At 46.5% G+C, this 144179-nt stretch overlaps 1 protein-coding gene across 1 annotated transcript; it reads right to left on the bottom strand.

The window, feature by feature from the left end:
• Positions 1–70105: 70105 nt before the first annotated feature.
• Positions 70106–136257, bottom strand: PXDNL (peroxidasin like). Its single transcript, XM_074985447.1, is given in 9 exon segments — positions 70106–70266; positions 123583–123727; positions 134848–134967; positions 135005–135205; positions 135207–135236; positions 135238–135609; positions 135611–135789; positions 135792–135930; positions 135932–136257. Coding segments are annotated over 9 exon segments (1419 nt in total). The 5' UTR covers positions 136004–136257.
• Between the last annotated feature and the right edge of the window lie 7922 nt (positions 136258–144179).

The following is a 144179-nucleotide window of genomic DNA, read 5'->3' as shown; positions in this document are numbered from 1 at the left end:
CATAATTTGGTATAATATTAGTTTGCTGGATGATCTCTTACCATGGATGTCACCAAGTTTCCCATGGTCCCATAAAATTTGTTTACAGCCACCAGTCCTGGCTTTCAGTGTTCTGTGCTGTTATTCAGCTGTAATTTACCCTGTGTTTTCTAAGAGCACAGTAAAAGTGTTGGTAATGTGCTAGACAATACTGACCTGCCATGGTCTGGCAAATTCTCTCTTCCAGCTCTGGTCAGGTCCTGAGGGTGCTGGATTAGAGATGTTTAACCTGTACCTCATAAAATCACATCTTTTGAGCCTGATTTTTCAGGCACTGAACACAAGTCTTTATGAAATCATGGGTAGGTTTAGATGCACCATACCTATGAATGTCATGATCTAATGTCTGCCAATCATTTGTAGCACACGCTCAGCTCCTGCCCTCTGCTTTCACCCAGACACACTTTTTCTCCAGCACATCAGATTAAGTGCATGTCTATGGTGGAATGCTAATTTTCCACTCCTTTGGCTATACTGTAGGCGAACAATCAAGTTCCTTCACACAAAGGTCATTTTCATCTTGATTTCTCTTCCATCAAAAGAAAGCTAAGTCTTTTGTCTTACATTAGCCGTGTCTACATGTGCACGCTACTTCGAGGTAGCAGCACTAACTTCAAAATAGCGCCCATCATGGCTACACGTGTTGGGCGCTATTTCAATGTTAACATCGACGTTAAGCGGTGAGACGTTGAAGCCGCTAACCCCATGAGGGGATAGGAATAGCGCCCTACTTCGATGTTCAACGTCGAAGCAGGGACCGTGTAGTCGTTGCGTGTCCCACAACATCGAAATTGCGGGGTCCTCCATGGCGGCCATCAGCTGAGGGGTTGAGAGACGCTGCCTCTCCAGCCTGTGCGGGGCTCTATGGTCACCGTGGGCAGCAGCCCTTAGCCCAGGGCTTCTGGCTGCTGCTGCTGCAGCTGGGGATCCATGCTGCAGGCACAGGGTCTGCAACCAGTTGTCGGCTCTGTGGATCTTGTGTTGTTTAGTGCAAATGTGTCTGGGAGGGGCCCTTTAAGGGAGCGGCTTGCTGTTGAGTCCGCCCTGTGACCCTGTCTGCAGCTGTGCCTGGCACCCTTATTTCGATGTGTGCTACTGTGGCGTGTAGACGTTCCCTCGCAGCGCCTATTTCGATGTGGTGCTGCGCAACGTTGATGTTGAACATCGACGTTGCCAGCCCTGGAGGACGTGTAGACGTTATTCATCAAAATAGCCTATTTCGATGTAGCGTTCACGTGTAGACGTAGCCATTATGTACAGTAAACCCTCACTTTACGCATATTCAGATTGTGTGAAACTTGCTTTGACTCGAGTTTCACACAACTCAAAGATGTGTGGCTGTCAGCCTGCCTAGCTTCCCGCAGCTGCAGGCAGCTATGCAGGCTAAGAGTCTCTTCCCCATCTTCCCAGATCAGTGCTAGACACCTCTCTGGGAAGGTAGGGGGAAGGCTTTTAGCTCACCAAGCTGCCTGCTGCTGCAGGAAGCCAGGTGGGCTAAACCCCTCTCCCCAGAGCGGTACCACTGTCAAGCTGACAGCGGTGCTACTCTGGGAAGGTAGGGAGAAGAGTTTTAGGTTTCTAGGGGGACTAAAACACCCTTGCTCACCCCCAAACCAGCCCCCCTGTGGACCCAGATGAGCCCCAACCCACGCACAGGGCTCCCAGCCTCCAGCACACTACGTCCCCGTGGCTCAGGCTCCAGGTCCCGGCGCAGCATATAAGACTCTATCTCCAGCTCCCTGCTCCCATGGACCCTGCTCCAACCTCCACAGACCCAGCTCCAACCCCCACCATGCCCTGGCTCAACTCCACCCTCCCAGCCCCCCTGCAGCCCTAACCCACCCCAGGGTTAACCCTTCAGCCCCAATCCACTGCCCAAGCCCTCCAGACTTACCCAAAATTCAGGATACGTGAGGTTTGCTTGAACACAACCCTCACATATCCTGAGGGACTACTGTATGATGAAATATTTTGCATCCTATATTTTGAAATCAATATGCCTGTATTAATTTTACACCAAAGAAAACTTCCAGGTGCATTTCTGACATTAAGTCTGCGTCGACACTAGCAAGTTCTTTCAAAAGATTTTTTCAGAAGAAGGGGGCTTTTTGAAAGATCCCACTGAGTGTCTACACACAGAAAGTCTTCTTTTGAAAGTAAATCAAAAGAATGTGGTTCTCCTTTCAAAATCACCCTTCCTTTCCCATTTCAGGAACAGCACCCTGTTTCGAAATCTTCTTTCGAAAGAAAACCTCTGTAGATGCTCCACAGGCCCTCATGGTGCCTGATGTTTTAATCCTGGGTCTGTTCTTTCAAAAGAGCAGGGGCTGTGTGGACACTCTTTTTTGAAAGAGCAGGTCATGCTTTTTATCCGCTTATTTGTGTGGGGGCATATTGGCCATTTCTACACATGCCACTTTCTCCAAAGGGGCTTCCCAAAGAAGGATTTATTTCCAGGAAATCCCCCAGGGGCCGTGCCTCTGCACACTGTGTTGGGGTCTGGAAAAGCTTCTTCTGGACTCTAAATCATGTGACCTTATGCTAATGAGGCACCGGACATTTACATCCACGCTTCATTAGCATTTCTGGGCCGTTTATTGTAGAAACGGCCATGCTTTAGAAAAAAGTTCTTTTGGGACAGATCTTCCAGAAGAGCTTCTTTCAAAAGATCTCTGTAGTGTAGACGTATCCTAAGTATTAACACGTTCCTGGAAAATTACAAAATAATGACAAATAAATATTCCATTAATATTGATATATTGTATTCGTACATACATGGCTGTACATATCTAATTAATAGTAATAGTAATTAAATAATTATTTTTTTTCTTCCCAGCAGAAGTAACAAAGGCATGTTTGTGTTGTACGTCTTTGTTTCCACTTCAGTTTCAATAGACAAATGTTTCTTTGCTTTCACTTCAGTGTCAATAGACAAGTACTTCTGAATACTGAGGGGAGGTAATGAAGACAATCAGTGCAGTCCTGAGTCACTGAAAATTATTACAATCTAAACTACAAAATATTCCTTCCCTCTCCTCACATGTTCTTCTCTTTAAGGTCAAGTACACTCTGTTAATCTCTCAAAACACACAAACCTAACCTACCAAGGTCTTTCTGATGTCAGCATGGGTACGTTTTCCTCTTCTTTTTATAGTAAATAAAAGAAGATCACAAAATAATTAACTTTAAATAAAAGTCTACAACCTACATATGTTGCAACAGACAATATATTTCATTCTTTCTTGTTATACCTAAGCAAATTCCTGAAAGAATAAATTCTGGAAGAATGAAAATTGATTGAATCATGAAGGTGAAGTACAGAGCTCTAATAATATACTAAGTAATATTTACATATTAGTATGAAGAGAGATTGATCCTTCAGCAATTTGGTTCTTTTTTGAAAAGTGAAAGAGTAAAAACAATACCGACTTATCCCATAGATTAGCTTCTTGTGCAAAAATCAGTCACATCTCTTTACTTTTAGCTACAAATACATATTTATCCCTTTTCCTCTTCTAAATGATATAAATTCAGCATGGTTCTGGGAGAATTAGCAGGATTCTATTCTCTCTCATGTCTCATCAGCACAACTGTTGACTAAACTTAAAACATGGACCCAAACTTCTGCCTCAAGTTAAGCTATGTATTTTCATTCGAATCTTATAGCAATGGTTGGACACATGGTTGGCAAGATTTTGGCTTGCCAAATCTTGATCAGTGATGATGCAGGTGTATGTACAAACATACATAGCACAGACTTATTAAAGTTCATTACTTTTCTGCTCACCTCTTCAGTTTCTGTTGCTTCCCCACTCCCTTTGTTTGTCCATTTATTTGATTCTTCAAGTGCCCATTTCTTCCACAAGGGTCTTTATGCCTTCTTTCCACCACTTCTCCTGTCCTAAAATAATCTGCAAAGCCTTTTCCTTCTTCATATCCTTCTTCAGTACCCATATCTGTTCCATGACACCTACAAGAAATTAGCCTACTAATAATGGATATGTGGAGAGACAGCTGAGCATAGCTAATGTGTACTATATATAATATATGTGCATGGACACCCATACCTACCAAATGTGTGTGACAAAGTTGACCAGAAATTAACATTTCCATTTTATAGGAAATTCAAATGTGTTCTTTTCACAAATCAGGATGAAAAATTAAAACTGACATTTTGAGTTGACCAGAAATTCAGAAAAGTATTTTGGCATTGTTGTGGTCAGTGTTGCAGAGATGCCTAAGTCTCATTTTAAAAAGAGATGTAGGCATCTAGAGCCTCATTTCCAATGGGATTTTGACTCCTCAGGGCCTATCGACTTTTTGAAAATTAGACTGAGTCACTTAAATCAGTGTCGTGTGCAATGCTGAAGGAAGAAGTATCTAAATATCTTTATAAACATGTTCTTATTTAAATTGTTTGTAAATCACCTCACACAATGAGCTCCAGTGAATGGATCCTTAGGACCCTTCCAAAATATGAATGAGTAACTAACAATAACAGTATTAAAACTGATATGGATACCTTATCAACAAATACCTTTAAGACAAGGGCTATATCTACACTAGAACACTACTTGGAAGTAGAGTATTTTGAAGTAGTGATATCGAAGTATGCTACTTTAATGAGTTGTGTGTACACACCCACGGGGCTGGTGCCATCGATGTGCAACATGGAAGTAGCGAAGTGGTACTTTGGAAAGGGCCACCCTGGACGTGGAAAGGGAGTGTCTACAAACATACGCAGCCCCTTTCCAAATAAGGGGCCAGGAAAGCGTGTGGATGAGGTCATAAAGTTGACTAGACCTTCCGGGGCAACAGCAAGCCTCTCCGTTAAAGGCCCCTCCCAAACACACTTGGCCTGCGCAGCACGAGTCCTGCGATGGTGCTACTAGCCTCACAGACCCAGTGCCCACAGACATGGATGCTCAGCAGCAGCAGCTGGCAGCTCTTCAAGCCCTCACCAGCAGAGCAGGCACCTTGCTAGATGCTGTATAGGTGGCCACCCAGCAGCTCCTGGCAGGGGAGCCCTCCCTGGGTGCAGAAGAGGATGCCCCAGACTATGGGGCCCTCCTGTCCTCCCACCACCACTGGGTGCTCCACCAGATATGGAGCTAACCCACCAGCTCTGAGTGGTTGGAGCACCTGGTCATGGGGGAGTGGGAGGATGACCTGTGGCTGTGGAATTTCCACAAGTGGCAGCAGACCTTTATGGAGCTCTGCCAGTGGCTGACTCCCACCTTGTGGCACCAGGACACCCAGATGTGGTGCACCCTCTCCATTGAGAAGAGTGTCACAATTGCTGTCTGGAAGTTGGCCACTCCAGATAGCTACCACTCCATGGGCCACCAATTTGGTGTGGGCAAGGCCACAGTTGGGGCCATCACGATGGAGGTAAGGAGGTCTGGGCACTCACCTACTGAGGGTAGGGAGCGAGGGAGGGAGGCCTGGGGAGGAGGGCCTGAAGAGAGGGCCTGGTGAGGGGGCCCGGGATAGGGGGGTGGGTGCACCCTGTACACTCTCACAGGTACCCATGTCGCCTACCTGCAGGTGGTGTGCACGCTCAACACTCTGCCGTTCCAGAGGATCATCCAAGTTGGGGACCTGGACGTGGCCATTGCGGGCTTCACTGCAAAGGGGTTCCCAAATTGCTTCTGGGCACTCAATGGGATCCATATTTCTATGCATTTCTATGCATTTCTATGCATGCCCCGGGCAGCAGCGGAAGACAATATGTAAACCAGAAGGGCTACCACTCAGTGGTCCTACAGGCCATGATGGATAGCTGGGGCTGGTTCCAGGATGTTTATGTGGGCTGGCCCAGCAGCACCCAGGATGCCTGTATGTTCTGGAACTCAGGCCTATGCTGCTGCCTGAAGGTGGGGACCTACATCCCCCAGAGGGAGATCCTGCTGGGGAACACCACTGTGGCTCTCTGCCTGGTAGCAGATGGAGCCTACCTGCTCCAGCCCTGACTCATGAACCCCTACACAGGCCACCTCAATGCCAGCCAGGAGCACTACAACGTCCAGCTGACCCACACTTGGCAGGTGGTCGAGCAGACCTTTGGGTGCCTAAAGGGCCGGAAGCAATGCCTCCTCACCCAGCTGGATGTGGGCATTCTGAACATCCCCCAGGTTGTGGGTGCCTGCTGCATGCTCCACAACCTGGTGGAAAGCAAGGGGTAGGCCTTCATGCAGGGGTGGGCAGCTGACGCCAGTATGGGCTACCCCCAGCCAGCCACTGTCCCTAGCTGCCAGGCCCATCAGGAGGAGGTCTGGGTCCAGGAGGCCCTGTGGGAATACTTGGATCAAGGGGCCTGGTGAGTGCTGCCCTGGCCACCCCCCAGTGGGTCCCTCCTGCACACTGCCCCCCACAACAAGCACACATGACACAGGGGTTGGAAACAACAAAACTGTGTATATATTGTTAACTATTTGAAGTATGTTGAGTATGATTTTGGAAAAAACAATGATCTCAACTATGTACATGAGGGGAGAAAACTATAAACATGGGGAGATAATTATATATATGGGGGGATAACTATATACATGGGGAGGGCACATGGATGGCCCAGGCATTGGCCCATCACTCTGGAGTTGAGGGTGGACGTGGGCGACCCCTGCTGGGTCCGGGTCGCAGCCTCCACCCTTTGTCCAGAGTCCCCAGAGGGGCCGGCTGGGAGCCTGGATGACTGGGAGATATGGCTGGGGTGCATCCTCAGCCCAGCGATCGGCCCCAGTGGGTTCCTGCCCTGGGGAGCTGCTAGGTGGGGCAGCAGGTGGGGCAGAAGTGGGGGACTGAAGGGGGTGGCAAGGGGTGGCAGCTGGGCCACCAAGTCCTTGAATGAGGCCACTACCCTATTGAAGGTGACCATGAAGGCCCCCCAGGCCTCCTGGCACCAGGCAGCCCCCCCGTCCTCCAAACAGAGATGGTGCTCCACTGTTTTAACCTGGCAGCAGAGAGTGGCCAAGACATCAGGGTTGACAACCACTCACGCCTGGCTCAGGTGGGTCAGTCCCAGTGCTTGTAGTTGGCCCAGAGGGCTGGTGTGGTCCAATGACCCTGGGGAGCTGTCTGACACCACAGATGTGGTGAGACAGTCCTGGCCATCAGATGGTGAGGCTGCAGAAGCAAGGGGTTAAGGGGTGGAGGGCCGTGGTTACCAAGCACAGCCCCATGCCCCATGCCCCCCATTCCCCATATCGGCACTAGGTACCCCTCCCCTGTATCCCATTTGTGGGTGCAGTGTCCTTGTGGAGAGCCCCTTTGTGTGTTCTGCCCCCCCATTCTCCCCTGGGGGGCAGGGTGTGGCATGGCCTGCAGGAGCAGGTGTTGATGGGCACTGGTGGCTGTGCCACCATCCCAGGGCCATGGTCACTAGTGGGCCTGTATCTGGCGGGGGTGTGGGGAGCCCCCGGCCCTGGATGGTTCCCCAGCCCTATGCCCCAAGGGTGTGTGGTCTGTGGGGTACATACCTGATACTCCACCACCTCAGTCATGAGATGCCTCTCAGGTGGCTGTGCTACTGAAGCTGCAGGAGTGGGGGTTGATCAAGAGTTCTCGCTCCTCGCTAGACCCCTCCTCCACCTCAGGGACTGGCTCTGCTTGCAGGCCCAGGGGTGTGGGGCTGACCTCAGGACCAGGCTCCTGCTCCAAGACCTTCCTGGGCTCCATGGCCATGGTGTCAAGGATGGCTGGTGGAAGGAGGTGCCCCGGGGGCCCAGGACAGCCCTGAGCTCCCCATTATAGGGGAAAGAAGTGGGGTTGGCTCCTGACCAGATGACTGAGTCCCATGCCCAGACGCAACCTTGCTGCAGCTCCTTTTCCTTACTCCTGACCTGATAAGGAGTGCGGGCTGGGTGACCCCAGACAGCCAGGTGCTAAGCCAGCTGGGTGAAGGTGGAGGCATTGTGCCACTTGCTCCCATTACGTGGAGCCTCTCTTCCTCACCCCAGAGCCCCAGCAGGTTCCCGAGCTTGGCCTTGGTCCAGGAGGGTCTGCTCTTCCTGCCCCTCTGTCTGGAGGCCTATGAGCTGTGGGGGCAGTAGGAGGGGAAGCCTGGGGACCGCTCGCCTGAATGCTGGCTGGCCATGGCTCTCAGAGGCTGCAAGGGGTGTCACTGGGGCGTGCAGAGTGGCAGCATGTGATGACTGCTGCCTGCACGCTCTCAACTTCCTGCCACAGGGTTTTCTGCTCTGTGCGGCTTTAAGAGCCACTGGGCACAGAGATCTTAGAGCCCAGCAGGGGCTGGACAGCGTATCTCCTCATCCCAGCTGATTGCCACCTTGGCGGACCCAGCTATTTTGAAATAGCAGGACGCGGCTTGTGTACACATGTCCTATTTCGATGTTAGATGTCGAAATAGCGCACTATTCCCACCTTCTCATAAGAATAGTGGTTTCAACATCTCTGCACTTCACATTGATTTCAACTTTGAAGTAATGCCCAGCGTGTGTAGACACAACACGCGCTACTTCGAAGTTGGGCCTCCTACTTCAAAATAGCTGGCTAGTGTAGACGTGGCCAAGATGTATGTATCTTTACAAATACATCTTTCTGATCTCCTGGGCATAGAAGTAATCCCTAAGGAGACACAGCTGAGTCCATACATAGTAAAATGTACTTCTTATAATTTTAAAACCCTCTCTTGATTTGGTGCAAGCCTTCATTCTATTATCTATGCATTTTTTAGAAGTCCGTAGTTAGTGATTTGTTGAAAACACTCCACGATGGAGTATCTGTGGAACATCAGATAGATTCCTAATTATGAAGTCATTTAAAATGTGTAATATTAAGGAATTGAGTATGTGTATAACAGGAGAGTTATCCCCAAAACAGTAGGTTAAAAAGATGACTCTGAACTCCGTTAAGTAATGCAGGATTGATTCAATATACCAGTTATAGTATTTGGTCTGTAAAAGGAATTTTCAGCATTTTATGAGTCACTGAACATGTCTTGACCATAATGGCTCAGACATCGAGTACAGTACATAAAAATGTTGACGTGTGCGCACACACACACACGCACTTCAAAATTGTATAGTAGTTGTCAATAGTTTCTTTCATTCTTTAAATGGTTGGTAGGTTGGTTGTGCCTGCAACAGTTCATGTAAGGTGTCAGTGCTGTCACCAGATTAGACAAAAATTTACTGTAGTAATTAAGCAGCCTTAAGAATGAACAGAAGTGTGACACATTCTCTGAGGGCAGTGCTTTCTCTGGTGATTTCCTTAAGACTGTGGCATTGATTATCATTCAAAGCATTTGCTGAAAAATGTGGAAAACTCATATTCATGTCAATATATTCTCAGTCCGTGGTCTTCCAAATGTTGCAAGACAGATTTCAAATTTCAAGGAGCGGGGAGGCAGGGGGAGGGGGGGCAGTGATGCCAGCTCCAGTATGACATGGGGTGGGGGTGGGTGTTGTGGGAAGCTCAGGCAATTGGTTCAGGCCAACCCAATGGGGCATCCCATTTTCCCTTTGGAAAATATGGTCACTTGTATGGTGTAAGAAAATCAAACTTTCTTAATGTTGATTTTGATATTTTTAAGAAGCTGAATCATTCTTCATTTATAGAATATATTAAGCAAATACAATTTACTGAAACACCATCCTCCTTTATTAGCAAATAATTCTTCAATATAAGATAGTGGATACTTGTTTACACATAAAACTAAGCTCAGTGTTACTGACTTCTGCACAAACCAGGACAGAGCTTTCCTTCTCGATCCCTGGTATGCTAGGTGTAGGCCACTCACTGCGTGAAACTGCTGATAAGATTCTCATGTTCACTAAACAGTCACAATCAGCCTTCTCCAGGAGCTTCAAAGCATAATTCTAGGCTTGTAATATTTTGGCATGTTGTCAGACTTAACAATGAGCTTCACTAACATGTTATTTATCTCTCCAAGTTCTTTTTCAAAATCTTTGGCGCATCTGTCCATTATTTCTTGAAGGTTTCAAGGTGCTTTCTTTTAATAAGCACGTTGATCCTGGTTCGATTAATCCTGAGCTTTCCAAGACAAATAATGGGGAGATACTTTCCTTCAAGAACATAAAAGCATAACATGACTGATTGTCCAGGTACTTTCACCTGATGTGTCTCTTCTGGGACTATCTTTTCTCTGCCTTAAGTCTTCAGACACGTGGAGGAACTTGTGATAATAGCTGGTGATAAGAAGAAGCAGAAAACAGTGAAAAAGCAGCTCCATTATCAGGATCCATTCTCAAAGGAACCCCCTCAATTAAGGGTTTGACCCAGATGACAACTCTAATTGCAGCTTTGGATAACATGTGCAAGGCTAAATCCTTGTCAGTGTCATCCAAGTTGTTTTTTCCATATTAGGAATTCCTAATTTCCATCCTTAGAAATTGGTCTTCAGAGGTGGCCTGTTGGTTATAGATACTCTGTATTGCTGGTCACTGGGCTGTGCAGCAGGTCACAGCAATGTGTCCTGTCTTCTGGTACCTCCTGCAAATGCCCTGGTAAACCAAACAATCTGTAGCGTGCACAGATTGGGCCCAAGGGCCATACAGACATTCCACGTGCTCCTGTGGTGAATTGACTCAGTGATTCAGGAGATGTACTTCTCAGTTCATATTAAATTCCAGTTAAGTTTTCCCTGCAGTTTCCATGGAAATAGCTACATCAACAGCCCTCTTGAATATAAATACTGATATATTCAGTAAATTCTTCCAGATCTGGACTGGGCATAATCAATTTCCAGACAAATTAGTCACCCAAGATTTAATATTTGTTCAAACTGATGATGCTCTGCCAATTTCCCTAAGGCAGCACCAAACTGTTCAGGTAACTGCATTCCCCAGATATTGCCAATGGAGCTGCTACCACTGATGCAGTAAGAAAGAAATATTCCTGTATTGCTGCAACAGTTACAGTGTACATTGCATTTCTGGGCATAGTTGGACCCAATAGTAATGCAGTAGTCCATATGTTTTCTGGCCCAAGTAATTTCCCAAAGGAAGTACTTGGACCTCACTGTTGATTTTTGTGTTTTGGGAAAGTTGGCTACTGAGACAGGAGAAGTGCTCACCTGTCTCCAAAGTCTGTCTCGCCTCTGTGATTTATAGAAGGTCATGTGCAAGCCTGAAGCAGGCTGATGGAAGACTAACATAGTCCACTGTGTTTCCATAATGTTTTGTTTTAAGAAAGAACAGATAAGTTATATTCAATAGAAAAATTAAATACTGACAACTGTAAAATAAATATTTTAGTCCAAGTACTGTAAGATGAGGTTATACAGTTTTCCACCCCAATTAATTTTTATTTTCTTATACACATCACACTATTAAAACAGCAAAATTGCAAGTTAATAGCACTGTAGAAAATGTTAATATGCCTCTCCAGCTGTGGTCAAACAGTTTTTGTGGCCAGAGGGAATGCACCCTGCAGAGAAAGCACAGGTTAATTTCCAAAAGAGCATTCAGTTCCAGTTATAATCTACACTGACAGCTCTCAGCAGGTGAGAATGACTCACTCTATAATGTCAATGGCTGAGAAACATTTTTTTCAAGACTTCCAAAAGTTTGACAGACCAAAAGATCTTGATGTATTGCTTCTAGTGATCTACAAATGAGTATTTAATAGACCCTCCAATTATTTTAAGAAATAGCTTCTATTACGATTTAATTTTATATTTCAATTTATAATCTCAGGTTATAACAGGTAGATAGTTCAGTGTCTATGCCATGCTGTGTTAGTGAGGGTTGCTCTCCCACAGACTTACCTTACTCGTCTTATTCTGATGGAGTACTGGAGTTAGACAGCGTTCTGTAGTTGATGTAGCAGGTCTTCACTAGACCCACATTTCTCAAATCGGGGTCTCCCGACCCTAAAGGGATTTGCATGGGGGTCACAAATTCATCTTAAGAGTGTCAAAGGTGTTGCCACCATTATTTTTGTGCTACCTTCAGAGCTGGGCAACAGAAGAGTAGTGGTTGTAATACTGGCCAGGTGCCCAGTTTTGAAGGCAGCACCCTGCCAGCAGCAGTAAGGGTGACAATAGCTTGCCTATCTCACCCATAGTTCTGTACTCCTGCTTTCAGAACCAGCTGGCCTGAGAGTGGTGGCTGATAAAGGGGGCCCATGGAGAACTGATTGAAAAAGTTCGAAGTTTGAAAACTGTCAGTGAAAAATAGGGACTGTTTTTGTCTTGTGAAAGCTTTAATTAAAAAAACAAAAAGGCAACATTTGATTTTGATCTTAAACTACCATTATGTTCCCCTCTACAAAAAGTGCATGGATTTATATTTGAATTCTCCCTTTATTGTATGAGGATTATAATGTTCTTTAAATTTTGTGTCAGTTATGCATGGATACTGAATGAAAAGAGAAGGCCTGAAATTTAAATTTATAATGGAAAATGACAATTGTGCAGCCTGTTGGCTGTACACATCAACATAGCTATACTAAAAATAAAATTAATTAGTGTATCCTCGTTATTCTTGATTTTTTTTTACCTTATATCTTTATTTCACCCAAAATATGATAAGAATAAGTGGCATCACATTAGGTCTTGTTTTATTGTTAAGATGAATATTCATGTCATATCTCCTACTTATCTCCTAATTAAATAATCAAAAGTACTAGACACTATAATTACCCATAACAGAAAGGCTTTCCCCCTTGTTCAATATCCAGTCCTAAAGGGTTTGCATAGAGTGATAAATTCCATGTAAATCTTAAGATATAATTTTAGCTGGAAAACATGCGCATTGTTGTAACTTCTCTCTTCTGACCTTACTGTCTTTTCCTTGATCATATCACAAGGCCACCTATATTAGCCAAAAACAGATTTCTGGAACTCCTGTTTTGCCATCATCCTTTTCCAATCATCAGCCAGTGTTTCAGGCGAAGGTGCCCTGACTTTTCATCTAAAAAAGGCTCATCTAACAGGCCCATGTTATGTACAATTCAATGTGGCAATTAGAGGTCCTCTCCTTTCCCCAGAATTCAAAACCAATAACCCCATTTTCATGTAAAGTAATTAGTCAGACAAAGGAGTCCTAGTAAAATTCACTTGCAACTTTCTGCCACTACAGGGAACATATTATTTTAGAAATTTCATGTGATAAAACCCATACAGATGCACCTTTACTACCCTGTAGATAACTAGAAGGGAAAGACGGGATGTGAAATATATAATTGCAGCCAGATGTAGTTAAGTGTTCTATGTCGCTGTTTTAGTATTATGCTCTGCATTAATACCCATCCTTTGGAGAGACTGTATTGACTGCTTTTTTTATTATTGTTATTATTATAACCTCTGTTCAACAGATATGGGAAGTACTTAAGTAGCAATACTTTGTGACTCTACTCAAGTATGCTATCCCCCCCGCCCCGTATTTACACTTTACTGAAGTAATTTATTTTGTGACACTTTGACTGATACTCAAGTCGTTTTTCAGAAAACATTGTTCTTTGTATCCCACTACCATTTCCAAAAGCGTTTAGTTACGTCTTGCTTTCATCTCCCCACTGAAAGTTGCACAAGCCAGAATTCCGATTGGCCACATGCCACGTAGCATCCAATCATCATGCAGTGACAGTTTTTCTTAAAACAAATTGCCAGTAAACAAGCACAACTACCATGCCAATGAAGAAACCTTTTAAAAGCTTCATCACCACCTTTATATTCAAAAACAGTAACTGCCCATAAGAACATAAGAACATAAGAACATAAGAATGGCCATACTGGGTCAGACCAAAGGTCCATCAAGCCCAGCATCCCATCTGCCGACGGTGGCCAATGCCAGGTGCCCCAGAGAAGGAGAACAGAAGACAAGTGATTTATCTCCTGCCATCCATCTCCTGCCCTTGTTATGAAGGCTAGGGCACCATACTTTATCCCTGGCTAATAGCCATTCATGGACCTGACCTGCAAAAATTTATCAAGCTCTTTTTTAAACCCTAATAGAGTCCTGGCCTTCACAGCCTCCTCGGGCAAGGAGTTCCACAGGTTGACTGTGCGCTGTGTGAAGAAAAATTTCCTTTTATTAGTTTTGAACCTACTACCCATCAATTTCATTTGGTGTCCCCTAGTTCTTGTATTATGGGAAAAGGTAAATAATTTTTCTATATTCACTTTCTCCACACCATTCATGATTTTATATACCTCTATCATATCGCCCCTCAATCGCCTCTTTTCCAAACTGAAAAGTCCCAGTCTCTCTAGCCTCTCCCCATATGGGACCCTTTCCAAGCCCCTAATCATCTTAGTCGCCCTTTTCTGAACCTTTTCTAATGCCAATATATCTTTTTTGAGGTGAGGAGACCACATCTGCACGCAGTACTCGAGATGTGGGCGTACCATAGTTTTATATAGGGGAAGTATGATATCTTTTGTCTTATTATCGATCCCTTTTTTAATAATTCCTAACATCCTATTTGCCTTACTAACTGCCGCTGCACACTGCGTGGATGTCTTCAGAGAACTATCCACTATAACTCCAAGATCCCTTTCCTGATCTGTCGTAGCTAAATTTGACCCCATCATGTAGTACGTGTAATTTGGGTTATTTTTTCCAACATGCATTACCTTACACTTACCCACATTAAATTTCATTTGCCATTTTGCTGCCCAATCACTCAGTTTGCTGAGATCTCCTTGTAGTTCTTCACAATCCCTTTTGCTTTTGACTGTCCTGAACAACTTGGTGTCATCTGCAAACTTTGCCACCTCACTGCTTACCTCATTTTCTAGATCATTGATGAACAAGTTGAACAGGATCGGTCCCAGGACTGAGCCCTGGGGAACACCACTAGTTACCCCCCTCCATTGTGAAAATTTACCATTTATTCCAACCCTTTGTTTTCTGTCTTTTAACCAATTTCCGATCCATGAAAGGACCTTTCCTCCTATCCCATGACCACCTAATTTACATAAAAGCCTTTGGTGTGGGACCGTGTCAAAGGCTTTCTGGAAATCTAGGTATATTATGTCCACTGGGTGCCCCTTGTCCGCATGTTTATTAACCCCTTCAAAGAATTCTAATAGATTAGACAGACACGACTTCCCTCTGCAGAAACCATGCTGACTTTTGCCCAACAATTCGTGCTCTTCTATGTGCCTTGCAATTTTACTCTTTACTAGTGTTTCTACTAATTTACCTGGTACTGATGTTAAACTTATCGGTCTATAATTGCCAGGATCTCCTCTAGAGCCTTTTTTAAATATTGGTGTTATATTGGCCGTCTTCCAGTCATTTGGTACCAAAGTGGATTTAAAGGATAGGTTACAAACCACTGTTAATAACTCCGCAATTTCTTACTGTGTTTTTTTATTTGGGGTATACATTTAAGTTGGGCCTCTAGTATGGTGTCTTTAAACAGTTTCCATGCAGCTTCCAGGGATTTTAGTTTAATTACTCTACCTTTTAGTTTCTGTTTAACTAGCTTCCTCATTTTAGTGTAATTCCCCTTTTTGAAATTAAATGCCAGAGTGTTTGACCGCTGCGGTGTTCTTCCCAACACAGGAATATTAAAAGTTATTATATTGTGGTCACTATTTCCAAGCGGTCCAGTAACAGTTACCTCTTGGACCAGATCCTGCGTTCCAGTTAAGACTAGATCGAGAACCGACTCTCCCCTTGTGGGTTCCTGTACTAGCTGCTCCAAGAAGCAGTCATTTAAGGCATCAAGAAATTTAATCTCTGAATCCCGTCCTGAGGTGACATGCACCCAATCAATATGGGGATAATTGAAATCTCCTATTATTACTGTGTTTTTTATTTTGATAGCCTCTCTAATCTCCCTTAACATTTCAGCATCACTATCACTGTCCTGGTTAGGTGGTCGGTAATATATTCCTAATGCCATATTCATATTAGAGAAATGAATTGTTATCCATAATGATTCTATGGAACATTTTGATTCCTTTAGGATTTTTACTTCATTTGATTCTATATTATCCTTCACATATAGTACCACTCCGCCACCCGCACGACCTGTTCTGTCTTTCCGATATAATTTATATCCCGGTATGATAGTGTCCCACTGATTGTCCTCATTCCACCATGTTTCTGAGATGCCTATTATGTCAACTTCCTCCTTTGATATGAGGTACTCCAGTTCACCCATCTTATTAGACAGACTCCTAGCATTAGTGTAAAAGCATGTTAGAAAACTACCACTATTTATATGTCCGCCTTTCACAGACACGGTGGATTTTTTTATGCATGATTGTTTTACATCTGATCTTGCCCATATATTATTTCCCACGTTCCCTATCTGACTAACTTCTAGGGAATCCCTGTCTATGGAGCCTCGTGTAAGAGAAGTCTCCGTCCGATCCAGGTGCTCCCCCGCACCAATCGGCTTTCCCCCACCTCTTAGTTTAAAAACTGCTCTATGTCCTTTTTAATGTTTAATGCCAGCAGTCTGGATCCACCTTGATTTAGGTGGAGCCCATCCTTCCTGTATAGGCTCCCCCTACCCCAAAAGTGTCCCCAGTTCCTAATAAATCTAAACCCCTCTTCCCTACACCATCGTCTCATCCACGCATTGAGACTCTGAAGTTCTGCCTGTCTATCTGGCCCTGCGCGTGGAACTGGAAGCATTTCAGAGAATGCCACCAAAGATGTTCTGGATTTCAGTCTCTTTCCTAGTAACCTAAATTTGGCCTCCAGAACATCTCTTCTACCCTTCCCTATGTCATTGGTACCAACATGTACCACGACGACCGGCTCCTCCCCAGCACTGCCCATAAGTCTGTCTAGATGCCTCGAGAGATCCGCAACCTTCGCACCAGGCAGGCAAGTCACCATACGGTTCTCCCGGTCATCACAAACCCAACTATCTATATTTCTAATGATCGAATCCCCCACTACTAAAACCTGCTTCTTCCTAACAGCTGGCGCTCCCTCCCCCGGAGAAGTATCCTCGGCACGAGAGGATACAACATCACCCTCTGGAAGGAGGGTCCCAACTACGGGATGGTTTCCCTCTGCTCCCCTTGACTGCTCTCCTTCCCTGAGCCTTTCATCCTCCGTAACAGCCTCAGGACTGTCAGATTGGAGGTGGGACAGCCCTACTATGTCCCGGAAAGTCTCATCCACAAACACCTCTGCCTTCCTTAGCTCCTCCAGTTCAGCCACCCTGGCCTCCAAAGCACGCACTCGGTCTCTGAGGGCCAGGAGCTCCTTGCATCGAGCGCACACATACGCCACCCGCCCACAGGGTAGGTAGTCATACATACTGCACTCGACACAATAAACAGGATAGCCCCCACTCTGCTGCTGGGCTTCTGCCTCCATTTCCTACTCTAGTTATATATGAGGGTTAATTAAATGTTTCAGATAGAGGTTGTTATAAAGGATTTAGTTTAAGGGCAACAGAAGTAAGTCACTGGCTCCCTCCAAGCTCCCCCTCTAAACTCCCCTCTCCAAACTCCCTCCTGTTAGCACACACCCTGTTTGCCAGCACCCGGTCGCAAAGCTCCCTGGTCGCTTACTAGCAGGGTTTAAGTGCTCGGCCTCCCTGATAGCTCCTCCCTCTGCCTACAGCTCAGCCCAGGGGTGGGGAGCCCTGAGCCCCACAGGCTGCATCTGGCGTGTTGGGAAGAAGTATGGCACCATGTGCTGCTCTGCACCCTGTCCCCAGACAGGGGAACATGGGACCGAAAACAGCTTGTGGAAGGGTTTTCCCATTGCATTTATTAGGCAGATTTTGGCCAATAGGAGCAGCAGAATGGCAGGGAGCACGGACCCAGGTAAGTGCTCCCCCTCCCCCATGACCAGCCCCTGCATTCCATCCCTCTCTCTTGCCCCTCCCATCTCTCCCAGCTCTGGTCATTTCCTTCAGTCTGCTCCCACCCAGCTCTCCCACTTCCAGTTTCCTCCTGAACTCTCCCTTGTTCCTGTACCTGCCTCCCAGCCATACACCCAACCCCCAGCTCACTCCTGCACCCTCCTAGCCTTCCAGACGCCCCACCTTCAGCCTGCATCTGCACCTCCCTCCCAGCCAGACCTCCACTCCCAGCCTGCTTTAGTGCCCTACCTCCCACCCAGACTAGGGATGTAAAATCTCATTTAATTGGTTGAGCAGTTAAGAGCTAAATTTAACCAGTTGACTGATAAAATGGGAGGGGGCAGCTGAGGTGCCCCTGTTCACAGAGTGCTGAGATGGCTGTGACTCGGGTGAAGCATCCCCCCTGTGGCACCGCCATAGATGTAGGGAGCACCAGCATAGCCAAAGTAACCCCCATCTGCAGCAGCCTGGCCTGGAAGCACCATAGGTGGGGGTTTCTCCATCCCAGCCAGAGCAGTCCCTGTCAGCTGCCTTGGGTGCCCTGTGGGAAGGGGGTGCTCCAGCCAGGCCAATGCAGCCCCAGTCCTGTTGCTCCCCCAGCCCTGCTAACATGTAATTTCTGTAACTTGATTCCTGTATTTAATCTGGTCATTCTTTAGTTTTATAAATGAAGGATGTGAGTATATTTAAATTCCAGATGTGAAGTATAAATATATAGTATATGTGTTTATATAGTATATATTATATACACATACACTCATAAATATACATATATGCATATATATACATGCACAATTTATATATGTGTGTGTATTATATATACATGAAAAATAATGGTGCCCTATGATAACACTAGTGGTTAATCATAGATTTCTGTAGGACGGTTACTTTCTGCTTTTGGGTATGTGAGTACAATTAAGATGTGATTATTTTGCCTTTTTAATCAAGAGCTGTGCCTAAATATGCACAAAACATCAAAATAAGCAGCCCTTTTTCAGAAAAGCAGGAGTAACGTCCACACATGTAAAACCATCTTTTGAAAGGAAATCGAAAGAATGGGGTGCAGACATCGAAATCCAAACCCTGATCCCAGATCAGGAAGATCGCTCCCTTTCAAAATACTAAATCAAAAGAGTACACATGTAGACACTCCACAGTCCGCTTTTTTTAAATATGGGTCTGCCATGGTGTTGGTCAGCTGCTGCACTGGGCCACTCCAGCCAGCAGCAGCAGGGCTCTATGGTCCCTGCATTAGGCTGCCTTAAAGCTGCATGCATGCAGGAAACCTGTGGCGCAAAGCTGAGAGTGTGCTAGGAGCAACCCCCTACATGAGCTCCAGGCCCACGCTCCAGCACCGCAACATGGTCAGCAGCCAGCCCCGCCACAAACCCCACGGTCCCCCCTCTGAGTCCCTGCAGGGCTCCCAGGGGGGAAAAAAAGGGCCCCCTCCTGGACGGAGTGGGAACTGCAGGACCTCCTTGGCCCGTGGAAGGATGAGGAGTTCCTGCACGAGATGGGGGTCAAGCAGTGCAATGCTACTGCCTTCGGCCGTCTGGTGCAGGGCATCCAGGCGAGGGGCCACCCACAGCATACCATGGAGCAGGTACGCTCCAAGGTCAAGGAGCTGTGGCAGGGCTATGCCTGGGCCAAGGAACAGGCTGGCTGCTCTGGGGCAGCTACAGCCACATACCCCTTCTTCCGGGAGCTCCGGGGCACCCTGGGACCCCAGGACAGTTCCCCACCCCATCATTCCTGGACACCTTGGCTGGGGACCTGTAGCTGGAGGAGGAGGAGCAGCCTGGACCAGGGATCCAGGAGGGCGAGGGGACCATGGTGGAGTGAGTGAGGAGTCAAGTGAGGAGGGAGACCTCACCATCATCCTCCCCTCCCACTTCTCCAGCTGGCCGAGCGGGGGACAGACATCTTCGGATGTAGCCGAGGGACCCTCCGGCACCTACAGGGAGGAGCGCACACCTGCTCCACAGGGTGGGGGTGAGGCAACAGCTAGTTGCCCACACACAGGACTGGTGGTCCTGGGCCACACACAGGCCACCCCCGACATGGGATGCAGCACCCTGCGGTGGCCCAGCAGTGATGCCCAGCACCTGCCTTCAGTGGACAGCACTGCAAGCCGCACAGGGGCAGTGGCCGGTCAGTGCTGGACAGCACCTGGGGCCTGCACACTGCAGGCCGGGAAGGGCCACCTGCATGTGAGACCCCTGGATGCACCCACTGGCTGGGAGGCCCAGTCAGTGCTCCTTGGGGGGTTAAGTGTCCTTTGGGGGGGACAGGGGCCCCATGGGGTGGGCTTGGGTGGGTGGGCCACAGACTGGTTCCCTCTATCTGGGGCACATTACTGACCTGCTGTCCTCCTCTCCGCGCAGCCACATCATCCATGGGCTGGGAGAGCCCTATGCCATCCCTCTTCCTCGAGAGCCCCCCTGCAGTCCTCAGAGGTGCCCAGACGCCACCTCATGTGGTGCGCTGTTGGGGCCATGGCTGGAGGGCCCCCCGCTGGGCCAAGGAGCACCCAGCCAGCCAGCACCAGGCCAAGGGGGCCGAACAGCACCACTGGCTCTCTCAGGCCGAGATGGCGTGGTAGAGGGCAGCCTGGGAGAGGCTGCCAACCACACTCAAGACCACACCCTCCAGGACCATGCAACCACTGTTGCCCACCTCCTGGCCCCCCCCGCAGCTCCCCCCACCGTGCCCCTGCCCTCCGCCCCCAGCAGGCCCACTCTCCGTCATTACCTGCCGGTGCTACTTGCACCCTCTCTTTCCCGCCGGGGACCCAGCACCTGGTAAGGCAGGGGCTCCAGGGGCCGATGGGGCTCAAGGCCCACCACCCCTGCCCCAGCATGAGCGCCCCGCCCCCCCCAAGTTGGGTTACCACCACCCTCCAAGTTAGGTTCCCTCCACCCCACCCACGTTAGGTTCTGCCCACTCACCTCCAAGTTAGGTTCCCATCCCCTGTACATAGTTAACAAGAATAGTGTAGATAAATGTTTATTTTAATGTTCACCACTCCATGCTGTGCTCCTCAGGGGGATGGTGGGTGGTGGATGTGTGGGTGCAGTGCTGGTGGGGGTTGGGGGTGGCAGGGACAGTGAGTGGCAGATGTGCATGGGATGTGGATGTGCATGCAGGTCAGAGGTGGCCGTTGGCAAAGGCCTACCTGACGGCCTCCCTGATGAGGTGGCCATCCTGGTGAGCCTGGCAGATGGGGGCAGTGTCCAGCTGCTCATAGCCAGTGCTGGTCGGAGAGCCCCTACAGGGACATAGATATCCCCCTTTCCCTCCACAACATTGTGGAGAATGCAACAGGCGCCCACCACCTGGGGCACTTTGAGGACCCCGACCTCCAGCTGTGTGTGGAGGCACCTCCACGACCCCTTTAGGCACTCAAAGGCCCGCTCCACCACATTGCAGGTGTGGTTGAGTGATTGAGGTACTGATTGAATGCTTCCTGGGTGGGGTCAAGGTGTCCTACGTACAGCCTCATGAGCCACAGCTGCAGGGGGTGTGCTGCATCTGCCACCATGCAGATTGGCATGGTGACGTCCTCCGCCACTGGGTATCCTGCTGGGGGACGAAGGTTCCGGCCCCCATGCGCTGGCAGAGGCCGGAGTTAACGAAGACCTGGTCATCATGGGTGCAGCCAGCCCAGCCCACATAGATGTTGGTGAACTGGCCCCTCGGGTCCACCCGGGCCTGGAGCACCACTGAATGGTAGCCCTTCTTGTTGATGTACTGGCCAGCGCTGTCTGGTGGGTGCGGATGGGGATGTGCGTGCCATCCAAAGTGCCAACGCAGTTTGGAAAGCCCAGGTCCTGGAAGCCGGAGATGGTGTTGTCCAGATCCCCCAGGCGGATGACCCTATGGAGCTATGGAGCAGCATCACACTGATGGCTCTGATGACCTGCATGGGGGAAGGAGGACACGTGCTCTAGTGCGGGTGTGGTGGCCATCTCCTCTCCGCCTCGGACCCATTCTCCCATCCAGCTCCCTGCCCCCCTCCCATCCAGCCCCCACCCCATCTGGCCCCTTGTAGTGGTGGGTTCCCCTCTCCCCAGCTCCCCTGTGAGGGACACGTGACCCAGCCCCACCTTACCTCCATAACTACAGCCCTGATAGTGGCCTTGCCCACCCTGAACTGTTGTCTCACGGAGTGGTAGGAGTCCAGAGTGGCCAGCTTCCAGATGGTGATCACAACCCATTTCTCCAGGGTGACAGCTGGCCGCATGCAGGTGTCCTGGTGCCTGAGTGCAGGGTTGAGCCAGTGGCAGATCTCCTCGAAGGTCTGCCTTGACATACGGAAGTTCTGCAGCCACCTTTCCTCACACCACTCCCCTAGCACCATGCACACCCAACAGTCGGTGCTGCTGAGGTGGGTCCAGAGGCATTGGTGCACCCTGGGGGGGCATCTGGCAGTGCCCCAAGTGGGGGAGCCTCACGGCCCCAGGGGGATCGCCCAGCCACCTGATAAGATTGGGTGCAGCTGGGGCAATGATGCACAGCATGCCAGCAGGGTGTCCATAATGAGGGTGTCCTCCTGCAGGAGCTGTCACTGTGCCTCCATTGTGGGCACGGATGGGACCTACTGCACTGGGAAAGGCTGGGCAGCACTCAGCTTGTGCGAAGGAGAGGGTGGAGGGAGAGGCTCTTTAAAGGAGACGGCTGGCTGTGGCCCAGGAAGGGCTTGTCAGCCATGTGACCCCATTCGCAGCGTTTCCTGCCTCCCTTCTTTCGAAAGACGGCTTGGAGCCGTGTGGACGCTCTCTTTTGAAAGACCTTGACAGCACTTCGAAAAAGCAGGCTGACATGCCGATCTGATAATGATGCCAGGTGCTCCCTTTCTACAGCCACTATTTTGACCATCGAACTTCGATTTTTGCCCTTTTGAAAGGGCACTCACGTGTAGACCCAGCTAAGTAGTTTTCCATAAGGACATCTTGTCTTTTCCTTAATTACATTTTTGCTTTAAAAATAACACTACTTTTGTTCAAGTGACTTTTGGAGGTACTTTTTACCCAGCACAGATGTTCAATAATAATTTGGCTTGGCCATGCAGACATACTTTGGCAGATTTTTCCTTATTCAAGTAAGCCAACAGAGAAATCCCACCAATAAAAATATTTTAGCTAACTACATTATTGTCATAATTGTTGAATAGATACTGTGAAGTTACAGAGATAATCCACAGTAGTAATAGTTAATAGAAATCCCTCTTGACATGATAATGTAGGCAGAAGAAGATAACACACTGTTTCCTTTACTGTATGGCAGAAAGCCTACGAGGAAAGTTTGAGGATACTTAGAAGATTTGCAGTGTAGCAGACACAGGGACAAAGACATTTTACAAGTGGCTAGCAAGCCTCTGACTTGCAACCCCTTAAGGGCGCTTCATGTTCAGAAAGTGCACTGTTAAGCGCCCACCTTCTGACTAGTTCCTACAAGATGTATCAGGTTGAACACTCACTACTTAGAGCAACCAAAATCACAAGTCACTTTTGGAAATACTGGCACAGACTTATATTACTTATTTGTTTTGTTTTAATTTACTCCCTTATTCAGTTTTAGAAGGAACAATGACTTTGTGATTCTTTACCATGAATCATGAACTTTCTCCCTAGCTCCTGTAAGGAAATAAAAAAAATATTTATGCTAGTATAATTTATGCTAGAAAATCAATTTTCCTTTCAAGACATATCAGAAAATAGTATCAGTACTTTCATTTGAAAATCGAACAATAAATCATAGTTGTAGGGTGAATATTGAGTGAAATTAAGGGTTATGGTCTTGTCTCATTTACATATTTTGTACCATATTGTATGAACTCCCCACTCTCAAATTCTCTTGGTATCTTTGTATGACTTATTGTTTCTTTAAGGAGAGGTGAAAAAAATATGTGTAGAAGCTATTCAGCAAGGTTACCAGTTCATTGGTGGTGAAGGCAGCAACGGTACAAAAAAACAATGACAAAGGCTCAGATAGAGCCAATATTACTGTGGTTCTACAGGAGAAAAACAGACTCAAAACCCAGAAGAGCTGAAAGTCAACAGCAAAGTATAGTATGCCCTTGAAAAAGGTAGAAACAACTCAAAAGAGAATAAAGAAAATCAGATAAAGGAATCTGAAAATGTGATGGAAAGCTCAGCAAAAATAGGAACATGGGAAAAAAAGCAACCAAGATATTAGCTGACAAAAGAAATTCACTGTTATTAAAGAAAAAGTTGTATTTTGTTACTTCTTTATTTTTGTTAGACAAGAAAATACACTATTTGTTTGAGGATTCTGAATAGCATATCCATTGTAAGTATACTACTACTACTTAACCCTTGTACTCCACATGGAGCATAGGCCATCTTCAAGTCTCCTCCACTTCACACCGTCTTGGGACAAAACTTCTAGCTGACTCCTGGAGTACCCCTGTTGTAGTCCTCCAGTCTCAGTTGACCTTTTTCATGTTGTCTGAGGTCTTTCTCTTTTGCGTTTTAGTTGCGGGTTCCATGTGAGAGCTTGACAGACTATGCTGGATGATAGTTTTCTGAGAGTGTGGCCTAGCCATCCCCACTTTCTTCTCTTGATTTTCATTGTCAATTGTCTCTTGCCCTGCTCTGTTCCAAAGCTCCTTATTTGTGATAACTCTTGCCATTTGATGTGAAGGATGTACCTCAAGCAATATAAGTATAAACTACTTTAATTGATAAGAGAAAAAAGGTTCAACAAGTAGAGTTAAGTGTCTCTCTCTTCTAAGGGCTCTCAGCTTAACTGGGCGAAGATAAAATGTCAGATTGAGGTGACCTCTCCTGTATGGAGGATCGTAATTGACTGAAGTAATCATACCACATTTCTTGTCAGAAATTTTCCGGGTAAAAGATGGCTCTGAAGGAACTTAGTGATATCTGTTTCATGAACAGTGAAATCGATCCTCACCTTTATAAATTTAAGAACACTTCAGATTACTGCTGAGCAAAACTGATGCTTTCCTTGGAGAAATCAGTGCAGCAGGGAACCTGAGTTATGATAGTCCAGACGTTTACTCAAACCACCGCTGGATGATTCCTCTGACTAGTTCAACTCTGCTTCCAGGCACCAGTTTGGGAGAAAATTATAGAAAAGAAAGGATGTGAGAGACCAATTCCTGCAGCAGCTGACATCTGCCAGTGCATTAAGCACCTTGTAGTCAGGCTTCAAACATTCAGACAACACAGAACTGGCTCCATGAATAATCAGCTGAAATGCAGAACTTTTAAAGGTTCAAGTAATTGACTGGGTCTGGTGCTATCGCTCATGCTACCAGAGACTTCCTTGGCTACGGCTAAAACATTTTCTCTCTGTACTTATGTCCTCATCTCTAAAACAGCAAGAATGGAACCTGCATTGGGTAGGAGAGATTGGCCTAATACCAAAGACATCTTGTAACCTGGGGTAACCAAAATAATGAGAAGGTATCCAGAAATGGGAAGCAAAAACTCACCTTGTGGACAGGGCTAACCAGAAAACTGTTAAATTAAGTTGCCCACGGTGCTATCTGGCACATCCTTTTGCTGTTTGACTGGCTTTCTAATACCTCCATATAAACCTTTTGCACTGACATGGAAACTGCTTGTCTCTTCACATACCTTCCTCTTCCCAAGTTCTGTTCTTTATCACTGCATAGCTACGTCTACACTGGGATGCTACATCAAAATAGCTTATTTCGATGTAGCGAAATCGAAATAAGCTATTTCAATGAATAGCCTCTACACAGCCTCCAGGGCTGGTGCCGTCGATGTTCAACGTCGATGTTGGGCAGCACTACATCAAAGTAGGTGCTGCAGGGGAGCGTCTACACACCAAAGCGGACCAAATCGAAATAAGGGTGCCAGGAACAGCTGCAGACAGGGTCACAGGGTGGACTACCACTTCCAGGGCAACAGCAAGCCGCTCCCTTAAAGGGCCCCTCCCAGACACATTCAGCCTGCACAGCACGCGGTCCGCAGAGCCACAAGCACGCACACCCCGTGTAAGCAGCATGGACCCCCAGTAGCAGCAGCAGCAGCAGCAGGAGCAGCAGCAGCAGAAGCCAGAGGCCCACACACCCGCCCCTGGAGGAGCAGTGGTTGCCCTGCTCAGTGCCATGCAGGAGGGAGCTGACCATCTTTTACTTCAGGAAGATGAGCTGTCCTCGGGGGATGAGGAAACAGCCCCAGACCTTGCTGCCCTCCCAGCCCCCCCAACCCCCGCCGCACACGCCGTCGGCTGTGGAGATACCCCATGAGCATGGACTGGTGGGAGTGGCTGATGCTCGGCAAGTGGGACAATGACCGCTGGCTCCGGAACTGCAGAATGAGCCGGCAGACATTCCTGGAGCTCTGCCAGTGGCTCACCCCTGCCTCACGGAACCAGGACACCCCCAAGTGTCGTGCCCTCACCGTAGAGAAATGGGTCGGCGCTGCTGTCTGGAAGCTGGCCAGTCCAGACAGCTACCGATCCATAGGGCAGCAGTTCAGCGTGGGCAAGGCCACTGTTGGGGCTGTCCTCATGGAGGTAAGAGGACCCACGGGGGGGGAGCCCGGAGGGGAGCCCAGGTGAGAGCCCGGGAGGGAGGGGGGAAGCATGGAGGGGGGGAGCCCAGGGGGAGAGCCCTGGTGGGGAAGGGGGGGAAGGCCCGTGGGGGAGGGCCAGACACACCCTGCACACCCCTCACCGGTGCTCTCTCATGTCCTTCCCCTGCAGGTCGTTCGTGCAATCAATGCCCTGCTCCTCCACAGACTCGTGCAGCTTGGGGACCCGGATGCTGCCATCACGTGGTTTGCCAGCCTGGGCTTCCCAAATTGCTTTTGGGCTCTGGATGGGACCCATATCCCCATCCGTGCTCTGGAGCACAGCGGCAGATGCTTCCTCAATAGGAAGGGACACCATTCCGTGGTCCTCCAGGCCTTGGTGGACAGCTGGGGCCGCCTCTTGGACATTTATGTTGGCTGGCCTGGTAGCACCCATGACGCCCGGGTGTTCAGAAATTCAGGCCTGTGCCGCCAGCTGGAGGCAGGGACCTACATCCCCCAGCGGGAGATCCCTGTGGGGGACACCACCATGCCCCTCTGCATCATCGCAGATGCGGCGTACCCCCTCCGGCCCTGGCTCATGCACCCTTACACGGGCCATGTCACAGCCAGCCAGAAGCGGTTCAACACGCGCTTGAACCATGTGCACCAGGTGGTCGAGCGCACTTTCGGCCTCCTCAAAGTGCGCTGGAGGTGTCTCCTCACACGCCTGGATGCAGGCCTCACCAACAACCCCCAGGTTGTGGGCACGTGAAGCACACTCCACAACCTGGTCAAGAGGAAGGGAGAGGCCTTCTTCCAGGGCTGGGCTGTTGAGGCTGGCAGGGCCGACATCCAGCCACCCGCTGCCCTCAGTTGCCAGGTCGACCCTGAGGGGATCCAGGTCCGGGAGGCCCTGCGGGCCCATTTTGACCAGGCTGCAGGGTGAACGCTGGCAGGGCCAGCTGTGGGCGAGCCACCCACTGCATCCCCCCATCCTCCACAACACTCCCTGCCCCCACGCCCACACCACAGAGAACCCGAGAGCACCCCCCTCCACACCTCTGTACAATAAAAAAATTGGAATTTTTTTAAACAAAACCCTGCAACCCTTTGTATTATTAATAGAAAACAGAAGAAGAAGGGGAGAACTATGTACATGGGGGGGCAGTTACAAAACAGGGGTAGAACAAAAACTATTTACACCAACATGGGGGGAATGAGTCCAAAGGAGGGGCCCTTGGGGGGCAACGTCCTCGGCCATGCACCCCTATTGTCCTGTGCCTGGTGTTGGGGGGCGCGACCCACGTCTCGGCTGGAGGCCTGGTCGAGGCTGTGTGGGGGCTGGGAGAACCGGCAGATACGGACAGGCGGTGTCCGGAGGCCCATGGTCCCCCTCAGTGGCAGGCCCCAGGACAGCCGATGGTGGAGGGACGGCAGGCGGAGCGGCAGGTAGAGTGACGGGCAGAGTGGCAGGGGGGGCCAAGTGCCGCGCGATGGCATGGAAAGTGCGCATGAAGGCCCCCCAAGCCTCCTGGTGCCAGGCCAGCGCTCACTTCTGGAGGTGGAGCCGCCATTCCTCCACCTGCAGGCGCCGCTCGGACATCTGCAGCTGACACTGGAGGATGGCGAGCAGCTGGGGGTCCGTGGACACCCGTAGATGGCCCCGCTGCTGTCGGGCTCATCCTGGGTCTGGTCCATGCTCCGCCGAGGGGCTGGCCTGGTGGGATGGCCCCAGTGGGCTCTCCGGGACCACAGATGGCGCGCCGGTACTCTCCGGGCCCTCCGACGGTGCAGCTGTGGAACACGGGGGAAGAAGAGTGGAGACAGCTGTTAGTGTGGGCCCTGACCCGTGGCCCTTGTCCCCCAACCCCTCTGCTGTTGGTTCCCCATCCCCGTCTCCCAGAGATGCCGCTGCTACTGCTGATGTGTCTCCAACCCCCCCCCGGGGACCCTAGGTTCTGCTGTCCTGCTGGGGGGCAGGGGCTGATGGACTCTTCTGAGGGACATGCCACTGCTGACCTTGGGGCCATGGTCATCTGGGTGTGTGGAGGGCCCTGGTCATGTCTCTTATCCCTGCCCCTTAACCCGGGGGTGTGCACCAGGGGGGTACATACCTGACGCTCCGCTCCCAAGGTCGGGGGACAGCCATCAGGCAGATGCCCTGTTGGAGCTGCAGGAGGGGAGGGTGATCTGGAGCCTCCAGTTGCTGGAGGCTCCCTCCTCCTCCTCCTCCGGAGTCCCAGGGGTGGGCTCCTAGGGGGGCCCCTGGGGTGCAGGCTGGCCTCCGGGGCGGACTCTGTCTCTGGGGCCTGCTGGGGCTCATCAGCCAATGTGTCAAGGGTGGCCGGGGGGGGAGGAGGTGTAGCGGGGGCCCAAGATTTCCCTGAGCTCCCTGTAAAAGGGGCAAGCGGTGGGGGCGGCCCCAGATCGGCTGGCCATGTCCCGGGCCCGGGCGTAGCCCTGCCGCAGCTCCTTCACCTTACTCCTTACTCCTAACCCAGCCTCACAATTTTCTCATCTTTACCTGGACACGAATCTTACTCATTATAGCTGTATGGGTTTGGCTGCTCACTCGGCATTTACCAAACACTGTAAGAGCCTGCCCATAACATCCGAAGAAATGAAGTTCCATCATTTTCAACTCTGATATGTCTGAAATATCCACATTAGGCAGATGATAGATGCCTTGTCCCCATTGGAACCTGCTTGCTTTGTCACCAGTTTTATTAGTCAATTACAGTACCAGAAAGAATGTTAAGAATCTGCAGTCCTGTCACTGGATTGCATGTGGAATTCTTTACTTATTAAAATCTGGGATTTTTGTGATCTGGGGCTTTTTGTCTGATGTGGGCCTTCTTGTCTGCCTCTGATTCAAGCTGGTGTCAGCTGAAAATGCAACTGTAAGTGACTTTTGTAGACTTATGCGACTGTAAATCATAGCCACAGAATACTTCTTCAACAGTCCATTCTCTACTTTCTCAGGCTGTGTGCGTGGGTGTGTCTGTGTGTGTGTGTGTGTGTGCATTTTCTGAAGACAGCAAGGGGCTATTGGACTATTTTGTCTTATTAATCTTTCCATAATATTCCAGAGATGGATGTCTGTTTTCAATGGTAGCCACTTGTCTTTTTCCTTCTTCTTTTCCTCTGTATCAAACTCCATGTCTCAGGTTTGCACATAAATCCACACCTTATAGCATTTGAACATTCCAGTAGTGTAATTCATCTTAGTATTATAGCCCGATGTGTCATCCTGTTATCAGTTTACATTATTTTATATTAAATTTCTCAACAATTCCATCTGCTACTGTTTTGACTGTGGAAGTCATGACGTAACTGAAATGTTCAAAAGCCTAGCATTATAACAGACACTTTTTATTTTACCAAGATGTTGCCATTTTTATATGTTCCTTGACCTTGCTGTTGGGAAGCAGGGAGAGGCATTTACTTTTTGTACTTCATCCCTGTAGTGGACCCCATATTAGTTAACACTACAGTGTTTAACTATGAGGGACTTTCAGTCGAAAGGCAAAAGTCACAATAGCTTGAGATGAAGAAGCAGCCTCTGGTCACTAAAGATTGTAAGATTAAAAACCTTGCTAGCCAGTTTACAAAGAGGGAAACATAACAAAAACAGCCCCATGGTTAAATATGCACACTTCTCCTAAGGAGCACACATATTCCCCACCATTTACACAAATCTGATGAACTAGCTGCTGAAGAAATTGACTACTAGCTGAGCTACACCTAAAGCTCATGTGACACTCTGTGTGGTTTCACTTTTCTCTTGCAAATATTTTCTTCAGTTTTAATACCTCATACTGGAGTTCTATGAACTATTTATTGTCACATTTTAAAAGCCTGAAATTCAAGCATTAATGCCATTTTGGTACCATTTAATGGATGTGGATTCATTTTCTAGTGATCCTACTCCACCCCTAGTTGTGAAAACACAAAATTTAGGTGATGTAACAGGAAATGAAATGAAATTGAGGAAAAGTCAACAAAATGCTTTCCACAGGCCTCGGCCTTGATTCTGTAATGAGATCCATATGGAGGACCTCCCTGGAAAACTTCACTGAAGTCCACAAGAGCTTCCATGTCACATGCAGACACACACGAGTTTATTCTGGCAGCACCTCATAACCCCAGGTCTCAACTACACTTTTAGATTTTGAAAAAAACCCTCCAAACAAAAGCCACACTTGCGTAAGTGCTTAGATAAGTTGCCATTTTTCCAGCATGGGAGCAGATCTACAACTTTCCCAACCACATCAATGAAGCAATAATCCTGATTCCTACACTGCTGGCATAGTGTTAGGGTTACCAAACTTCCAGGATTGTTGTCTTGGAGCCTCCAGGAAGGCCAAAACCCATAAATCCAGTCTAAAAATGGTAGGATTGCTTGTTTCCATCAAGTTTGAGGTACCAGGAACCTGTCCTGTCACCTAAGCAGAGAACTTGAAGAGTGAAAGAGGTGCAAGGAATAGTTTTCATGGTAACTGTGATAGACGTATTATTAAAAAGATCAGCCATGGAAATTATTATTTAGGAGGTACTTAAGAAGGCAAAAGATCATGTATTGGAAAACTATAATTTGAGCTACTCTGAAATTACTATAATCTGGAAAGAAATGACCCTCAGAATTCTGAATCACTGAAGTTAGAGGAAGCCAAATCTGAAGCCACCTGTGGTCAAAAAACTTTTAACTTTGTAGGCGAACAGCATGCTTGCCTACTGAATATTTTTTATTGATAGAAAGGACCTTTTACTGACAGTATTCCAAAGCATATGACTGATTGGTCCAGGAGAATATACTGTGATAATGTGATAAAATGACATAACAATGTTTTAAAAGTTTTCTATCCAAGTCCTGATATATGTATTGAAATAGTTGGCAACTAATGTTGCAAATACATTCAAGTAAACTGATCTGAATGGTCTTTGACATGAAATGGAGAATTTTATTTCTCTTTGTCAGAGATATGAATCATATAGGCCGTGTCTACACTAGCCCCAAACTTCGAAATGGCCATGCAAATGGCCATTTCGAAGTTTACTAATGAAGTGTTGAAATACATATTCAGCGCTTCATTAGCATGCAGGAGGCTGCGGCACTTCGAAATTGACACGGCTCGCCGCCGCACGGCTAGTCCCAACAGGGCTCCTTTTCGAAAGGACCCTGCCTACTTCGAAGTCCTCTTATTCCCATCTGCTCATAGGAATAAGGGGACTTCAAAGTAGGGGGGGTCCTTTCGAAAAGGAGCCCCGTTGGGATGAGCCACGCAGCGGCGAGCTGCGTTAATTTCGAAGCGCCGCAGCCTCCCACATGCTAATGAGGCGCTGAATATGTATTTCAGCGCTTCATCAGTAAACTTTGAAATGGCCATTTACCTGCCCATTTTGAAGTTTGGGGCTAGTGTAGACATGGCCATATAGGGGCTAACAGAAACTGCCAATCGCAAAAATGTTTGAAACAAATTCAAATTAATGGATAACTGTTCATATTAAATTGGGATGACGCCAGAAAAGCCAAACAGTCTCGGATATGTTACAAAGGAGAGAAAAAAGTTATGCTATACTGTCTGAGGACATGAATTAAGACCAAATCTAGGATGCTTAGACCCCCAAAATGTGGTGTGTTTGAAACCAGATCAGGATCACATTCCAGTTTAGTATCAGAGAGGTAGCCATGTTAGTCTGTATCTTCAAAAACAAGAAGTCCTGTGGCACCTTACAGACTAACAGACATTTTGGAGCATAAGCTTTCATGGGCGAAGACATGCTTTGTCATACATCTGACCACGAAAGCTTACGCTCCAAAATTTCTGTTAGTCTATAAGGTGCCGCAGGACTTCTTCTTGTTTTTAATCCAGTTTAGGCTGTTTCTAGTATTGCTACTTTTTCAGTGTGCAAGCAGTAGGGAAAATATAGATAGCATTTCTCACTTACAGCCTTTCCAAACACAAGTAACCTTGACAGCCTTCTTCCCTTCTTGTTTCTGAAGGCTCCTCAAGCCACCTTAAACAGCTGGGAATTGATAAGTGGCAGTCTTTGCCTCAGCTCAGTCAGTCTATAATTCACCCCTCTACCCCTCACCTTCTGTCTCTCAGCTATTTTTTTCCACAGCTGTTAATGAAGGACAGCAAGATTTTCAAAACTCTCTAAACGCAAACATGTCGATAAAACCTTAAGAGACGCTGTGCAAACACCGCTTATGAATAATACATTAGTCACTGGAAATGAAATGTTCTCTGCCCCTCTGTTATTTACTCCTATTTACTGTAAGTGCAAATACTATATGCTGCATTTAGTGGTAATTATGATAGTTTGCTCTAAGGTAATTGCACTTGTCTAATAAAGACATGAGAGTAAGAGAGTTGTGCGACTAGCTCAGGAATGAAGTCATTTCACAGAGTTAATTAGACAGGAGGAAAATCACTTACAGGTAAATGGCATTTCTGTTCTGAGACAACTGCTGCACGTAAAATCCTTTGCTGGCAGCTCCTACAGATGACAGAGAACTCATTATTTTAAGACGTTTAACCTCTGCCATGATCTCTCAGCTATATTGCACTGCATCCAATGGCTCAAATAAGACAATGTTATTATAAATTACACTTTGTTCTAACAGTGTAATCAGAAAGTTCTCCTGCTGAAGTAACAGTCCTTGTATTGTTTCTGGAGCACAGACCCATACGTTTCAATAAGGCAGTACACTGTGTCCTCTGTCTTACATTTCATCTTTCCTGAAATCTTTATCTTTGTTTTCATCTGCTCACACAATGACAATTGAAATTCCTTTCTCTACAGCATCACCATTTTGATTCCTCCTCCAGAGGTGATAAAAGCTTTTTTTCTCTACCAATGACCTCTGCTTGCATGATTCCCATTGATTGTTTTGAGCAGAGGACCTTTGCAGAGAAAAATAGCCCATCCCAAATCCTCTAAGATTAAGGGTCAAGATTATTGTTTACTACACCTACCTCAACTTGTGCCCAAGTGCAGTGGCCAAGAAACAGTATGTTCCTATAGCAGTAGCCACAAAGATTTAACGTTGCCAGAGGAGCTTGAGGGGGTAAATTTAAGCCCCCTTTTTCATACCACCTGGCAAAATTTGAAGGGCATGCGGGGAACACTATACCCCGCAGTGCACTTGAAAGTCTCCATACACAAGATTACCACCATCAGCATTGCCACAAAGGAGGTGGACCTCCATTTCATTCCCATTCAGAGTTGTGCTTTAGACACACAATCATGCAAAGCAGGGCCATCCTATGGATTTAGGGGGTCCAACGCAGTAATATTAAACTGGTGCTCCTATTCCAGATGTCAGATGGGGTGGGGCTGAATGAATTTTTAGAAATGGGATTTTATAATCTTCAGCAACACACTATTTTAAAACAAAATATTTTTAAAACAAATTTTAAACTAAGGCCCTGTCAATTAAAATGGTATATACACGGGTTTGGCAAATTCCTGTTAAATGGCTTAATTATCACTTGCATGACTCTTTCACAGGTTCAGTGTTCTGCTAATAGGTCTGACAGGCTTCTCTCTTTTAAGTTAATTAGATCATCTCCAGAGAAAGCAGAGACACTAAATGGGGATAGGAAGAGACCAATGGGTGGATATGAAGAAAGACTCAAAGGTGCCCCAAATTTTTGGGTGTCTAATATAGCTACATATTCTGTGTATGGGTAAGGATGGCCTTGATGCAAAGTAATAAGTATTCACAACTCTTCCAACAGAAGAGAAGCTTGAAGAACAGCAATGGAGACTTTCTTTGCATGGCCTACCAATTCAGTGGGTGTTGAAGACATTCTCCACTAATGCTGCACAAAGAATTGATTTTCAAGTTTGCTGGCAGCACAGAAAAAAAAATGAGAACTCTTCTGGGCAAATACAAAATTAAAAAATGACAACACATAAAAGATTTGAGAGTCAAATGAAATATTTCATAAACAGCAAAAACTTTAAGCAACATTTGAAACAAAAGTCTTTTCAGATAAAAGTGTTCCATTTTGTTCATGTCAGAATGACATATTTTGATTTTTTTCTGATTTCTTTTCAGCTGAAACAATTTGGTGTATTTAGAAAAAATAGAAAACAAGTGTGCATTTTGCTTAAAAAAAGTTCCAGAGAAAAATTTCGCTCAACCTTACTTTGAACCTTGGAGGACCAAACCCAAAATATAATTATAACTAATTTAGTTTCCTTCTCTTAGCCCCTGCAAGGCATTGCATTCTTTCAGGACCAATGTTGAATGGCTTGGGCACAAAGTTGAGGCTTTATAAAAGAGGCTGAACACAAGCTAATATTAACAAATTTTTTTTTCCCGAACTAAGGGCTGGGTTCAATATCTCTAGAGACATTCTTATATATAGCTAAAGCAGCTTGAGAACCCTGGGAAAACTCAGTGCAATTCCCCTAAGGGCCCTTCACAACCCCCACTTGACAGCACTATAAAACAGCATAAAAATTAAGAAAAAATTATTAGGCAAAAACAGTCATACACTAGCTTATATACACAGCGAAAAATTTATGTTTTAAACCGAGAATATATACACAAATACAGAGAAAAATACTCCCTCTCCCTTCAGTTGGTTTGGCAGCTGGTGAAAATGTCCTACAGGTAACAATCCCTAGTCTGTAGCACCTTAGCCATCCACCAAATCCTACTCATGGTTTGAATCAGCAAGTAGGTGTAATTTAAGTGTATATATATATATATACATATATATATATTGCTGCTCTGTCTCCAGGTATCTATCTCCTTGGAAGAGCAACCAGCTTAACAAGTCTACTTCATGAAGATGTTGGGTAGGTGAGCAATCATCAGAGTCCGCTTGCTCCGTTGCTGTCCTTTCCATCATTGCTCACCACAAAGTCCTCATGGGAGAGGAGCAATATGGACTTAGGTCCTCTGAGCAGAGTTGTGATTACTTGAGAATGAGCTCTCTGTCACACAATAAGAGCTGTTTCCTCTCTTGGAACTTCTCTGGGCGCCCACAAGCCCTTAACATCTAATTTCATGTAGTCAGAACATTCCAAGTCACACCAGAGGCATATTGGAAAAATAGCCTATGAAAATAAAGCTATGTATGGCAGACCTTTCATCTTTACACCAATAGGTATAAACATGAAGCAAAAGTTCAACAGAGAGACCGGATCACGCCTTTTTCTCTGAGCTTCAGGCCAAAGGGCTCATATAAATATTATGGGCCAGCTCCTCAATTCCTCTTAAACCCTGCTTTCTTGGGAACTGCCTCTTTGTGAAGGGGCCTTAAAGCTGCCTTAAGGCGGCAGCAGAAGGATTCTTCTGTTGCACAACAAGAACTTCAACTACTGGCACAGACACCATTTTGGAATGGAGGGGGACCAGGGAATTACAGCTCAAGTGCAATGATCTCTAGCAATCCTAACTGATGAAGTGGTTCTTTAAGGGCTGTTGCACGCTAGCCCAAGCTAGAGGAGTCCCAGTATTTCAGTGATGTTTTAGATGACTAACACTTTTTGAGATTGTAATGTCTAAGGACCTGTGTGAATCCCAGGCCATATAACTTGATATAGAGATTTTGTGATTGGATGGGAATGGAACTGGGGCAACACCTGAGATATAGCTGAAGCTAACAATGCAGTGAAGAAGAGTCTGAAGTTTACTGTATTTTTCTTTTTAATATAATTGCGGACAATATATGAATTTTATTCAGCCTTCTGAATTTCACTTTCACCTCAGGAATAACATATTGATTTGTCTCAATGATAAAATTAACACATTTTTCTAAAGGATAAAGGAAAAGAAAACAAGATAAAATACAAAATGAAGCTGTTTACAACATTAGAACACTTTAGTTTAAAAATCACATTTATAGATGCTCTTCCAAGAAAGGTTCTACAGTATTTTTAAAATAATCTCCATATGGAATGAAGTATTAACTTAGCGAATGCAGTACTTGAGGATGATTACTGTGGTAGTTTACAGTAAAAGGCATGCTTCTTCCTCTTATAAAATGCACATTTCGATTGCCCAAATGTTCATGAAGCACATTAGCATCCAATGTTTATAACCATATCTCCGGTGGAATGACTATCATAACAGATGTAACCCATATTGTAGCAGAAACCCTGGAAAGAATATGTGGAATAATTGAGTGAAATAAGTGATAGAGGAAATCACAAAGCTGTCTACAATGGTACTAATGCTAAGCTTAGTGCTTTTGAATGATTAACTTTATTAGCTCCCTAGAAATTAGAACATTACATGCAGAGCTGACTGCATTTACCATATGCTGGACAATCTTCTAATGTGAAAGTACTTTGCTGCACTAGAATGCTAAAAATGCACACTGCAGGAAAACACAGTTTTACTGAATTCTGTCACTATGGTGTATGCACAATTAGGCCAAAATATGCAAATATCTATTTTCAGATATTTATAGCAGTAGTGACACTAAGGCTGTAGCTACACTAGCCCCTCCTTTTGGGCCATGAATATGCAGCACCTCATTAGTATAATGGTGGCCACACATGCTTCAAAACTGCCGGTTTTGCAATGCACGCCGCCCGTGTACCTGGGGGCCTTTTCAAACGACCCCCCTGATTTTGAAAGACCCTTCTTCCCATTTGGTTTTGGGAAGAAAGGGTTTTCAACATTGGGGGCAATTTTGAAAGGCCCCCAGCTACACAGGCAGCGTGCATTTCAAAATCAGCAGTTTCAAAGCACGCATGGCTGCCATTATGCTAATGAGGTACTACATAGTCTTGGAAACACCTCTTTCGCATATTCCAAAGTACCACATTACCATAGCCCCTCCAAAAGGAGGGGCTAGTGCTGCCACAGCCTTAGTGTCGCTACTACTATAAATATCTGAAAATAGATATTTGCATATTTTGACCTAATTGTGTATACACCATAGTGGGGGTAATGCTAACTACCATGAGTTTTATAACTGAGGTTAATAGATATAATTTGTAGACTCTAACTCATTAGTTCAATCAGTTTTGTTTTGTTTTTAACATTATTTCTAATGGATATGACTTTGCAGATTCTGCAGAAGAGGACTCTGGGAGGACATGAGGTCTAATTTTCTGTTTTTAATGACATGATAAACCTTTAAACCCAATAAAACCAAACTACACAGTGATGAGCACTTCAGCAGTATATGTGCATTAGAAGTACATATACTTTAGCAGTACCCCATGGATGGCAGATGGGGTCTCCTTTTTGGTGAGTGTAGTTCCACCCTCATACTCCAGGCTAGAGCTCTGAGATACCATCCCTTCATGGCCAAAGCAATGAGTCTCTTCCATGCTGCAGAAGCCCTGAGCACTACCCCTTGGTCAGAGCCCTGAGCTTCCTGGAGGACCAAGTGTCCTCCTTTCCCTTGGCTGGAGGCCCCCAAACCCTCCTGCACATGACAAGAGGAGCTCTGGGCTAGCCACAGCTGTGCACCCTTCCCTTCCTCCCCAGACTCTGAGCCATTCAGGAAAAGCTGCACCATGGCAACTCCTCTTCACAAAGAGGAACCTGAGCTTTAAATGTGTCCAGTACAGGTTTTGAGGTGACTGAGGTGACATTATCTGCTACTCAACTGCATGGGTTCATCAGTAATCACTCTGGAATCAAGGGAGATAACTGACAAACCCAGGAAGCTGAATTGTGGATACCAACTCCTCAACTACCTTGCAACATGAATGGAGCATAATACATCAGTGATTTCCCCCATGAAATCTGAAATCAGGCATCCAGCACACATGTATGAGCAATAGATAGAATGGGAGAGATTTTTCAATGCACTTAACCCTTCTTGGTACCTTTGAAAATCATGCATATTAGACAATCCCTTATTGTAAGTCTACATTTAAAGCTAGGGGTAAGATTGTCACATGGCTGGACTTTCATATTGGATCTGGAAACCATTTAACGCCCAGTGTGGCTATTGGCCCCAAAGATCATGCTAGGGGTGTCATGTGAGGTGTTAAAAAATCTGATGACGTCCTGAATCTATGTATGCTACTTGTGTGTCTTTATCATGTATGTATCTAAAGTTATAGATTTTTAGCTCTGCAGCTGTATGAGAAATGTTTCAGTGCTGAGGTTCACAAAGGGAGGTGGAACTCCAACCCAGCCAGGACAATAGACTGAGCAAGGGCCCAGATGGCCACCACCCATTTTGTGATGTTGGGGTTTTCCTACTGGGACGTCAGTGAATGGAAACTCAGCACAGAGACCCACCAGGTCAGGTGGTAAGCCAAGGCCTGTGGAGAAGAATGGAATTTTCCATCCACACATGAAAACTGTAAGATCGACCCTGGCAAGTACTTTCTTGGTTCTTCAGTCCTCAGGAGTTAAGCCTGTCTGGACTAAGGGGGGCAGGGGGGCATCCTTCAAAGGGATGATGTGGACTTAGCAGTGACCATCTTGGATCCCTTGTCCTTTGGTCACCAAGGGTCCACGTCCCAGCATCTGGACCCCAGTTGGCCTGATCTACAATACTTGGACAACTGAATACAAGTGACCTGAAATTAACTTTCAGAGACTTTCAAGAATCAGCAAATAACATTGCTGGCCTGCATCAGTAGTTATGACTGATGTATGTGAAGTATTGCTTTAACAATTCTTTTATCTAAATCTGTTCTTTCTTTTGTATTAATAAACCCTTAGCTATTAGATCGAAGGATCTGGCTTTTGCATTGTTGTTTGGTGAGAGCCAAGTGTACATTGACCAGGGGCTGGGGCTGGGTCCTTTGGGGCCTGGAAGAATCTGTGTGGTGGTTGCTGAAATAGGCTTAAGAGCCTCTCACCTGAAGTTGGGGGTTGTTGGTCTGGGACGGTACAGAAGCTGAGAAGTCTGTGGGTTCTCTTGTGTGGCTTCTGGATGGCCAATGGGGCTGGCAGAGGTACTGTGGTGTTTGGTTGGATTTGCCTTAGGAAGAAGGAAATCCCAGCCTACGGCTGTAAGTGGCCTGGATTTTAAGCAAAGGTGCCCTGGATTGATTTCTTTAGCTGTGCCCAGAAACCCCTGTCCTATTACAATGATTCATAGCTTGTTCAGACATATTTATGTCATCTTTTATTTAGCTAATTTGCTAAATACAATAGTGTGACAATAGTAGCACTGATAGATGTTTGGGCTACCTGCCCAAATATGTACCCAAAATTTTGTACTCAAGGGGTGCCCTTTCCCGTTACTCAGACTATCACAGCTAGACTATTATTTTCAGAAGACTAGCTCAAAGAAATTTTCCATGAATATAACTCCCTCAGCTGGGAATCACATCCCTGGCTCCAAGTGTAGACATACTTTTAGTTTACTGTTGCCAGAGGCAATCTGAAGTGATGAATTCTAATGTAACTGTCAGAATGGTTAACTAATTTACCAGCTTTTGCATGCTCAAGTAGCTTTTTCCCTACATATTTTGTGGTACAGATAACCAACTCTGACCTTTACAATCATTTGCATAATAAGTGCAATTTAATGTACTGTTACATTTCCTAATGGTCCTTGTTTTAAGCTATCATTGCAGGTGTCTGAAACTTCCTAACTGATGAGTATGCAATTAAAGATTAATATAATGAGTAAAATAATTAAGAACTAGACTTACATCTGGCTTATTTGCAATATAATGACACTTTTTCTGTTTGCCATAACTTTAGGAGTTTTTCACCACAATCCTTCAAGGTTTTCCAGAGACAAGATGAAGCAACAGCAAGAAAATATTACACATTTCTTCTTGGAGATATGTATCATGTAGCTGATTAAAGAAATTACTGTTCAAGTAGGAGAACTGTTATTCTTAAAACATTTGTATAAGATGTTATGCTATTTAGAGGTATAAGTCTGAAGTTCACAATGGAAGTGGTGAGGAATCCCTGTGCTATGGATTAAAGTTAAAAGAGAAGGGCAAAATAAACTACTTTTATTATTTTATGAATGTGCTTGTCTGCATGTAATGAACAAAAAATAACCTGAAGACTTTATCCTGCAGCTTACTTTTACGTACATGAATATTGACAATAAGAATTCAAGAGATGTATTCATGCATGTGAAGATAAGCATGTGCACATGTGTTTGCAGGACTGAGTCTTGAAAGATAGAGAAGTGAGTAGGTATACCAGGGTACTCAGGTAAAGGGATAAAATAGAAATTTCTGTTTTAACAACAGATTCACTTCTTCTTGGTCTCAAAGACAGTGTGAGTTGCCTCAAGGAGAGGGAGCTGGCTTCTTATATTGAGATATGCGTAGAATGGAGGTATTGCATAGAGTGAAGAAAAAGACTTAGACTTCAAAACTATTTACATTCTGAAAGACGCTTAAATTTTCCTCCTTTTATATGCTTTCACAGAATACTGAACAGAAGAAAAATTTAAATGATTTTATAATCCTATTACAGGATTTAATTTTTATTTGGTATATTATATCCTCACAGCTGAATCAAAAAAGGATATTATTGTAGTATACTTCTGCAGTTCAGACTTTCATCTCATTTTGTCAAGATCACATCAAAGTGTATAATTGCCCTTATTCAATGGCACCAGCATATTCATGACTACCTACCTATAAAGTGTACCACACCAGCACCTGATTTTAGATTTCTCACCTCTACTTGCCAAACTCTCCCATGTCGCTCCTAGTGTGAGCGTCAAACCAATTTGCTTACCTTGGGTGCGTCTACACTAGGAACTAACTCCGAAGTTAACTTTGGAGTTAGGCACTACATAGAAGTAGACAGCAGAGAGTCTATACACATTTTCCCTTACTTTGAAGTTAAGTTCCAGGTAGGGAGTCCAGCTTTGAAATCCTTACTCCATTCCTGGGAACGAAGTAGTGCCCTACTTCGAAGTTTAACTTCGAATTAGGGTGTGTGTAGATGCTCAGCTTCAAAGCTGCTTACTTCAAAGTTGTACTTCTAAGTAAGCAACTTCGAAGTTATTTTTATAGTGTAGACACAGTCCTTGTCTCTCACCTCCAGAACCCTTCTGTATCCTTTTTCAGGAAGTACCTCTAGCATATCCCAAATTCTCCATCTAAATTCTTACATATGTTCCCCTCCTTCAACTCCTCTGACAAGCATCGAGATCAAAACCCTCTTCTTATGCACCTCATTCCCCACACACATTTACTAACCTTCCTTTCTCCCACTTCAGCAAGTGCACCGACCCTATCCTCTTCTCTTTCTTGGCTACTTAATTCTTCCTGAAGTCAACGGAGAACTTCTGGAAAATGTGTAACACTTCCCATACCTTGCAAATCATCTTTCCACTAAAGTTGGCATTCATGCAGAAATCCAGCATCATCTGAGCCACGCAAGTTCTGCTTTCACCCACTTGAGATAAGGGATCTTAAAGAACAGGGACATCTGTCCCAAGAAAAAGCTCCTTGTATACCATGCAGTGGTTGTTCCAATGCGACTATATGCATGTGAAACCTGGACAACATACAAGCATCATTTGAAGGCACTTGAATGATGATATCAATGCTGCCTCAGGACAATCCTAAATATCTCTTAGGCGGATAGGTGAATGAACTCTAGCATCATGGAAGAGTCAAATATTCCCAGCATTAAAGCCATTATCATTCATCAGCAATTTCATTGGACTGGTCACATAGTTTGAATGTCTGATCAGTACCTTCCAAAATAGATTCTGTTTTCTAAGTTGGAGGAAGGAAACAGGAGTGTTGGGAGGGCCAGCAGAAGTGATGTAAGGACATGCTGAAGACACTCATGAAAAAGTGCTGGTCAGTTTCCCCCCTCCTGTGAGCAGCTGGCAGCCCGAAGCCGGGCTCTCTGATGCTCCTCACTCACAGGAGACAGGAAACTGACCAGCTGCTGTGCTGGTCAGTTTCTTGGCTCCCTCAAGTTATGCAAAATTTGACTTACTTGGGGTTGTGCAAGAATGCAACCTCCGTGTAAGTTGGGGGTCTACTGTATACAAAAGTACCCACTTATTCCTGGCTTGGTTTCATTGGCTCCACCATGAGCTTTTCTTAATGTGAAAGTAAGTTAAATGAGGTTGAGATAGTGTACACATTTAATTTATTATTAAAAACAATTAAAATGTTCATAGCCCAGTACATCAGTTTGGTTTTTAAAAGATCTCATGGTTTTACAGTTTACATAGTAACATCAGTGTTGAGACATACATTGTGTCTGAAGACTTAGAACAGATGTTATCAATTAGTGAAATTATCACCTTCACCTCAATAGGTATAGCCATAGTATCAGGGGGTCAAAATCAATATAGATTTATAAAGGGCCTCCACATTCTGACTGACAGAAAATTAGATTGGCACAGGATTTGCTTGGTGAGGAATGAGAGTTTAAAACTGCCTCAGGAAAAAGTGGGATGAGATTTTCATTGGGACCAGTTTAGACCTGAGGAGTAGTTGTGTCACACAGAGGATGACTTTGAAGGAGTAGTGCAATATAAAATTGTTGGAGGAGAGAATTTTTGAAGCAGAGAAGGAGTTCAAATCCAGCTTGAATTAATAATAGCCAGAAGACTTTAACATGTGCCTGTTGATTCCTGAGATATCCACAAACCCCCAAATCATTACCACAAATAACACAGTTATTGACAGGCTCCGTAAAAGGCATGATGGATTGTACTGGCAAAGCAACTGAATTACTTTCAAAGCCCCAGAGACAGCCTATCCTGTCTCAGGCTGGTGCAAACTGGTCTGGCCATGGCACTGTTATGTTGTACTTATTATGTGAGTAAACAGAGAAATTCAGTCTTCATGACTGTCATTTAGCACTGTTCACAAGCCTTACTTTCCATAGATATATCTATAAAAGATTACCCTCACAAATCAATCTTTCATCTGACCAATCACTGATGGCCCTATCACAAAAGACTTAATTTAAACATAAGAGGTCTCCTGTATGGACAGGGTAGCAACTTCATACCAAAAAAAAAAAAAAAAGTTCTTATCTGACATTAGTTCAAGTACAATTGCTCCAAGGAATGAGCAGGGAATTATTCAACTGTGTAGAAAAGGAGGCAGTCATCCTTAGTTAAACTTTCAGCTTGTGATGCTCTGTAAGCATATCTGGTTTGGAGCAAGGAGATCACCACACAACTTTTCAATACCATGGACATGACAGCAGCTCAGTAAGAATTAGGAATAGAATCTGAACTTTATGACTCAAACTTTATTCAGAACTCATTTGCATCTGTGTTTGATAGATCAACTATGCAGACTTTCTGACCTCCCACTTCTGATGCAATTATATCTGAACTGTGGATTTAGTTTTCAAGTTCATTGTGTAGATTAGAGTTGATTCTAAAAGTTCTGCTAAAGACCATGAGTACTTCATGAAACAAAATTTGGTAAGCCAGTTTGTAAATGAAAATGAACACCATTGTAGGGTGAGTCTATTTATTACTATGATTACTGAAGTCAACACCAGAAACAATCATGCAATTTCATTACCATCTCTAGAAATGTTTGGGCCATGGTCTAAGTAAAGATATGAAATGGAAAGATGTTAACTGAACCTTGACAACTAGCTTCCCAACATTGAGCCCCAGTTCTGTTTGTCAAGTATCGGAGGGGTAGCCGTGTTAGTCGGGATCTGTAACAGCAACTAAGGGTGCTGTGGCACCTTATAGACTAACAGAAAACTTTTGAGCATGAGCTTTCATGAGCACAGACTCACTTCATCAGATGCTGATCATGGAAATCTGCAGGGCCAGGTATTCTGTTTGTATTATTCATTTTATGTGCCAACATACTCCACAAGTGATCACACTGAGTTCAGTAACATAGCTAGCATAGAAGTATATTACTTCACAGGAGTAAGGGAGGCTTAACTATACCTATAATATTTGAATGCTTGAGAACTTAATTTAAATGTAAATGTTTCTGATACCTATATTTACATTCCTTCACTATTAACAGTTAATTATCTGACCATAGTTATAGCTAATGTGACCACCACATCAACACATACGCCTTATTTTTACAGGCATGAATGCAAATTACTTCAATTCAGATATGCATGATAACTATGTCGTGTGAATTGAGAGGTGCCTGAAGGTCCTTAGATGAAAAGTAATGAGAAATGGTGATATATTGAGCTATGGGCAGGTGTAATCAGCCACTTTCAGAATTCATGTTTAATTTGATTTGGTTGACATCCTTGTTAATGTTTTGCAAGTGGGAGTAAAAGAACATTTAGGAAATTGAGAACTAAATTGGAAGTGTTACATAAACAAACCAATAGGGTGAAGTAATGCAAAGGCCAATAGACTAGAAATACTGTCCAAAAATGCAATTAGAAAAAAAAACTGAAAAAGTAAACCACTAGATTTATAGGTGAATAATCCCAAACTCCTACAAAAAGCCTCATTAACAAAATTAGAAAGTGTTAATATCAAGAGAGATTTAGGAGGCTTTACCAGAGGGCATATTAGTTTGCAGTGTGACAGAGCAAATAGTATAGCTATTTCTTGTAGCATAAGCAGAGGCAGTGGTCTAGTTGGGATTTTATAAAGCACTGGGTCCCAAAATTTCCAGCATCACTTCCCCCTTTTGATTTTTGAGAAACCCTCACACCCCCGCCACATCTTCTTCACCATCATCCAACCCCCACAATAGAAAATTCAATTTGTAATTTAAAACAAACACAAAAATTAAGAATAAGTGCACGTAGTTTTTCTTGGCCCCGTTCAGGTGCCTGGTGCAGCCCCAGCTGGCCAGCTGCCTGAGCCCCGTGCCAGTCACGAGAGCTTCCTGTGCCAGCCACCACCTGGCTGAGGCCTGCCCTGCCAGAGCCGCCTGCCCACCCGCCTACCAGCTGCTGGGGCCAGCTGCCCACTTAGCCGCCAGCCACTGGGGCCCCGTGCTGCCAGGGCCAACTGCCCACCCTCCAGCTGCTCCAGCCACCCTAGCTGCCTGTGCTGCCAGAGACAGCCACTCACCTGTCAGCCACCTGAGCCCCACACTGCCAGGGCCAGCTGCCCACCCACCAGCCTGAGCCACCTGAATCCCATGGTGCTGGGCCATACATCCAAGCCCCATGAGCCCTGCAAGCTGGTTGGCCAGCCACCCCCGCCCACCGCCCGGGTCCTTCCTCTCCCCTCTCCTCTGCTCCCCTCCCCTCCCTTCCCCCAAAGCCAGGCACCACCAGCCCCCACTCATACTCCATCCTCCTCCCCCACTCCTCCCCAACCCAAACACACTCATCTTTGTAGAAGGCAGCTCCATGTGGGTCTTTACCAGGTGCCTGCTTTTCATAGCAGCTGCACCAGGTCACCCATGTAAAATGACAGGGGCTGAGAGACAGAAGCAAAGGCTGGCTCTTTGTTAGGGTGGAGCAAATGATGGGAGGTGAGGGGCTGGGTCACCTCATGTCTTCCCCCTGGAATTTTTTCATGTCCCCCAGGCAAGCACCCCCCCCAGCAGTTTGGGAAATCATGTTATAAAGCATTCATCACTGTGGTGTCTGGGCAATTGACAAAGGCATCCTGGAGCACACGAATCATATTTGTGTGCTTTATTGCAGGGTGTTATCACACACTAAACCTGCACAGTTAGTTCTCAGTTCCTTATGACCAAAAACTTACACAGATATGCCCATAAATATGAAATACCTATGAGAAATCAGAAGTCCCTATGAGACTGGGAAGAGGATCAGAAATTCCTGTGAGAAATACCTCATCAGAATACCTATGAGACTGGGAAGAGGATTGATTTGCAAGGAAATATTAAAATAAATGTGTTTAATTAATTAATGCAAGAGGTCATGAGAAAAATCTTTAGGTTTCTGGTAGGAAAATATCAGGAGGGAAATAGATATTTTGCAGCATAAGCCTCCATGGGCAAAGACCCACTTCATCAGATGCATGAGTGTTCACTGGACCTAACCAGGTTAGTCACAGAATCATGGGCACATTTTCATGTTCCTCAACTAACATCATATATGCCATCATGTGCCAACAATGCCCAGATGCTTTGTATATTGGACAGACTTCAAACTCTCTTAGACAAAGAGTTAATGGGCACAAAACAGACATAAAAACACTCCTGATCCACACACCAGTCAGCCAACATTTTAATGGAGTAGGCTGTTCTGTTAATGACTTTAGAGTTTGCATCTTACTGAAGAGGAATTTTCACACTACTTTGGAAAGAGACTTTAACACGTGGTTTGAACTGGGATGCAAATTTTCTGGGTCATTATAGGTGTTCTTTTGCATACTTAGCTTAATCTAATTCTTGACTCCCCTCCCCAACCCCTTGACTCTCTGATTTGCTCACCTTGATAATTTTTTTTTCCTTTATCAACCTTGATTACTATTTTTGGTTCTCTATGCCTTAAATATTGAGTCTGTTCTGGTATGGCTATGGTCTGAAGAAGTGGGTCTGTCCCACGAAAACTCACCTAATAAATTATTTTGTTAGTATTTAAAGTGCTACTTTACTGCTTTTTTGTTTCCAAAATATCCGTTAGTCTATAAAGTACCACAGGACTTCTTGTTGTTCTTGAAGATACAGACTAACACCGCTACCTTTCTGATACTTGTCATTAAGAGGGAAAGGAATTCTTCTGGGTTCTTTAAAGCAATATTACTGGAAATAATTGAAATGAAATTAAGAAAATGGAAGATTAGGATCAATATTAGAACTTTCTGATAGTGAGACCTATTATGTAACAATGGAATGGTCCCCACAAAGAAAGTTATACCAAGTCAGGACATTTAATTAGGCTATCCAGACAAATTTTATAATAAGGAATCTGTGAATTTGGCAGTGAGATGGGCTAAATGATCTGATAGGTCTTTTCTTTGTCTGACTTTTATGAGACAAAGGATGTGGCTATGGATTACAATCCTCAGACCATTCACTCACAGCTATAGGAGAAGGCTAATTCTGCAAGCTTCTTAAGGAATGCTTTATTACTGTCTTTACACTTAAAAAGGATAATCATGTATTTAAAAGAAAACATGAAAAATTACATGCCTGACAAAAATGACACTGAGGCTAAAACGTTAAAGTTGTTTTCACTGGTGAAAACAACCTGTTTCTCTTTAACAAAAAGTCAGAGATGGAAAAAAGACACCCTTGATATGCAGCATAAAGCAGAGGTAATGCAAATTTGTGTGAACATAGAGAGAGCAAAATATTTTGTACATTATGGAGACAGCACATGAAAAAAATGCAAAATTTAGTCCACTGAATGTGCCACCGATTTATCTTTACAGGGTGCACCTGGTGCATCATGGTCGGGCCTATCAGGTCCCAGACAAGAGAATTTGGTGGACCGGTGGGTCCAGGGCTTGTGCCTCAGGTGGCCACAGCTTCCCATTCCCCCAGGACTCCTACCACTGACCACGCTCTAGAGCTGACATTAGGCATTTCAGCCATGTGCTGCTACAGGGCAGATGGGGTGTCCAGTCCCCTGACCCACAGTGCTGTGGGGCAGGCAACGGGCTCTGGCTCCAGCCCCAGCCAGGCTACTGGCTCTGACTCTGGCCCCAGGTGCATGGACCTGCAAATCCTGGTCCAGCCCTCGCCCCAGGACTTCCTAGTCCTGGAACATCTGTGGTCCTGCTGGACCATGGATGTTGCTGGATGAGTGAGTATGGGGTTTAAGAGGTGCAACCTGTATTAAGGTCTAGTATTCATTTAAAATTACACCTGCAATTATTGTAGATGTCCACTGAAAAATACCAAACAGCTTCAGTCTTATTTAAGATAAGATTGGCCATACTGGTTCAGACCAGAGGTCCGTATAGCCCAGCATCCTGTCTCCTGTCAGTGGTAAATGCCAGATGCCCCAGATACAGTGAACAGAAAAGGTAATCTTTGAGTGATCTCTCTCTTGTCATCCATTTCCAGCCTCTGACAAACAGAGGCCAGTGACACCATTCCAAGCCATCCTAGCTATAAGTATAGATGGACCTAACCTTCATTAATTTGTTTAGTTCTTTATTGGACTCTGATAAAGTTATGGTCTTCACAACATCCTTTGAAAAGGAATTCCGCAGGGCTACTGTGTGCTATGTCAAGCAAAATTTCCTTTTGTTTGTTTTAAACCTGCTACTTATTAATTTCATTTGGTGACCTTAATCACCAAATAATTTTTCTTATTAACTATCTCCATACTAGTCTCCTCTTTTCTAGCTGAAAAGTCCCAGTCATTTTAATCTCTCTTTGAAAGCCCTAATAATTTTGTTGCCCTTTTCTAAACCTTCTCCAATGCTAATGTCTTTTTTTGAGATGAGGTAATCACATCTGTATGCAGTATTCAAGATGTGGGCATATCATGGATTTTTAGAGGAGCAATAAGATATTCTTTGCCTTATTCTCTATCCATTTATCTGAGTTGCTCCTTTCACCACCACAATACTAGGTTTGCAACATCCATCTCTCTCTCTCTCTCTCTCTCTCACACACACACACACACACAGAGACTTATTTTTGACCAGTGAAGTTACATTCTTATAAATGGTGCATGAATTTAATCATCAGCTATGATACAAAGAAACAAAACATGTAACATTCAGGTGACTTTAGCGTGGCACAGTAACTTATGCATAAATGTATATTAAAACAATTGTTAAAATATTTGCTGAGAATGACAGTGCTTTTGACATCTACATCTGACAAGAGAAATTAGAACATCTCTCTGTCCTATGGACCTTCTGTCTAGGCATTTCTATGAACATAGCACAACCATTCTTGAATTTATCATCATTACATACCCATGAGGCACCATCTATACATTTCACATCTTGCAAATAGGTGGTTACGTATACTGCCTGGAATATGGAGTGGTGGCCATTTAAAAACTCCAAGTGGTGAAGAATATGCCTACCATTTTGGGAGTGTTGCATCTCTCAGAGATCATATTAGCCCAGTGCTCAGTGATTACCAAAGGTCTTACTGTCGGGTTTAAATGCTTCATTCTATATTTGAGACTGTTTTCATGGGGAAATTTACCATATAATTACAGTGCTGTAGTTACATTGGTGTAATTCCCCCATGTGAACACTCTTATTCCAGAATAAGTGACCCAATGAGCAATTAGTAGTAGGCATCCTTCAGTCTGCATAGACTATGGATCGCGCCCTTTATAGTTTCAATTGAGGACTTCATTTACAGCATCTATTGTGACTATGAAGACCCACATGAGAGTGACAGTCCTTGCTGCATCTCTTGCAGATGTAGTGGGTGTCTGGCAAGTCCTTAGTGTGCTTTCTGTACTCTCGCTTCTCCCCTGCTAGCTGTCTGATCTTCATCTCGCCCTTCTGAAGGCCCTTGTGTAACCCCTGCCTCCATCTGCTGCGGTTGTCTGCTAGTTCTTCCCAGTTGTCCAGCTCGATGTCTACCTCTCTGAGGTCTCTCTTGCAGACATTTTTGTAGTGCAACTGGGGGCGTCCGGGAGGTCTTTTGCCAGAGGCTAGCTCACCATACAGGATGTCTTTTGGAATTTTTCCATCATTCATCCTGTGGACGTGGCCAAGCCAGCGGAGTCGATGCTGCCTGAGGAGGGTGTGCATGGTTGGGATTCCAGCTTGCTCGAGGACGGCGGTGTTGATCACTCTGTCCTTCCATGATATTCCAAGGATGCGCCTGAGGCAGCGCAAGTGGAAGACGTTCAGCCTCTTTTCCTGGTGGGCATACAGGGTCCAAGTCTCGCTGCCATAAAGGAGGGTGCTGAGGATACAGGCTCTGTACACTTGCATTTTGGTGTGAGTGTTCAGTTTGTTGTTATTCCACACTCTCTTGCTGAGTCTGGACAGAGTTGTGGCCGCTTTTCCGATTCTCCTATTTAGCTCAGTGTCCAATGACAGGGTGTCAGTGATGGTGGACCCGAGGTAAATGAACTCGTGGACGACCTCTAACGTATAGTTTTCAATGCTGATTGATGGGGATTCAGCAACATCCTGACCGAGTACATTTGTCTTCTTTAGGCCGATGGTAAGCCCAAAGTCCTTGCGTGCTTTGGAGAACTGATCCAGCAGTTTTTGAAGCTGGTCTTCTGTGTGAGACACTACAGCAGCATCGCCTGCGAACAGCATGTCTCTGATGAGGACTTCTTGCACCTTAGACTTAGCTTTCAGCCTTGCAAGGTTAAACAGTTTCCCATCAGATCTTGTGTGCAGCAAGATGCCCTCTGTTGAAGATCCAAAGGCATGCTTCAGGAGGAGTGCAAACAAAATGCCGAACAATGTCGGAGCAAGCACGCATCCTTGTTTGATGCCGCTCCTGATTCTGAAAGCATCCGATAATGCGATGAGCAATTATATCAAATTAATTGTATCAGTCCATTTTCCTCGGCAGACAAGACCTGTGAGTCTGTGATTATTAAGCTTTAAGTAACTTGGGACTTTGTCACGTCAAAGCCCACCGCTCTGCAATTACAGCCAATGAAAATACTTGAACTAGGACCCACACATTTTAAAAGAGAGGGCGTGCTACTGACAAGACCTTCTACATGATGGGCTTTAAGCTTTGATTTCACTTCCCCACCACCAACTTTGATTAACCAGAACAAGGATTTGTCAGCCTGCTAGGCATACTGTGAAGGCACTCTATTCTCTTGGACATTTTCAGAGGAGGAAGGCTAGTAACGATGGAAAAAATACATTGTTCAGTATCATATGCAAAATAGATTTCCATGACCAGCATCTGATGAAGTGAGTCTGTGCTTATGAAAGCTCATGCTCAAAACTTTTCTGTTAGTCTATAAGGTGCCACAGCACCCTTCGTTGCATATGCAAAATAGTCATCAAACAGGAGATTGATCAATACAGCTCCCAGGGTAAGATTTAACTTTAGACATATTCCCATTTTGGATACGTCTTTTTTAATCCCTTCAGTCTCACAAAAACCTTTGCCTGGTTTTCACTCTGTATTCCACGGAGAAAGTAGCAATATTGGCTTAGTGTTTCAGGCACCAGTTTCTCTGGCCCATATATTCTAGGGGTTGATAAATTACTTCCTGTAAAGTGTCAGCTAGGTCAGGCTGAATCAGAAAAACAAAACACGAGTAGGGGGGAGAAGTGGTGAATCTGGGGTGGAAAAAACAACTTAGCAACATACTTACAAACATTATTTCAGTTAAGCAAGACTCAAAAAATCATGCTGGGATCAAAGAAGAGCTTTCCATAGGTGCTGCTTCATTATTTTTTCAAGACTGCCTCTACCCCACATTTATTAACATTTTAAATATGTTTCTTCATAAAAACAATAAAAAAGGAATGGGCTCAGTCGCAGGCAACTGTTCCCAAGTCCCATAAATCTGCTTGCTACTTTGCCTGTCTCAAGCATGAGTCAGGCTGCACAGAGCTAACGAGGAGGAGGAAATGGCTTCTAGAAATACATTTTCATCTTCAGAGGGTATGTTATGTTTATTCATAAAGATCATAATATAAGCAGTACTCCAAAAATGAAGGCAGACAGATTACTTTTGGTAGGCACGAAATGCAGGATCCTCCCTGCCCTGCAGTTGTCACATGTGCCCTCTCAAGGGAAATAACAATACATGTACAGGGAAGAGCAAATCCTTGATCAAAATTCGAGTCACATTGGACCATCTAAATCCAAAAGCACTGTCAAATCTGGGCTTGGTTACATTTAGTCAAGAACTCTGCGGCAGACTCTGAACTCACTGGATAATTGAAGTCAGTGGTGTTAATCCGGGTTTACAGTGGTGCCACAAAATCAATCACCTAATTGAGGAGCTCATGCAGAGTTAATCTTCAACTGTCAAAACATAATGCAGTTTACTGAAACACTGTAGCATGCTAAAACATAAAAAACACCTATGTGGCATTCAAACCCATATCTTCACAGGTTACAATAGAGGTTATCATCTACAAATATTCTGATGATGACATGCTTTGAAATACACAACATGAATATAAGCAGGTTAAAAAATCTCCTAAAAGAAACCTTTGCTAATCCAGAATACATTGCTAAAGTGACTATAATCCATTTTACTGTGACCTTTGGGAATATACACTGTAACAAGAACTGTTAGTAACTAAAGATTTTAATCCTGATTGAAATTCAGAAGCTAGTAAGAATTTATATAGCAACCTTCCTGTATGTTCAGTATTTATGTCTAGGTACATATTTTTATCCTTTGACTTTTTTAAAGATATAACTCAAGAGCTACGTCTACACGGGGACGCTACATCGAAATAGATGTAGCAACATCGAAATAAGCTATTTCAATGAATAGCGTCTACACGTCCTTCAGGGCTGGTGCCGTCGATGTTCAACGTTGACGTTGGGCAGCACCACATCAAAGTAGGCGCTGCAGGGGAGCGTCTACATGCCAAAGTGGCCCACATCGAAATAAAGGTGCCAGGAACAGCTGCAGACAGGGTCACAGGGCGGACTAGCACTTCCGGGGCAACAGCTAGCTGCTCCCTTAAAGGGCCCCTCCCCCGACACACTCAGCCTGCACAGCACGCGGCCTGTAGAGCCACAGGCACGCACACCCATCGAAGCAGTATGGACCCCCAGCAGCAGCAGCAGCCAGAGGCCCACACAGCCGCCCCTGCCCTCCGACCTGCCCCCGCCACACATGCTGCCGACTGTGGAACTACCCCTCGAGCACCGACTGGTAGGAGCGGCTGGTGCTCGGTGAGTGGGACAATGACCGCTGGCTCCAGAATTTCCATATGAGCCGGCAGACATTCCTGGAGCTCTGCCAGTTGCTCACCCCTGCCTTATGGCACCAGGACACCTCAATGTGACGTGCCCTCACGGTCGAGAAATGGGTCGGCATCGCTGTCTGGAAGCTGGCCACACCAGACAGCTACCGATCCGTGGGGCAGCAGTTTGGCGTGGGCAAGGCCACCATTGGGGCTGTCCTCATGGCGGTAAGAGAACCCGGGGGGGGAGCCCTGGGGGGGGAGCCCTGGGGTGGAGGGCCAGACACACCCTGCACACCCCTCACCGGTGCTCTCTCATGTCCTTCCCCTGCAGGTTGTCCACACAATCAACGCCCTGCTCCTCCACAGGCTCGTGCGGCTTGGGGACCCGGATGCTGCCATCGTGGGGTTTGCCACCCTGGGCTTCCCAAATTGCTTTCGGGCTCTGGATGGGACCCATATCCCCATCCGTGCCCCGGAGCACAGTGGAGGGTGCTTCCTCAACAGGAAGGGCCACCATTCAGTGGTCCTCCAGGCCTTGGTGGACAGCCGGGGCCACTTCCTGGACATTTATGTTGGCTGGCCTGGCAGCACCCACGACGCCTGGGTATTCAGAAATTCGGGCCTGTGCCGCTGACTGGAGGCGGGGACCTACATCCCCCAGTGGGAGATCCCTGTGGGGGACACCACCATGCCCCTCTGTGTCGTCGCAGATGCGGCGTACCCCCTCCAGCCCTGGCTTATGCACCCTTACACGGGCCATGTCACAGCCAGCCAGGAGTGGTTCAACACGCGCTTGAACCATGCGTGTCAGGTGGTCGAGTGCACTTTTGGCTGCCTCAAAGGGTGCTGGAGGTGTTTCCTCACCCTCCTGGATGGCGGCCCCACCAACATCCCCCAGGTTGTGCGTGAGTGCAGCGCACTCCACAACCTGGTGGAGAGCAAGGGAGAGACCTTCTTCCAGGGCTGGGCTGTGGAGGCTGGCAGGGCCAACGTGCAGCCACCTGCTGCCCCCAGTCACCAGGTGGACCGTGAGGGGATCTGGGTCTGGGAGGCCCTGCAGGCCCATTTTGACCAGGCTGCGGGGTGAACGCTGGCAGGCCCCCCCACTGCACCCCCCATCCTCCACAACACTCCCTGCCCCTACGCCCACACCACAGAGCACCCAAGAGCACCCCACCACACTTTTCTTGCAAATAAATGGGCCTGTTTTTTGAAACAAACACAGTGAAATGTCTTATTATTAATACTATATATATATATATATATATATATATATATATATATATATATATATATATATATATATATATATAAAATAGAACAAAAGGGGGGAACTATTTACAATGGGGGGTAGGTACCATAACACAACAGGGGTCCAACACAAACTATATACAAATATAATGGGGGATATGTACAAAGGGGGGGGTCACGTCCTCGCCCCGCACCCCTCTACTGACCGGCGCCCGGGGTTGGCGGGCGTGACCCTCGCCTCGGCTGGAGCCCCGGCTGAGCCTGGGTGGGGGCCGGGTGAACTGGCAGATACAGCCAGAGGGTGTCTGCAAGCCCCAGGTCCCCCTTGGCGGCAGGCCCCAGGGTGGTGGATGGCAGTGGGACAGCGGTCAAAGCGGCGGTCAGAGCGGCGGGTGGAGCGGCAGGCGGCACGGCATGGGGGGCCAGGTATTCTGCTATGCACTCGAATGTGCGCACGAAAGCCCCCCATGCCTCCTGGCACCAGGCCAGCACTTGCTCCTGGAGCTCCAGCAGTCGCTCCTCCACCCGCAGGCGCCGCTCCAACACCTCCAGCTGACACTGGAGGGTTGCGAGCAGCTGGGGGTCCACGGCTGTCTTTTGTTGGTAGTGGCTCCACTGTCAACCCCATCCTGGGGCTGGTCAGTGCTCCACCGAGGGGCGGGCCTGCTGCGATGGCCCCGGTGGGCTCTCCAGGACCACGGACACCTCGCCGGCACTCTCCGGGCCCTCCAATGGTGCAGCTGCAGAACACAGGGGGGAAGAAGAGTGGAGACAGCCGTTAGTGTGGGCCCTGACCTGTGGCCCTTGTCCCTCAACCCCTCTGCTGCTGGTTCCCCATCCCTGTCCCTGGGAGATGTTGCTGATGATGATGGGTGTCCCACCCCCCCCGGGGGACCCTAGGTTCCGGGCTCCCCCCATCACCAGGGATGGGGTATGGTGCTGTCCTGCTGGGGGGCAGGGGCTGATGCACTCTTCTGAGGGACATGCCACTGCTGTCCTTGGGGCCGTGGTCAACTGGGCACATGGAGGGCCCTGGTCATGTCTGCTGTCCCCACCCCTTAACCCCGGGGGTGTGCAACGGGGGAGGTACATACCTGCTGCTCCGCTCCCACGGTCGGGGGACACCCACTGGGCGGATGCCCTGCTGGAGCTCCCCCTCCTCCTCCTCTGGCATCCCAGGGGTGGGCTCCTGGGGGGGCCCCTGGGGTGCAGGGCTTGCCTCCGAGGCGGACTCCGTCTCCGGGGCCTGCTGGGGCTCATCGGCCAAGGTGTCAAGAGTGGCCGGCGGGGAGGAGGTGTACCAGGGGCCCAGGATGGCCCTGAGCTCCCTGTAAAAGGGGCAAGTGGCAGGGGCAGCCCCAGATCGGCTGGCTGCATCCCGGGCCCGGGCGTAACCCTGTCACAGCTCCTTAACCTTACTCCTGTCGTGGTCAGGAGTGCGGGCAGGGTAACTCTGGGCAGCCAGGCCCTCAGCCAGCTGAGCAAACGCATCTGCATTTCGCCTCTTGCTCCCCATTACCTGGAGCACCTCCTCCTTGCCCCAGAGCCCTAGCAGTTGGGGCTGCAGAGGTGTGTGCAGGCTAGCCGCAAGGCAGTGCTGCGGCCTGCACATGCTCTCAGCTTCCTGCACAGGAACGCAGAGGGCAGGGAGCTTTAAGGGGCTGCTGCAAGCGGCAATCATAGAGCTCAGGGGCTGGAGAGAGCATCTCTCAACCCCTCAGCTGATGGCCTCCATGGCAGATCCTGCTCTTTCCATGTTGCAGGATGTGGATCAGCTACACGTGCCCTACTTCGACGTTCAACGTCGAAGTAGGGAGCTATTCCCATCTCCTGATGGGGATAGCGACTTTGACGTCTCGCCACCTTACGTCGATTTCAACTTCAAAATAGCTCTCGCCACGTGTAGACGTGGCGGGCGGTATTTCGAAGTTGGCGTGGCTACTTCAAAGTAGCCGGCATGTGTAGACGCGGCTAAGAAGCTTGTAAATTTATTATGAAAAAACATCAAAATTCTGATGGATAGATTCAATTGTTAAGGCCTAGGCTCATGAATTTTCTCATCTGTTCTTATTCCAATGGAGTCAAAAAGATGATCTATTAACTACAATGTCTATTATCTAATACCTGTTATCTAAAATGTCCATGCTTCCATTGCTAGTCCTGGCTAACATCAGGAATTTCAGAGGATGCGAGAATGTAAACAGAAAAGTTAACCGAACTTATTTAAATATCTGAAAAGGCCCATTTGGAGTTTTAAGAAAAAGTTGGTTTCATTTCTAATTTTACCCAAGACATAACTGCTGTACTCTAGACTAATATACTTTTCTAGCTGGCTCTCGAATTCTTATTATGTGGTTACTCTTTATCACCTCATATTTAAAATAATTATTTGAGATTTTGAAAGACAGTCAAGGCATTCAGATGCACATCTTCCAATAATTGTACTGGAAAACATGCAGCTTAATATCATTCAATGTTTACACATAATTGTAAAAACAAAACAAAAAACTGAGGTTAATGTTACATTATAGCAGCTAGAATCTTCACTGTGACTGGGTGGGATGTTTCCCAGTGTATTGATCACACTACCAACAACCACCTTCTTGCTCTCTGGTGCGCCCCTGCCACTCTGTCTTGCTGAGCCAGATCCTCTCGTCTCCCCCAGCCAAGGCACAGAATTGGCATTACCATCCCCTGCAAAACAATGAAGAATCTGTTTAATCACTGCTCTGGGTGAAAGCAGTTCTAGGGCAGCACAGCTCCCAGGGAATCAACCCCCAGAAGGGACCAAAACCCAAAATAAATCCATCTCTGTGCAAAAGATTTGCACAAGGAAGGCTCATTAAGTAAGCTCCCTTTATCAATGAAAGGGAGTTATGCACAGTGGCAGCTCTCCCCAGGTAATAACAATTTACATTGGGCTTGATTATAAACAAAAGAGTTTTATTAAGCAAAAGGATAGGATTTAACTGGTTCTAGATAAGGACAAGTTAATCAAAATGAGTTACGAAATCAAATAAAAGAGGAAACACATAGCTAACTCTATTCCCCTAAAAATCTAGTTGCTTGTGAGTTCTCACACTAAACAGCTGCTTTTATATGAGATGAAATTTTCAGTTCACAAATGACCTTACTCTGACCTGGGTCTCCTGTAAAGTTGTAGTCCTTAGGACGTGTCATGCAATTTCCAAAGCAGGCTGAACACAAAAGATGGAGAAAGTCCAGGGTCCCTTTATACCTTTCCCCTGTATAGGGAAGTCCATTGTACTCTTCGTGCAAGAGTATACTCCCCAGTGGAGACAAGCACATGAGTAGGTCACCTGTCCAAGTTCTTTTTTGGCAATCAGCCAACAGACAAATTGATCACACGTCGATTGATACCCATTAAGTGGCCAAGTACTGCTATGCCCTCATAAGCCATGCTCTCTCTATAGGGTAGCTCCTATTGAGGTCTTTACAGAGACAAACATTTGGAACACAAAGATGTAGAAATTATTTATTTATAACTTCAACTACAAAAATGATACATCCAGAATAGAATATACAGATCCAGCAGGTTATAATATTAAAAATGATAGGTCACAAGCCATGTTGTGTTCAAATCATTTCTGAGTTCTGCATATTTACATTCATAGCCCATTTTCAGCAAAGCTTTGTGTGTGTGGGAGGTGAAGGTTGGGGGGGTAAGATCCGGTGCACACAGTCGAACAACCAACTAATGGTTAATAAGGACCACTGATGATGGGATGTTACATGCTTTCACTGTAGACTTCTCTCCTGGAAGACAGAGTGCTATTGTTAATATCCTAAGGTTACATGTATAAAGCACAAGATTCCAATCATATATTTGCAGCTGTTTCTCAGATGAATAATTTACCATTTGATCATTTCCGACAGCTCTGTCCCAGCTTAGATCAGTAGAGATCTGCATATTCTCTGAGTCACTTAAGCCCTTAACAATTCTTGTTTAAACTGATCGAGGGAGCAGAGCAGTAGTTATTATTAGCTTTTATTACTAATGCATGCATTGTTGCGCTAAAAACCAGCCCAAAATTGCTTCATCTAGCTAAACCTTGAGATTTCACTGTTTCCACTTTGCTAACAAGTATTCATTAAGCTTTGCTTTTACTGTTTCATTATTATGTTTTTCAGTAGCTCTAAGTGACAAACTTATCTGCTTCATCTGACACTCAACCAATAAATAAGGATTTTACTTGCTCTTCATCAGAGAAGCCTTTTGATTACTTCCCCGATGAAAATGTTGGATCACTGTAGTGACTTGGTGACATTATAGGTTCGAGTTGCTCAGAATTTAATGTTATATTTTTGCTGCTCAAATCCTTACTATGTTGTCAATATAAAAAGTATACAAATCTATCCAGATTACTCAAGGAACTAGGTAAGTTCAACTTTGAAAGCAAAGCACATAGTGATAACTCTTTCTGAGAAATAGACAACAGATCAGCCTCTCTCAAAAAAATGGACATTTATTGCAAACATAACCATGCAATCCACAGTCACCAGCCTGACTGCCTTCACTTCCACAAGACTTATGGTTATCCTGACGCTTGAGGGGAAACTTAATATCACATACTACTATGGATTGCTTTTTCAGCCATGAAGATTTTTGCAGGGATGTTGCTGTGAACACAGCTCAGCAGAATGCAGTGATCACTGTGATAAAAAAAACAAGTCAGAGTTTGGGTGCTTAGCTGTTACACAAATGTCAATGTAGTTAAATAAAAGACTTTGGATTGTCTGGATTAACCACCACTTCAAACCTTCCCCCACTTCCCTCCAAACAACCTGGGGTTGCACCTGTGTTCAGTAGCACCACCAAAGTAGGACACAATCTCTCCAGAAATGTAATAAATTGGCTGTGGCTAAGGGCTTGTCTACACTACCACCTTCCTTTGAAGGAAGGATGGTAATTAGGGTATTGGGAGTCTCCGGGAGTAAGGGGACTTCGAAGTTGCCCCAGCACTTTGAAATACCGGCGGGTGCGCCACAACTAGATGCGTGCCAGTACTTAGAAGTTTAAAACTTTGAAGTTGCTGCTGGGGGATGGAGAGTTTGCTTAATGAAATGCTGCCTATGCACGGCAGCACTTCATTAGTAAACTCCCAACACCTTAATTACCATCCTTCCTTTGAAGGAAGGTGGTAGTGTAGACACAGCCTAAGGAAAAATATTATTCTGTTGAAGAAACCAACTCACTCAAAAATAAACATAGAAATCTCCAGGATTGTTACTTACACTTTCTGCTGACTTCCTCTAGGTCATTATTAGGTTCACTCTTTCCCTTGTCAGATAGGTAAGAGTAATTTATGTTCTTAGACCAAATTTGTTGGGCAGTTTTTATGACACTCTTTGGCTATGTCTACACTAGCCCCAAACTTTGAAATGGCCATGTAAATGGCCATTTCGAAGTTTACTAATGAAGCGCTGAAATACATATTCAGCACCTCATTAGCATGTGGGCAGCTGCGGCACGTCGAAATTGACGCAGCTCACCACTGCGCGGCTCATCCCTATGGGTCTCCTTTTCGAAAGGATGCCGCCTACTTTGAAGTCCCCTTATTCCCATCTGCTCATAGGAATAAGGGGACTTCAAAGTAGGCGAGGTCCTTTCAAAAAGGAGCCCTGTCGGGACGAGCCACGCGGTGGCAAGCCGCGTCAATTTCAAAGTGCCGCAGCCGCCCACATGCTAATGAGGTGCTGAATATGTATTTCAGCGCTTCATTAGTAAACTTCGAAATGGCCATTTGCATGGCCATTTCGAAGTTTGGGGCTAGTGTAGACACAGCCTTTGACACATCTCAGCTTCAGAAAGATTGCATAGTATTATCATGCCCCCATAGATGTAAACACTACAATCATCTGACAATCATTTAAATGAAGGATGAGGAGTGGAAATTCTGTAGAGTTACCCCTCAGCCATAGCCAGGGCCAGCAGCTGAATCAACTTTTTTTTTTCACGGTCATTGTTACCAGTGCCACCACAGGATGATGACCAGTTAAAGACCCCTCTGCTGTTTCTGCTCAGCAGCAAGTTGTGCCAGCATTCAGTTTCCTAAGACTTCAGGCACAGCCTGGTTTTTTAAAAAAGTGCCCAAGTCCTCAGTTTTGAACAACTTTGAACCTGATTTTCATCCAGTATCCCCAACTACCACATTTATAATGTTAAAAAAGTGCGTGCATAGACCAGGCCTTAGGGGCTTTTGAATATTTTATTCAATCTGCTTCATTTTGAGATATCACAAATATAATCCCACTTTTTCATTAAAATCTTGTTATGCCAAATCATCACACAGTTGCAGTTCCGTTGTAAATTATGTTTTTTGTACATTCGGTAGTTTTCTTCAAGAATTTGCACCCAGACATGCTTTTATTATCAGGGAACATAAATATCTTCTGCAGATGAATCATACATCAAATAAAGCACTTGACACCATTGATTCTCTTTAATAGAAAAGTCAATCAATAGTGCTTGGCATGTAATCTAATCTTATTGCTCATTGACAATGATACTTGCTCATTAGACTTTCCTGAAAAAGTCATGTGGCATGATCTTCTAATGTTTTATCAGACTAAATTCATGTTTTTGAGCTGCAAGGTTAAAAAAACCAGCACAGGGATTCCTCACAAGATGCATCTAATGCTAAGAAACGCTTTACATCTAAATGTATACAATAATGGAACTGATAAGTAAGGGATACTTTTCAAACACTGTCTAGAATCTGACATTGTATTTTTAAAATGATCTTTCACTTTATACCTGCTGTGAACTCCTCACTGTATCTGTGCAGCTGCAGAGAACTCAGAATTGCTGGAGAGAATCTAGCTTCAGAACCAATAGCTTTTTATTGCAGTAACGTTTCATGGTAGAGGTATCAGTATGGTTTAACACAGTGTTTCTCAACCCAGGGTAGGTGTACCCTTGAGAGTACACTGAGGTCTTCCAGAGGGTACATTAGCTCAGCTAGATATCTACCTAGTTTTACAACAGGCTCCATAAAAACACTAGTAAAGTCAGTACAGTCTAAAAGTTCATTCAGACAATGGCTTGTTTCTTCTGCTTCATATGCCTTATGCTGAAATGTAAATACAGTATATCTATTCAAAGTCATTTATTTGTTAATAAGATGGTAGCAAGTCAGCAAGTTTTCACTAGTAGTCTTCTGTGATATTTTTGCATGTTTTTGTAAGTAGCTTTTAAGTGAGGTGTAACTTGGTGGTATGCAAAACAAATCTGATTCTTGAAAAGGGTACAGTAAGCTGGAAAGGTTGAATGACACTTATTTCAAGACCTTAGATGACCTTCGGACCATGTTTCTCAACTGATGGTACACGTACCCTTAGAGGTATGCAAGAAGAGTCTGGGGGTAATCATATATATATGTCAGCTACTTGTGCCTTAAATCTGCAGGGACACAGAAACCCCATGCAGGAAGCTGAGTGTGTGCTGGCAGCCATAGGACCATGAGGTTGGCCAGACTACACTCCAAAGTACCCCCAGAAAGCGACACCCCTTCGTGGCCAGACCGATGGCCAGCAGCCAAGGCCCCCAGGATCCCTGTGGAGCCAAGGGGTCCGGGTGGCAGGGCTCCCAGGGCTCTGGGCAGCCCCCAAAGAGGAGGGGGGCCCTCTGGTTGGAAGGTGAAGTCCAGGACCTGCTGGATGTCTGGGGGGATGAGGACGTCCTGCTTAGGACAGAGGGGCAGAAAGGAAATGAGGATGCTTTCGCCCACCTCACCAACAACCTCACCAAAAGGGGCCACCCCATCCAGACCCTGACCAGGTCCACTCCAAAGTGAAGGAGCTGCAGCAGGGCTATGCCCGAGCAAGGGACTCAGCCAGGCAGTCGGGGGCAGCGCCGGTCACCTGCCCCTACTTCAGGGAACTCCGCCAGCTGCTGGGACTCAGGGAGGCTGCCCCACCTAAGGAGACCCTGGACACAGCGGAGCCAAGGGCAGGGCGAGGAGCTACAGCCAGGACCCTTGGTGGCCCCCACAATGCAGGCCCCAAAATACCTGCTGGCACCAGGGACAGCGACAGTGGGAGTGAGGGACCACTGCACATTGCCGAGCCCTCTGAGGGCCCTAGCCAGGCTACCTCCAGCTGGGCCTCCCCTGAGCTACCCGAGGAACTCTCAGGTAGGACCAGGAGTGGGGTGCCCTGGTCATGCAGGCCAGGGTGCAGTCCCCAACACAGCCAGCGCAGGCCTGGGCATGTGATCATGGGCTAGAGACCTGGAGATGGCTGTCATCGCTGTTGGCGGGGGTATGCATGTGGAGGGTTCCCACATGGGGCTATGGGCTGCCACAGGGATCATAAACGTGGAAGGGCTGGGGCAGCCACTCTGACAGCCACACACTGATGGACTCCACAGCAGACAGGATGCTCCAGAGCCCTTCACCACAGGCAGGGAGGGATGGCGGTGGGTACAAGGCCACTATTCCACAGTACCCAGTCTCGTGACTGACAGGGCACTATCCTCTCCCCTTATGTCTTCACAGCCTCGATGTCTGCCAGCCACCCCAGCCCTCTGGATGTGCACCGGAGCCCCACAGCACCTGAGAAGGACAAAGGGGTGACACCTTCCTGGACCAGGTGCCGTGGTGGGCACAGCTGCCACCGCCAGTCGAGCAGATGATTTGGCAGCAGCCCACAGGGCTGCATGGCAGGAGCAGAACCGCTTTCTGTGGAAATGGTTTTCCATGGAGTGGACGGCCTAGACCTGGGAGGCAGGGTGTCTCGACACCCTGACCCAGGCCGTCACCAACCGCCTGGCACACCTGCCCGCCCCATGGATGGCCTTTCTTGCAGCACCCCTCTGGTCCAGCCCCCACCTGCCCCCTCTCTTGCCTGGTCCCCTCCTTCCCCAGCCCCCCTTGTACCCCTTCTGCCCCTGCCCCTTGCCCTTGCACCTCTGCTCCCAGCCAGCATGTCCCCAGCTGAGCTGCAGGAGCTGGTGCACTGGCTGTGGCCAGGTGAGCCCTGCCTGTCCATGGCTCCCTCCCCATGAGTCCAAGCCCCTAGATACCCCAGTCCAGCCCTACCTCCCTGTTCCCCTGCCTCATCCCAGCCCCGCCGTGGTCCATTGACCTAGGGTGGTTGCGGATCCACGTGCTGTTGTGGCTTCCAACCAGCCACCCCCACAGAGTATTTAGGTCCCCTGTCCCCCATGTAAATAGCTCACTCCCACCCCCATGTAAATAGTCACACGTCCTTTGTTTTCTGAAAAAAAAGTTGAATTAATTTTATGGTGATATGTCTTTTCCCTCAGGTGGGGATGGTCAGGGGAGTGCATGCAAGCAGGGGTGCTGGTGGGGCGGGAGTGGCAGTCAGGCGGGTTGCGTGAGGGCTAGGCCAGGTCATGGGAGCCCCTGGGCAAAAGCTTCCCAGAGGGCCTCCCACAAATGCACTCTTAAGCTGTGTCTACACGTGCACGCTACTTCGAAGTAGTGGCACTAACTTCGAAATAGCGCCCGTCGCGGCTACACGCGTCAGGCGCTATTTTGAAGTTAACTTCGACGTTAGGCGGTGAGACGTAGAAGCTGCTAACCTCATGAGGGGATCGGAATAGCGCCCTACTTCGACGTTCAACGTCGAAGTAGGGACCGTGTAGACGATCAGCGTCCCGCAACGTCGAAATTGCCGGGTACTCCATGGCGGCCATCAGCTGGGGGGTTGAGAGACGCTCTCTCCAGCCCCTCAGCTCACTGGTGGCCGCGTGGAGTGGCCCCTTAAAGGTCCCCTCCCCCTCCCTTCCTGTGCAGGAAGCTGAGGGAACTTGCAGGCTGCAGCCTGCACACGCGGCCAGCCTGCACCACCCTCAGCCCCGCACACAGCTGAGATGGCTAGCCGGCAGCCCCCCCAGCGCCCCCAGGGGACCCCCCCCAAGGGGAGCCAGTGCAGCCAGGCTGGCAAGCGGCAGCGGGGCCCCTCCTGGACGGAGGCCGAGCTGCGGGACCTGCTGGGGCTCTGGGGCGAGGAGGAGGTGCTCCAGGCAATGGGGAGCAAGAGGCGGAACGCGGATGCGTTTGCTCGGCTGGCCGACGGCCTGGCTCTCCGGGGTCACCCTGCCCGCACTCCTGACCACATCAGGAGTAAGGTCAAGGAGCTGCGGCAGGGCTACGCCCGGGCCTGGGATGCGGCCAGCCGATCTGGGGCCGCCTCCGTCACTTGCCCCTTTTACAGGGAGCTCAGGGACATCCTGGGCCCCCGGAACATCTCCTCCCCTCCGGCCACCCTTGACACCTCGGCCGACGAGCCCCAGCAGGCCCTGCAGATGGAGTCCAACCCGGAGGCAAGCCCCGCACCCTGGGGGCCCCCCCAGGAGGCCATCCCCGGGACATCGCGGCAGGAGGAGGAGGAGGAGGAGGAGGGGGGCTCCTCCTCTGCAGAATCCAGCCTGCAGATCCTCCTCCTGCCATCCCGGAGCAGCAGCAGGGCCTCCGCCCCCCGGGGATCTCCGGACTGTGGGAGCGGACCCACAGGTAGGTACCCCCCTCTGGTGGACACCCCTGGGCTTGAGGGGCGGGGGTAAGAGATATGTGTCCAGGGCCCCCCACACGCTCACATGGCCATGGACCCAAGGACACCAGGGCCATGGCCCTCAAAGCACTGCATCCATCAGCCCCTGCCCCCCCCCAGCCCGAATGACAGTGCCATGCCCCATCCCCGGGCCAGGGGGGAGCGGAACCTCGAGGGGCCCCCGGGAGGAGGGGGTGGAACACCCCGCAGCAGCAGCATGTGATGGAGTGTGGGGAGTGCCAAAGGGAGACTCAGGCTACATAAGAGCAACAAGAGCCGAATAGCTCCCAGGGGCAAAGGAGGATCCTGGGGCTACAGCTGGCAGGTGACACCTCTGCCCTGAACAAACAGGAGGGAGGAGCCGAGCTGGCTTGGACTTGGGGGGCGAGGGCGGGGGCCACAGGTAGAGGCTAGGGGAAGGGAGAGCTGGAAGGCAGCCAGCCTGAGGAGGGGGAAAGCTGCATCCCAGAGGGGCACCCCTTGGGGTCTTCTCCCCAGGAAGGGTTGGAAGGACTGTCTCTTCCGACAGCTGGTGCTGTCACTTCTGGCAGAAACTGGGCATCTGTGGCCTAAGAAACCTCTCCTGCTCTCAGACCCTGAGGGGTGAAGTGAGAGTCGCTCCCACCAGGGGACGGGGTGCAGGGCAGGGGGACCCCTGAACCCCATCCATCACAGCAACATCTCCCGGGGACGGGGATGGGGAACCTGCAGCACAGGGCTGGGGGGACAGAGGCCACGGCTCGGGGCCCACACTAACGCCTGTCTCCATTCTTCTTCCCCCACCCCTCTCCTGTGTCCTGCACCTGCACCATCCGAAGGACCGGAAGAGAGCGCCGGCGAGGCGTCAGTCGTCCCGGAGAGCCCTCCGGGACCATTGCTCCAGGGCAGCCCCTCGGCCGAGGACCGACCGGCCCCACGGCGGGCTAGACGGCGGACCCCGCGCCACCAACCGCCGACAGCGACGGACCCCCAGCTGCTGGCCATCCACCGTCGGCAGCTGGAGGTAGCGGAGCAGCACCTCCAGCTGCAGAAGCGGGCACTGGCCTGGCGCCAGGAGGCATGGGGGGCCTACATGGACACATTTAACCACTTGGTGGACTACCTGGCCCCCCATGCCGCGCCGGCCGCAACCTCGCCCGCCCTGCCTGCTCCTGCAGCCCCACCACCAGCTGCTCCGCCCGTCGCCGTCCCGTCCGCCGTCGCCCCGCCACCCACCGGCGAGGGCCGGAGCGCCGAGGGACCCCTGGAGCCACCTGACACTCGCCGGCCACTGTACCTTCCGGTCCAGCCCACTCCAACCCAGCAACGGACCAGGCTGCGACCGCGGCGGGGCTCCCGGCCGCCAACGCCCGGTGCTGGGCTATAGGGGCGAGGGGCCTTGGACGTGGCCCCCCCCTTGTATATAGTTGGACCCTGTTGTTTTCGGCCCCCAGTTTGCCCCGTCCCCCCCATGTAAATAGTTCTCCCCTTTATCCTCCCTGGTTTTCTTTTTATTATTGCGGACAGTTGTTTCTTTGTATTGTTTTATTTTTGTACATATTGCTTTTGTTCAACGTTTGTACATAGTTTTTGGTTTGTGGTTCAAATATTTATTTACAGTTATAAAAAGAAAAGGTTCGGAAAGAAAAAAAAAAGTTTACGTTCAGCCACAAGTGCGTGCTGTCATTTGTCCAGGACTAGTGGGAGGGGGGTGCGGTGGGGTGCTCCATGGTGTAGGCGTTGGGGCAGGAGTGTGGGGGAGGAAGGGGCGGGCAGTAGGGGGCCTGGGCAGAGTTCACCCCACGGCCTGTTCATCAAAGTGGGCCCGCAGGGCCTCCCGGACCCGGATCCCCTCGGGGTCCACCTGCCGACTGGGGGCAGCAGGTGGCTGCACGTGTGCCCTGCCGGCCTCCACAGCCCAGCCATGGAAAAAGGTCTTCCCCTTGCTCTCGACCAAATTGTGCAGGGCGCAGCAGGCACCCACAATCTGGGGGATGTTGTTGGGGCCTGCATCCAGGCGGGTCAGGAGACATCTCCAGCGTCCCTTCAGGCGGCCAAATGAGCGCTCCACCACCTGGCGCGTGTGGTTCAGGCGCTCGTTGAAGCGCTCCTGGCTAGCGGAGAGATGGCCTGTGTAGGGGTGCATGAGCCACGGCCGGAGGGGGTAGGCCACATCTACGATGACGCAGAAGGGCATGGTGGTGTCCCCCAGAAGGATCTCCTGCTGGTGGATGTAGGTCCCCGCCTCCAGCCGGTGGCACAGGCCCGAGTTCCGGAAAACCCGGGCGTCGTGGGTGCTGCCAGGCCAGCCCACGTAAATGTCCTGGAAACATCCCCGGCTGTCCACCAAGGCCTGGAGGACGACAGAATGGTAGCCCTTTCGATTGAGGTATCGTCCTCCACTGTGATGTGGGGCACGGATGGGGATGTGAGTCCCATCCAGAGCCCCGAAGCAGTTGGGGAAGCCCAGGGTGGCAAAGGCGGCGATGGTGGCATCTGGGTCCCCCAGCCTCACGAGCCTGTGCAGGAGCATGGCATTGATGGCACGCACAACCTGCAGAGAAAGCACATGGGACAGCACCAATGAGGGGTGAGCAGGGTGTGCGTGGCCCTGCCCTGCCCTGCCCTCCCCTGCTCTGGCCCCCCTGCCCTGCCCTGCCCTGCCCTGCCCTGCCCTGCTCTGGCCCCCCTGCCGTGCCCTGCCCTCCCCTGTTCTGGCCCCCCTGCCCTGGCCCCCATGCCCTGCCCTGCCCTGCCCTGCCCTCCCCTCCCCTCCCCTGGCCTGCCCTGCCCTGGCCTCCCTGCTCTGCCCTCCCCCCGTGGGTTCGCTTACCTCCATGAAGACAGCCCCGATGGCGGCCTTGCCGACACCAAACTGCTGGCCCACGGATCGGTAGCTGTCTGGAGTGGCCAGCTTCCAGACAGCGATGCCGACCCGTTTCTGCACTGTGAGGGCACGCCGCATGGCGGTGTCCTGGTGCCTGAGTGCGGGGGTGAGCCACTGGCACAGCTCCAGGAATGTCTGGCGGGTCATCCTGAAGTTCCTGAGCCAGCGGTCGTCGTCCCACTCCCCAAGCACCAGCCACTCCCACCAGTCGGTGCTGTTGGGGTAGCTCCACAGCCGCCGGCATGTGAGGCGGGGGGGCGGGGTGCTGCAGGGGTAGGGGTTGAGCCCTGATGCCCTGGGGGCATCTCCTCCCCTGGGGCAAGGAGGTGCTCAGCTGCCTCCCACATGGCATGAGCCAGGGCAAGCCCTGCTCCTGCCGGGAGGGCTGGGTGGACCTCTAGCTGCTGCTGCTGCTGCTGCTGCTGCTGGGGGTCCCTGACTGCGGCGCCCAGGGTCTGTGTGCCTATGGCTCCTCAGACCATGTGCTGTGCAGGCTGAGTGTGTCTGGGAGGGGCCCTTTAAGGGAGCGGCTAGCTGTTGCCCCGGAAGCGCTAGTCCGCCCGGTGACCCTGTCTGCAGCTGTGCCTGGCATCCCTATTTCGATGTGTGCTACTTGGGCGTGTAGACGTTCCCTCGCTGCGCTTATTTCGATGTTGGGCTGCACAACGTCGAAGTTGAACATCGACGTTGCCAGCCCTGGAGGACGTGTAGACGCTATTCATCGAAATAGCCTATTTCGATGTCGCCACATCAAAATAGGCTACTTCGATGTAGGCTTCACGTGTAGACGTAGCCTTAGTGTGCCTGGCGACACAGTACCACACCTGGCTGCTCATAGTGCGGCATGGCCTCGGCCACCCAGTGTGCACAAAGAGCTCCTGCTTGCTCTCCATGAGGTTGTGGAGAGCACAGCAGGCATCCATGACCACAGGCACGCTGGGCAGGCCTACTTCCAGGCATGTCAGGAGGCACCAGAACACCTTCAGATGGCTGAATGCCTGCTCAAGAGTGTTCCTGACCTGGTTGAGGTGGGCATTGTAGAGATCCTGGCTCTCATTGGTGTGTCCCATGTAGGTGAGCATTAGCCAGGACTGGAGACAGTAGACCATATCAGCAATGATGCATGGGGGCCTGGTCATGTCCCCTACTGGCAGCTCCCATAGGGGGATGAGGGTGGGTGAGGGTTGGCGACAAGGGCAACTTCCTCACCAGTGAACAGTGCCTCAGAAACCATGTATGGGGGAAACTTTTTTGGCGGGGGTAAAAGGGCCACCATGTGCCCTGCCACATTGCCACCTATGCTGGGACCCCTAGTGGTTGGATGCCCCCAGCCCACTGGGCCAGTGGGCTTGGGTGCCGGGGAGAGTTGCTGCATTGCCATGTGGCACAGCACACCATGCAGGGTGAATGTATCTTGGGGACAGGGGCTGCCACTCACAGTGGGTGATGGGCATGTTCCTGGGTGCCACATGGGACGAAGGACTTACCATGTTCCCCTTCCTAACTACAGCCACACCATTGAAGGCCTGTGTCAGTCCACCTCACAGCCCTTCAGCCAGCCTGCCCCATACCTGGACCAGCACCTGCCAGCCCCAGAGCACCCCCTGAGGTGCCACTGGCCTGGAAGCAGCCATGCAACTGCAGGGCCCACCATGAGAGGGAAGATGAGGCCTTTCAGGAATATACAGCTGCTATGCACCAGCAAAATGACTTGCTGGAGAAGTGAGTGCAGGGTGAGGAAGCCTGGTGGATCTATGTTTGAGAGAAGGACACGCGGGAGCAGGAATGGAGGGAAAGGTGCTGGAACAAGCTCATGGGCCATGTGGCTGCATTGATGGGTGACTGAGAGACCCAGGCAGCCCTGGCACCCATGGCCAGCCCCTTGCTACCCCTGCCCCCCCGTCCTGGTAACCCACCCACCACCCTTCCCCTACTCCATCCTCTGTCCCCCTGCCCTCCTTGCCCTGTTGTCCCTCCCCCAGTCAGTCCTCAACCTGAAGGGCTAAATAATATCCACCATCGGCACCCAGGCCCCTCCGCCTCCAGTCCCCACCATCCCTTGTGAACCCTACCCCAGCCCTCTGAAACCCGTTGTTCCCTCTGCCAACTCCAAGCCTGCCGAAGCCCCCACATACTGACACCCTCCTGTCCTCCCAGCCCTGATGTGGCCACCAAACCTGGGGTGGGAGGGGATCACATAGATGCTGTGGGTCCTGACCCCCTACCGCATCCAAGGACTAATGACCCCCGTCTGTCTCCCCAGTTGTAAATAGTTACCTTTGGTGGAGGCTTCTATGCATGTTGCATTCAAGGGATGTATTTTATGTTGTATGTAAATGAGAAGTTATGTGCACTAAACTTTGTGTTCTATAACCTCCCACACATCCCTTGTCATTGGTGGGGAGAGTGAGGGCTGGATGGGTGTGGGGGGCTGTAATTGGGAGGGTGTGGGTGTTGGGGCCTGGGAACCCAGGAGGAGGTGCCATGGGTCATTGGGGATCACGGATGAACCTCTCCCAGAGGGCTTCTTGTGTCTGCACCCCGTTGTGGTGGGCCTGGCGTTTGGATGCCACTCCAGGCTCCTCATATGCAGCAGGGATGGTTTTGGACAGCCAGACCTGGAGGAAGTCCTCATCACTTTTGTTCTCCCCTATATTGTGGAGAGCACAGCAAGCTACCACCACCTGTGGGACAATCTGCATCTCCACCTCCAGCTGCATGTGCAGGCATCTAAAACAACCTCTCAAATGTCTGAAGGTTCACTCGATCAGCTGGACCTGGTTGATGCGGGCTTTGAATGTTTCCTAGGCAGTGTCCAGGTGCCCAGTGTAAGGCCACATGAGCCAGGGCAGGAGGGGGTATGCTGCACCTGACGTGATGCAGCATGCATGGTGGTGTCTCCCATTGGGGCACATAGATGTCTTCCTCCTTCTTCTGGAAGAGGTTCAAGTTCCTAAAAACTCATGCACCATGGTCCCTGTCTGACCAGCCAAAGTACGTCAGTTAAGCATCCCTGGTGGTCCACCAGGCCTACATGATGACTGAGTGGTACCCCTTGTGGTTCACAAATTGGGCTGCACTGTGGTCTGGAGCATGGATGGGGATATGCATGCCATCAAGCATGCCATTGCAGTTTGGAAATCCAAGGATCACGAAGCCAGCCACGACTACATCCTCATCCCTAAGCTAGATGACCTTCCACAGCAGGATGTCATTGATAGCCCTGGCAACCTTCAAGGGCAGAGACGGGGCACACACATGAGGGGCTGAAAGGGCTGGCTTATGGTTCTCTGTCCCTTCAGTGCTCTCCTTTCCCCCCTAGGGCCACCCGCCCATGATGGGCATGCGCTAGAGTGGGAAAGCGTTCCCCCCAGGAATGGGGCTCTTCTCTCAGTCCCCCACCACCACCTGGGGGTCCCGCATGTACAGCCCCACTCCTGCTACCTTGGGCAAGGCCTAGGGACTCAGGGCGCCTTACCTGCAGAATCACAGCCCAGATGGTAGACCTGCCCACCCCAAACTGATTCCTGACTGAGCAGTAACTGTCTGGGGTGGCAAGCTTCCATAGGGCCCTGGCCACACATTTCTCAACGGGGATGTCACGTTGCATCTGCGTGTCCTCTTGGTGCAGGGACGGTGGGGTGGGGGAAGGGGGCAGGAGGAGGGCAAGCTGGGCACAGAGCTCAAGGAACATGGCTTTGTACACCCAAAAGTTCTGGACCCAGCACCAGGACGATCTGGTCCCAGCAATCACTGCTTGTCAAGTATCATCAGCCCTGCCTGATGGTCAGGGGAGATGAGGCAAGGTAACACCACTGCACCAGGCTCAGGGCCCCCAACAGTGGGATGCGGGGGAGGAGCAGGCCTCTGGAATAAGAAGGTGGCAGCTGCGGCCAGGATGAGCAGGAGCTGCTGCAGCTCCTCCAGGGTCCAGGGCATATCTGGGGTCTGGTTCAGGTCCATGCCTTGGTGCTCGGGGCATGGAATGCCTCAGGCATCATGTTGTTTCTGTTTCTGCTTGTGTCATCCCTCCTGCAGCAGCACAGGCTCGGGGCTCCAGGTAGCAGCTGTTGGGAAGGAGCCCTTTAAGGGCGCATGGGGCTGGCAGACCCAGAAGGGCTAGCTCGGCATGCTACCCCTGTCTGTGGGCTTCCAGGTCCCCATCTGCCAACAGAATAAATCTCTTTGCTGAGCTGCTTTTATATGTAGATGCACTCTGTCCACAGGGGGTTTTGTCGACACCTCTCCGTCAACAGAAACTACTGTCAACAGAGGCTTCTAGTGTAGACATGGGCTGTAGGAATACACCTTCTTGGAGTCATGTGCTTGCATGTACTCAATACCACTAATTTATATTTTTGCACAGTTCCACACAGTGGGAGAAATGGCAATTGTTGCTTCATATTGAGTTGGAATAGGTGGGTGGTGTTGGAGTCCTCCTGCTTCCTGCTGACCACACATGGATGATGGGCCCCATTTATTTCTTTAATGGTTTAAAAACAAGCATTATGTAGGAAACAATGAAAAACTAGCATAGCTTGATTAGCTCCCTAATGAATGCCACTGACCATTATGGCAACAGAAAATATCCTTGAGCTAAATTTTCTGCAAATATTCATCTGTAAAATTCTTGAATGAAAAATCTTCCTTCTTACACATTATCTTATATCCCTGATGTAAAGTTGAGACTTCCAACACAAAGAAACTGGCCAGGGTCTATCCCCCGACCACGAACAGCAAAAAAATGGTCCCCAGAAGCCATTTCCCTTCCAACAAAAAGGTCATATTGTCAACTCTAGCTAATTATAAAATATTGTGGAATGAAAACCATTTTCCTCAGCTTCCTCCCACCCAAACAAACGAAAATACAACATACGTATGTGATGTCATTGCATCATTTTTTCTGTCATGCTACCATGACACAGCTCTTCAAACAACAGGGTGAGAACCATAGAATGGTCTAATATGTTCCAAGTAACAAACAAAACAGGACATCACATCATAACATTTAAGCAGCAAAGCAGTACAGAAATTTGGTCAGTCTTGTTAAAAGCTACCCAGGGAGCATCCCTAAGAATAAGGAGTGTCGTGTTCAGTATTCATTTTCAAACAATGTTCCTGTTAATCTTTTTTGTTTATGTGAGGATTTTTTCCATCCACGTGAAGAATAAATTTCATGTGCTGAGGCATGTGCAAATTGCACCACCAATAGAACCAAGCTATGGGTGGTCCACTAATCAGCTGGCACCATCTGAATTTCTCCTGCATTGCTGCCCACATGCATAGTTCTCAGGGAACACTGTTGACAACTTCTTTTACTAGTAACCCTTTTTAGTCAAACTAGTTTACCAAGATGAAAGCCTTTAAAACCCATTGTTTGGTAAGAGAAGATGGGGTGGTTTGGAAAGGGGTGAGCTGGTAAATGGGTCTGGTTCTGAGACTTTTTCATTATTGACTTGAATGTGCCAAGTACTATCGGAAGTCAAAATTATTCTTTTGAAAATTGCATCAGGACACCTTGGTTCTGGTGACACATGCACTTGCCTGTGAGACTCTAAGTCCCTGATTAAGTAAGATACTTAAGTCCAAGTCTGATATTAAGCACAGTACTAGTGCTATCAAAGTCAGTAGATAAAACTACTTAGGTGGGTAAAGTCAAGAATTTGCTGAAATGGATACTAAGACTATTGAAGAGGCACTAAATAGTCACTTGTATTCCTAATTCTGTGGGATCTTGGGAAATAATTTCACTTCACCAGAGTTTATCCCTGTTAAAAGTCTCACAACCACTATAAAAAAAATCATGCCAAAAATTTCTCAATTTTGTGTCTCTTTCTCCTTGTCCCCTTGTCACAAGTAATGGACAATATAGTAAATGAAAGTGGGCATGATATTGGGGGCTTTTTTGGTCAAAAAAGAAAATTTTGAAAAGGGATTTTTTTCCATTTTTTTAAATAGGTCATTTTTGACAAAAAATACAGACCAGCTCTACTAATGACCCCTTTGAAGGAAGAATGAAGATGGAATTACATTTTAGTTTTGATTGGAAGACTTAATCTTGGACTTAATCTATTCATTGTGTTTCCCTGTCTGGATTTCTATAAGAGCTACCATCTTCCTTTCCAAGGTTTCATACAATTTTGGTAGAAAATGTCCTCCTGGCTTGGAGTTAAGATTTGAAAGAAAGATTTCTCCTTTTCTGGGGAAGAGGTACGGTTTGTGAAGGAGATCTGGATTTGAACTACATTGTGGCTTTTCTCCTCTGTTTTGTTCTTGTTTAATTTTATTCTGCCTTACTGACTGAAGGGGGATGTTTCCCATAGGCACAGTTTCTGGTCTGGTGTTTGCTAATGTATCATATTCCTCTAGAACACCTTATCACTGCACTGTCATTGGCAAAGAAAAGGAGAGAAATATCTCACCCAAATCTTCCTCTTGAGAAGAAAGGATGCCAGGATCCTTGCCATGAGGCTCAATTGAAAATCTGGGAGTGGAGTCCAGAACTTTTACCTGTAGAGATGGACTGGAACAGAGTGGTTGGAGAGATTTGGACATTTAATGCCTGATGAGAATGTTGAGGAGCAGGGTTTGCTGTGTCACAGGAGCTGAGGAAGATTAGCCTGATCTTATAATGATGGCTTCTTGGCTAGTCCTGGAGGAGAGTCTCTAGCTAGCTTTCCACACTCTGGGCCATTTTCTGAACAGAGTAAGAGCTGGAAGGACAGCAAATGGGTGCAGAGTATGTCTCTTAAGCTGATGTCCCATCAGATTTAACTCCTGGCTTCCGTGGGTGAGCCACCATGCAGAGAAGAACCCCAGGAATTCTGATGCTTGAAGGCTGCTTCTATACTACAGTGATATTTCAAAAGAAGTTCCTCCAGAAGAGACCTTTTGAAAAAACTTCTTTTGAAAGATCACATCCACATGCAAAAAAGCAGATTGAAAGATCGATCTGCTCTTTTGATGGAGAGCATCCACACAGCCCACTCTCTTTTGCAAGAACAGTTCAGGGATTGAAAAATCTGGCACCATGAGGACTGCTCTTTGGGGAACAGGGCACTTAGGGTATCTCCACATGTTTTTTTGAAAGCATCTTTTGGAAAAGGGCACTTTTCCTCATCTGGGAGAGGAAGATGGCCACCGGAAAAAGTGCTGCATTCTTTCGATTTCAGATCGAAAGTGTGAACTTTGTGTGTAGATGCTCCACAGGGTCTTTTGGAAAAGGCCTTTTTTTTTTTCAAAAGAACTTGCTACTGTAGACAGCCTAAGAGATGCAGAGAAAGTGGAGACTGCTGCTACTCCAAAGTAAGCTATAATAACCAATGCAGAAGGGCGTCTGCCATCCTGTTTGCACTGCAGGAGACAGTGACTCAGAGTGAAAGATGTTGATCAAACTCCTAGTTAACATAGAATTTCCTGCAATATTTGCAAGACGACCTATGCAGCCCATATGCCTTGAACTGGCGTGGGAGGAAGTGAAGTCTAGAAACCCTTTAGGTTCTGCCTCAACTTGAGGCTTAGCCCATTCTGCCATTTTTATTTATATTCAAATATGTTGATGAGTTAGTCAAATACATTTCCATCTTCTCCACCACAAGGAGCTAAGTTTATTTTATTTACTTTTAATGCTTCTACTGTGTGATCGTTTTGCAAAAAGCATATGACTTCCAACAAAACTGCAAATATTTCCTGTATTTTTTTCCTGAAGAGTTGAGCAGAAATCTGTGTTAACTCTGTAATTAGGACTAAAGTGTATTTTTATTGGCTAAAACTATTTGTTTGATTTCCTCCAGGATTATCAGTATGAGTCTATGTTTATATGTGAGTACATTTTTCAGGGACTATGCTTTTTTCCATTAACTCTGTTACCAGTCTTTCAGGGGAACAAAATAGATATGACATGCAGTTGTACAAGTAGATATTTTATATTCTGTGCATGCACACAACTAAAAAAAAAAAGGGAAATAGAAACCTATACTCTGACTTCTTTTACTATTCTATATGCACATATTACCACTACTGACTGAGCCAGGAGCAATGTTTCCACGACACAAATAAAAATAGTTGAATAAGCTATATTTATCACTGTCCGAATTATGAAGAATATTTGGCTCATTCAAAATGCTGACCTACAAATGGTGGAGTAATATATTTATCCTTTTTCTCATAGCTTGATAGATAATAAAACTGGGCCTTCCTTCCATCAAGTGGAAAAATGTATTGGTGGAAAAGAACAAAGTGAAACAGAAAAGTCCATCAGGAGACAGAAAAGACGCATTACTTGTGAGAGATGAAAAATTGTCCTGGGGATTGAAGTCTGATCTGTACCACAGAACACACATCCCAAGTACCACATGCTCATTCATAACAAGCTGGCCCAGACTGCCTAATCAATGTGCTTGTCCTCTCTTCTGGATCATTTTCTAGGGAATGAGAGAGTAGTTTATCCTTCAAACCCATTAAATCTCTGACTCTGCAGAGATTGCCAAGAAGGACGCCTATTAGTGTCAACTTCATGGTTTTGTATTATTCAACATCTACCCACTGGGATCTTGAGTGACATCAAAACTTATTTTGCAGACCTTGGAACAGTCACATGACAGTTAATACTTTATTTCAGTATCAAGTTGGTCTGAATGGAATAGGCTACAAAGAAATGGAAGCCAAGCTGTCTAGTTTCTAAGGCTACGTCTAACCTAGCATTTTGTCAACAAAACCCATGGATTGTCACTGCTACAGGTGTGTTTTGTTGACAGTATGTTGACAGAATGCAGCACTTTTGTCAACAGATGTCTGTCTTTCCCCCAGGAGACAGAACGCCTTTCTTGATAGATTCTATGGACAAAACTGCAGTGCAGATGCTCAACAGAAAAGTCCTCCATGGTGCTGACCAGCTGTCCCTGGAAGATGCCCTGTCCACTGCAATTATGGCTCTATGCTTCTGCCTCTGGCCAGTCTTAAAGCTTCAGGGAGCCCCAAAAACCCCATGTCAGGAAGCTTAGAGCATTCAAGCAGCACAGCAGCACACTGTCTCTACCCACACCCTCTGAGCTACTCCCCAGCATGTTCCCAACCCATGGCAGACAGCCAGCGGCCTTACGATGCTCCGAGCAACCCCAGAACACAAAACACCCCCCATCCTGGGCTGGGCCCAAGCTGTGCAGCCTCCTCAGCCTCGCCTCCTCTGCAAAGAAGAGGCATGCCCCAGCCTACACCCAGTTCACCACTGCCCTGGTGGCACGAGGCCAGCTCACCCAGACAATGGAGCAAATCCAGATGAAGGTGAAGGAGCTGCACCAGGGCTACACCCAGGGCAGGGATGCAGCCAGGAGGCTAGTGGCAGGACCTACAACCTGCCCCGTCTGTAAGGAACTGCACAGCTTCCTAAGGGCTGAGGCGTCCTCTCTTTCAACAACTGACCTCGACTCAGCCCCCTGCTGGAGCCAGAGCCACGGCAAGAAGACAGCCTGGAACCCAGCTGGAGCTGGAGGGCAACACCACTCTGGAGGCCAGCGAGGGAATGTTAGTGATCATCCTGGACTCAGGCCCCTCCCCAAGCCAGGCCATGCCCACGGTCTCTCTGGACCTGTTTCAGGGACCTTCTGATAAGTTCCCCATGTGTCACAAACCCCAGGGGTTATGGGTGAGGGGAGGGCCCAGCCCTTGCCATGGCTGGAAGTACTCCAGCCACATGGGCACCAACCTCACACACCACAGGCCCAGCCACAGGCAGGAATCAGTACCTGCTCCCACAAACAGTGCTGTGAGCTGCACATACATGTTGGGGCCCCAGGGAGGGCCAGGCTGCATCTGGCTTAGCTGCCATCCACATGGGTACACTTCTGTGGCCAGACACCCCCCTCTGACACTAGCCTGTCAAGCACAGGAAGGGGACCCACTGCCCAGGCTAGTCCCCGAGGTGCTGGCAAACCCCCATGCAACAGAGCCCACTGTGGAGAGCACACATGCCAGTGCTCCCAGAACACCTCTGTCCCTTGGTCTGGCAGGGAGAGGGGGGCTGCTGCTCCAGGTGGGTGTGGGGCAGAGTGTTGAGAGCTGTGATGCATGAATGATTCACTCTCTGTCCTCCTGGTCTTCCTTACAGCTGCACCTTCCAAGGTCTGCGCCAGCCCCACCTCTCCACTAAGGCCAACCAGCCCCAGCCAGGAGTTAGAGCCAGACATGCTGGGACCAGCACCAGAATGAACCAGCACCCCACAGAGGCAAAGGCAGGCCCACGGCTGTGCGGGCGATCGCTGGCAGAACAACAACCTCCAGAGGCCCACACTGCTGCCCTCTGGTGGCTAACTGACCTCCTGGAGCAGCGGCTGCGGGAAGACAGGGAGTGGCAGACATGGCCCTTGGACCGACGGATATCCTGCTTAGACGCCATCATTGGTGTCTGGCAGGACCAGTTGGCCTAGGCACGTGTGACTGCTGTCCCCACTCACCCCACCACCACCACTCCCCCACCCCTTCCCCTGCTGCAGCTGCTCTCATGCACCACAACACTGGTGTTGGGTGTATCCCCACAGAGCAGGTGGAAGGCAGATGTGCTCAGGGTGAGCAACAGCTCAGGCAGCTGTCAGTGGGTCCAGTGCAAGCCCAGGGGCTGCTCTGGCACCATGGCTATCTGGAAAGCACAAAGTCTCTTTCAGAAAGCATGGGAGCCCTGCAACAGCCGTGCTATCCCTCAGCGAGGTAGATAAGCATCACATGGGCTGGGAATGTGGGTGGGAGAGTCCCTTTGAGGGCATGCCTGGCCGAGCGTCCCAGGAGGGCTTGCTGGCCACGTGACCCTGTGTGACAGGGATCTGGGGCTGTTCTGTTGAGAAAGTGGCCAGGGGGTCTGGTCACTCGCTGTCGACAAAGCAGATCAGCAGAGCAATTTGCTTTTGCTTTGTGGACGTGACCTGTCGACCGAAGTTTTGTCGGAAGAGCTCTTCTGACAATAACTTCTGGTGACAGATCAATCTAGTATGATATAGTGTAGATGTAGCCTAAAAGTTTTAGAAGCCTTTTCATTGCCATTGCGAGTCCACTTTGTGGCATCGTTCCTCACTTCCCCTTTCAGATGTTGCTCTGAGTGTGTGGGTTACGGATTTGCTCCTGCCTCTGTTGAAATCAATTGCCAATTTCCTGCTGGTGGGAGTAGGCTCAGACGCTACAGCAGAAATATATATCACCATGCACATTATAAACAAGTTAATCAGTATAAGAAACGTGAATATTCTTTTTTTGTGCAAATACTGGATTCAAAATTTTGGAGTGCAAGGTCAGTAGTTTGCATATACCTTATGTTTACAAAGAAAAAGATAATCCAGTTTCATTTCTGGGATTCTGTTGAAGCAGATGCTTACAGTTGAGCACTTACTTTTGGAAACATTTCAAATCCCGCATTGGTCAACAACAAATGCTTGATATGCATGTGTTTCTTTTAACTGAAAATTTCACCCAAATCCAGAGCTACTTTTCAGGGATGTTTTGCAAAATGTGACCAAAACAGAAAAAACTCTCTCTTCAGCCATCTTAAATCAACCATGAAGATACACGGTTGTGATTGTTGTTGTGAGAAGTTAAATACAAATTCAACAATTTATTTTAAAGTGCAAGAAGAAATCAACAAATAAAAGTGGTTTCTTACCACTTACAAATGAGCAACATTATAAAGTGTGTAATTAATAATTTGCTGCTTCTTTCTCAAATGTAATTTCTATAGCATTTTGTGCATTGCCTCATGAGAGTTTGACAGTGCTCTTCATGGCATTCATGAACACTGACAATAAGTACAATTAAATGTCTTCAATATAAATTTACTTATAATGAAAGAGCACCTTATTTCAGGACAGCATTTGCAATAAGAAACAAAACTAGTGTAAAAAGTCTTTTCAGTCATTTTGCTACAAGCGTCCTTTTTTTATGTTTTGCAACATTTCTATAGCTGTTGTGAAATCTGTAAGCACAAAAGCCACTTCTAGAATGTCAAATACAAATGTTATCCATTCACAGGCAATGTTATCTCAATTCATCAGCTCAACTAAGAGATGGGTAAATTAGTTTGAATACAATAGCTCTAGCTCCCTGCATTTTAAGTTCAAAAGCCAAACTAATTCTGAGTTTAAGAAATGATGGGGTACACACTACCCTGCCATCCATTTCTACTATCAATGTCCTGCAGTGGAAAATAGAACCACAGAAAAGCTTTTCTTCTTGCAGACTCACTATTGCCATGATCTGATTCCCCTTGAAATCAGGTTTTGCAATTTCTTCTCACATACACCAGTGTAATTTCATTGGCTTCAGTGCAGCTCATTTATCTCTGTGTAGGTGAGATCTCAATCAGACTCCTGGACCTGAATTCATGGTTTGTGTTTCCTCCATTTCCAATCTCATTAACAAATTTTTATTGCAGTCATGACATAATATATATGTGTAACTTTTAACCTATTTCCAAATCCAGCCTGAATCCTTAAACATAAATAAACCCATTATTTTTGAAAATATGTACTATGAAGTCATATTTTCAGGTGCAACATTTACCACCATATGAACTTAAAAACATCCCTGTTATTTGTATATTAATGAAGTACAAATCTGTCTGACATGAATTTTACTCCAGTCTTTGCTTCCCAGAGCTTGTATTTAAATGTTACATTTGTCCTAAAATTTCAATAGAGGTATAGACTTGTATATGGCTTTCAATAATGAAAATTAATTACAAACTGCAAGCTAAAATTCTGAATGCAAGATACACAATAAATATTTTTACCTTATTACCATTGCGGGAACAATTTATGGGACAAAATGCAATTCACTGTACCAGAAATTTTACTATTGATTTTTTTCAAGGACTTTCAAAATACATAGTTTATGACTGTTCTGATTATTATTTTAAGACTACACACCATTCATAATTATATCTGAATATATAATGTTGAAATCTAGGGCTATTGTATATGTTAATGTATTAGCTTCAACACACCATTACAGATTTCATGACAATAACATTAGTAACTATTGCATGTAATCTAAAGAAGAATTATGCTGTACAGTAGTTTAAACCATTTCCAAAGCAACAATTTGTTATTTGGTGCTTCCTGTACTAGGCACAGCCTGACAAACTATGCATGATTAGCTTTTCACATCAGTCTGGATGTGCGATACATTGAATGGGAGACCAGCAACACTACAGACAGCTGTGCATGCGAGCTGAACCTGGACCTGGGCAAGACCCAGGCCCTGTGGCCGAAGACTAGCCACAAGCCTAATATAGGAACTGATAGCGTCTCATCAGATCCCACAGTCAGAATCTTGAAGACTACTAGACAAGTCCTTCTGTGGTATCCTTGGCCACAGAGGGATGCTCATGAATGGTTGTACCTCATTGGGCCAGCAGGGCAGTCCTTAGAATGGCACTGCAATAGTCTGAAGCTGAAGAGGGAGAGGTGTAGGTTAGATATTAGGAAAAACTACTTCACCAGGAGTGTGGTGAAGCACTGGAACGTGTTGCCTAGAGAGGTGATGGATTCTCCATCCCTCGACGTTTTTAAGTCCCGGCTTGACAAGGTCCTGGCTGGGATGACTTAGTGGGGGCTAATGCTGCTTGAAGCAGGGGGCTCGACTAGATGACCTCCTGAGGTCCCTTCCAGCCCTGTGATTCTGTGATTCTATGTATCACCTCATTAGCATAATGTCGGCTGAGCATGCTTCAAAAGTGCCGCTTTTGAAATGCACGCTGCTCGTGTAGACAGGGGCCTTTTGAAAGGACCCCCGAGACTTCAAAAGCCCCTTCTTCCCATTTGGTTTTGGGAAGAAGGGGCTTTTGAAAAAAAAAAAAAGTGCAGTGTTCCTATTTCGGGATACAGTCCAAATATAGTCTACGTGAATTCCATGTTTTACTAGGGATGTTAACATTTAACTGGTTTAGCAGTAAGTGTCACCTTAAATGGAAGAGGCTTACCAGTTATGGTTAACTGATGGGGGCTGGAGCAGCTCACTGCCCTCTGTGAGCAGGGGGTTGCTCCAGCCCCACGTTGCTTGCTGTGGCTGAGGGCGCTCTGGCCCAGCTGGAACAGACTCCCACAAACAGCAGGCCTGGCCTAGGAGTGTGGCAGGGACCCCGCACCCCCTTTAATCATTTAGCTAATTAAACAGGATTTTTACATCCTGACCCAGTACTATTTCTTAAGAGCAGCCTATGCTAATAACCACAATATTTTTATTGTCTGTTATATTTCACAACTCAGTCTGCTACTAGACAAAAGTAATATGGTAGGTAGTTGAAGTTTTAAAAATGGGTCATAGCATAATATCGCTGTGCGTAACTGTCACAGGGCCGTCACCTCCTGGTTGACCCTTGTAGTGGCCCTACAAACAGTCCCTTGCCTCAGTTTCCCTCTTACAAACACTGTCAGTTGTTCTCTTCCTAGGAAGCAATGCCCTGCCCACATTTTGCATCACAAATGAGGTGTGATGCTGTCTGGCACAAGCACATTGTGAAGAGCACAAATCCTCACATCTTGTCATCTGAGATTTCTTCCATTCACTCCTCATTACTTCTGGGCCCAGATATGCAGCATTAATACATGAGTAGGTAAGTCCCCATTCTTCTGCCCTGCGGTCAGCCACCAGCTTTGGCTCTCTGGCATGGACAGGTCAGGAAGCAAATCCCTCTTCTACTCTTCCTGCCTTCCCCCGTCTCCTGGCTCTGGCAGCTTTCACCTGGTGACTTTTCACTCCCAGGCAGCTCTTACCTCTCCTTCTCCTGACTGACTCAGACAGTTCTGGCTCCACAGGTCTCTCTCAGCCTCTCGTTATTCTGGAATGTTGCTTGCCTTTGGGTTGTCTCATTCAGAAATCCCACGGGCAGCTCTACCCTCCCCATTACGCACAAACTAGAATGTGCCTGGACTAGATCTGAAGGAATGGTCACAGCATTTCATTTAAGAGGCCAAATATCCTGTTACAACAGCAAAGTAAGACTTTATCTCTCCTGGTTATCTTTAAGGCTATGTGAGATCTTGAATCAGATTTTCAAAGGTATGTGTTGCCTAAAAACACAGATAGCCAGGGCTTTAGTTAAGTCCAGAAAAATATTATGCCACCAGTTCTGCAAAGCCCTTTTTTTTTTCTTTTTTTCTTTTTTTTGTGATATGACAGGGTTTCTGGCCACACCAAATGAAATTAATCCAGGGTATCTTTGCTTAAAACTAGGCCACTTACAGCCCCAGGCTGGGGTTTCCTTCTCACTAAGGCAAAACCAACCAGACCGAAAAGCACCTCTGCCAGCCCCATTGGCCAGTCAGAAGCCACAAAAGCAAACCCACAGACTTCTCAGTTGCTATACCAGCCCAGACCAACAACCCCTAACTAAGATGAGAGTTTTTTTAAACCTATTTCACTAACACCACACAGGTTCTTCCGAGCATCAAAGGGTCCAGCCACAGTCACTGGTCAATATATGTTCGAATCTTACCCAAATCTCCATGGTTTCCAAATCCTTCATATGTAAAAAATCTGGGCTGTGTCTACTCGGGAGCCCACCATCGAAAGAGTAAAATCGAAAGCCAGAAATCGATATAGCGGCTTTTGAAAGATCATGACCACATGGCAAAGGTGGATCGTAGTTCCGACCCACTCTTTCGAAGAACCCATCCCATTATTTCGAAGGAGAGCATCCACGTGTGTATGAGTGCTCTTTCACATGAAGGGAGGGGAGATGCCATGGATGGGGTCACATGGCCGCCAAGCCCTTCTGGGGCCCACAGCCCACCCTGAAGAAGCCAAGGCCTGCCAAGCTGCCAGGAGCAACACAGTACCCCAGTGCAGCAGCACCATGGACGAGGACACCCTGCTCCTTGCACTGGATGCAAACATCGTGGTCACTGCTACCCACGTTGTCTGCACGGTCGCTGCAGCCGCCCCCCTCCTCCTTGGGAGACAGAACAGCCCCCCTGAGGACACAAAGCCCACCCAGCCTCCACCCTGCCCCTGGTACCTCGGTGCCTGTGGAGCCACCCCAGCAGCATGGACTGGTGGGAGCGACTGGTTCTGGGGCAATGGGATGATGCCACCTGGCTCCAGAACTTCCTTATGAATCAGGACACCTTCCAGGAGCTGTGTCACTGGCTGGCACCTGCATTGAGGCATCAGGACACCACCATGCAGCCTGCGCTCCCCCTCGAGAAGCGAGTCGTAATTGCGGTATGGAAACTGGCCACCCCAGACTCCTACCGCACAGTGGGCCACCAGTTTGGGGTGGGCAAGGCCACTGTCAGAGTGGGGCTCATGGAGGTAAGCCAGGCCCAGGGCACACTCCCACCACTGGAAGGGGGGAAGGGGGCCCATGGGCACAGAGACCCCTCAGGGTTTGCCAGCCTGGGGGCACCAGGAGGGGGTTACTGGCTGGGGGGTGCTTGGAGGGGGCCACCGAAGGGGTCACTGGCTGGGAACACCCTGCTACACCCTCATGAGAGGGCTTGGCCTCCCTCCCATGCAGGTTGTCCGTGCCCTGAATGCCATGCTCCTGCACCGGGTTGTCTGCATCAGGGACCTGGACGTCATTGTCGAGGGTTTGTCCTCACTGGGGTTCTCAAACTGCTTTGCTGCCCTGGACGGGACACACATCCCCATCCATGCCCCACCACACAGCATAGGCATCCTTCAGTCTGCATAGACTATGGAATGCGCCCCTTATAGTTTCAATTGAGGACTTCATTTACAGCGTCTACTGTGACTATGAAGACCCACACGAGAGTGACAGTCCTTGCTGCATCTCTTGCAGATGTGGTGGGTGTCTGGCAAGTCCTTAGTGTGCTTTCTGTGCTCTCGCTTCTCCTCTGCTAGCTGTCTGATCCTCATCTCGCCCTTCTGAAGGCCCCTGTGTAACCCCTGCCTCCATCTGCTGCGGTCATCTGCTAGTTCTTCCCAGTTGTCCAGCTCGATGTCTACCTCTCTGAGGTCTCTCTTGCAGACATCTTTGTAGCGCAACTGGGGGCGTCCGGGAGGTCTTTTGCCAGAGGCTAGCTCACCGTACAGGATGTCTTTTGGAATCCTTCCATCATTCATCCTGTGGACGTGGCCAAGCCAGCGGAGCCAATGCTGCCTGAGGAGGGTGTGCATGGTTGGGATTCCAGGTTGCTCGAGGACGGCGGTGTTGATCACTCTGTCCTTCCATGATATTCCAAGGATACGCCTGAGGCAGTGCAAGTGGAAAACGTTCAGCCTCTTTTCCTGGCGGGCGTACAGGGTCCAAGTCTCGCTGCCATAAAGGAGGGTGCTGAGGATGCAGGCTCTGTAGACTTGCATTTTGATGTGAGTGTACAGCTTGTTGTTATTCCACTCTCTTGCTGAGTCTGGACAGAGTTGTGGCCACTTTTCCGATCTTCCTATTTAGCTTAGTGTCCAACGACAGAGTGTCAGTGATGGAGGACCTCAGGTAAACGAACTCGTGGAAGACCTCTAACATATAGTTGTCAATGCTGATTGATGGGGATTCAGCAACATCCTGACCGAGTACGTTTATCTTCTTTAGGCCTATGGTAAGCCCAAAGTCCTTGCACGCTTTGGAGAACTGATCCAGCAGTTTTGGAAGCTGGTCTTCTGTGTGAGACACTACAGCAGCATCGTCTGCGAACAGCATGTCTCTGATGAGGACTTCCCGCACCTTAGACGTAGCTTTCAGTCTTGCAAGGTTAAACAGTTTCCCATCAGATCTTGTGTGCAGCAAGATGCCCTCTGTTGAAGATCCAAAGGCATGCTTCAGGAGGAGTGCGAAGAAGATCCCGAACAATGTTGAGCAAGCATGCATCCTTGTTTGACGCCGCTCCTGATTCTGAAAGCACCCGATAATGCGCTGTCATATTGGATAGTTCCTCTCATGTCTTCGTGGAACGACTGGATCATCTTGAGTAACTGTGGAGGACAGCCTATCCTGTGGAGCGGTTTGAACAGACCATCCCTGCTGACCAAGTCAAAGGCCTTGGTCAAGTTGATGAAGGCTATGTAGCGTGGCTTCCTCTGCTCCCTGCACTTCTCCTGCAGCTGCCTTAGAGAGAAGACCATGTCAATGGTAGACCTCTCTGTGCGGAATCCGCACTGCGATTCGGGGTACACCCTCTCAGCAATCTTCTGGAGTCTGCCAAGGATGACGCGAGTGAACAGTTTACCAGTGACGCTTAGGACGGTAGTTGTTGCAGTTGCTTCTGTCTCCTTTGTTCTTATACAACGCTACAATGGTAGCGTCACGCATATCCTGTGGAACCTCACCCTCTTTCCAGCACACGCACAGTAGCTCATGCAGGGGTTCCAGGAGTGTGTCCGTGGCACACTTGATTACCTCTGGTGGTATACCATCCTGTCCAGGGGCCTTTCCTGATGTAATGCTGTCGATGGCTCTCTTCAGTTCATCCACAGTCGGTTCTTGATCCAGTTCGTCCATTACTGGTAGGAGCTCGATGACATCGAGGGCTGCGTCAACCACAACGTTCTTGCGTGAGTACAGCTCGGAGTAGTGCTCAACCCAGCGCTCCATCTGTTTGGCTTTGTCAGCGATGACTTCACCAGATTTGGATTTCAGAGGTGCCATCTTGTTCTGGGTGGGTCCTAATGCCTTCTTCATACCCTCGTACATTCCTCTGAGATTACCAAAGTCAGCACAGGTCTGGATGCTGCTGCACAGCTGGAGCCAGTGGTTGTTGGCACAGTGCCTGGCTGCCTGCTGTACTGTTCTTCTGGCCGCTCTAAGTGCTTGCTGGGTACTCTGGCTCGGTGAGCATTTGTACTCCGGGAGTGCAGCGCGCTTCTTTTCAATGACTGGAATCATCTCATTGGAGTTAGCTTCGAACCAGTCATTCGTGTTTCTAGCTCTTCTTCCAAACACCGACAAGGCCGTGTTGTAAACTGTATCCCTCAGATGTTGCCATTTGGATGTCACATCAGCGCCCCCAGGGCCGCTGCGCAGATTTTCCTGGAGGGTCTCTCTGAACTTTTCAGCTTTCTCCAAGTTTGCCGTCTTTCTGGCATCAATGCGGGGCCTTCCAGCAGGTTTAGAGCGGTACAGCTTCTTGGGTCTCAGCTTGAGCTTGGAGCAAACTAGCGAGTGATCTGTATGACAGTCAGCACTATGGTAGCTGCATGTCAGAAGGACGTTTTTGAGGTTATTACGCCCAGCGATGACCACGTCTAATTGATGCCAGTGCTTCGAGCATGGGTGTCTCCACGACACTCTGTGCTGTGGCTTCGTTTGGAAGAATGTGTTTGTGATGCACAGATTGTGGTACGTGCACAGTTCAAGGAGACTCTGTCCATTGTCATTCATTTTTCCCACACCGAGGTGTCCTAAGCAGGAAGGCCAAGAGGCCCAATCAGCTCCAACTCTTGCATTGAAATCACCCAAGATGTACAGTTGTTCACGAGCAGGTATTTGCGCTACTGCAGCAGTAAGCACGTCATAGAACTTGTATTTTACTTCTGGTGTGGCGTACAGGGTTGGAGCATAAGCTCTGATCAGGTGGACGGGACCGGCGCAAGTTCGAAGTGTGATCTGAAGAAGTCTTTCTGATCCGCCCATGACTAATTCCACCATTTGTAGAAGGGTGTTTCTGACAGCAAAGCCAACACCATGCTCTCTGGGTTCTTCTTGGGCTTTACCCTGCCAGAAAAAGGTGTAGTCCTTTTCCTTTAGAGATCCTAAATCTGAGAGCCGCATCTCTTGCAGTACAGCGATATCAACTCGGAGCCTCTTCAGTTCCTCATTGATGACAGTGGTCTTTCAGGTGTCACTGATGGCCTGAAGATCTTCAGTCAAGACGGTCAGCATGGTCCGCACATTCCAGCAAGCAAGCTTAAATTGTTGATGTTTCTCATTTCTTATTGATTTTCTTATTGGTTTGCCTGGTGCCCAAATTTCAGTCACTTGTCAGGTTCAGGAACCTTAAGCCTCACGCACCCAGCGAGGCAGGTGAACTGTGGCGGGACAGTACCCTATTGGCTGGGGGCTGCCCAGCTTGAGGCGGGTGGTGACTGTCCAGTGAGATGCGAGGATCTCTCCCACCGTTAAAGGCAACCCCGGCGCTTGTTCTCTACGCCAATCGAGCAAGAGCTTATAACCGGTATCTGTTGCCTCCCGTGTTGATGCAACGCTGTTCAGCGATGCCGGAGTACCTCTCTGGGCGCGAGACTGGGCACTTATTATGGAGACTCTGGGCTGCTCAGACACCAGTGTCCCCCTCTCGGCTTTACTGATATAGTCCAAAGGAGAGGATAACCTCCACGTCTGGTACCAGCTCAGCTGCAGGAGTTGCCAGGACAGTGCCAGAAGTTGACACCGAAACGCCTTTGGACTCCACTCTGGATTTTCTGTCAGGGTTTACTCCCTTAGCCTTTCTCCTTCCCAGGGTAACCCACAAGGCAGTGGGGTGTGGAGAATGTGGTTAAGGATCCCACTACTTCATACCTCCCTGGCAGGCTGCTATATGAACTGGAAGAGATACCACTCGGTAGTCCTCCAGGCGCTGGTGGACCACAAAGGCTGGTTCATGGACATCTACATGGGCTGGTTGGGGCAAACCCACGATGCCAGGGTCTTCTGCAATTCTGGCCTGTGCTGGCATATGGAGGCCAGCACCTTCACCCCCAGCAAGAGATGCCAGTTGGGGACACCACCGTGTTGCTATGCATAGTTGCGGATGTGGCATAGCCGCTACTGCTGTGGTTGATGTGTCCCTATACTGACCACCTCAACCCCAGCGGGGAAGCCTTCAACACCCACCTCAACCAGGCCCTGCACGTGGTCAAGCGGGGCCTTTGGACACCTCGAGGGGTGGTGGCAGTGCCTTTTTGCCCACCTCAAGGTGGGGGTGCACAATGTCCCACAAGTGGTGGGTGCCTGCTGTGTCCTCCACAACACTGTGCAGGGCAAGGGCTGCCAGAAGAACTGCGACTGTGTCCGGATCCAGGAGGCCTTCGTGTAAGTCTCACTCCAGGGCCACATTGACCCCCCACGGATGCCCACCCCTCACTCTCCCCCCATACATCCACCCCTCCCCATAAAGTGCACCGCCACCACCACCTTACCCATGCCTCCCTCCCACGAGACAATGGGACACAGGCATTGGTGCACAATAAAAACCTTTACCAACAATAAACCATAAAAACCTGTGGTATGAATGTTCAACTGTTTTCAATGTGGGTGCGGGGGACACCCCTGTATGTTGCAGGGCAGGGGGTCTGAACTTGGGGAAACATGGGGAGAGGGCCTGAACTGGGAGAGGGGGCGGGGGGGCTGAACTTGGGGGAGAGAGCCAGAACTGGGAGGGTCACTCGGGCAAGCGGGTTGTGGGCTGAGAGCCCCTCCAGCCCTGGGATTGCCTTCCCTTCCAGGAGTGTGTGCCATGGCAGGGCTGGGAGGAGGCAGGGAGCACTGGAAGGTAGGGAGTGGTGAGACAGCAGAAGGGGCATCAGTGTGGGGTGTGGTGGAGGACACTGTGCAGGGTGTGGGGTGGGCAGGGGTCCCTGGGGGGGGGACCTTTCTGGGGAGGGCCCTGCAGGGGGCTCCGGGGGTTGGCCAGGTGGGGCGGGGGTGGAGGGCCAGGAGCTGGGCCACATTGCCCATGTACTCCTGCAAAGTACCATGGATGGCATCCAGGCAGGACATGAGCCAGTCCCAGGACTCCCTCCAGCACGCCAGGTTGGTCTCCTCCTCCATGAGCTCTGCCTGGCAGAGGTTGGCAGGTTCATCCCCTTGTGCCACTGTGACCACTGGCTGTGCACCTGGAGTCTTGCTGCTGCTGGAGGTGCCTGGCCCCTGTCCAAAGCCTCCAGGGGTCTCTCAGGGACCACCAACACCAAAGGACTGTGTGGGCCCTCACTTGCTGCAGCCGGAAGGGGTGATGGAGAGCATGTCAGTCTCTGAGCAGGGCCTCCTCCCCCATTCCCCCAAGGGACTCTGTCCCCCAAAGCTCTGGCCCTCCCTTTTACTGGGACCCCACTCTTTAAATACCCCCTGAAACCACCACCCTCCACTCATGTATCTGATGAAGTGGGTCTTTGCCCACAAAACCTTATGCTCCAAAATATCTGTTACTTTGTAAGGTGCCACAAGACTTCTTCTTGTTCTTGAAGCTACAGACTAACATGGCTACCTCTCTGATACTCATTATAGGTATGGTTCCAGGTTACATAGTCTTAGTTACTGGAGAGCTGTAGATCTGGCAAGTTGGAGCCAGTATACTGGAACATGTGTCCCTGGAACAGGAACAGGAACCAGAACAAAGACGAAGATGAATGCTGCTAGACCCTTTTTATAGTTTTTCCTGTGGAGGGAGAAAACCCTTCTTCTTCCCATCAGGCACTAGAGAGGTCGAACCACCTGACCCAGGCAGGCTGTTGTAGCAAACTGCCTTTGGGTGAATTCCAGGAGACAGTCCCAAATTCCTGATATGTATATTGGCCGTTTAGGCCTTTGTTTTAGTCCAACACCCTGGCTGGAGAGGCCACCAACCCTTTGTGTATCTTAGCACTAAAACATTACTAATACAACTACAGGGCTAAAACCTATAACTCTACCTACAAACACGACACAGACAGATAAGTAGCATACACAGGCTCAAGGCATCCTCAGCTTTCATTAGACACCCCACAATATTTGGTGCCAATAGATACAATCAACACATAAAATGTCTTCCACATCCAATATAAAAATCTAGTCATGTGACATTTATGAAACAGTTTTTGAGTTGTTTTCCTTCTCAGGTGTGTAAAGTAAATCATGTGTGTTTTCTGCAAGACCAAGGCCTTATGGAACTCAATAGAGCAGGACTTAGGAGCCGAAATTTTGTGAGCATGTGTGAAGTGAAATTCAACCCTGTGCAGATGGCCATGTTGCGCAATAGACACTATGAATCCCATTGAAGTCTTCTAATGCACAGGGCCAGCAAAAATGGGTACATCTTCAGCCTTATCTTGAAAAGTAAGTGAACATTACATCAACTGTAGGCCTTACATGCATTGTAGATTTGAGAAAATGGAAGCATTGTGTACATACCAATTGCAGAGCCAAAATGTCTGAAGTGAGGAAAGATTATGCAATGGAATTTAAGCATTCCTCTGAAGGTGGTCTATATGACCTCACACACGGACAGAAATTGACGGTGGGCTGCCAACCACTGTGTGTTGCCAAAACACAGTGATTTCCAGGTGGAAGAATGATGAGAACTGACTATGAGTCAGAATGTTATGGAAGTGTTTGTTTTAGAATAATCTAACTAAGCTATACATAAAGGAAGTAGCTCTCTCTCTTGGCATGCCTATATGTGAGAAAAGTGACTTTACCCTTCAAAAAAAGAGAGAGAACTCCATTAAAATTGTCTCACATTGTCTGTAAGTGATTTCTTCCTATTCAATGACACAGTTAAGGTTGCATTTTATACTATCCCCACAATCTGATTTCTTCTCTAGCTTGTATATTTTCGCATTGGAGGTGAGTGATAGAAGAGACTCAGTCTGAAATATTCTCTTTTTTTTGCTGTGGTTATAGGAAATGTTCACGAATTTCCCTGAAGATTTATATTTCCTATTATCACTAAGCTATGGACAGTTGTGAGATATACTTTTATTTCTCAGTTCATCATTGCAGCATGCTTCAGCTGGCATGATACCGGAGGAAAAAGAGACCTAGATAACAGGGAACTTTCAGCAATACACGCCTTACAGCTACAGCTAATATAGTCTTCCTTCATCCAGCGTTCATTTTCCTCCCATTGAATCCCATCATCATCCAGGCAACCTTCCTGCTTCAGGCAAACCTCCAGCTTGTTTATCTGCAAAAGGACTGTGTTGTGTGCGGGGGAGAGAGGTGGGATAGGAGAAAATGAGAACTAAGCTGAGGAGTAACCGTTGAATGAACATGATTCTTGAAAAGAAATTAAAGTTTCAAAAAGCCTTCAGACATTTATTACTTACTGCCAAGCTTTCATGTTGACTTAATCAGCATTTCTGTTTTTGCATAGAAAAAAGTACATGGTCCAAAAACACTTGATAATTAAAATATTTTATTTTCCATTTATCTTTGTAACAGATGGCCTCTGTTGAGCACTCACAGCTCTGACATTCCCCAGGAACCAATCTGTAGATATAATTTGGACCATGATCAAAAAGTGTTGAATTTCCAGCAACATAATTTTAAAGCATGATCGGCCTTCTACTTTCTGGAAACTCCAGGGGAAGGAATCCCGTTTGAGGCCCCATAACAAATGCATCTCATCTAGTCCATGACGGACACTGGCTTGCACCACAAAACCATGACAATGTAGTGTGAATGGCAGTCATTGCTCCCTTTATAAATGGCCTAACACTGGAATAAGGATGCAGATGGGTTCTGGAGACAACTTCCATAGAATCTGTCTCCACAGGGCTTGACATCCAACCAGTGTTATTAGACCCCTCCCTCGCAGGAATGGCAGTTCAACATAATGTTTAATGCACAGCAGTGGAAGTGGTAAGGTAACACTAGCCAACTTCAGATGGTTTATGTAATTTGGAGGGGAAAATGAAGATATCAAATCTTCAGAAAAAATAATCATTAAAATGAGAAAAATGAGTCACAAAAGTGCAATTTCCTCATATTCTGCATGTTTCATGTCTATCATTTTTAATAAATCACAGCTACAATTGGGGCCACAGACAAGGTATAACAAAGGGGATGGCTGCCTTGGGAGCACAACAATTTTAAGCGGCCCAGGGCTCCTGGCCATCACCACCACTGCCACAATCGCAGTAGCAGCTGGAGCTGTGAAGCCTTTTAAATCCCTGATGAAGCCCCTGGCCTGGGCAGTGCAGAAGGGCTGGCTGGGGGATGCTAGCCCACAGCTTTCCCCTTCTGCTTAAGGCCCTGCCCCTTCCAGAAGGGCCTGGAACATGCCTGTCCATCTTTCCGAAGGTCTCAGCATTTCTGTCTTCAGCCTTGACTACTATCTAAGATAGCAAAGGAGAAACCAGGCTAAATGCACCTGATAAACATTCTTCAAACTAGTGAAAAAATTAATATTTTTCATTTATCATAAAACACCAATTCTGAATTAGGTCCATGGTAGCTAATTCTATTGCAGCATGAGATCATGGCCACATGTCCTGTCTTAGGGCATGCCCAATGTGGTCCAAAGGAACTAGTTCTCTTGTGAATGAATGACCTTGAGGTCAGCTATCTGGCAAAATCCCTGCAGGTTATTGCCCTGTGTCAACTGCCTGAAATCCCCCTAACCTTTAAAACAGACTATCTGAGGAAGGCCCCAACCAGGTCCAGATCCATCTGTACTGGGATTCTGCAATGCATATTGTATTAGCATGTACTTGTTTCAGAAATTGCAGCTGTTCTTTAGTGGGGTCCTGCTTGACAATGGGCCAGGTACACACTGAGGTGCAGGCTATCCCAAGGCGATTGGGTCACAGAGTGGAGAGGCATGGAGAAGCCAGCTGCCTCCATGGCACTATCTCATCACTTCCTGGAACAGTCAGAGGGAACTCTCAGGGTGTGTCTACACTTGCATTCCTCTTTCAAAAGAGGTATGCAAATGAGGTTATAGAAATGCAAATGAATACAAATTTGCATAACTGACACCTCATTTGCATATTCCTATTTCAAAAGAGTTTTTTTTGAAAGCAGAAAACCAGTGTAGATGCTGCTCTTTCGAAAGTAAACCCCATCTTCGAAAGAATCCTTCTTCCCTTTTTTTGGCTACATCTACACTAACCCAAAACTTCAAAATGGCCGTGCAAATGGCTGTTTCAAAGATCACTAATGAAGTGCTGAAATACATATTCAGCACCTCATTAGCACATGGGTGGCTGTGGCACTTTAAAATTGCTGCGGGTTGCTGCCACCGCGTGTCTCTTCCAGGCAGGGGTCCTTTTTGAAAGGACCCCACCAACTCCAAAATCCCCTTATTCCAGGAATAAGGGGATTTTGAAGTTCCTGGGGTCCTTTTGAAAAGGACCCCCATCTGGACAAGCTGTGCGGCACCGAGCCACGGCAATTTCGAAGTGCCATGGCTGCCTGTGTGCTAATGAGGCGCTGAATATGTATTTTAGTGCTTCTTTAGTTATCTTTGAAATAGCCATTTGAATGGCCATTTCAAAGTTTTGGGCTAGTGTAGACACGGCCTTTATGGGAAGAAGGTTTCTTTCAAAGATGGGGTTTACTTTCAAAAAAGGAGCATCTGCATTGGTTTTCTTCTTTAAAAAAAAAACTCTTTCAAAATAGGAATATACAAATGAGGTGTCAGTTATGCAACTTTGTACCTCATTTGAATTTCTATGTCCTCATTTGCATACCTCTTTCAAAAGAGGAATGCAAGTGTAGACACACCCTCAGTGATTTGAATCCTAATATGGGACAAAGGACAGGTAGAAGAGACTTCATTCAAAGGGCAGCCATAGCCACAGGAGATACCTGCAATGCAACTCAGCTGGAGTAGAGAGAGAAATTTCAGAGACTGCACAAAGGCATTTGTAGATCCCATGGTATGTGTAGGATAGAGTAAGGAGGGTTACACTGAAGTCCCTTCATTAAATGAGTTAGGAATCTAGCACTCAACATTCTCCTTTATCTCATACACATTTTCTTTCTGAGGGGGGTGGTCTAGGTCTGAATAAGGACTTTGGGATTTGAGCCTGTAATAGTACAATACACAGTAGTTTAGTTAAAACTAAAAGCAGTAGTGCCCCAACCACTAGGAGGCAAATTTGTAGCTTTCAACTCTGAGCTTGCACAATTCCAGTTCCAGACAAATACAGCTTTGAGCTTGTATGATTCTAGTGCCAGCCAAAACACTGGACATGGACATAGAGGGGAATATATTTCTTACCTGCAGAGATTTATTCTTCACTTTTGATTAAATATGAATTCATATTCGGCTCAAACATATACTCCAAACATTATTTCATGCAGGATGCTTCAGGTACCTGGATTTATATAAATAACTTCTACTTTGGAGATCAAGTGGTTCTAAATTTATAATAAAAATAACGGCAGTCAATTGCTGTCAAGCCTTTGGCATCCATTTGCTTTGAAAAAGGACCATCAATACATTTGCCTTGAACATCTGCTCTTCTCTTTTTTTTTCTTTTTTTTTTTTTAACAGAAGTGTGTACTTATTTGACTGCAGGTTTTGCTTTGGAAAATATGCTATCTTTCAAACCCCAAATCACACCTACGTGTTTTCCTTAATGGAAAGCTGAAGTTTAAAAAAGAATGAAAATGCATCGGTTAAGTTTGCAGGTTACATAGTATCAGACTTTAAAAAATTATTTATATTGTGGAGCTCTGATGTTTTCCATCAAAATGTGTCATTCTGTCCTGCTGTCACTTCTTACAAAATTCTTCTCTTCGCACCATCCCAGCACAATGGCATTTAACAGCAGAAATGTGACCAATACAAAACAGTTAATACAGAAGTAACACACACATATTGCATATGTGTCACAATACCATTTTTCAGTTTGTTAGCTCTCAGGGTAGGGTCAAACTCTCTGTCTATACACCTCCAGAACAATGAGAGTTCCCTCTGCCATTTCCAGGAAGTGACCTCCAATCTTGATTAGGGTCTTTGGTTGATAACACTATAGACATGAATAGATTAATATATTCAAAGACCAAAAGAGACCATTTTGATCACCTAGCCTTACCTAAGTAGCATAAATTAATTCTTGTTTGAACTAGAAGAAAAATACCCTCAGTCTGGGTCTCCACGAGCCCCTTCCTTTCAAAAGGGGCATGTTAATGAGCAGGTTCAAAAGATGCTAATGAGGCACTGTAATGAATATGCAGTGTCTCATTAGCATAATGATGGCCATGGCAATTCGAAAGTGCAGCTTTTTGAATCGTACTCCACCAGTGGAGACGGGACCTTCCAAAAGGACCCCCCTCAGTTTTCAAAAGCCCTTCTTCCTATCTGGTCTGAGGAAGAAAGGTTTTGAAAACTGGGGGGGGGGTCCTTTTGGAAGGTCCCATCTCCACACACAGCATGCAACTTGAAAAGCCTCACTTTCTAATTGCTGTGGCTGCCATTATACTAATGAGGCACTGCATATTCATTGCAGCACCTCATTAGCATCTTTCAAACCAACTCATTAACATGCCCTGTTCAAAAGGAAGGGGCTTGTGTAGACCCAGCCTCACTGTTAAAACCCAGTATGCTTATTTCTTATCAAAGTTTGCCACACTTCATCTTAATACCAATTTCATAATACCAGTTTTGGCCAAACATAAATTCTTTTCATTTACAGGAGAAAATTGGTTTTATTTAGATGTACCAAGGTTTCACATTTATGAGCCAACTGTTTGTGCAGTTGCTATGAAACTATTATATGTTCACTCATCTACCATTCAGAAAAAAGACAGACTGTTATCAGACTGCATGATTAGTAAATAGATCTCCCCCTCATAATTACTACTGTAATAACTAGGTTTCTTCCATCTGAGCAAAGAGGGTTGATCTGTGTGGAGGACCCACAAATGAATTACAATTGTCATTTGAGGGAATAACATCCCTTACAGAAAAAACAAATAATCCCTCAAAACCAAAAAGCAAACCCTATGGAAATATACTCCCAACTACTGAGCTGAATCTTCCACACTATTGGTTTTAATTATAGCAAAAATAAGACCTCTGCAGTCCACTTAGATCCAGAACTGTAATGCACAGTTTATGAGAAATCTATGGCAAGAATTCTATTAGTATATGAAATAAAATTCTTTTTTGATGCTTCAAGAGGTCCTAAATGGATTTAATGATGTTTTGATAAATTCCAAGCATATTTGTACAACATTTCAGTCAATAAAATATTGAGCTGTTAAATCAATATTTGCCAGGTGCATTTGCCAGTGCAAAATGGTGGAAAATCTGTCATACGATAAAAGAAGAAAAACAGGAAGGAAAAAGGTAGAATTCTCTTGGGATACTCTGCTTTATCCTATTGTGCAATTTTATTATATTTTGAAATGTATTTATAATAATTGAAAGCTAAGACTTATTTTTGCTGTGTTCATTAATTACAATAAATAAATAAATAGATGCCCTTTATATCAACCAAGAGGTTAACTTCCTAGGTTCTGATCACCCCTTTTAGAAATAAAGTTGGGGATGTATCATGTTTCCTCTCTACCACCCAACAAAGATGTTGTCTGCCGTGACAACCTGTGCATTTTGGAATCACAGACTAGGGTTGCCAGGCATCCAGTTTTCAACTGGAATGCACAGTCAGAAAAGATTACAGGCGGCTCTGGCTGGAATTGACAACCAGACTATTAAACATCTGGTTGAAGCTGCAGTGGGGGCCTGAGGAAGGGTCCCTCTTATATTGGCGATACGCAACTCCCAGAAGCGGATACCAGGTCCCTGTGACCCCCTAGGCTCAGTGGCATCCAGGGAGACTGCACATGCTGCCCTTGCACCTGCAAGCACCTCTCCTCCTCATACACAGCTTCCATTGACCAGGAACCCTGACCAATGTGAGATACACGGGTGCACCTGTGGGTGCAAAGGCAGCTTGCAGAGCCTCTCTGGCTGCCCAACACATGCAGGGACCTGGCATCTGGTTCTAGGAGTTGTGGTAAACACGGTTAGGACCCTGCACCCTAAACCCCCTCTCACACTCCAACCCCTTACCCAGACTGGATGCCCCTCCAACACCTGGACTCCCTCCTGGATCTCTCATTCCACAACCCCTCACACCCCCATCCCCAGCCTCAGCCCTGCACCTCATCTTGCACCACAAACTGCTTCTCTCCACGTCCACCCCAAAGCCCACACCTCCAGCCCTGAGCCTGTACTCCTCTGCAACTCAACCTCTTTTTCCAGCCTACAGCCCTCTCCTACACGCCATGCCCTTCACCTCCAACCCCACCCCAGATTCCACACCCCTACCTGGAGCCCTCCAGCCCCTCAACCCCTGCCCCAGACCAATGAATGTGAGTGAGGGTGGCGGCGGGGGGAGGGTGTGAGCAGGGCCAAGGCTTCAGAGAAGGGGCAGAGGCAGGATGCTCAGTTTTGTGTGATCAGAGAGTTGGCAACCCCACAGCCTCCTGTTCATAGATCATGTGCCTATGCCAGAGAGGGGTTGAGATCAAACTAAAACAATGTTGTTCCGACAGCACCATGTGGTCAGGGCATCCCATACCTACTGCTGCCCTCTGGAAGGGGAAGTTCTGAAGTGAAGTGATTCTCCACTTGATATAATATAGCCTCAGCTATTAAATGGATTCCACAGATGGTGGATGCATCAGGGCACCTGTTCCCATGAGCTCATATCTTGTACACATGTTCTACTCAGTGGAGGGTTCTCTGCAGGAACTGAAGCCAGGGTGAGTGAAACCAAGATGTGGGTTCCACCACAAAGAAAGTCTGTATGATCCAGCATACATACAATACAGCCTTTATGCTAATTAACAAGGTGGCATTAGTTTGAGACAAAAAAAAATCACAGCTCCTAAGAGGTGTTTTTTTTTCTCCATCACTTTTTAACATGGCAGCCATTAAATACTGACACATTCATGGCAGAGCTTTGAAAGGAACTGTAATGTTATATCAAAACACAAAAGCAGTCAAGTAGCACTTTAAAAGCTAACAAAATAATTTATTAGGTGATGAGCTTTCATGGGACAGAATGGAAGAAGTGGGTCTGTCCCATGAAAGCTCATCACCTAATACATTATTTTGTTAGTCTTTAAAGTGCTACTTGACTGCTTTTGTGTTTTGATAGAATATAGACTAACACAGCTATATCTCTGTAATGTTACAGGTATTTTTGATATGATTATTGTCACTGTACTGAAAACCAGTAACCAGCAAGTTCTACAAACTGTACAGATGACTGCTTTCTGTATTTGTTATGAAGAACAAGGCTGAACGTGGAAAATGAAAAAGTACAGTTCAGAGCAGACTGACAGAGAAGCTTTCCCAGGACTCCATTGCAAATGATATAGAGAGTGATAACATCAAATATGCGCTTTCATGGAGTGTTGGTGGAGCAATTACTTGGAGGTTAATTACAAGTTTGCTGGCAGTGCCTATAGATGGAGGTAAGCTATGGTGGTGGGACACCAGGCTCAGAAGCCATGCCACACAGGGCCAAACTGGCAAAAGCTACTAAAACTTAACTGGGGAGACAGCAACAATGTCCATACACTAACCAAAGAAGGACTTCTTGAAAAATACATGGAGGGTCTTGGTATTCTGAAAGAGGTCAGTGGCAGAATTTAAGTGGATCCAGATAATAAAGCACATTTCTTTAAGCCAGGACCTGTAGCCTATATCATGTCCCATAAGGGAGACCTATAACTGAACCAATTTACAGGCAACTGGTATTATTAAGCCCATTCAGTACTCAGACTGGATTACTTGCATTGTGCCAGTTTTAAAATCTCATGTTAGAGTGAGTAAATGCAGGACTAGAAGGTCACGGTCAACTATGTGGTTCATTTAGATATGTATCTGCTCTCCAGACTTGAGTATCTGTATGCAACCTTATCTTGAGGGAGCACGGAGGACACTACTTCCCCTGTGTAAACAATGCATGTCTCCAAATTCACTGCACAATAGATCTAAAACCCATGTAACAATCAATGATCCCAAAGCACTGTTTCATTATAACTTCCTCCCTTTCTGAAAGTCAGCTAGTCTGGATATTCTTCCATGGGTGATCGACAATTCATTCCAAGGCATGCTACTAGTCTGTGTATATCCTGATTAGAAGGGTATGTGAGTCAGAACACTTGCAAAACTAAGTTGAGGTACTAAAAAGATTGGCTGATCACAGGCATGTGAAGCGGGAAGAGTGTTTTTTCAGGATGATGAAGTAATTTATCCTAAAATTCACATCACTGGCTTACATCCAGTAGAACAGGGTATCTAGATCTTTTTCTGTCTCCAGTACTCTATAAATACTCCATGGCCTGCTTGTTCCACAGCTCCTTTTTTCGTTTGTTTGTTTTTTTTTTCTGCATATAAATGATAGGGCCAGTGGTAGGGGTTAGCAAGCAGGATAACTTCCCTGGGTCCCATGAAGGCAAGATGCCCAGGCTTCTGGGTCAGCCCAAGGTGGCAGTCTCAGGGCTCCAGATCATGTGGTAATGTTTTCATTTTTTCTCTCCAGAGCCCCACCAAATCTAACATCAGCAGACGCCTCCAAAAGCTTTCTCAGAGACTCTCAGAGGGCTCCAGACTCTTGACTCGCAGCTAGTGCAATAGAGAAGGTAGAGGACATTGCTGAGGCACTAAATTGAAACACTTTCTAGGCCTGCTAAATTATGGGCATAATTTTTCAGCCATGTTAGAATCCATATTGGCTGTATTACACAAAGGCAATGTCTACAAAACAAAAATAACTTCAAAGTTGCTCACTTTGAAGTACAACTTTGAAGTAACAGACTTTGAAGTTGAGCATCTACACACACCCTTCTTTGAAGTTAAACTTTCAAGTAGGGCACTACTCCATTCCCAGGAATGGAGTAAGGACTTCGAAGTTAGCCTCCCTTACTTTGAGATTAAATTCAAAGACAGGGAAAATGTGTGTAGACACTCTGCAGGCTGCTTCGAAGTAGTGCCTAACTTCAAAGTTAACTTCAGAGTTAGTTTCTAGTGTAGACGCACTCAAATTGTTACAGAAAGTGATCAGATTTCAGAGGCATCAAAAACAGAAAAAACTGCTTTTGCGGAAGCAAATTTTTTAGTTCATTACGACAGCCAGAAAGAGCTAATGTTATCTTGTAACCACCAGAGGAATGGCAGCCGTATTAGCTTGTCGTGTGTCAGATAGATCTCAGCATCCTATCAGTTATGCATCAAGATCACCACATCCCGCAGAAGAAGGTTATTCCTAATTAGAATGAGAAGAGTTAGTCATGGTTTTGAGATAAAGAAGTTCCACTCTATCCTGTATGGCAGACATTTTATTATACATTCAGATAATAAGCTTCTGAAAAGTCAGTTTAATGGGAGCAAACCTGTACCCTTCATTGCATTTGCCAGAAGTCAGAAATGGGTTCTCACTTTAGCATCTTACAACTTGGCTATGATTACAAACCTGTAAATGTTTGCTGGGTAATGCAGATGCTTTGGTATGCCCTCCTTTACCAGATAGCTGGTCAAAAGTATTTCAGTCTAAAGAAACTATTTTATATATCAAACTACTGTCCATTTCTCTGATCAATACAGCATTAATATAAAGAGAGATAAGGATAGAGTTATTATGATTGTTGTGAGTACAGAGAAAGATTACAAACAGCTGTGCAAGGAGGACAAAGCTCCAAAGTTATCACTACTGAAAGGAGTCTAAATGTACAGGATGGGTGCTTATTATTCGAGTGTTGGTTGATCATACCTCTAGAAAGTAGATCACTGGCACTAAAGTTTCTTACATGAAGCACATCCTGGCACTGTACATATGAAAGTACTCATGAACAGTTGTGTGTGGTGGTCAAGAACAGCTCAGAAAACCAAGACTGACATGCAATAGTGTGTAGCTTGCCAATCTAGACATTATGCTCCACCAAAAATTCCTTTGTCCCCAGGCAAGTGCCACAAACTACAATCAGAAAGCAACCTACAGAACTCTTAATAGGAAAGAAACTAAACCCACATTTGGACTCTCTATACTCTCAATAGCTGTGTCTACACGTGCACGCTACTTCGAAGTAGTGGCACCAACTTCGAAATAGTGCCCGTCGCGGCTACACGCGTCGGGTGCTATTTCGAAGTTAACTTCGACGTTAGGCGGCGAGACGTCGAAGTCGCTAACCTCATGAGGGGATTGGAATAGCGCCCTACTTCGACGTTCAACGTCGAAGTAGGGACCGTGTAGACGATCCACGTCCCGCAACGTCGAAATTGCTGGGTCCTCCATGGCGGCCATCAGCTGGGGGGTTGAGAGATGCTCTCTCTCCAGCCCCTGCGGGGCTCTATAGTCACCGTGGGCAGCAGCCCTTAGCCCAGGGCTTCTGGCTGCTTCTGCGGCAGCTGGGGATCTATGCTGCAGGCACAGGGTCTGCAACCAGTTGTCAGCTCTGTGTATCTTGTGTTGTTTAGTGCAACTGTGTCTGGGAGGGGCCCTTTAAGGGAGCGGCTTGCTGTTGAGTCCGCCCTGTGACCCTGTCTGCAGCTGTGCCTGGCAACCTTATTTCGATGTGTGCTACTTTGGCGTGTAGACGTACCCTCGCAGCGCCTATTTCGATATGGTGCCACGCAACGTCGAAGTTGAACATCGACGTTGCCAGCCCTGGAGGACGTGTAGACGTTATTCATCGAAATAGCCTATTTCGATGTTGCTACATCGAAATAAGCTATTTCGATGTTGGCTTCACGTGTAGACGTAGCCAATGAGTGGTTAAACTGACGGAAAAGCAGGCAGAACAAAAGCTATATCACGAGCATCACAGGAAAATTAGGTGTAGGCATTGCAGTACATGCTATTTAGTTAGAATTTTCTTTATTATTATTATTATTATTATTATTATTATTAACACCTGGTAGTCAATGTAACAATAGCTATTTGCTTTTAGAAGCCCTAATAGTGTACTGAGCTTGCTCCAGTGTGAGTAATCAGAGGTGGAGCGATATGAGGCAGTTTTTCCAGGATGGAGGCTCATTAATTGCCTGTCTGAACCTGTATGAGAATGAATTACCTCTTTTTTCCCCCATTCTAATCTGTTTGGGATCTCCATCTCCTTCAGGATACCATAATTCAGAGTCCTCTGCAAATAGACAGGCAGTATGGTCCAATGAATGAGTAACTGAGATGGAAATAAAAAAAACTGAGTTGTATTTCTGCCCCTGCCACTGGTTTACTGTGTGACCTTGACCAGTTCACATTACCCAATTTCCTCATTTGTAAAACAAGTATAATTATCTTTACACATCTTTGTAAAGCACTTTAAAGTCTCCTGATGAACAAAGCTATGTGAGCGCTAAATTTTATTATTCTACGATTGATAACACGTTGCTTTTTAGTGAATAGGAGTTTATGGATGGCAGATTTCCTCCATTTGTATACCTTGCATGACCCAGCTGTTCAGTAGCTGCATTCTTCATGGGGTAAAATCTTCCCACACACTGATGTCAGGAAGAGACAATAGGAGATCTCTTGCTGCTCTCAGATGGCTGAGAAGAGGGTTCATGCACGGTAATCTTTACAGTTCTGCTGTAATGTTTTCTCTCAGGTAATTATACCACATCCTTCATAACGTGATCTGACCTGCTTCGCAGCATAGGCACAGAGGGGGTTTTGTGAGTGAGTCAATCCCTTATATAGTTCAAGTGGCAGATAAACTGCATGGTAGGATGGGGGCCACAAGCCAACTGGAGAAGCCATTGCAGCCTGTTCTGAGAGTTGTGTATACCTCTGAGCTGGGAAGATTTCATGCCTCTAACCCCTGTGCAGTATTTACAAGCCAAACCTGTCTGTTTGCCTGTTAAGCAGGGACAGGGTTTCCTCTACAATTAGAAATAGTTCACTATGAGCAGTCATCATACTGCAATGTTATCTGTAGACTGCGTGACACTAAATCCTCTTTTTAAAATGAGCATGTACATTTGCATCATTGTGGACGTCTAACACTGAGGTTCCACCTATATGATATGTGCATATTTTCACTCAAGGCACGAAAATAGCTATGTTTAACCTCTTTGGCAAAAGACCACTCTTTCCATTTTCTACAGTGTGTCTCTGAATTCTTCCTACTTAAATATCATGTTCTAAATTTTATTAAACAGTAACATCCAGCTGATTCTGAAGCACGTCACTCTTGTTCTTTTCTATATCATATAATTTACTGCACCACTGTTGTCTTAGTCTTGGAGTAATATGCCCTAGTAAGAAAACAAACATACTGAGTGAACAGGAAAAGCTGGAAAAGTTAAATGAGAAGATGACGTTCTCCTATGAATACTCTCTGTCAATTTAAACTGCAATTCCCCCTGTTTATGTTTGCTGAAGATCTCATTTAAGTAGTCTTTAAAGATGAAATGCCATTTAATTGTCTTTTTTCCTTCAACATTGGCTTATCTATTAGCGAAAAAAACTCCTGTGCAAAATAAATAATGTCCTTCTACAAAAGGAAAACAAATTTGCAAATCTGTCGTATTACAAATAACAGTAATACCCGTGGAGACAGGGAACTCCAAATATTTGCAATCAAGTTAATATTGGAGCTTTAGTTGTTTCAACATCTATCAAAACGTGCCAACTCAGGGGGCCAAGGATGGACAGGATTAAGGGATTTGCTTCAACACAGAGCCAATTAGGGATAATGTACTTTATTAAGCTTCACTACTTGAAGTTATTACAGCTTTACAAGGTACAAATTAGCAAGGAAAAAGAACAGCAGGACAATGTACTCAACCAGATAAGAGGAACTTTGGAAAGCTTATGTACCTTTCTACCACAGGGAGTCTGGGTCCCAAAGTGCTTCACACCAGGCCACAGAGAACGTGGCTCCAGTTGGGAGGAGTCTGGGGCACCTCTCAGGCTGAAATTGCCTGGTGAAACTCAGCTAGCGGCAGGTTTCCCAAGTTTTTATCTCTTAGTTGTTTACTGGGTGTGCACATATTGGCTGAATGTCACTTTCAGCATTCTCACGAGGCTGAAGCCAAGATAGCCCTACTTACTAGTTTCCTAGTTTCCCAGCTCGGATGCAGGGGTCAGGGAAGATATGGCTATCTGGTGTTTATGTTAGCAGGATTTATATCTGTGACAGGTTGTAATATGAGGATGGGAATTAGATTGTAATCCAAGAATGGAAGTTTCCACTCTTGATCTCCAAGGCCCACAGACTACTTTTTTCAGGCCTTTAAGCCTGCAGGCAGGCTGCTGGCATGTTATTTGACATGACCTCAGTGTAAGAAAGGCTCGTGGAATTCCAGCCCCTCCCCTAGGTCTGAACAAAAGAACAACATACACTTTAGAGTGAAAAAGTGCTCTGACGGGGCAGGTTCTAACAGCAGAAAATAAATTCTGGCCTTCCCCCAGGCTTGAATGCTCACAGGGCCCCTATTCACCAATGTTTCCTACGAAATCTTAAGCTCGGGCCTGTTTCTAAGCTTCCAATTGTCCTACTGAAACAACTTATGTACTTAAAATTAGGCTCCTTTAAGGGTTGCAAACACTCTGAGATTGACCAGGAATCTCCTAGAATCAACATCAATCTCCTGGTGACTGTTAAAAGCAACCCTAGAGATTTTCACAGAATATGTTAAGAAAATGATATTATATCGCATTGAGAAAAATGTCTCCCAGTCAGAATTGGTAATGCTATTCCCTTCCTTCAGGAGCTACCTATCCCAGAATCTTCCCATGCAGGGGGCTTCTTCTGTCTCACTCGTAGTCGGGGTGCAGTAAGGAACCACACAACTAAACGAACCAGGAATAATTAACATTCAGCTAACTGTTTGTCTTTGTCTGAGGGCTTGGTTGTAGGCAATGAATCACATGTGTTCTGGATGAAAGCTGGAGGCAGGTGGGTAAGTATAGTGGTCAGTACGTTTCTGGTGTAGTGTGGTGGTTATGTGACCATCACTTATTTGCACTGCAGTGGTTCAGGATGTGGATCTCTTGAGTGGAGTGGTCTGGGCAGAGATTGATAGTGTGGTTTAAATTGTTGAAATTTCAATGGAATTCAAGAGTCTCCTTCAGGTGGGTCCTGATGAGGAAGATGTCTTCAATGTACTGCCAGTAAAGGAATGGCATTTGGGGATGAGAGCCAAGAAAACATTGTTCTAAGTTCACCTTAAAACTATGCACTATGAGGCCACATGGGTACCTTTAGCAGTGCCACTGACTTGAAGGTATTGAAAAATTCCACATGGATTCTCACCTTCTTATCACTTTTTGAATTAGCACTGATGTAACACTCTAGTCTGTGTATCCTTTCACTTCATGCATCTAACAAAGTGAGTGGCAACTCATGAAATTGTATGCTTAAAAATTTTTTTAGTCTTTGAGGTGCCATTGGATACCTTCTTGTTTTTGTGGAAGCAAATTAACATGGCTACCTCTCTGAAACCTGCATCATCTCTGTTACTTCAAGAGGATCTAATGCAGAAGCAATATCTTCTCCACAGTGAAAGATGACTTCAAATCCTTCTTATATTTTAAGAAGAAAATAAAAAAGAAAGTCCTTGGGGTTCAGGTATTTAGTGCTACAGCAGCATTAGTTCTGATCACATTAAATGAATGGAATAAGCAGTATAAAAATTAATTTATTCCAAAACTGCTCCTTTTAAGAATTTCTAAAGTGTCTAATGTTTCTCTATAGTCTTTTACCAAAATCACATTCTATCACATCATTCAAAATAGGGGTACTGGCTAAACATGGGTAGCTTCATTGTCATTTTTAATCCAGGTACAGATTTTAAGTGTTATGCTAATAAATACTATATATATCTGGAGAGATGAGATTAGTTTAGATATTGACGGTGACTTTTGTAACAAGGGAAGGTAAAGTAAAATATGTAAGAAGCTGCTATTGTTTTAAATACAGATATGACTCTACATTACTGAAGCTGATTGAGAAAAGAAAAAGCTAATGGAAATATACCCAATGTAGCCATCAACAAATTTTCTGATCCAAAGTCCATTAAAACCAATGGAGAGACGTTCACTGACTTCATTGGATCAGTCCTCAATGTCAAAAACATAAATTTTGGAGTGAAATAGTGCTTATTTACCCATAGAATTACTATCAAACAGTGGATCGTAGAATCAGAGAAATGTAGTGATGGAATGGTCCGTGACAATCCATCAAACCCTGTACTCGCACTGTGACAAGACCAAGTAAACCTAATTCATGGGTTTGTCCAACTTTTTGAAAACGGTTCCTGGCTATGTCTACACTACATGATCTTTCAAAAGGCAATCTTCTGGAAGACACCTTCTGGAAGATCACCTTTTGAAAGAGTGCGTCTACACACACAAGGGGGATTGAGCTTTTGAGCTGCTCATTTGAAAAGCTGATCTACACTTTCAAATGAGCGTATCCACATGGTCCTGTCCACTCTTTTGAAAGAACGGAGCAGAAAACATCACAGACGGTGTTGCAAGCCTGCCAAGCCCTTCTGGGACCCTCCTCCAGATGCTCCCTTAAAGGCCCCATCCCAAACACCCCCACCCTGCACACTCTGAGACCTGCTGAGCTGTCCACAGCACAACAGACCCTGTGCAGGGACAAGACTCACAGCAGAGATCTCCATGGATCCCCAGTAGCTCCCCGAAGGGGAATTCCTAGACACTGTGGTCCACCTGGTGGCCACAGTGCTTGTTGCCAACCTCCAGTTCCTCCAGCTGCGGGCCTGCAGGCCTCCTCTTCAGGGCCACACCTGGCCCCCTTTCCCTAGGCGATCCACAGTCTGTGGAGCTATCCCACCAGCTCTGAGTGGTGGGACTGGCTTGTGATGGGGGAGTGGGACAATGATTCCTGGCTCCTGAACTTCTGCATGACCAAGCAGACGTTTCTGGAGCTGTGCCATTGGCTGGCCCTCACCCTTCAGCACCAGAACACCCGCATGCTGCCCGCTCTCCCTCTGGAGAAGCAGGTCTCCATCAGTATCTGGAAGCTGGCCACCCTGGACAGCTACCGTCCATAGGGCACCAGTTCCAGGTGGGCAAGACAACCATCAGAGCCATCCTCGTGGAGGTAAGGAATGCTTGGGTCTGATACCCACCACAGAGAGGGGCTCACGGGCAATGTGCCTGCCATCCTGGGGGAATGCTGTGCTCTCTACAATATTATAGAGGGTAAACACGAGCCATTCATGCAGGGATGGGCTACTGAGGCTGGCTCTGGCTATGAGCAGCTGCTCTGTGCCTCATATTGCCAGGCCCACCAGGATGGGGTGCATGTCATGGATGCCCTCTGGGAGGCCTTCGCTCAGGGGCCACAGTGACCCTCCCACAGACCCCCTCCACCAGAACCTCCCTGCACACTGATCTCTCACCACTCCCCCACCATGCCCCCCCACATCCATCCCCTCTCTTCTCCCCCACCATTCACAAGGGACATGGGGGGTGGTGAAAAATAAACTCTTAAATGGAATATAAGAATGGAATGAATAAGACAAATTGTACAAGAAACTACATACAATGGAGAATGGGGAATGGGGAACAATATATAATGTGGGGTCCTGAGAGGGGGCCTTAGTCCTCTGTGGGGGTAGGGGTCCATGAGCCACACCAGCTGTGGGAGCCTGTATCACCTCAGGACTGGGGTCCCTGTTGGGGCTGGGATGGGGCTGGGACCACAGGAAGGTAGGGGTGTGGGAAGCATTCAGCAGCCTTGGGCTCAGGGCATGAGGAAGACTGGGGAAGGGTGGATGGTTCAGCATATCAAACCCTGGTAATGATCATGGTGGCTTTGAAGGAGGTCAGGTGGGAGCAGGGCAGTGAAGACAGTGGCTGCAAGAGGGATCTGGCGGGGGCCCTGGGGGTGGCAGTGGGCAGAACAGAGGGAGACTGGGGCAGCCAGTCAGTCATGGCCCTGGTGAGGGTTTGGAGGGCCACTGCCACCTCACCCCAGGCCCCCCATCACTAGCCTATGTCAACCAGATCCAGTGTCAGCCACTCCCTCAGAATTGTGTTCTGCTCCCACCTGGCAGCCATGTGGGCAGTAGCCTCCTCCTCATGGTGGTGATGGCATGGCCTTCTGGCATGGGACTGCCTGGGAGCCAGAGGTAGTGTGCCCAGGCCCCCTCTGCAGCTTCTGTGAGGTCCCCCAGCCTCTGGATGGTGAAGCTGTAGGGACATAAAGGGAGAAGGATAATCTATTAGTCCCACAGCCTAGCCCCCGGGGCTATGTCCCCAACACCTCATAGTCACCCCATGCCCCGCTGCTGTCCACTGGCCCAATGGTCTGGTTCCCAGGTGCTGAGGGGTCTCCATGTGGGTGGGGCATGTGCCATATGTGGTCCAGCCACCATCCATCCCCTCCCCAGGGGTGTGGCTGGTGATGCTGTCCACAGAAGCGGATGCTGAGTGCCATGCATGGCTGTCTGCCCAGCCTTGGAGACGCAGCTGTGAGGGGTGTGTCTAGACTCAGGCCAGCAGCTGTGTTGAAGGTGGGCACCCACTTCCCATGCCCCTTGAGGAACTCAAAAAAGGCCATGGTGGATTGTGCCAGGTTCAGTGACACAGATGGGAGGGCAGTCTCAAGCACCCCTTTCATGGACCCATCATCTTCAGATGTCAGGTCCAGCTCCTGCTCCTGATCCTGGAGATGGTATGGACCGAGGGTCCATGCACATGTTCCAGCTATGGCTCAGGATCAAGCTTGGGCCCTTCAGTGTTCAGCACTGTGATGGGGCAGAGGGTTCTATTTCTTTAGCCCCCTGGAGGTGGTTGAGTTCTTCATACTGGGGGCAGCTGATGGGCCCTGCCCCCGAGTGGCCAGTCACATCTCTGGTTTTGCTTTTTAGGAATAAGGATCATTCGAAGACTGCGGGGGTCCTTCTAAAAGGCCACTGTCTACAAGGGCAGCACGCAATTCAAGTGGCACTTTTGAATAGCTGTGACTGCCATTATGCTAATGAGGAACTGCATATTCATGGCAGTGCCTCATTGGCATCTTCTGACTTCGCTCATTCCCATGCTCCTTCCGAAAGGAAGGGGCTAGTGTAGAGGTAGCCTTAGAATGAGACGTTTTCCTCTAATATCTAACTTAAATCTCCTTTGCTGCACTTTATGACCATTCTATATATATTTTCCCTCTTTTTGAAATTAACTGTTGAGAAGATTTCACAAATAATGTGTGCATTACCTGCCAAATTTGAAGGATGACTAAAACTATGCAGGGAAAAAGCAAATGTGTTTCATTTGTCAAAAGGTGGGTGCATTTCGTTCAATAATTTGGTAGGTGACAGCTGGTGTCCATCGACAAATGGAGATTTCTTGGTGTGCTGAGTTATACTTCCTGTGATTGGTCTCACAGTACGTAGTGCCAGTGTAATTCCCTTCCAGCTGCTTTTAAGAAAATAGTGGGTTCTGGTTATCCAGGCTCTGTAGGTTGGGTTTTAATGAGTCTGGCATTTCAGTTAAAAGGAAGGAAAGGAAGATGAGTTTACATATGTCATGCTCTTAGGTATATAATCAATATCTCTACTAAATACCTTCCATAATCAACTATATTGTGTTAATATGAGACTGTGAACTATTAGTGGCCTGTAAGCAGATAAGCTGAAAGTGTCCACTCACTCATTCTAACCCACCGGCTCTCAAACTGCAACATATGGCTGCTTTGCAGGCGGACTGTGAGGCTTGGGGCTTGTCTCCCACACGCTGGGGGGAGTCTGTGATGCTGCTCCAGCCCCACAGTGCCCTCTCCGAGCCACAAGGTTCTTGCCCAGCTCCAGTTTCCTCCTGAAGGCAGGGGGAAGTCCCAAGCCCTGCAGGCTGGATCTACCACTCAGCATGCTGCTGCTCCTCATCCCCCGCTGGGGGAACACACTGCCAGAAGCCACTCACAGGATGATTTTCCTGCTGCTCCAGTGGGACGGATTTCAGCACCTGGAAGCGGCAGCGGTAAGTGCTCCCCCTTGTGGCCAGCCACTGGACCCCCTCCCCCTCCTGCCCAACTCCCTCAACCCGTTTGTTCCTGCACCCCCTCCTGCTCAGCCCTCTCACTCCCGGCCTGCTCCTGCACTCTCCCTTGTGCCTGCAACTTGCCCCACACCAGTCATACTACCCCAGCCTGCCTCTGCACCTTCCCTGCCTTCCATAGCTCCCACTGTCAGTCCTCTCCTGCACCCTCCCTCCCAGCCCGCTCCAGTACCTACCTCCCAACTAGACCCAGCATCCCAGGCCCATCCCACTCCCTGACAGCCCCTCTCACATGCTGAGCCCCTCATTTTTGGCCTCATCCCAGAGCTTGGGGGCCGTACAAAACCTACTAACCCCAGGACCCCAAAAGGGTCTGGCATGTGGGAAATTGGGTACTCCCTGCTTCCTCTTGCCCCCCACATCCTCTGCCTTGGGTCTGGAGTGCCAGGGCAGCGAGGGATCTCAGCTGGGGGGCACATCCGTAAAGGTTGAGGGGAGGCTGCTCCCTCTACTTATTTTTCTTTAGCTCAGTGGCCCCTGACCCAAAAATGTTCCCTATCCCTTCCATAAATAAAGACAACGTTGAAATTATTTTTGGATATAAATTAACATTTTACTTTATTTTAACCAAAGTTTGGTAAACAAACATAATAAAGTACTTTAGCTGTTAAATTATTTATTTTGTTTATTAATATTTCCTTTCTTACTGGTTATATACGACCTCATGTTATAGCACAAGCACCCTAATATGAATAATTTAGCATTTAAGTTATTTAGAGATAAACAAAGACACTTTGTCATCATTGGTGGCTGGCTGGTAGTCTAAGGAAAGGTTTGCACTGAGTAGAGTGGCCCACAGGCCAAAATGTTTGAAAATCACTGTCCTAGACACATTACTGCAGGAACAGAACACACAAGACATCACTGCATATAAGTTGTTTTACATGAGAGATACATATTTTACATGGAAACCCAATACCTACAGCAGACAATGAAATAACAGCTCAAACAGAATCCTTATACACGGGAATTTCTTCTGTGTAAGGATTTCACCTCTAGTAGTCTGAGAAGTTGCACTGCTGAAATTGTCCACTAGAAATCACTGACATAACCATGTTTCCTTTATTTAGGTTCAAATGCCCTCACCCTCAGAGAATTATTTTTTTTTCTTTTAGGAAGTGATTCTTTGTGTGACACAGAATATGCCTGTCCTAGGACTGTGTCCCCAACACAAGACAAAGGCTGGCAGGTTTAAGCACTAGCGATATGCCTCCCCTAATCCACATTTGGCATGGAAACTTGGCCACACTGAGTGAACTTGGTCAGTGTTTTGTCACTGATTTGACTACAGCTAGGATTTCTCTGGTTTTCTGTCTTGTAGGCTATACTACCTGCCACACTGCTTTTGTGCATGGTAGAACCGTGGGAAATTGAGATCTTATCCACCACTGTCATGAAAATGCACTCCTGACACACACTAATTGAGCAAAAAATAATTTCCTAATATTATTAGGAATTTACATTAGAATATTAGTAAAATAGTAACCATAACAATCATATTAGCTTCTTTAAACACTACCTTTCAAATACCCTGAAGTACTTGTATGCTATAGTGTCATGAAAATTAATTAATCAATCAATCACTTAATTAATTAATTAACTTGATAACATTTAGAAGACTCTTAAAAAATCAAAAGATAATGCATCTGAGGATTAGATAACACAAAAAGTTATTACCTACAGTCAGAATAATATAAATGTAACACCATCTTCAATGGCTCAGAAATAAAAACTTTTCAAATGAAGCTGCCTTTAAGTGAATATTGTATATTACCACACAATTTCAGGTACCTGTATTCATGATTACTTCTGACAATAGATGAAATTATACAGTATCTCATAAAATCTTGTTCAGAGTTATTCAATTTAAAAATAAAGCAGATTAGACATCAGTCTCATTTAATCACATTTAGAAAATATTTAAACAAAAGTGGGCCATTCAAAACAAAGGAAAGAGAGTATTAAAGAGAAGCTGCAATTCTGTCTGCTCTAATAAACACCTACTAAAAGATTATCTCTGACCTTTCACGTACTGGTTGTAGAAAGCAGTAATAAACCTTTGCTACATTAGCTCAAAGAAAAAAAGGTAAAATAAATGTTAAGCTATTTGTTACAAGGAATCTGAACTTTGGTGCTTTCAACTTTCTTTAACAAAACATTTTGTATTTTCCTATAATTATGATTTCTCACAATAAAATGAAAGATCCAGCTAAATCTGATGAGAGTAGATGAAAGCATATTCATTTAATCTACCTTATGTACATCTATGTTTAGTAAAAAAAAGTTATGAGAAGATGAACCTGCTGTTCTAGAGTTGCAAAGGTTTCATCAATTTCACCAGCAAAACAACTGAAATCTTGAGTAAACCCACTGGATCCTGTGTCATTTAGATGCACTGCATTACACTGGCTGTATTTCTACATGTTTTCACATAGCCCTAGTGTATGAAATACAATTTAACTTGTAACACAAAAAGAAAATAATCTGAAGAAAAGGTTTCACATTAGAAATTATAAGATTTATGCTGAAAATTAACGTAATTATTGGGAAAATAATCTGAAATGGCATTGTGCTGTTGATATTTAATCTCTCATGATTTGGAAACTTTTTTGGATGATAAAATTAATTCTGTGTTGCACTACAGGTATATTTGCTACATTAGTCATACTTCAAAGGTACTTTTTTTAAAAAAAACCTTCCTCCAAACCCTACACACTGACGAGCCCTTGACAGATGAAATGTCACACATTATACAACAGACAGGTGTGTGAGGGTCTATCTTCCTTATGTATTCATGACAAGAGCTATGTTAAGAGAATAATAACCATAGCTGTCAAAAATCACACCTCTAAAGCAAGACAAATGTAAAGTAAGTAAACCCTAGTGAACACAATGATAACAAAAGAGGAATGAAAAGGGTAAATTAAGGCTTACTTTCATGATTGTGATAAATGAGCACCTGCTGTCATCCATGTAGCAGTGCTGCTAGAGCACATCACATGAAGACACATTAGCTTATAGGCATTTTGTCAACAAAACCCTGCAGTCTACACATAGCCATAGTGAAATTCTGTGGCATCAGCCCTACCTGGAGATATAGGAATAGAAGAAGCTGGGCCTTCTCACTGCACTGGGTGCTTCCTCAGGGACCTCGTGAGCACCATAAGGCATTAAATGAACTACCGATCCCTACGAAAAGAGATTATCTTTTCAGGTTCTTCTGTTATTTTTAGTTCCACTAATTTTCATGAGGTGCATGTAGATTTTGCTGCATGACACTGCATTTTGGAATATCTGTTTTGATAAAGCAAAGCAGGCATATTCTCATAAGCAGCCAACATTTTGAGAACTGATTTTTATAAATATTCCATTGGGCTTCTTTTTCTTGTGTGACAAGTATTTTGTTGTGCTTTAATTGGCAAGTGACATGCTCATAATCTCTCTCTCAAGACAGAATGGCAAATGTATTTATTGACAGACATTTGGAGATACTTGACAATCACTGCTGGTTTTGCTAAGAACATTGCTTTTTGGCAATGTATACCAAATTAGCCATAATTCTTTCTTTTAAAAAATAACACTATAGACAGAACTAAGTTGCTTTCAGATAGCAATGTCTGTGGAGAGCTGGAAGTCTGTGCTTGAGTTCAGGGAGGTGATCTACAGGCACAAAGCTCTTTCATGCTAAAGGCGGGTAGCAACGAGATCTCTCACATACCTGGGGAACTTCACAGTTCTTGTTAAGAGTTCCTTTCTCCTTGATTTTTTTTCCTGAATCATGCCTCAATCTTTATAATGTATATTTTGATTGATTCTTTCATTAAAATGCACAAAGCAATGTGTTGTGACCTCAACATATCATGAGCTGAATTCCGCAATTAAAGAAACATACACGATTAGGATAAAAAGAGATCTCTGCAGATCATTTAATCCAACCCCTCTGTTCAAAGCAGATCCAAACCAAATATAAACCATTTGACCTACAGCCCTTTTAACTCAACACAACCAAACTTCCATATAAAATGTCCATGTTGATGCATTGCTTCTAGCCATTTATGCTTCAGATCAATTCTTATAAACTGAGGTGAACTCAAACTCCTACTCCATACAGATCAAAACTTCAAGAGACTTTGTTACTAGCTGTATCATCTCTATAAAGAGCCAAAATAATTATTTGAATATCTTCAAATTTTGAGAAAGTTTGGATCCAGATGATAATTTTGCTATTGGCTCTACTGGGAATTAAAGTCTCAAATCATCCATCTAATATTGCCTATTCCATTACCCTGTTGTAATCCCTTGCTAGATAACATCCAATGCTTAGATATGGGGAGAAGCAAAAGGCATGCTGGATAAGGAAGAAACTGCATGGTCTAGGAACAATTTTAATCACATATAAGAATCTCTATGATAAAATTGTATTCAGGTTTCCATTGGGCAAAACTGTAGTGCACCAGACATTGCCCTGAACCATAAGCACTAACTTCCGTTGTGGTCAAGGGGTTGCTCAGTCCCCACTCTGCCCCAATCCCCCCCTCGATCCGTCTCCACTTCAGCCCTTCCTTTGAGCCTCTGCCCCACTTTTTACACTGTATCCCCAAGCATGCCACACCCTGCCTCCTCTTATCTCCAGAGGCATTCTGAACACCACAGGACAGCTGATTTGTGGTGAGCAGGAGGTGCTGAGAGGGAGGGGTGAGTAGATTAGTTGGGCTGCCACCAGGAGAGAGATGCAGCAAGGAAGGGAAGCTTGGTTGCAGGTGGGTGCTGAGCACACACTAATTTTTCTCCATGGGTGCTTCAGCCCTCAAGCACAGGTGGAGTTAGTGCACATGGACTGAACACAAGACAATGCAGAGCCATGATGCTTCTCAAGACTGAGCAATTCCTATGACTTCTCAACACTGTACCAACTCTCCCCGGAGCAGTCAATGCACTCTGGCTCCTTTCCTTCTTTTGAGACCATGAGCAAATCTGCGTGCTCACCAAGCTTAGCTGTGAAAAGCCTTTGCATAGGTTGGGTGCATGTGCAGGGCTAGAGAGAATGAAAATGCTCCTTGCAGGGGCCCAATGCTTCATGCTGTGGAAAAGCCAGTCATTCTCTGGCCTTCAGGCAACAGATAAGCATTTCTGCATTCTGCACAAAGGGCAAATCACATAGGCCCACGGGTATTATTTGACTCAGCCACCTCCAATAATTGAAACTGCTCTTCAACATCTTTCTGGCTGATGCAATTAAAATCCTTAATCATGCTACACCTGCTTAGTGAAATTATCATCTCCAGTGCATCCTAGCAATGAAAGAGCACTCCTGGCACTGCAGGTCTACATGCTGCATTGGTGTGAGCAACACACAATGCCATGTTGCCAATTGATTAAATAAGTCCTTCTTCAAATACAAACAGTTGCAGGAGGAACTGACAGATGTATATTTTCTTCTGGGACTTACGCAACCATCTGGTCTTGTGATTTCCAGATGGAAGTTTCAAATCAAAGTTGTCTCTTTGAGTTTTAAAGATATGTCAGAGATCTTTATTTTCTTTTTATATTTGTGAGCTGAAGTGTCCCCAGAATTTAAAATTATTGCTGACTAATGACAATTGAGTTTATTAGATAGTAACATGCATTTTATGTGTATTAAATCTCCAAAACATTCGCTTAATGCATCCATCCTATCAAAAGCCATTGCTTGATTAATGAAAAGAAGCTATTCAAAGAAGTGTGGAGAACATCAGATTTCAACAGCTCATAGCAAACTATGAGACAATTGAGCCATAAAATTGTTTTCAGTCCTGCTTTTCACTTTATACTCCTCTGAACAACTTGTTTGAAGACCTTATTGTAAAGTTGGGCGAGGACATGTATACTAGGACTAAGGACACCAAAAAGTCTAAAGACAGAAGTTACAATACAAGAGATGGCAAAAGCTCAAATAGACAACACCAAGCAAAACAAACAAGACATGTATTTTACTAAAAAGAGGCTAAAACTTCTGGGGGCCATACGCACTCCTGACTGAAACAGTTAAAACATGGTTGAGTTGCCATAATGGTGGTAATATTTCATAAGTTGAAAGAATTGTTGACACTTCACATAAAACTGAGAAATAGACATTTTCTAGTTAAACTGGAAGGGTGACACCAGGGTTGAATTTGGCCCATTCTTTCTAAACAAAAGCATGGTTTCCCAGAGTCTGACGGTCTAGGATTAAGGTCTCTGTAGAAGAACAACAACAATAGCAGCAAAAACATGATGAAATCCAGGCAGGGACAAACAACTGTATTTCTAGTGCAATATATATGAGCTTTGGACATAACCTTGAAGTCCTAGACCCTGCATAGAAACTAAGAGGCAAAATTTGAGCTCTAACCAATCTGAGAGATGTACAAGACTTAGGAAGGGCTTGCAGGAAGGTAATTGTCACAGAGTCTCACTTCATCCGCTGTCACACACTGCCACTGTCTCAATTCTCCTTCCTCCACAAACAAATATCCACAGATATTTATGTGCCAACAATGCCCTGTCACTATGTACATTGGACAAATGGGGTGAAACCTTTGCCAAAGAATAAATGGACACAGAGCAGACATCAGGAATCTCAATACACACGAACCGATCAGCGAACTCAATAATGGAGTGAGCCATTCTTTTAAGGACCTGAGAATTTGTGTCCTAGAACAAAGAATTTAAAAACTGACTACAGCGAGAAATTTGGTATGAACAGAGACATCATTTACCTTACTCATTAATGTGGGCACAGCCAGTGTGGCATGACCACGACAGTGTTGCAAGTCATGGCCGGCATGCGCCCTGTGCACAATCAAGACTTTGCCACCCAATCAAAACCCGACATACCAGCATGCCTTAACAACACCCTCCCCGCCTAAAGGAGCTAAGGGCTTAGTCACATATGCAGAAGCAAGGCCACCACCTCATCAAGAAATAAACAGGCTCCTAGAAAGGACAACTCCTAAAAAAGGACACAGTGCACTGACATTGACCCAGTGGGTTGCTTCCGTGTCCAAACCTTGAAAAAAGGTTGACTCCCCCGTCCCAAACTGGAGACATGTGTACCTTGACAAGTCTGTTGGCCAGCCCAAATTGCTTGTCCCTCCCGCCAAAACTCCAGACCCTTTTGGCCAGATGTTGGTGTGGGCTCTGCTCACCATCTGCAGTTTGGTAACCGCCCCATAAGGACAGGCTTTCCCCTGTCCATCACCCAGCATTGCGTTGAGAAAGATGGCTAGAGGGCACTAGGTATTTCCTCTTAATTCCTCTCATAACATTGATTAAACCATCATTAACAAAGATTTTTACGCTCACTGACTGTCTCATCTCTGTCTGCTACTCATCCAGCTAACACCCTTTACACCTTGAACAATTACAAGGACTGCTTCCCTTCCTTTGATGCTCAAAATGATCTCAGGCACGACACTTAATATCCCCGCTCCCTTCACTACCCTCCTTCAGTCCTACATACTTGATTTGTCAGTTTTTAGAGTAATGACCTGTAACTCCAAAACAACGGTGCTATTTTTCCTCTTACTTAGCAGAAAAACACAGTAGAGAGTCATCCTGCAATAAAATCCATTGTAACAAATTATTACTAGATAAAACAGGCAAACCTGCAAAGCTGAAAATAGAACTTGGTCTTTTGTCTCCAAGGCTATGTTTTCAATCACCTGCACTATGGAAAACCTTTCATAATCTCTCTAAATTCCTATCAATGGACCAACTACTCAAACAACGTTATACACAACTGAAAGACAGAGTTACTCACTTTGTGCACTAATGATGAGTCTTCAGGATGTGTGAATCAATGCGTGCTGTGCTGTAGGTATATGCACACTGAACTTCTAATTGAAGATTTTTGGTAGCACTGTCCACTGAGCCTGCACATGTGCTTTCCCTCCCTGGTGGTCTCCCTCACAGCTATCTAGCACCACACAGGTGAACCCTCTCCTGCAGTTCTTCCTCAGCATCAAAGCTGTCTGGAAACTTCCAAAGTAGAAAGGAGGAGGGCAGTTTGTGAGGCACCCGGAGGGGAGCACATCTCAAAGAACTATCAGTATTGCACAAGGTTTGTGACTTCCTCTTCTCTGAGTGATGTTGCCATGAGTGCTCCACTCTTGGTGACTCCTAAGCAGTACCCAGCATTGGAGGCTGGGAATTTGGTGTGGAGTCTGTTACCACAGAGATAGTCAAAGATGGCATACTGGCTAAATCCTGTGTGACTGTGTAATGTTCTGTGGAAGTGTGGGCAGAAGCCCATGTTCCTGCTCTACAGATTTTTAAGACAAGGACTTCTTTAAGGAATGTGACCAAGGCAGAAACTGACCTTGTGAAGTGTGTATGGATCTTGACAGTGGCAGTAGGCTGTGCCCTTAATAATAGCAATTATTGCAATGAGACACCCGTTTGGATAGTCTTGAGAAGATATCACAGAGCCTTTGAATCTTTCTGTGAATGGCATAAAGTGCCTAGTGGCTTTTTTTTAAAATCCTTAGTCCTGTGCAAGTAGAATGTTAGCATTCTTCCAACATAAGGCACATGCAAAATCATCTCCCTGTTGTCACGAAGTGGTTTCAGGGGGAAAAAAAGCCCAGGGAGATGGATCTGCTGAATCATATGGAAAGTACAGAGAAAGTAAATAGAAACTTGGGATATGGACTTAGAATCACATAGGCTGTGGCTACACTAGCTCCTCTTTTTTGAGGGGCTATGGTAATCAGCTACTTCAACAGATGCTAATGAGGTGCTTCCATGAATATGTAGTGCCTCATTAGCACACTGGTGGCCATGCGTGCTTCAAAAGTGACAGTTTCAAAATGCACGTCGCCCATGTAGCCGAGGGCCTTTTGAAATGACTCCCCCCACTGGATTTCAAAAGCCCCTTCTTCCCAAAACCAAATGGAAAGGAGGGGCTAGTGTAACCACAGCCTTAGTGCTTTTGGTTTTTTTTAAGACTCTGAATGGTGTGTGTGCCATCAAGGCCACTCATTATCCTATATGCCTAGCTGCACAATCTGCAGGGCGGGGGCAGGGAGGTGATGGACCAACCCATTCTTTTGAGAGAGCAGAAGTAGGCCATAGATTAACTGGAGGACTTACTGCCATCTGTGTCAGGTAATGGCACCAGATTTGTCAAAACCAGCAGGGGCAATCAGAATAACTCTAAGTTTGTCTCACCGAATTTTCATTATAACCTTGACTAGAAGTGAAAACTGGGACAAGGCAATCAAGGGGTCCAAATCCTATAGGAGGATGAGGAAATCTGCAAAAGAATGTTCCCCAAGGCCTTTTCTGAAGTAGTAACAAAGACATCTATTGTTCTGGCAATTAGTGAAGAAATCCATAGTCAAAATTCCCCGTGGGGTGAATATATGTCAAAGCACCTCTGAGTTCATCTACTTGTGTCTGTGAGAAAAATTCTGACTATCTCAGCTGTCAAACTCTGTATCCCTGATAGACAGACAAAGGAATGAGCACTTTATGATGGACACACAGATTCCAAAGTTTGAGTGCACACCTGCAAAGGGAGGGAGGTGTTACACCCCCAAAGTGAATTATGTAAGACACACAAGTCTTATCATCCATCATGATGTATGTGTAGGTTCTCATGATGAAAGGCAGAAAGTGCACACAGGCTTTCCTGCTGTCCCTTAGCACCAGAAGAGTGATATGGAGTGATATCATATGCTATTTGCCCTGAACCTTGTGGCTGTATAGGTGAGGTCCCTAGCATATTAGAGAGGCATTTATCTCAATGTGGTGAGTCTGTATAGCAAAGGAATGCTCTCACTTTCATTGCATTGAGATTGGTGCTGATAAACTTTGGTTGCAATATACAGGTTAGTGTACTGCTACAGTGGAAAGAACCCTGGAGAATATGCTGGGTGGTGCATTCTGTATTAATAATGGTCCTGCCCAAAGATAAACCATAAGAATCACCTGTATGGTGTTGTGTTGAGATATGGAAGCAGACATCTTCTAGGTCCAGGGACAGAAATCAGTCTCCTTGCTCTATACCCAGAATAATGGCTGCTAGCATGATTCTCTTGAACACCTGTACCTTTCTATTATTTGTTTAATGGTCTTAGATCTAGACAGAGTCTTCATCCTTCCTTTACCTCAGGTATCAGAAAACAGAAGTAATATCCCTTGCTTCTGGCTTCTTCAATCTCTAAGCCTAACACATGATATATTTCTTGATGAAGTAGTACCCTGAATCAGCATGGTGAAGGAGGGTTGGAATGGGGCCAGGAACTGAATGATGTAACTCTTTTCCTCCAAGTTCCATCTGTCAAAGGTGATATTTTCACAACTGCTGTGGAAAAGGGCCAGGGGACGTTTAAGGGTTCTGATAAGTGTGTAGGTCATGGCTGATGTTGCAAGGTGTAATTGTTTTAGTCCTCCACCAACTCTTCAAAAGTACTTACAAGATGCAGTTTGAGAGGTCATGGATTGGGGTCGAGACAATGTTACAAGGACCTCTTTGTCTTATCTTTCCCAGACTAGGCAAACCCAATTCTTTCAATCTTCCTCATAGGTCATGTCTCCATCACCAGTTAGCCTATTAATTGGCCCTTTCTATGATGTGCCTGAAATTGTTCCTTTTGTGCCTCCAGTAAATGTTCCAAGATGTATTGGATTTCCCATAATAAAATCATATTTGGCCATCACAGTTTGGTAGTCCAGGACTCTAAGCTGTAACACCACTGACCAATATGCTATCCTATCAAGCACGATCATGTGGGGTTGACTTGACAGGATGTTGCTTAATTTATGCATTAATAGCATCCTCTAAAAAGGCGTTAGGCTGAGGATTTTGAAACACGAAGCCTGCCTCTTTGGGATGGATAGAGTGTTTTTTGATTTTTTGTTGTTGTTTTTTGTTTGCTCTTTTGTTTTCTGTGAGGCTTTATTAGTGGCTCATGTGATGGAGGCTGGTGTCTGCCAGATGACTGTTAGGATCCAGAATCACCTTGTTAATTGCAATGGCAATCCTGGGTGAGGAGGAGGTATGCAGAATATCCATGAATTTGTGATGTGTAAATACTGTAAGAGAATCTGCAGCTCATCTGACATCCGATCAGAAATATTCAGAAAGTTCTTAAAATCATCACCTAGTGATGGAAGGAGGGGAGACAGTACATCTTCAGATGGGGCAGATGAGAAGTTTACTGGAAATGTAGCTTCACTTTCGAGTCCTTCTTCCTTTTCTGAAAAAAAGGTTTTCCTTTGCTGGCTCATAGGGTACTCATTCCAAAGAGGCCTGCTTCAGCTGAGTGGGGTGTGCAGATATAACCACTCTAGGATTTTCATAACAAAACTTAGTCAGCATGCAAAAAGACATGGCATGAGGGATCTGCTGCCTCAGAATAAGCAGCATGTCAAACAGTGATAATGAGGCAAAGGTAAGAGCAGAGAGAGAATGCACCATGTGGTAGGGCTCAAATTTGTCCTCCAATTAAACTTACTTTAATGGCTTTTGTGTTTTATCACATTCATAAATTTTACGGTCTTGAACTGATCTGTTACCTAGGGTATGTCTACAACACTACGACTGGAGATGTGACTGCAGAATATATAAACACACTGAGATGGCTTTGATATGGCTGGCTTAACTAACAATTGCAATGAGACCATGGCAACACATGCAGCAGCACAGGCTGATGCAACAGACAACTTCCACTTGGGACTAGGTTAAGTGCTGTATTGGCTAGCTAGGGCTGCTGCAGCAGCTTCACCACAGCATTTTCTTACAGATAAATAGATGAATGCTAGCTTAGGTATGTCTACACATGTAAGATGGATGTACCCAGAGAATGAGCAAACATTGGCTATGTCTACACGTGAAGCCAACATCGAAATAGCTTATTTCGATGTAGCAACATCGAAATAGGCTATTTCGATGAATAACGTCTACACGTCCTCCAGGGCTGGCAACGTCGATGTTCAACTTCGACGTTGCGCGGCACCACATCAAAATAGGCGCAGCGAGGGTACGTCTACACGCCAAAGTAGCACACATCGAAATAAGGGTGCCAGGCACAGCTGCAGACAGGGTCACAGGGCGGACTCAACAGCAAGCCGCTCCCTTAAAGGGCCCCTCCCAGACACAGTTGCACTAAACAACACAAGATACACAGAGCCAACAACTGATTGCAGACCCTGTGCATGCAGCATGGATCCCCAGCTGCTGCAGCAGCAGCCAGAAACCCTGGGCTAAGGGCTGCTGCCCACGGTGACCATAGAGCCCCGCAGGGGCTGGAGAGAGAGCATCTCTCAACCCCCCAGCTGATGGCCACCATGGAGGACCCGGCAATTTCGACGTTGCGGGACGCGGATTGTCTACATGGTCCCTACTTCGACGTTGAACGTCGAAGTAGGGCGCTATTCCGATCCCCTCATGAGGTTAGCGACTTCGACGTCTCGCCGCCTAACGTCGAAGTTAACTTCGAAATAGCGCCCGACGCGTGTAGCCACGACGGGCGCTATGTCGAAGTTAGTGCCGCTACTTCGAAGTAGCGTGCACGTGCAGACACAGCTATAATGATGAAGAATGTTCCCACATGGGAATTCCTAGTATTTCCTGCATCACAAAAAGTGTTTCAAATCGTTCAGCATTCTGACATGTTTATGTTTTTAAATAATTAGAAGTAGTGTATGCCCTCTTCCCCATCCACAACCAAGTTAGAGCTGTTCTGCCTCTTGTTGCCTTGGCCAGTGCTGAACCAAGTCACCTGCGTCAAGATATTCAAGTGCACCCCCTAAGGATGCGATTCAAACTCAAGAGGAGTGTACATGCAGAGATGGGGCAGAGAGCAACACTGCAAATTCAAGTTAGATAAGTTTCCTCTGCTACTGTAAATTGCATTTGTTAAGTGATTTATCGAACGGACCCTGCTGATTTAAATCAGTTGTGACATTCGATCTCAGTCTATGTCATGTTTCCTTAAATTGTTCAGTGAAGCTGAGTTGACATTCAGTGTATAATGGGAGCATATTGTTTACACTTGTTAATGTTGCCTCAGACCTCTTTACCTGAGATTAGCTCATGTTTATTCCTAGAAGCTCCCAAAGCACACATAGATGGAGGTACCGCCAACTTTCATTTCCTTTACCACCAAAACAAAAGCAGCAGAGGAGCAGATAGCGGGTTCCCAGCTATCCAACATCACCGCTGGGAGAATCAGGCTTTCTTTTACTTTCAACAACATCAGGCACGCAGAAAAGGGCTGCCTGCACCAGGGAGATAAGGGGGAGGTGGGTTACAGGTGTATGGTATGCAACTAGATTAGCATTTTATGGACAAAAGTATCGTGCCAACCTGATTGCTTGTCTCCATCCCTGAGTCGTTGAAATCAAGTGACAAAAAGACACCTTAGTGTTGGTCCCACTCTTGTGCCAGGATTCAGGTCTCCCACCATGGGAGCAGGCCACAAGCCAATATTCAGAGGTGACAATAAAACAGCCTAGAAAAAGAATCGAGATAAAACATTACAAACACAGAGGTAGACTAGTATTTTGTTTTAGGCTCATTTTCTTTGGAATGTAGGTGTTTTTACAGAGGTAGCAAATAATTAAAAACCTTGTTGGAAAGTCAAAACAGACACAGTGATTTCTTATCACCAGGATTCTTATGATCTCATATCCTTCAAAAATGTTACTGATATCATCACTGCTGTATTTTAGAAACAAATCTGAATGTTTAATAGCAATGGGCTCACTAGGAAACTTCACAGAGTTAAGCTTTCAGCGGTATCTGAAATACAGTTACAAATATAGATTGGAGTGAGTAGGTCCAGCTCTGACCCAACATAAGCTTCCTCTATGAAGACCAAACACAATGGCTATGTCTACACTAGGACACTAAGGCTGCGTCTACACGTGCACGCTACTTCGAAGTAGCGGCACCAACTTCGAAATAGCGCCCGTCACGTCTACACGCGTCGGGCGCTATTTTGAAGTTAACTTCGACGTTAGGCGGCGAGAAGTCGAAGCCGCTAACCTCATGAGGAGATAGGAATAGCGCCCTACTTCGACGTTCAACGTCGAAGTAGGGACAGTGTAGACGATCCGCGTCCCGCAACGTCGAAATTGCTGGGTCCTCCATGGCGGCCATCAGCTGGGGGGTTGAGAGATGCTCTCTCTCCAGCCCCTGCGGGGCTCTATGGTCACTGTGGGCAGCAGCCCTTAGCCCAGGGCTTCTGGCTGCTTCTGCGGCAGCTGGGGATCTATGCTGCAGGCACAGGGTCTGCAACCAGTTGTCAGCTCTGTGTATCTTGTGTTGTTTAGTGCAACTGTGTCTGGGAGGGGCCCTTTAAGGGAGCGGCTTGCTGTTGAGTCCGCCCTGTGACCCTGTCTGCAGCTGTGCCTGGCATCCCTATTTCGATGTGTGCTACTTTGAAGTGTAGACGTTCCCTCGCTGTGCCTATTTCGATGTTGGGCTGAGCAACGTCGAAGTTGAACATCGACGTTGCCGGCCCTGGAGGACGTGTAGACGTTATTCATCGAAATAGCCTATTTCGATGTCGCAACATCCAAATAAGCTATTTCGATGTTGGCTGCACGTGTAGACGTAGCCTAAGTCGAAGCAGCCTGTTTCAAAGTAATGACATTGAAATAGGCTATTTCAACGCGTATCATCCACACATCCTCCGGGGCTGGTGTCATCAATGTTCAGTGTCAAAGTAGCAACGAGGAACATCAAAAGGGGCTGCCCTGGGTGGAAAATCAGAGCGTCTACACTCATAAGCACCCCCTTTCAAAATAAGGAGCCAGGAAAGCCCGTGGATGGGGTCACTGGCTGGACTAACCCTTCTGGGGAAACAGCAAGCTGCTCCTTTAAAGGGCCCCTCCCAGACACCCCTGGCCTGCACAGCATGAGGTCTTCAGAGTGCTAGCTACACTCTCACAGACCAAGTCACAGCAGCCATGGACCCCCAGCAGCAGCAGCACCTGGAAGCCTTCCAGGCTGTCACCCAGGGAGCAAGTGCCCTGCTAGCTGCTACACAGAAAGCCACTCAGCATCTTCTGGCAGGAAAGCCCTCCCTGGGGGCAGACGGGGATGCCCCTGACCAACAGGCTCCCCTGTTCCCTCCCCCCTCTGCTGGGTGCTCCACCACTTCTGGAGCGACCTCACCTGCTCAGAGTGGTGGGAGCACCTGGTCTTGGGGGAGTGGGATGATGACATGTGGCTGTGGAACTTCTGCATGCACCGGCAGACCTTCCTGGAGCTCTGCCAGTGGCTCACCGTCACACTGAGGCATCAGGACACCCAGATGCGGTGCACCCTCCCCGTGGAGAAGAGGATCACAACAGCTGTCTGGAAGCTGGCCACTCCAGACAGCTACATCTTTGTTGGCTATCAGTTTCGAGTGGGAAAGGCCATGGTTGGGGCTATCGTCATGTAGGTAAGGAGGCCAGGGCATGCACCCACAGGTGGGTGGGGGGCTGGGGAAGTGGGCCCGTGTGTGCGGCCCGGGGAGGGAGGAGGTCTAGAGATGGAGATACTGGGTGTGGGCCTGAGGAGGGAGGGGCTGGATGGGTGGGTGCCACAGAGGGGGGTGCCGAGGAGGATGATACATGGGGGGCAGGGGGCACCCTACACACACTGATGGGTGCTCATGCCTCCTTCCCACAGGTGGTCTGTGTGCTCAATGCCATGCTGCTCCAGCGGGTGGTCTGAGTCAGGGTCCTGGATGCAGCTGTTGCAGGATTCACTGCCATGGGGGTCCCAAACTGCTTTGGGGCCCTAGGCGGGACCCATCTCCCCATCCACGCCCTGGATCACAGCCGGGGAATGATACATAAACCGAAGGGGCTACCACTCAGTGGTTCTGCAGGCCATGGTGGACAGCCGGGGCTGCTTCCAGGATGTGTGTGTGGGCTGGCCTGGCTGTACCCACAACACCAGTGTGTTCTGGAACTTGGGACTGTGCCGCCAGTTGAAGGCAGTGACCTACACCTCCAAGAGAGATCTCTTTCTGGGGGATACCACTGTGCCCCTCTGCCTCATGGCACATGTGGTGTGGCCACTCCAGCACCGACTCATGCGCCCATACACTGGCCACCTCAATGCCAGCCAGAAGCAGTTCAATGGCTTCCTGAACCATGCCTGCCTGGTGGTGGAGAGGACCTTCAGCCACTTGAAGGGCTGGTGGCAGTGCCTCCTCACACACCTGGATGTCAGTCTCCAGAACATTCTCCAGGTTGTGGGTACATTCTGCATGTTCCACAACATTGTTGACAGCAAGAGGGAGACCTTCATCTAGTGGTGGGGGGTCAACGATGGCATGGCTTCCCCCCGCCAGCCACTGCACCCAGCCGCCAAGCTCACCAGCAGTGGGTATGGATCTGAGAGGCCCTGTGGGACCATTTTGATCAAGGGGCCCACTGAGCACCTCCCTGGCCAGCACTGGTGGGCCTCCCACACACCACCCCCTCACCTGCACACCATCCCCACAACAGGCACATGTCTCACTTGATTTTTTGAAAAAATGAAACTGTGAATTATTGATTACATGCTAATTGTGTAGTGTGGATTGTGAACAGCAAGCTGGAACTCTTTACATGGGGGGGACAACAATATACAAATGAGGGGACAGCTATATACATGAGGGCACCAGCAGACGTCTCGGACATCAGACCATCACTCTGGGGTGGGGTGGGTGGGAGTGACCCCCGAATAGTTTGGGTCACGGGACCCCTTTGTGTGCAGTCCCTGATGTGGCAGGCTAGGAGCCAGGAGGAGCGGCAGGTAGGGCTGGGATGATTGCCCCAGACAGTCTTCAGCCCCAGCAGGCTCCAGTCCTGGGGGGCTGGCAGGCAGCATGGCAGACAGGTTGGCCCGTGGAGCAGCAGATGGGTCAGTGGGTGGGGCAGCAGGGAGACTGGTGGGGGGGACAGTGGGGGTGGGAGCTGTGCCACGGCATCCCGCAATGATGCAGCTATGTCCCGAAACATCACCCATAAAGTCCTGCTCTGCTGCCCAGTGACAGGTAGACTTCTCCTGGTCATACTGGAGCCTCTCCTCAGCCACCTCCACCTGCAGACACAGAGTCTCCAGGAACTGGGGATAAACAGCAGCTGTCCCCTTGTTCTGATGGGGATGTGACTGTCCTGGCACTGGTGGTGCCCCAGGGTGCTGGCAGTCCCTGGCCTCCAACGGGCTCTCCAGGACAATGGATGGCACATGCCTTTCTGGGACTTCTGATGGTGCGGCTGCAGAAATAGTGAGGGAGGGAGAAGGAAGGCCATTAGTACAGTGCCCTGGCCCATGGCCCGCACTCCCCACCCTCCTTTGGGTGCCGAGTCCCCATCCCCCTTTCCCCATCCCTGGGCATGGTGTCCCTGTGGGTTGCCTCATTGTGTGGTCAGTGCCCCCTACCTCCGGGTTAGGGCACAGCACTGTCCATAGAAGAGGGTGCTGATGGGCGCTGATGGTCATGCTGCCATCCCAGTGCTGTGCTGTGACCGGGCCATTGCAGGCTGGAGTCTGCTGGGAGTGTGGGGGTCTGCTGTGGCCCAGGGGTGTGTGCCCTGTGGGGTAGGTTCCTGAAGGTCCACTGCCACGGCGAGGGGATGCCCATCAGCCAGATGCCCGGTGGGAGCATTGCTGGACCCCTCCTCGGCGGTCATGAGGGCTGGGTCCTCCTGTGGGCCCTGGGGTGCGGGGCTGGCCTATGGGCTGGACTACAGCTCTGGACATGATCCAGAGTGTGGGTAGGTTGACCTTGGGCAGCCAGGCCCTTAGCCAGCCAGACAAATGCTTCTGCATTCTGTCGCTTGCTCCCCATTACTTGGAAAACCTCCTCCTCTCCCCAGAGCCCCAGTAGGTCTCCAAGGTCACCATCTGTCCAGAAGGGGTCCTGCCTCTTCTTGGACTCCCCGTCTGGCTGCCTGGGCACCCTGGATCCCCTCGGCGGGGGAGCCCTGTGTGCACTCTGAGGGCTGGCTGGCTGCCATGGGCATCAGATGGGTGAATCAGGGCCTCTGGAGGGCATGCAGGGCTAGCACGTGTGTATGCTGCTGGCAGCATGCTCTCAGCTTCCTGTCACAGGAAATCTGGGTCCGTGGTGCTTTAAGGGCTGCTGCCCATGGTGATCATAGAGCCCTGCAGGGGCTGGGCAGCACATCTCAACCTCTCAGCTGCTTGTCGCCATGGAAGACCCCTCTATTTCAAAGTAGAGGAAGAAGATCGTCTACACACGCCCTACGTCCATATTTAACTGCGAAGTAGGGCACTATTCCCATCTTCTGATAGGAATAGCGATTTCAACATCTCACTGCCTAACATCGATTTCAAATTTGAAGTCGTGAGTGGCATGCGTAGACACGATGTGGTATTTCGAAGTTGTGCCAGCTACTTAGAAGTAGCCGGCTAGTGGAGATGCAGCCAATAAGTAAAAGAATCTACATTTTTCAGACATGTTATTTTAGTAAAGAAAACTTTAGTTCTGGTATATTTTGAGATTTGTATACATAGGCACTTCTAGGTGGCTCCTTGTGTGCAGCAGAGACTCAGAGAAGCCCCTCTTGTTGCCCGAAGACAAGGGTCTCCCTTTACCGAGCCATTCTCTTCACAGGCCAGGCTGAATTTGGGGTGGAGCAGGTCCCTCGCCACTGTTCTGTTCTGTTCTGTTCTGGTGGGAGGGTGGATAAGGAAAGCAACAGAGTGTGGTCAGCTGAGAGATGGAGGAAGAGCTACTAGATGAAAGGAGTGTGAGAATGACAATTTTTCTTTTGAAAAAATCTTGTTGTGCAAGCCAAAACTATGACTGGGTTAAAAAAATACACCTTGACGTGTTCATGCATTATAGGTCCATCAATGGCGATTAGGATGGGCAGGCATAATGTCCCTTTGCCTCTGTTATACACTTGGAATAGACAACAGGAGATGGACCACTTGATTGCTACCTTTTTTTTTTTTCATTCCCTCTGGGGCATCTAGCATTGGACCCTATCAAAAGGCAGGATACTGGGCTAGATGGACCTTGAGTCTGATCCAGTTTGGCTAGTTTTATGCCTTAATCAGATGGTTGAACTGATTCAAACTCATTAGCACTGAGACTTGAGATTGTAATATTAGGTCAAATGTCTCCATGGGAAAAACAAAAGAGAGCACAGAAAAAGAAATGAACAAGTTGTCAACAGACATGTAAAGTTTCTTGGCCAAGATTGAAGTACTGGGTATGTGCCTGAAGTGAATGAGATCTGCTAAGTGTGCAGCACTTCTAAAATGTCAGACATACTTATTTATGGATTCAAAGCCTCACTTTAGGAATCTCTTTTTCAGAATATTGGCACAAGAGACTACTTAATGGATAAACTAATGTTCATTGTACATAGTCTGAAGTATAATTATGAAGTAATAGAAACACAAACATGAATATAAATGCAAGTCAGAAATAACATTATCTTAAGCAAAAGTTGGGTAGGGAATAAAATAAAAATGATTAAGGAGGAAGAAAAAAAACAACAAATTTCATAGGGGATAAATGTGTACAAATTTGCAAATACCTTTCTGGCAGCAGGTGTGCCAGGGGAGATGTAAAAAACATATTGCCTTCTAAACTGAGAGCAGTTCCTCATGCAAATTTAATGGACTTTCATATAAATGTTTCTGCATGTGAGATTGTGAAAGTGAAAAATTAACAGATCTGATTATAAACGTGAGCTGTAATGAAAGCCCCAATTCTGAGCACTGAAATATGGGGAAGGGAGTGATATGAAAGTGTGCACCTGATTTTTGCAGCCAAGGATCCTGCTCTCTTTAAAAAATCCACATAGAATGGAACTGTTGTTGTACGTTGACCACCATTGCTCTTAGCAGATTCTCAGATGATTTAATCTCCTTCAATCTTTACTGGAAAAGGTGATTGTGGCTCTCTCATCTTGCTTAGCAATCTGCAATAGTAGGATTCTGAAACTTGCAATCACTGTCTTCATGTTTTAGCTTCCTGATTCTAGCTATGCAACATGAGTATTTACCTTTTATATTTTGGTTTTTACCTTCCCAGTGTGTTCTGATAACTACACTCATTTCATTTGGATTATGTTCCAAGCACTCATCATTTTTCTAGTTTCTGGTTATAGAATCATAGAATTATAGGGCTGGAGTGGACCTCAGGAGGTCATCTAGTCCAGCCCCCTGCCTATAAACCCCACCTAAATCATCCCAGGCATGACTATGGCAAGCCAGGACTTAAAGACTTCTAGGAATAGAGTTTCCACCACATCTCTTGGTATCGCACTCCAATCCTTCACCACCCTCCTGGTGAAGTAGTTTTTCCTAATTTCCAACCTGCACTTCTCCCTCTGTAACTTCAGACCATTACTCCTTGTTCTGTCATCTGTTACCACTGAGAACAAGTCTCACACCCTCCTCTTTAGAGCCCCCTTTCAGAAAGTTGAAGACAGCTATCAAATCACCTCTCAGTCCTCTCTTCTGCAAACTAAATAAGCCCACATCTCTCAGCCTTTCCTCACAGGTCATATGTTCCAGATGTCTAATCATTTTCGTTGCCCTCCTCTGAACCTTCTCCAATGTGTCCACATCCTTTCTATCCTGGGGGTGTGGGGTAGAACCGGATGCAATGCTCCAGATGAGGCCTCACCAGACTCAAGTAGTGGGGAATAATAACTTCTCTAGATCTGATGGCAGTGCTTCTCCTAACGTAGCTCAACATGCCATTAGCCTTCTTGGCTACAAGGGCACCTGTTGATTCATATCCAGCCTCTGATCCACTGTAACCCCCAAGTCCTTTTCTGTTGCACTGCTACTTAGGTAGTCAGCCCCAGCCTGTAACAGTGTGTGGGATTCTTCTGTCCCAAGTGCAGGACTCTGCACTTGTACTTGTTGAACCTCATCAAATTTCTTTTGGTCCAGTCCTCCAATTTGTCTAGGTCACTCTGGACCCTATCCCTGTCCTCCAATGCATCTACCTGACCTCTAGCTTAGTATCATCTGCAAATTTTCTGAGGGTGCAATCCCTCCTCTCATCCAGGTCATTAATAAAGATGTTGAACCGTACTGGCCCTAGAACCAATCCTAGGGGCACTCCACTTGAAACTGACCACCAACCAGACATTGAGCCACTGACTACTATCTGTTGGGCCCATCTGTCATGCCAGTTTTCTCTTCATCTTACAGTCCATGTATCCAATCCACATTTCCTTAACATATGGGCAAGAATATTGTGGAAGACTGTATCAAAAGATATATCACATCCATTGAATCCTCCATGTCCACAGAGCCAGTTACCTCATCACAGAAGCTAATCAGATTGGTCAGACACAACTTGCCTTGGTGAATCCATGTTGACTACTCTTGCTCACTTTCCCCTCTTCCAAGTGTTCCAAAATGGATTACTTGAGGATTTCCTCCATGATTTTTCTGGGGACTGAGGTGAGGCTGACCAGTCTATGGTTCCCTGAATTGTCCTTTCCTTTTTTTAAAGATGGGCCCTACATTTGCCTTTCTCTAATCATCCGGGGCGTCTCCCGATGTCTGCACATTTTCAAAGATAGTGGCCAAATGCTCTGCAATGACATCTGCCAACTCCCTCAGTATCCTTGGATGCCTTAATTCTGGACCCATGGATATGTGTGCATCTAGCATTTCTAAATAGCTCTTAACCCATTCTTTCCCCACAAGGGCTGCCCACCTCCTTCACACAGCATTGTCTTGTGCTGTAGTCGAGGAGCTGACCTTGTCTGTGAAGACTGAGGCAAAAAAAGCATTGAGTACTTCAGCCTTTCCCACATCATCTGCCACTAGGTTACCTCCCTCATCCAGTAATAGCTCCAAACCCTCCCTGATAACCCTCTTTTTGTTAACATACATGTAGGACTCTTCTTCTTGCCCTTCACATTCCTTGCTAGCTGCAGTTCCATCTGTGCTTTCGCTTTCCTGATTACCCCCCAGCATGCTCCAGTCATATATTTATACTCCTCCTTTCTCATCTGTCCAGGTTTCCACTTCTTATACGCATCCTTCTTGAGTTTAAGCTCACCAAGGGTTTCCCTTGTAAGCCAAGCTGGTTGCTTACCATATTTGCTTTTCTTATTGCGCATTGGGATTGTTTGTTCCTGTGCCTCTCATAAGACATCTTGAAAATACTGAGAGTTCTCCTGAGCTCCTTTCCCCTTCATATCAGCTTCCCAGGGGATCCTGCCCATCACTTCTCTCAGGAAGTCGAAGTCTGCTCTTCTGAAATCAAGGATCTGTATTTTACTGCTCAACTTTCTTCCTTTTGTCAGAATCCTCAAATCTACCACCTCAGTCACTGAAGGAAAGATTTCTGTGCCTATGGTCCTACACATTGGAATGAAAAGCTTATAGGAAAATGCAAACCAAATGCCATATCTGTATTAAATTTAAGTTGATGGCAATACATCAGAAGCATGTGTGAGATAAACCATGTGCAGTGCTCGAATGGAGCATTAGGTGAAGAGCAGAGAGGCAGCTTTGTTCATCTTCAATGTACATACAGTAACTAGAAGTAAGTGTTCAGGCAACATCATCCACAGAAAAGGCACAGAAATCAGGAGGAGAAAAAACCACAGCAGGATTCCATAGTAGAAGGGAGAATGGAGGAGGAGACACCTAAAACACACTGAAAGAATGATTAGAGAAGAAGGAGAAGCAATAGAAGACTGTGTCAAAACAAGCAACCAAGGAAAAGATGCTGAGAAAGAGGATATCGTCAGTACTCTCAGATCCAGATTTAAAAAAAAAAAAAGCGGGGGGGGGGTAGCTGAGGGTGGAGTATGGGTCTCTACATCTCTACATTAGGTCAAGAAAAGCTTATTAGAAATCTATAGGCAGCTCTGGTGGAGTGGAAAGGGTGGAAGCCAGATGGGGGTGTGGGAGAGGCAAAGAGTCCAAGATCGAAATAATGGAAGGGAACTCAGATAAAGAGCTATAAATGGCTCTTCTAGGCTACGTCTACACGTGAAGCCTACATTGAAATAGCTTATTTCGATGTAGCAACATCGAAATAGGCTATTTTGATGAATAACGTCTACACGTCCTCCAGGGCTGGCAACGTCGATGTTCAACTTCCATGTTGCGCGGCACCACATCGAAATAGGCGCTGCGAGGGAACGTCTACACGCCAAAGTAGGACACATCGAAATAAGGGTGCCAGGCACAGCTGCAGACAGGGTCACAGGGCGGACTCAACAGCAAGCCACTCCCTTAAAGGGCCCCTCCCAGACACAGTTGCACTAAACAACACAAGATACACAGAGCCGACAACGGGTTGCAGACCCTGTGCCTGCAGCATGGATCCCCAGCTGCCACAGCAGCAGCCAGAAGCCCTGGGCTAAGGGCTGCTGCCCACGGTGACCATAGAGCCCCGCAGGGGCTGGAGAGAGAGCATCTCTCAACCCCCCAGCTGATGGCCGCCATGGAGGACCCCGCAATTTCAACGTTGCGGGACGCGGATCGTCTACACGGTCCCTACTTCGACATTGAAAGTCGAAGTAGGGCGCTATTCCGATCCCCTCATGAGGTTAGGGACTTCGACGTCTCGTCGCCTAACGTCGAAGTTAACTTCGAAATAGCGCCCGCCGCGTGTAGCCGCGACGGGCGCTATTTCGAAGTTAGTGCCGCTACTTCGAAGTAACGTGCACGTGTAGACACAGCTCTAATGTGTTTGGACATGAAAGGAAAGAAACAGATGGAGAGATAGATGGAGCTGAGGGTGATAAATCTTACCATGCTTGTAGGAAAGAGGCCAGAGGACAACAGCAGGTTAATTAAAAGGGGAAAGGAAAGCTTAAAAGTGAGGGTAAGATAATTCAGCTGGGAGATGAAAGGGATCAAAAAGGAAGGCAGAGCAACTGAGAAGAGCAGGCAGAAAAGGTCAGTTCTAGTTACTGGGAAGAAAATGTTCTGAAAAGTCCGAGGGAAGAGTAGAGAGAGGGAGTTATAGATCTGGAAGGAGAGTGATATCATCAATCCTGTTTGAAAAAGTGGGTAGGAAATTACTTGGAAAAGGAGAAGTATATGAGTGGGATTTCAAGAGGGAGTTTGCAGTTCAACAATTTTAAAACCATTTAGAAACAGACTTGCTATGGCTTTTGATGAAACATTCAGGTACACTATTAACTGCCATGTGCCACACATAGTGGCTAATGTACACTGCAGCAATCTTGTGAAAGAAGTTTTTCTAGAATATCTCTTCCAAAAAAAAATGTATTTCCCAAGAGTGCATACACACAAAAAAAGCAGATTGAAAGACTGATCTGCTCTTTTGACAGAGAGCACCCACACAGGCCCCGCTCTTTTGAAAGAATGGGACAAGAATCAAAAAATTTGGCACCATGAGGACTGCTCTTTCAAAAAAGAGAGGCCCGCAGAGCATCCACACATGCTTTTTTTTTTTTTTTAAAAAAAAAAGCTTCCGAAAGTAGGTGCTCTTCCTGATCCATGAGTGGAAGATGACTTCTGAAAGAGAACCACGTTCTTTTGATGTCAGATCGAAGGTGTGCATTTTGTGTGTGGATTGGCCTGATTTTCCAAAAGAACTTGCTAGTGTAGATGTGGCCAGGAAGTGTATTTTCACTACTTCCCCTTTTTCACATTTTCTCGAATCTTTATATCTTTAATCTCATTGTGGAGATCTTCAGACTTCTGAACTAAGGTTAAACGACAAAAAACCCTGAAGTCAACACACGCAGGAATCCCATGGTCACAGCCTTTCTCTGGGTATTTGTAGCTGCCAGATCTGGGGCTCCACATGTGCCATGGAGAAGAGCTTCATCATCAGCTGCAGGTTCAAAAGCTGAGAAGACACTCTTATTTTACCAGTAACACCAAAAAGAGCACACAGCATTGGATCAATGCCACCTTCCTGGACTATCCAGAATGGTGAAAAGAAAACTTTGTGGAGTGGAAGGGGGGCTTCTGGGATTTCTCCAAAGGTCTTATTCAAGTTATAAAATAATTGGATTGATCAGTGTGTGACAAAAACCTAAAAGCAGCAGTTGCAAAGGCATTAATAATCCTGGCATTCACATTGGTGTCACAGCCTTTCTAGTCACCCGTCATCTTCAAGCCATGGTCCCAAAGGATCTTGAGGAGCCAGTGGCTATAGGTAATATGCTGCATTTCTGCACCAACAATCTTTCTGGCTTCACCGTAAACAGTATGTCCAACCCAGTGAGGATTCATTTTCAATAGTGCCCTTGCTATGCTGTTATGTTCATGGAACCGCAAAGTGTACATGGCTGTGAGGCCCAGCTGCTCATTGGCTTTGGTGGTTTCCTGCAAGGAAGCCTGGTATAGAGCTTTCATTTCATATCTTGTGCATTCAGTTGGGGGACCTGTAGCAAATGGTAAAAAAAAGCTTTCCAGAAGATGGGACAAGGAGGCCTTCCTTGAGGAAAGCATGATGATTTGTATTATCCCTCAATAATGCTGTTTCCCTAAAACAGCTTGCAGAAACATTAGAAGAATTGATATGTGATGTTAGATGATCTATCTTCTCTCTGGCAAACACTGAAGTCATTATTAAAGAAGTCATCCACTACCACAAACTGGGCATGAGTGAACAAAGAATGTGCATGTAGAATTTTTCACTCAGGGATCATTCTGAGGAATGCTGATGGAGAAACAAGGTGGATCATTAGCACACACTGAGCTACATACCTGTCCAACAGAAAAAATGAGATATACTCAGTGCGGGCATTCCGTGATCCAAATCATGGTCTAAAAACTGGCTCCACTGCATGAGCATGTGAGTGTACCTATCATCAGAAGCTATGACCTCTGTACCAATGACTTCTGATGAGATAGCTTTGGTAATGGAAGAGTGTAGCTGTTACACAAAGGATCATGACCAACACTTCAGGTCAGTTAAAGCCATTTTCAAACACGGGTTTAAGGATCCACTTAAAAGCAATCAAAGAAACACCTCACAATGGGTACTGTAGGCTGTCACATTTTTCCTTTGTAGATTCTGTACTTTTAGTGGAAACAGATGGCAGAGCAGTTTGGGAAATGTTTCTGAGTGGTATGTTGAGAGAGATTGGTAATCAGACTGAGACAGTATGGGAAAACCAGGTCACTGTAGTAAAACTCTGAAACATAACATTTGAAGCAATTAATTGACCCATATAAAAGAGAAATGTAAGAATCCATTTGTGATTCTTAAGTTCAATGATAATAATGGCATTTATCCCTGGATAAACCTCCTTTATCATAAAGTGTTTGTGATATAGACCTTATTGAATTTCTTATAGACTCTGGTTCTGCTCCTGCTGCTGGATTAGTTAATGGCAAATGTACCATTGATTAAACAGGATCATGAAGAAAAGCTGAAGTGATAGCAACAACAGCTAAAGTGGGAGGTGATATGAATACCAGAGAGGGCTAAAATGTAATTACTATCCAGGAACTCAAAATATAAGTTTGAAATATGGGCAGGTAACAACCGATATTTAAAATGGAAAATGTAAGTCAATTTACCTAGAAGATGAGGGAGGAGGGAGAGAAGTCTTGTCAATAGGAGGCAGATATTTGGAAGGCAGTAATACTGAAAGAGGGCTAAGACTGACAGTGAAAATTAAATTTGAGCTAGTAATGCAATATTTATTTTAATTTTTAAAGCACAGACAATGTCACAGACCAAGGAGGTAATAATCACTGATAAAAACCAGTCCTATAATATAGCATTCGATTCTTGAACCTCAATGAAAGAAAGTTTTAGAAAAACTGGAGAAAATTCAGAAAAGAACTGACTATTTAAAGAGCTGAAGGGACTGATTCATGAAAAAAAGATTAAAAGAAATATAACAGCTTGGCCAAACAAAAGCTAAGGGGAATATTAGAACTGTCTACAAGTATTTGGAAGATAGAAACATCAAAGAAAAAAATGTGCCAGGGGATGAGAGTAAACTAATAGGAGGAAATGGAGAAAAGAAGCATGTATGCTATATATTAGAAAGCTGTTTCAAAATATGATGGATGACAATTTGTCATTTAAACTTAAGCTAGATAAAGCACTGGAAAGTATCCTGTAGGAATGTATCGAGGAGTAGCATGGATTAGACTACTGGTAGAAATGTTTATATCCTCACCATCTCTAATTTCTACAGTTCGATAAATCACACAAAGGCTACGTCTACACGTGCACCCAACTTCGAAATAGCTTATTTCGATGTTGCGACATCGAAATAGGCTATTTCGATGAATAACGTCTACACGTCCTCCAGGGCTGGCAACGTCGATGTTCAACTTCGACGTTGCTCAGCCCAACATCGAAATAGGCACAGCAAGGGAACGTCTACACGCCAAAGTAGCACACATCGAAATAAGGGAGCCAGGCACAGCTGCAGACAGGGTCACGGGGCGGACTCAACAGCAAGTCGCTCCCTTAAAGGGCCCCTCCCAGACACACTTTCATTAAACAGTGCAAGATACACAGAGCCAACAACTAGTTGCAGACCCTGTATATGCAGCACGGACCCCCAGCTGCAGCAGCAGCAGCCAGAAGCCCTGGGCTAAGGGCTGCTGCCCACGGTGACCACAGAGCCCCGCAAGGGCTGGAGAGAGAGTATCTCTCAACCCCCCAGCTGATGGCCGCCATGGAGGACCCCGCTATTTCGATGTTGCGGGACGCGGATCGTCTACACGTCCCTACTTCGATGTTGAACGTCGAAGTAGGGCGCTATTCCCATCCGCTCATGGGGTTAGCGACTTCGACGTCTCGCCGCCTAACGTCGATTTCAACTTCGAAATAGCGCCCAACACGTGTAGACGTGACGGGCGCTATTTCGAAGTTGGTGCCGCTACTTCGAAGTAGCGTGCACGTGTAGACGCAGCCAAAGTAACCTGCAGAAATTGGAATGTTCTTTCAGTTATTTATAAAATTTTCACAAGTGAAAACAGTACTCTAGAGCTCTTGTGTACATTTTGATTGCAGCTTATATGATGGGGTACCTGCACCCTGCACTGAGTGTGAGAATATTAACCCTGCACTAAGAGCTGAGAAAGCCATGCCCTTTCTGCTCTGCTGAGAATTCTCCAAGGCTATAACTACACTAGAGGGTTTTTTTTGAGAAAATCCCAGTTTTCTTGACAAAATTCACAGAGCATCCACAATAAAAATGCATTCTGTCAACATACTGTTGACAGAACTTGGCATTTCATTGGCAGCCTTCTATCTCTCCCCCATGAGACAGAATGCCTTTCTCAACAAAATCTGTCAACCAAAAAGCCATATGAATGCTCCAGTAGACCCTCTGTCGAGAGACAGGGCTTTCAGGTCACCAGGCAGCCCTGTCTGCTGTGCTGCCAGTTGGTCATTCTGTTGAGAGAGTGGCCAGGCAGTCCAGCCACTCTCTATGGACAGAACAGATCTACAGAGTGATCTGCTTTTGTGTGTGGCTGCGATCTGTTAACAGATGTTTTGTCAGAAGATACCTTCTGACAGTAACCTCTGTCAACGGATTGCTGTAGTGTAGACATAGCCCAAGCGTGGTGCTAGTATTAAAGGGAGCAATTTAGCTCCGTCTTGGCTGGCTGACAGAGGAAAAAGGACCTGTCACAGGAGCTTCAGAGGCAAACCAACTGTACAGTCAGACAGCAGGAGCCAGAGATTGGGACACTTCTTCAGAACCAGCAGAGCTCTGGGGAGTGATGGGAGCTGCAGAACGCAAGGACCCTGAAATCTGGTGGATCGTGGCAATGCAACAAGTAGTAGGAAGTGACCTAGGCAGGGTGCACGAGTGGTACCTCCACCCTAGTGAGCTCAGTGGGTTTTGGTGAGAGTTTCCACTGGGTTGGTGGTAGACCACTCCCCCACTAACTGGGGCCTAGCAAAAGACACACTAATTTTGTCATTGTGACAGAGTATACCCCCAGTGTTCACACCCCACATACTCTTCTGATAAGCTTTGTACAAACTATGCTTTGTGAGATATTTTCAATTTCCTTTGCTGATGAATAATATTGTGACAAAATGTTATGTAGCAGGGTTGCATGTAAAGCTACAACTATAAGCTAAGATCATGAATAAAAGTATTGTTTTCCTGAGAAGGGAACAAGGCAAACCAGTTAATCAGAAACAAAGAGCATGCTGATGTCTCAAGCAAATGTAAAAAAATAGCTGATGAGCTATTACTTGCTAAGTGGCCATTTTTTGTCACAAAAAGGGGCAAGGACAAAATAAACAGCATGGAAATGCCTCTAAAATGCTTCTAAAATGGGAAACAAACTAGAAAAAGAAGGGTCAGACAACCCAACCTCACTTTCTGTCCATGGACACACTACACAAAAAGGAACAAAGAACACATCTATTAAACAGAAAAGGGGGTCCTGATTTAAGAAGTGTAACTAGTAAGACTATCAAAAGCATAAGGACAGAAAAACATTGCTTTGCATTTAACGTAGTTTGTTAACTCAGGCATTAGTTGTGTTATCTTTATTTTTCTCATAACTACTTCTGACTTTATGCATCACTAATACTATTATTTTAAATTCTAACCCTTTGTAGCTAATAATTTTGTTTTACTGTTTTATCTAATCCAGTGTGTTTTAAATTGAAGTATCTGAAGCACTAGCAAGGTGGCATAATATTCTCTTAAAAGAAATAACGGACTTTAACATATGTGTATTGTCCTGGAGAGGGCTATGCAATACAGGACTTGTATTTCTGGGGGAAAATCTAAGACATAGTGTGTTGGGATCATCCTGCAGTATAGTCAAGGCTGGTAAGGTCCAACATGTGGCTGTCTGTCTGGAACTCACAAAAACACAGAGACATAGCTGGAGGCTACTTGTGGGTAGGTCCAAACTGAAGCTAAAAGGACAAAGTAATGTAATGAGGACATGGTGATATGCCTACTTATTAGTCTGATCTGTGTTAGTCTGAGGAAGGGTACTTTGGAGTAAATTAACAGGAAGAAAGTAAGAGAAGACACTAAACAAAATATTTTAATTAACTACCCTGTATATGAATAAGATGCATAATCCCTGAAATAGAAGTTCAGATTCCTTCAGCCCATGTAAAGCTTCATCCCTCCTTATCTTTTATTATCTTTTAAAGGTAAAAAGTAACACCAAAATAAGCTTAAGGCAGAGTTTGGTTTTGTAATTATTTAGCTCTGAGAAAAACAGTCAATTTCTTCTTATTGAAAAAAAATGGCGCTGAACATCTGGCTCCTATACTAAAGCACTGCATGAGGACTTTCACCCATTTAGAACATTTGGTACGTGAAAATAAATGACATCAAAGGCTGTGAATATGGAAGGAAAATGTCCTCTTATTTGTAAAAGCACATCATCATCATCATCATCATCATCAAACCAAATTAACCACAGAATGAGATCTCTGGTAGCAGCAAAGCTTTAGTGTTTCTTATGGCTAATTTGTTTAAAATATCACAACGTTTTCTCTAAATCTCATCTAATGTCACATGTTTTGCATACGAAATATCAATGACAGGTAATGTTATCACCCAACCTAGTAAAAAAGGTTGTAACATGGTCCCAGTTGCCAATGTTGTAAGGACAAGTGAGAACCTCCCTAAGCTTCCAAGGGACAGCCAAGTTTATATAAGAGACATATGTAGGCTCTTCTTAGATTTTATGCATTTCTTTCTGCTTCTTATGGACAAATAAATCACTTTGAGTAATTTGGACAAGTTTTGTTCTCCATCACTGTGTTTATTAGCTGAATATAGCCTTCCTGAGGATATTCTAGAACAGATGCCAAAACCAGTGGGACCCTCTGGAAGTAAAACGGCTGATAAATAATGTGTGCTACAACATGGTGGCCCAGTAAAAATGGCATGAACCATGGGACTCAAATGGCTTGTATACACTTGCCCCCAACTTTGAAGGGAGCATTTTAATCAGGGTGTTGGGAGATTACGAATGAAGAGCTGCAGTGAATATGCAGAACTTCTTTAGGCTAATTCTCCCCCGTGGCAAATTCCAAGTGTCAAACTTGGAAGTACAAGCATGCATGTATCCGCAGGCACTTCAAAGTGCCCACACTACTTGGGAGTGTTCTTACTCCTCTTTCAAAGTGCCTTTACTACACCCATGCCAGCACTTCCAAGTTTGACAATTTGAAGTTGCCTCGGGGGAGAATTAGCCTAATGAAATTCTGAGTATTTGCTGCAGCACTTCATTAGTTATCTCCCATCTCCTTGACTAACATGCTCCCTTCAAAGTTGGGGGCAAGTGTAGACCCAGCCAAAGTGTATGGAAGATGTCCACAGCCAGAAACAACATATTGGATGAGGTAAGCCAGTACTCTGAGGTGGTTTTGAGAATTTGCTCTCTCATGAGCTTGGATAGCTGGTTCTTACTCATATGCTTAACATGTATTTGATAACTATTGCATGATTGGGAAGGAATTTTCTCCCCTAAGAACATAAGCCACTTCAGATTGGCAGTGATGTTGGGGATTTTTCATGCTATGTGGGGCAGGTTGCTTTCCAAGATCATGTAGGTCAGAGGTGGGCAATAATTTTGATGAGGGAGGCACTACAAGAATTTGCTAAGTGATCAAATCAGCAGCACAGCTATGAGTACCCGCATGTCCCCTCAATATGCCAATATTTTCATGGCTGACCTGGAACAGTGCTTCCTTAGCTCTCGTCCACTAACACCCCATCTCTACTTACACTACATTGATGACATCTTCATCATCTGGACCCATGGGAAGGAGACGCTGGAGGAATTCCACTGGGACTTCAACAACTTTCACCCCAACATCAACCTCAGCCTGGAACAGACCACACAGGAGATCCACTTCCTGGACACCACGGTGCTAATACACGATGGCCACATCAATACCACCCTGTACCGTAAACCCACTGACCGCTACGCCTACCTTCATGCCTCCAGCTTCCATCCCAGACACACCACATGATCCATTGTCTACAGCCAAGCACTAAGATATAACCGCATTTGCTCCAACCCCTCCGACAGAGACAAACACCTACAGGATCTCTACCAAGCATTCTTGAAACTGCAATACCCAGCTGAGGAAGTGAAAAAACAGATCAACAGAGCCAGATGTGTGCCACAAAGCCTCTTACTACAAGACAAGCCCAAGAGAGAAACCAACAGAACACCACTAGCCATCACCTACAGTCCTCAGCTAAAACCTCTACAGCACATCATCAGGGATTTACAACCCATCCTGGACAATGATCCCCCACTTTCCCAGGCCTTGGGAGGCAGACCAGTCCTTGCCCACAGACAACCTGCCAACCTGAAGCAAATCCTAACCAGCAACTATACACCGGACCACAGTCACTCTAACTCAGGGACCCATCCATGTAACAAACCTCGTTGCCAGGTCTGCCCATATATCTACACCAGCAACACCATCACAGGACCTAACCAGATCAGCCACACCATCGTGGGTTCATTCAGCTGCACATCTACCAATACAATTTATGCCATCATGTGCCAGCAATGCCGCTCTGCTATATACATTGGACAAACTGGACAGTCTCTACGTAAAAGAATAAATGCACACAAATCAGATATCAGAAATGGCAATATACAAAAACCCATAGGAGAGCACTTCAATCTCCCAGGCCACACAGTAGCAGACTTAAAAGTAGCTATCCTACAGCAAAGAAATTTGAGGACCAGACTCCAAAAAGAAATTTCTGAGCTACAATTCATCTGCAAATTCAACACCCTTAGCTCTGGCTTAAACAAAGACTGCGAATGGCTGGCTAAATACAGAAGCAGCTTCCCCTCCCTTGATGTTCACACCTCCAGATCAACTGCTGGTAGTAAGCCTCACCCTTGCTGACAGAGCTAACCTTCTTATCCCCACCCTTGCTCTGGCTTATTTATACCTGGCCCTGCAGATTTCCAAGACCAGCATCTGATGAAGTGAGTCTGTGCTCACGAAAGCTCATGCTCAAAACTTTTCTGTTAGTCTATAAGGTGCCACAGGACCCTTCGTTGCTGTTACATTCTTCCTTGATATTAATGGAAGAAGTGTGAGGTCTTGGATAGAGGCTGAGTACAGAAGTGATAGGGAACTGGAGTGCAGGTGTGGAATCTTGGATGGAGTTTATATTTTTTATGTTTGTAAGGAAGCAGATTGTGACCTGGGGCATTGAATTGGAGTGTGTGGGTGTGGGTGTAAGGTCTGGGAGAGAATATGGGTTCAGGAGAGGATTCTGACCTAGACGAGGAATGTATAAGGGAGTGCAGGATTTGGGAGGGGGTTGCGACCTGGGGCGAAGGACTGGAGTACAAGGTCTGGGAGGATACATGGATAGAGAAGCACAGGTGCAGAGGATTTGGGTGGTGCCCTGGAACAGGGAAAAAGGGGTTGAAAAGAGAGCTTGTGTTCATGCTAGAACTTTGAAATTGTTTCTTATCAGTTCCATAAAACCAGCAAGGCCTTAGGTGATCCATGGATAGCCCTCAGTACATATGCAAAGCCTTTCATGTCACTTCTTCTTGATAACACTTAACTCAAAGCAAAAGAATACCTATTTGATGCAGACTACAAGTGTGTGAATGTAAGAAAAAGAGTGCAGAAAAAACAAGTCAATGATAGCGATGCACCCAATGCTGATGAAAGGCTTCCTCCAAGAGAGAAGTTCTGAGGGAAATCCTTTATTCCTATGATGGATGTACTTGAAACCAACTTGAAGAAAAGAGCAATCATATACAAAAATGTTGCAGAAACTTTTTCATTTTTGGGTGATTCTGATGCCTCAAAAAACAGTTATGTGAAGGTGTAAAGCTTCTGATTAAAGACTATTTTTGATGAAGTTCTTCTTAATCCCATTGGGGAAATAAAGTACTTCCATGCTTATATCAAGCAAAATTGCTCACATAAAAATATTTTTGCCCCCAGTAATTGTATCAAGTCATTTATCAAGCTAAGATTCAGTTGGCTTTCCCTAATGTAAAAGCACTGT

This window comes from Carettochelys insculpta, chromosome 2 (assembly GCF_033958435.1).
Source record: "Carettochelys insculpta isolate YL-2023 chromosome 2, ASM3395843v1, whole genome shotgun sequence".
Taxonomy (NCBI): Eukaryota; Metazoa; Chordata; order Testudines; family Carettochelyidae; genus Carettochelys; species Carettochelys insculpta.
This window is presented reverse-complemented; position numbering and strand designations above follow the sequence as displayed.